At 40.4% G+C, this 144,179-nt stretch overlaps 2 protein-coding genes across 4 annotated transcripts; both read right to left on the bottom strand.

Annotated features, from left to right (window-relative positions):
- Nucleotides 1-95,511: 95,511 nt before the first annotated feature.
- LOC308061444 (DGAT1/2-independent enzyme synthesizing storage lipids-like) lies at nt 95,512-116,918 on the bottom strand. 2 transcript variants are annotated; one of them, XM_080381400.1, is made up of 7 exons: nt 116,535-116,918; nt 111,281-111,611; nt 108,735-108,899; nt 103,991-104,184; nt 101,758-101,818; nt 99,824-99,963; nt 95,512-97,806 (listed from the first exon to the last, which is right to left on the bottom strand). In XM_080381400.1, exons 2-7 carry the CDS (start codon nt 111,606-111,608, stop codon nt 97,702-97,704), a joined length of 993 nt encoding a protein of 330 aa, XP_080237526.1. In that variant the 5' UTR covers nt 111,609-111,611; nt 116,535-116,918; the 3' UTR covers nt 95,512-97,701. The 2 variants fall into 2 exon arrangements, with proteins under 2 accessions (XP_080237526.1, XP_080237525.1); XM_080381399.1 differs by lacking the exon at nt 116,535-116,918 and adding an exon at nt 112,688-113,524.
- Nucleotides 116,919-119,152: 2,234 nt separating this feature from the next.
- Nucleotides 119,153-139,470, bottom strand: LOC308061443 (DGAT1/2-independent enzyme synthesizing storage lipids-like). 2 transcript variants are annotated; one of them, XM_080381397.1, is made up of 7 exons: nt 138,825-139,470; nt 133,066-133,396; nt 131,349-131,513; nt 127,880-128,073; nt 122,939-122,999; nt 122,448-122,587; nt 119,153-120,609 (listed from the first exon to the last, which is right to left on the bottom strand). In XM_080381397.1, exons 1-7 carry the CDS (start codon nt 139,095-139,097, stop codon nt 120,505-120,507), a joined length of 1,269 nt encoding a protein of 422 aa, XP_080237523.1. In that variant the 5' UTR covers nt 139,098-139,470; the 3' UTR covers nt 119,153-120,504. The 2 variants fall into 2 exon arrangements, with proteins under 2 accessions (XP_080237523.1, XP_080237524.1); XM_080381398.1 differs by lacking the exon at nt 122,939-122,999.
- Between the last annotated feature and the right edge of the window lie 4,709 nt (nt 139,471-144,179).

The following is a 144,179-nucleotide window of genomic DNA, read 5'->3' as shown; positions in this document are numbered from 1 at the left end:
GATTTAATGCTAACTAGAGAGTTCTTTATGCAGCCTTAAAACAGAAGAGACAGATCACTGCATATACAGAAGTTAAAAGGAAAATTGAATGGTATTGTAGAAGATGGTTAGACAAATACCTTAATGTAAGTAATTTGTAGAACAAAGTCCTCAACTAAGAGAGAATTCCAGTTAGAAACTTTCACACATTTTTCTACATATGAGCCATACCTTCCATGAAATACAAAAGCCCTGCTGGCAAGACTATGGAAAGATGGTTCTCAGATACTGAATACCTGGTCCTAAGAACTATATAGAAAACTTTGCCAAATGTCTCCACTGCCAAGTCTGGAAGGAAAGAAGATAAAGATCTGAAATCTGAGGAAAGCTGGAATGTAAGAAGAGAACACCAGACTTTTAGATCAAGTCTTTTGGGATGCTGTGTTTGTTTCTTCCTGTAACACATCAATGACCTGTTACTTTGACAAATGCTTTAAAAATTGGATATCTAAAATTAGGAAAAGGGATCCATAGTTAAGCACATAAACAGGTAGTCTGCTTTTCAAATGGATAAGCATTTGTAACTTTTTTAAAAAAAGTTTACAATTATGTGTTTGTAAATATGTTATGGCTACAGAGGAATTGTCTAGATACCTGTTGACCAAATGACAGCTTGCCCCATTAAAAAACTGAAATCATATAACATTGAAAGCCATGAAAATATTTGTGAGTCTTCTTAGGATATCCTGTGAAATCATTAATATCTTGTAGTCTTGTGACCAATAATAATCCTGTCACTAGATATTTTGCAATTTATAATGCTTTCTTGACTCCATTAATAAGCACCTTAAAATCATTACTGGATTTTGAATACCGACATTTCTTTAAAATATGGGGTTGTCTGGAACACAATTATATTTTCTTTCATTTTTGCTCTTTTATTGAAGTATCTCATGCCCATCAGACTGTGGACTTGCATATAAGTGCATCTACATTTTTGCGGCCTGATAAGATGGCCAAGAGGAACAAAATCTTTCCTTAAGAAGATTATTCATCAACTAATATTTACTTTTTGATTGCTTCCCCCATATGGACACAAAAACATACATACAAATTCATTAGCACCTCAACAGTGAGTGCTAAAATGTTCATTAGTTTTTCACAGAGACTATTTGATGCTGGTTCCAGTTAAGCACTACTGCCCAAACATTCATTCTCTGGTTTATTAATCCACAGTGACAAATCCTACTTCCTCCTCCTTCTTGTCATCCCCTCCATTCCCCCTCACAATCACACTTTTCCCTCCCTGCCATTTGCAGAAGATGCTGGATTTAAGGACCATGTCATAAATTTTGAAGAAAAGGGAGGTGATGCTTTCAGCCAGCATTTCTGTTGTCAAAAACAGATGCTGTATCTGCTGAGTGTCTTTGTGTACAGTCATGAAAATGTGTTCAGCCCTCTAAAGACATTACACAGACTATAATGGTACAACTCACAGTGTGTTTTTATCACAGCCTCTCCCAGTAGTTAAAGAAATGTCAGGTGTCAGATGAAAAGGGTCACCAAACTGACTCTTATGCAATGAAATGCAAAGAAACTAATAAAACAATGCTAAGCTACAAAATGATAATCAACAAAAATCAGCAATGTGTTATCTAACTGTGTCCAAAGTGAAGCAAGAATAGGCAAACTGCCCAGAGTGGTTCATCTATTTATGTGTGGAGGGACTCACAACTGAGATTAGAAATTTCTAGGCGAATATGTGCTAAATTTGTGTTGTTCTCTAGCTGGGGCACAAGAAACATACCCATCTCTCCTCACTCAGGACTGAGAATTCCCCCTGTACATGGATGTCCTAAAAGCTATATAAGTTTGGCAGAAGTCTGCGTGACTGCTAACGTTTCCCTTAAACAATTGCAAGGAAAAAGAAATGAAAACAAAAAGCAGCAGTTAAGTGTTTGATCATAAATTGCTCTAGCCTGTGTGTTTGCATGTCCCAGTAAGCTTCAGGGTTTCACCAGGGAATGCAAATTAAAACTGACTGCAACAGTTAGCTCTAGATTTTGTTGTCAGGGAGCAGTATTCATTTTCTTCAGTGCCTGGTTTCTGTTGCCTTTCTGTTTAAGAGAAAAAGAACAAAAGGAAGTAAGGAGACAGATCAAGAGATCATGGCATGAAAACTAAAATATGCTAAAAATATACCTTCTTACTCCCATGAAGTGCTATAACCCAAGGATACTAAAAAGCTAGATCTAAAATAGCAGAAATATGCTGTTCTGAGAGGGGAAGAAAGAGGCAAACAGATAAAGGTACTGGCCAGCAGAGTGCAAGCGCGTAACTGATCCACCAAACTTTAATTTACATTTTCATTCTCATCCCTATGCAAGCTTCACTCAAAGCCACTGTGAGACATTGTGGGACTGATTCTTTCTGCAACATTATGCTGAAGAAAAGCACATGGCTCGTATTTTTCTTCCAGATAAAATAGCTTTCTAGAACAATTGTAACACGGGCACTGGGAGCAGTGCCCAACTCTCACAGCAGCCTACAGAAGCATAGCCTTCACCCCTGCTCAGCATTGCCCATGGAGGCCCCATCCACACAGGTCACCTCCAGCTGACACCCCCTCCACCCCCCCTCGTGTAAGTTTTGTTGCAAGACCTGCAGGTGTCATGGGCAGTCTCTCCTGCCATGTATGTCTGTGGCAATACCCCTGTGAGCCTCCATCGGCACACCACGTGGATCTGTGCCCTGCAGGACTGCCAGCCTCACATCGATTAGGAGCAGGCTGCTCCCCTGCTGTGCTGGGGCTGTTTGAGCAACCCCTGGCATAGGCATCAGGCACTGGGGAGGGCACAAGGGATTTTTACAAAGATTTTACACTAGCGGTTTGGGTTCTGCTTTGGTTCTTGATAAGCAGTGGTTTGCTCTGGTTTTGGCTCAGGTTTGGGTTCAGTTTGGCTCAGTGATTTCGAGTTATGCTTCTCAGACATCATGGACTGTCACAGGGTTTCAGTGGGCTTTTGATCCATACCTTCTTATAGATACTGCTCTGCATATCCAACTCTTCTTTTCATCGGTGCGAGTTTTATGCAAGAATGTATATAGTTAGGTCAACATGAGAGAAAAACTGCCTTAAACTAGATATTCCTCAGCCAGCTGTAGACGAAAAGTTTGCCTGAAATCAGCATTACACCAAACAGAGAGATGTCAACTGTCTGTGTATGCTCCCTAGATTCTCATGTGAAGAAATCATTGGAAGCTGCTCAAAAATCTGACAAGTTCTTTTATATTTTTTTTTAATTGGGAACATCAAGTGTCAACAATATCCTGCTTACACAATACTGATACAATTTATGGCCCAGTACTGTAATCTCCACCATCAACTGCCATGGGAGCTGCCTGAACAATGAGTCTCTATTATGTGTGGAGCATTTCATACCATCTGTGTCCCAGAACACTTAACAGAGTTAGATAAAACGGTCTCAGTAAATAACAGCAGAGGATAAATATATTAAAAGGTTTAGGCAAAGGAGAGCAGAACTAATTCAAACTCCTAGTCAGACATGCAGCACAAAGCATGACAGTAAATGATGCCATGTTTTCTTTTGAAAATAGCAAGAAGTTAGAACAGTTTTTTTTCCAGTTGCCCTCTGAAATACCGATGCTACTGCTCAAGAAAGCTAAAGAGAATTAGTACCATGAACAAGCAGCCTGGAGTCTGACAGAGGCAGCCACACAGAGTGTTAACTGTTCAGTTCAAGAAACCATAGAGCCCTGGTATAGCAAGATTTTTAAGCCACTTCATGTGATTAGAGTGATTCAGATGTGGAAAGCTGGGCACGTATTTAAATGCCTTGCTGAACTGTGAAGATGATACTAAGGAAACTGCATGTTAAGGGTGGAATTAATCTCACTGAACTGTCGTTCTGTTTAAAAGTTAGGTGTCCGGTTTAAGCTACTTTTATAGCCAATTAAGAGAGAGAGGCATCTGAAGGACATTCTTTCTTGAGGGACATCTAATATAGCTGAGATAACTTACCCTATAGATATGCTCACTTCTTTCCATGGACTAGAAATGGAGCCCAAGTAATTAATTTAGTTTCAATGTCTGACTTTAAGATGACTGAAATCAATGGAGATGAGCGTACATTCACTTTTTCTACATCTTTCACTGCAAATAGGTGTTTGAAAGATGTGCTGAGAGCTTTCTTGCACGTGGCTCCGTGCACATGCCAGGAATTTGCATTGCTTTAGAATCTGAGAAATTTTTCATTCCTCCACCAATAAAAGTTTTCCTGTGTTATCATCCAGAACTAACCTAAAGGTTAATTCTAGAGTGAAAATAGGATGCTGCACTTAAAGGACTCATGGTTGAACTCATGGCAGTAACGTGTCAAAACTGCAGCATTGAGAGGCACTGCAAATGTTTGTGACTTAATACTGCTACAGGTCATAGAGTGAGTTACAATATCTAGGCTGCCCTGAAAAATGACAGAGTGCTGCTCTCTGAGGAAGAAACAGCTTGTTCCACCTGCCACAAGATCAGCCTTGCAGCCTTGTACAGAAAATGCTCCAATATGATACCTTGGGAGTATCCTTGTACAACTGGTTTGTCTAATTCATACTGGCAGACACAATCTGAATTCAGTGAATCAGAAGATAAATGAGATTTCATCAGTGAGATTGTTTGTGTAGAACAATACAGGCACCACCAGCATCCGTCAGCTGCTTCAGGGAACTGTTGGGGCAAAGAAGATAAGTACAGAGGCCAGCTAAAGCTGCTTGATTGCAAGTGCCTGTATGGCAAGCACTTTATCGAAGGAGCATTGTCATGGTTTAACCGCAGCCAGCAGCTAAGCACTGAACAGCTGCTTGCTCACTTTCCTTTCAGCAGAATGAAGGAATGAGAAGAGAAAAAGTAAGAAAACTTGTGAGTCCAGATAAAGACAATTTAATGGTACAGAAAAGGAATAATCATAATCATAGAATTAGAATATACAAAACAAGTGATGCACAATGCAATTGCTCACCACCTGCTGACCAATGCCCAGTCATTTCCTGAGCAGCAGCCCCAGCCCACTTTCCCTCCAGTTTATATACACAGCATGACATCAGATGGTATGGAATACCCTTTTGGCTAGTTCAGGTCAGCTGTCCTGAATGTGTCCCCTCCCAGCTTCTCATGCCCCTTCAGCCTTCTTGCTGTCAGTGTATGAGAAGCTGAAAAGTCCTTGACTTAGTATAAACACTACTTAGCAGCAACTAAAAACAAGTGTGTTATCAACATTGTTCTCATATTAAATCCAGAACACACTATACCAGCTACTAAGAAGAAAATTAATGCTGTCCCAGCTGAAACCAGGACAGGCATGTATAAGGAAACTGGTTTGCTAGGGATGGAATATGAAATACCTAGCTCATTCATAAAGCCTGGTTTAACTGGTTCTCACAGGCAGACATAATGTGTGCTGATCTTGCACTACATTTTACAATGCTTGTTCTAGAAATTATGAATGCCTTCTGTATACAGAAAACATATCTTCACCGTCTCAACAATCTTAATAACAATTGAATAACAAAATGCAAACATTATACTTTGTCAGCATAAATAAAACAACAATTATATCAAAGGTCCTACAGACATTTGTACTAATAATTCCTGCTTTGCAATCAAGCTGTACAAGATGCCAAGTTAATTATTTTAAACACTTTTCACCACTTGGCACTTACTCTGGACTGCAAGTAGGGAAGTGAGGAGAGGAACAAAGATCAGGGAAATGGAAATTACTTCACTACCAAATAATTGAGGCATATAACAGAAGAGGATTTAGGAGGAAAAAGCCCTAAGGAGATTTTTGGAGGTTTCACTAGTTTGTTTAAAGGTGAACTCTCCAAAAATGAAATGCCTGAAAAGCTGGAGGCTGAACAGCATAAGATAGACTGTGCACACAGAAACATTGCATTGATAACTGTTGGAAGAAACATAAATTATGCATTTCTGATGTGTCTCTGTAGGCCGCATAACCTTTTTCGCCCCTTAGGGTGCTCGTTATCTGCAGGAGCAATTAACAGATTGTATCTAGCAGCTAGTATGATTTCTTACCTCTAGAGTGATTTCAAATCAAATAAAAAAGAAGCCAATAAAGCCAAGGAGGCCTGAGCTGTGAAGTTGTTTCTGAAGAATATTGGCTAGAAATAATCAACAAATTGAAGGTACGTGGTGCCAGGGATCCTGGATTATGTCTAGCTAGTTTTGCTTGCTGAATCTCTTATGTTTTAGATAGATATGGCTGTTATTGCGAGAGATTATGCAAGTGGCACACATAATGGAAAAACCCTTCATTAAGTAATTCTGAAAGGAGGCCTAACTTCCCTTACTTCAGCAGCTTCAAGCTGATTAATCAAAAGATCTGATTTTTCAACTCTCTGATTTTCCAAGTGTTTATTACTGCTATATTGCTTTAGCCTATCCAAGCTGCCAGTGTCTAATACCACCTTTTTATTGTTTCATCATGAGTGTATACCAAGTCTGGAAATGTGATTTCTGTAGAATCCTACACTACATACAGACCTGCTGATTTTATTGAGGATCCAGGGGGAGTCAGGGATCTGGCTCCTATTACAGATTCAAAGTCTTAAATCTCAGGTTCTGGGGGCTGAGGATATTTTTCTCCTGTGAACTACAGTCTTGAACATTTGAAAACAATATGCTTGCTGAAAACCTTGATTTTGTAATGGTTTCATGATGATTTGTTAACTACATGATTCAAAACTTTCCATTGTAGTCTGTTAAAAATAAAAAATAATTACTGTAACTGCTAGTATCAGGCTTTTAAAATAATCTAATTGCATCTGAGTACATTAGGAATAGTATTAAAAAAAATGCAGAGAAAAATCTTGGGACCATTCAGTTCACCTGAAGTTTATCATTGCTCACATTGTGGCCAGGATTTCACTCCCAAGAGAAGTGACCAGGTAAGAAGTGAGACTGGATGGGTAGCAACATGATTTTTCTCAAAGTTATAACAATAGTTATTGAACCTAAAAGGTATGTTCAAATTATGGTAAAAAAATGCAATTTCATGTTGCATGTGGAAACACCAGTAGATTTATTATTTTTAATGTGTAACATGATACCTAGATTCCAGAAGCAGAAAATTAAAGGATGCTATCGGGCTTGTAAGGAGGGAATGTATTTTGGCTGACACAGCAGAGGCAGACTGGTTAGCATTTAGGACAACAAAGCCAATCATCTGGCTCTGGGTGTTGCTGTCCTCCTCTACAGGAGTTAGAGAAAGCAGATCAGGAAAGAGGGCAGTCAGAAGGTCACAACTTTGATCTTGGAGGATTTCAATTACTCAGGTATTGATTAGGATGACAATTTCACAAAAGCTGTAGAGAGGAACACATTTGTAAAGGTTGCCCAGGACTGCTTTCTTTAGCCATTTGTTGAGATGACTACATAATAAGAGCTTATTTAAAAACTCATCTTAACAGTTGTGGGAGCTTGGATAAATAAGCAGAGTTCTGGAAACAGCGAGCCCTTCCTAGGACCTCCTAAAATCTGTCTTGTGGTGACGAAACGCAGCGCTGTTTCCCTATCACAAGTGCAACCAGAAACTTCCTGTGAACTCACTTGTGAGAAATTACCATATACCTTCCAAAGATCTTTTGTTCCTCCTAAGTTAGCTCAGAATATGTCTCTACCCTGACTAAACTCCTAAAAAAGTCAGATTTAAATCACAGATGTACTACCAACACAGCCTCACAGACACATGTATCTGCACATGTGTGTGTGTAAATACCAAGTCATCATCCTCATACTAGAAGTTTTCTTGGGAGCTACACTTTACATTCCTTCAAAATAAGACCCATAATTAGGTGGAACATCCTCAAAACTTACACAATGGCAATTAAATTTCCTGTGCAGTATCAACTTAAAAACATCTTTTCATAATCTTTTCCAAACAGGTCAATAGAAATGAAATCTTATTTGGTCATGGAATATGATCCATCTCTACTATTGAACGGTTTACTCATCCCATACAGAGAGTGCTTCTTAGTTACCACAACAAAGGCTTTTCCAGGAGCTTCATTAAGCTGAACACTGCTTCTAGGCCAAGGATCCCAGGTCACATTTGCAATTAATTCCAAGATTTTTCTAATGCTTGAACGTTGTACTAATTTATAATTCATCTGCTACCTTCAGATATCCAAGGCTCAACACCTCGCTAATACAGCATGTTTATTTCTTCACTTTCGAGAGGGTGAAAAGGCCGGTATTACCTCTAGCCCTGTTGTTCACATAGCATCCCGGTGCCCCACTTTAGCCTTGTGGTGGTTCCTCTGCAGTTAAAGTGGAATTCCATCTATTTCCAGCCTGACTTTCAAGCAGGTTCTCTGACATGGTCTGTAATGAGCAGGCTGTGTCCAGCTAGTTCAGCTGTGTGTGGAACCAAGAAGTTCCAGCCTCTCCCCATTACCTCAGGGCTGCTGCTGTTTGCCAGCCCCTGCAGATGCCTGTTGGCCTGGGAAGGAAGTTTCTCCAGAGGCCAGAACAAGGTGTCCCTCACAGGTCAGGTCTATTTTGAAGAACTGTGCAAAGTATTTGTGAGCACAAGGCTCCCCTAAAACACATCGGCATAGCTCTGCTGCGCAGTTCCAGGTTAAGGCGAGTGAGCGGTGCAGCACGGCTGCTACAGGCCGCAGGCTTCGCGTGAGGCACCACCGGTCAGCCTGCTGGCAGAAACAGCTCAGAAAAATCCTTCTCGCTGCTTTAGTCACTGGAGGGAGAGGCAACAGGACTATTTGGCGGGCAGACCCCGCTTTTCTTGCGCTGTCAAAACACACGGAAAATCCCTCCTGGCCTGCTGAGGCGCCGCCAGGCGAACCCGGGCAGAGCCGCCGCGGGCTGCGCGGCAGCGGCAGCGCAGCGCCACCTAGCGGGAGCAGTGCCGCGGCGGGGCGCCATGGGCCGCGGCTCGGGCCCCGGCTGCAGGCCGGGCGGTGCGAGCGGCCCGCAAAGGCGTTTTGCGGGAGCTGCCCTGAGAGAGGGGTCACCATCTCCTGCGGGATGGTGGCCCCCGCCCTCGCTGATGGCTGCCGTGCTGGGGGTTGTGCGCTGGAGTTACACGGCTGCCGAGTGCAGCTGTAGCTGTCCGCTCCGAAGAGCACGAAGGAGAGGAGAGAGGGTGACTCGAAGGAGAGAGGGGAGAGAATGACTCTCACGCAGCCTCTGGCGTTTTAAGCGCCTCCTTCAGAGGGGTGCTGGGGGCCGTTAGGCTTGTTCTTGCAGGAGAGACTTGGAAGCGCTCCGGCGGCTTTTGTCAGAATGGCCGAGGGTTGACTAGATGCCGCTGGGCATGTAATCTAGAGTTTATGAAGCTGAAACAAAGAAATGGGAATTCAGGACAAACTCTGTCCTTCACATCTGCGATGGTAAATATACTGCCAGAAACGCACAGTACCGATGGGCGAAGGGGAGACCGAAAGCAACGGGATACAGGGAAGCAGGAGCAGGAGGATCCAGCAGAGGCGCGGTCAGGTAGGCTTGCAGAGCTTGGGATGCTTTGCTCATCCTTGCTGGCTTCTTTAGCTGTCTCGCTGGGGCTGCTGATACACGGTGTGCATACAATCCAGTTCCAAACTGCTAAAAGAAAGCGTAGCAAGGCAGATTTGTTACATTGCTTGGAAAAAAGCAGCTCCACACATAATAAATAGTCAGTGCATCAAAATTCATACCAGTTTTTTTAGGAAAAGGTATGCACACGTTTATTACCGGTTTCAAATTCTTTATAATATCAAATGTAGCTACATGCAATCCCAGAGGGACTCCCCTGCAGAAAAAAGGAAATATATTGCATCAGTATTTCATTACACAGTCCACTGATCACAACACACATCCGCTCTAGGTTTACCCCAGAGTCCCTACCCAACACACTGCTCACTCGAAACAAAACCAAGCTCCAGAGTCTCAGAAAAGGGAATTTAAACTACAGTCTCTCATTGTAGCATCTTGTCCCCTGTAGATAATTAACACACTTCAGAAAGCTCTGATTAAAGTCATCTGTTTGTTGGGTTTGGTTTTTTCCTTCTAATCTTGCCCTGACATCAAATGGTCTGAATACTGCAAAAATGAGAGTGCATTCACTAAGTTAATGATTTTGTGGACTGAGATTCAGTATCTCCTGTATTTTCTGTCTTCCCTAATAACTACCTGGGGAACCAGCTGGTGTCTGCCATGTTTACATGTTTTGGACTATAGGAACATCCAGCTTCCATTTAACAAACTGAGAGTAAGTGGTCTAGGAGCATGATGGCAGGGTGTCCCTGCAGCCCCAGAGGCTATTTAACGTTTTTTGTATTCCCTTTATGATGTTAATATGGGGGAAAGGAGATGGGGGTGCAAGAGTCAAGCAAGTTAACTATTTTAAAAATGCCATTTAATATATCAAGGAACTGGTTTCTGAAATGGGTATGGGGGGAAAAGGGTTTACGCTTCCAAATATGGCAAATTTAGTTAGTTAAGAGATCATGATGTCTGCAGTAATGAACAGCTGGATTGAAATATAAAGTCTGTTCTCTGCATCCTGCACAAAGTAGGTATGAAATATGATTAAACCAAAATGGTATTTTTAAAATACCCACTTTACACGGCCATAAACGACTTCAAAAGGTGCAAAGCAATGAGAAATCAAGCTCCCAGTGATGAAGAGAAAAGTGGTATGCAGGAACACTACACTATTCAGCAACAAAGTGGTTACAGTACAATGCAAATTGTTCCCTTTAAAATTCAAGTTGCCTACTCTTGCTCCTCGTTGCATAACAAACTCAAACTTAAATACTGATTGCTTTTCTGACTCAAGCAGTGTTCAGCTAAAAGATCACTATTGTTCAGACTTTTCCAGGAAATTTGGAGTAGTTTGTACTGTTAAATCAAAATTCTAGTTTCCTGGTTTGATTCAAACTGTATGAATTCAGAATAGAACAGAGCATTTGTGTCAAATAAGTTAATACATGAAAGCATCCTGCTTTCTTCTCACAAATGGTCTACTACAGCTACAATTTCAACAGTATCTCTTTCGTGATATCTTGTCTTTTGAAGCTGAAATTCAAAGTGTGACTTTGAGAACATAAAGATCAGAAATTGAAATCAGAGGATGTACCATTACAGTCTTTATAGGAAAGTACCAGAAAGAGCATTTAAGCAAGCAGGGTTCTGTCAAGGTACATACAGGGGTATATAGAAATGATTATAAGAATTTCTTTACTTATCTTTAATTAGTAATTTGCATTGAGGTAATATTTACAAGTACTTGTCAAACTTGCCAAAATGCACTATGTGCCATCCCTACATATACTGAAGGCAATAACTCATAGTGAATTAAAACATATGGAGAACAAAGCAGAAATAAATAAAAACATTGAAAGGGCAGATAAACAGTCTGTTTGCTACCACAGAATATAATAAACAATTTCATAGGTTGTCAGCTGCCTTTACTTATCGCATGGAGATGAGTTTTGAGGAAGAATGAAAAAGAATATAGTTTTGTTCTGAATTCAGGTATTTTGCTGAAGTTCTTGCTGTGAGTGAAAGAGAAAAAGAGCACCAAGAAGATGTGGGCTGATGGACAGTGAGGAGCTCTATTTTGGGGAAAGCAGAGGCAGAAATGGAAGACAGTAGATGAGATAATCATGATGAGTTATGGTTCATAAGGTTTATGTATGTTCATATATGTTATATAGGTTCAACCAGGAGAAGTGTTGGGTCCTGCAGTCCTGCACTTGGGTCAGAACAGCCCCACACAGCACTACAGGCTGGGGGCAGTGTGGCTGGAAAGCTGCCTGGCAGGAAAGGACCTGGGGGTGTTGGTCGACAGCCAGGTAAACATGAGCCAGCAGTGTGCCCAGGTGGCCAAGAAAGCCAACAGCGTCCTGGCTTGTAACTGAAACCCTGTGGCCAGCAGGACCAGGGCAGTGACCGTCCCCCTGCACTGGGCACTGGTGAGGCCGCACCTCAAACACTGTGTTCAGTTTTGAGGCTCTCACTGCAAGAGGGCACTCTGTTCCCCCCACTTCAGAGACAGGCAGCGAAGCTGGTGAAGGGTCTGGAACACAAGTCTTACATGGAGCAGCTGAGGGAACTGGGGTTGTTTAGTTTGGAGAAGAGGAAACTCAGGGGGATCTTGTTGCTCTCTACAATTACCTGAAAGGAGGTTGTAGGCAGATGGGGGTAGGTATCTTCTAGATAACAAGCAACAGGACAAAAAATGGCCTTAAGTTACACCAGGGGAGGTTTACATTGGATGTTAGGAAAAAATTCTTCACTGAAAGGGTGGTCAAGCATTGTAACAGGCTGCCCAGGGAGGCGGTGGCATCATCACACCTGGAGTTGTTTAAAATACGCGTGGATGAGGTGCTTACTGACATAGTTTAGTGATGGACTTGGCAGTCCTGGATTAATGATTGGACTTGATGATCTTATAGGTCTTTTCCAACCTAAATGATTCTGTGATTCTATGAGGAATAATGTGACAGATCTTGTCCTCAACAAGATGGCAAGTTCACTGGGATAGGGAGTAGAGTATTTGGGGTTTGCAGTTAGTATAAGTAATAATTACATTGACTTGACTTTCCTCAAAAAGGCTCCAAACCTACTGTCTGCTCTCTTCTGGTGGCTAGAGCTGGCTAGCACTGCAGACCCCTTGACCACAGCTTAATAGACCTGGATAAAGGTATCTTCACAATAAAAGTGAAGAGCCACTTAGAGACTCAACACTGCAAGAGCTGAAGAGCTCAGTGCAGGATCAAGTGCCCTGGAGTACTCTCCCTGTGGCATGAGTTCTGCCACTAGGGCAACTGTCCCAGATTTACATTTATTTATTCAACCTCAACAGCCTTAGATTGCCTTCATCATACCTTGGTAATACACACACTTTTGCTTTTGTAAGCAAAGCTTAAGACATCATCCCCATCCAGACACCTGTGAACCAGGAGCTGTTTGTTGCTACATTACAGCTGGGTCACAAATGTGAAGCTAGCTCTGCAATATTCACCTAACAGGTAGCATGGCTTTGTAGCAAGCAGCCATCCTTCTCTTTGTGTTCTTCATTTTCCTTTTGTGCTACTTCTGTGGGTATCATGGTTTAAGACCGCTGTAAGCCTAACAGGAGTCATTTCTCTGCACGTCCCTTGTGTGAAGCCCTGCTGCCCTGCATACAGGAGGGCAGAAAAACCAGGAAAAGCCCCATGACATGTCATCTACCTAAAACAGTGGGTGGGGATGCACCACCCTGGTCACTTCACAACTGATATGCAGCTTGGTGCCCTTGTTCCCTTTCACTGGCCTGCCTATTAAAATTGTACAGGACGGTGCTGATGGTATCAAGAGGACAAGCTGGGAGCTATTTCTGTACACCAAACATGAGCAGAACAGGAGTGCATGACTGTTGGTGTGTGTGGTGAAATGCCAGATGACTGGGGCAAGCTTAGAAAAGACAAAAGCAATAGGGTGACCACATTTAATGTGATGTGCAAAGCATTGAGAAGCTGCAGGTCATGCTCAGGGATGAGAACAGAGTCTGAAACAGGAATATGTATGAACTGGAATCATCTGTGTCAGAAATTCATCCATGGGGAGAAAGTCAGAAAATGTGATTGCTAAATCAAGAAATGGCTAAAGCATCACCAAATTATTTGATTTTTGAGAGCCAGGATCTGGCAGGTATCTATCAACAGAAAGCAACAGCAAGACTTATTCATGGCTGGAAAGTAGAAGATGAATGGGAGAGAAACACTGAAGATTAGATTTAAGCTGTCATGATGACAGTAAAGCAAATGACAAAAGAGAATTTAGGAGGAAGAAACCCTAAGGAGGTTTTTGACAACTTTGCACAATATACATTGGTGAGCCTTCCAGACTGAAAGGTCTGGAAAGCTGGAGGCTGCTCAGAGGATCTGTGCACGGAGAAAGATCTGTTTAGTACAACACCAAGTGGTACAGCTGTTGAGCTGCAGCTGACCCAGCTCTGTTGGGACCAGACACCATCTTACAAACACAACAGAAAATACCTCTGGACACTGACAGGAGGCTGGAACACTGCTGGCCAAAGAGCTTCATTTCATCCCTTGTATCCAGGCGCAAGCCAGCTACACTGAACCACTGCATCTACCTTCTACAAGGTGGTAGATGCCTCCTGATACCAGTTGTGCAGAGATAAAACACCCACTGAGGAGTGAAAAGAAATGACTGAACATGTCAAGCCAATAGGGGGATTTTACCGTTTCTGGTAGTTGTTGCTATGATGTATTGAAATACTGTGTTACAATGTACCATCCAAGAGAGGAGAAAAGGGTCCAGAACTGAGCAGAGGAACATCAAATCCAGCTACACAGAAGCATCCACAAATCTCTTATGTTTTTTTTAATTCTATATTTGCAGGTTTGTGTGCCTTGCATAGCTGGCTACAAAACTAAATAAAAACGAAGGGTCCAAAATTCCTTCCCGAAATGGTTAGAAGAAACAAACATCAAATGACAAAATCAGAGACTAGATGAGGGTGGGAAAGACCTCCGGATCATCTAGTCAAATCCCCTTACTCAAAACAATGCCATCACCTAAAGCTTGTTTCCCTGGATCATGTCCAGACGGGTTTTGAGTATCTCCAAGTATGGAGACTCCACGGCTTCTCTAGGCAACCTGTTCCAATGTTCAATGGCCCTCACAGTAAAAAAAAAAAAAAAAAAACAAACAAAAAAACCTTGAGGTTAGTGTTCAGAGGGAACCTCCTATGCTTCAGTTTGTGCCCATTGAGTCTTGTCCTGTTGTTGGACATCACTGAGAAGAGACTGGCTCCATTTTCTTTACACTCCCTTCAGGTATTTATATACATTAATAAGATCCTCCTTGAGCCTTCTATTTATCAAAATCCTTTATGCAGAAAGGTTTTATGATGTATAAAATCTGTGAGGTTGCCCTAAGTCTGCATAAACTCTTCATGAAAAAGCAGAGAGTGGGGATACAGAAGTGTTGGGTTAGAAGAGGGGGGAAGAAGAAGAAATCTTTGCTACGACAGCCCTTGCTCCTGCACCTCTGAGCAGTAAATGGATAAAGCAGGATAGGAGGCAGGAATCTCCCTGCATAAGAAACTGCTTATTTCTCTGGCTGTGGGATCTGCCTTTGCAAACCATACCTCAGTAATATTTCCTGCTCTGTCCAACAACAGCATATTCGTGCTCCAGCCCAACAGCCCCTGAGAGATGGAGGCTGTGGGTAGAGAGCAGCAGGATTTTTGGACCAGTGCTGGATGAGCAGGTGCCCAGGCAGGTCACCTCCCCTGAGACTGCACCCAGTGCCACCACCAGGGCTTTGAACATCAGGGAAGGGAGTTTCTCCACGGAAAGGCACATGAAAAAGAAAGTGTTGCATTAAAAAAAAACTTGTCTGCAGGTGGCCATCATGAATTAATTTCATAATTAATTTTGGCATTAAAAAAGGAAGCTTCAGAACACTATTTACTGTTATAATGGATGTCATACAGTGTAGGGGAATCTGTGCAATGTGGCATTTCTTTACATTTTTTTCCATGCAGTTTTTCCTGGATTGAAAAATGGATGATGGATTCCTATGCTACTGCAGCTTGGTTTTTTTGTGGTTGTTTTTTTTTTTTTTTTTTAATAAATCATTGGTTATAACTATCTTACATTGCAATGATAGAGAAAATTAATTTCCTTTTCTAAAGGTCTTTTAGCTTTTCTAATCTGCTGTCTGGGACATGGTTTGCAGATGATGCCTATTTTTTCTGCCACATCATGGACATCCACAGCATCTTGGACTGGGGCAGAGCTCCAGTGCTCACTGCAGCAATCATTACCAGAACAGGCCTTTAGAAGCAGAAAATAATATTAATAGAATTGCCTTTTGTGCAAAAGTTATAGTATGTACAAACTTAATTCCACAAAGATTATTAAAAGATAAAGACTCTGTCTCCAGTCCAATAAACACCATCATTCTGAAAAGTTAAATTTTCAGATGAGGAAGGACATCCATTTTCTCTCTTTTATGCCTGAGTCTTTTTAGCAAGCAGCAATTGTGAAACAAGTGAAACAAGAAAAAAATAAGTGAAGATTTATCCCTGCCTTCTTTTAGATATCCAAGTTTTTTAATCTCTGTTAAAAAAAAATATTTCAGACAGGTCACTGAAAGATTTTTCCATGCAGTCATCAAAATAAGTTAGCTATGTTGATTATTATTACTATCATAAAGGTAGAAGGTTAGTTAGGAAATGTAGCTCTTCTGTGGTATATGCTTATTTTAAATTTTGGGATAAAATTGAAGACAACTTTGGTTAAAGATGTGTTAACAATATTAAAATTAGCAATCAAGCTAGCCATTAAATCATCTCTCTATTTATTTTTCCTTTCTATTAACAAAATAAAATTTTAAATAGTTATTGTATGTGTTTCTATGCATGACAGAAAAATATGCATAGTACTCCTTCCCTTCTGTTAAAAGTTTTACAAGGCTGGGATAAAATCCTAGTGTAGTGGTTTGACTCTGGCCAGCAGCCAAGCACCCACATAACCACTTACTCACTCCTCCTCCCTTCTCCAGGAGGACTGGGGAAAGAATAGGAAAAGTAAAAGCAAGAAAACTCCTGACAGTTGAGATAAAGATAGCTTAATAAGTGAAGGAAAGAGAAAAAAAATATATATATTATTGATGCAAAGGGAATCACTCACCAGCTTCCACAAGCAGATTGGTGCCCAGCCAGTCTCTGAGCAATGACCACCTTGGAAGCCAAAATCCCCAACTTCCTTCTTCCTCTATTGCAGTTTTTGTTGCTGAGCATCACACTATATTGTATGGACTATCCCTCTGGCCCAGTTCATGTCAGCTGTCCCAGCTGTGTCCCCTTCCAGCTCCTTGCTCACACCCAGCCTGCTGGCTGCAAGAGAGGAAATTGAAAAAAGAGACAGCCTTGGTGCTAAGCAGGCACTCCTCAGCAACAGCCAAAACATTGGTGTGCTATCATCACTGTTTTAGCCACAAATCCAAAGCAGAGCTCCATAAGGGCTGATATAAAGAAATTTAACTCCATCCCAGCCAGACCCAGACCATTTTACTGATCTGAGAATGGAAAAGATTGTTATTGCCTCTTCCACAGTCACCTGGAATTGACTCTGGACTTACAATCTAGGATAGAGAAGTTAGTTAGCCTTCACGTCTGATCTCGTCCATAACCTCAGTGAAAAGAGGGAGACCAGTACAGGTAGGCAGGAGCACAGACACATGCACACAAAGCACAAAGAAATTTTTCATGACTGTTAAATGATTTGTAGCATGCAAAGTCTGTTGTGGTGATCTGATAACTATGTCACTCACCTATGAATGATGGTTTTGGACCATGCCACAGTCACACACACTGCTCACCAACAGCAGCAGGCGACCGAGATGAGCAATTTGATCCTTCTTGTTGCTCTCACCAGTGCCAAAGTGAGGTGTTAAGGAAGAGTGTGTTACTTCCAAAAAAACATGAGTTTGGCTTACAAATCATGAGGTTTTTTTAATGAAATTGATTTTGTTTGACTTGTTATAATTTCACTTTTAGAGTGAAGCTGACAACTTCAAATTTGTCTATGGTCATCTCAGGTTCAAACTTCAACGATAAATCAACCATTATGCATGTAAGAGGCTTCCCTACCCATTGCTTTAAGGCTGCTTTGTTTTCCTCTGCTTAGGTGGGGATCTGCCTTGCTACCTTACTGCATCCCACAGCAATTAACCTGTACAGAAAGCTGTCCAAATAATGCTTTTTCCTGCTTCTCCACTGGTCCTGACTTCTGTGGTCCTCCACATCTGTTTGTAGCCTGTATTTCCCTCTTCTTTTGTCAGTTGCTACATTCTCCATACGTGTATCTATATCTATATGTACCCAAGTGCATGAAACAGGATGAGGATGTGATGGACTCTGGTACACAGTGCCTCTCCCAAGCCACCCATTGCCCCCCCCCTCTCCCGAGCAATAGCTAGGCTGCTTGTGGAATTAGCACAGACTCAGGGTCTGCTACCAGAGGGCAGTTTGGATGAGACTGCCCTGCTTGTCTGGGTCTGGGGTTTTAAGGAGACAGAGGTGGAGCAGAAAGATCAACTATAAGGATGCAAGTGAAGTTGCCCTCAGGGACAGACAATGGTTCCTGCCCCATTTTATTTTTATTCACCAGTCCAGACATTTTCCTGCACTGCGTTAAGGTTTTTTTCTTCTACTTCTTATTGCCTTATATCCACCACCATTCTATCTGTCCATTTTGTGGCTCCTTTACATCATCTAGTCCCATCTTCTCTACAGTTATTTGTGTAACCCCCAAATAAATCTTCTGTAAGGCCCTTCTGTCTCCCTGGAAACAGTGGGAACTGATGTTCACTTTACTAGGGCAGCAGCATGCGCAGTCAGCAGTGCCTGCATCTTTTCTGAACAGGGACTATTATGAAAATGGGAAATTTTGCAAGACTGAAATAGAAATATTGTTTGACACTAAGAGTGGGCAGATTAAAATGCATATAATGATAAAACCAGAGGAGCTGGCCACACTGCTAGTTGGGGGCATTTGCCAGCAAGTGCCTATAGGTAAGGTAGCAGCTCATCTCATTACCCTGATACACAGAAGAAGGAGGGAAGTCGAGGGTGTGACATCCCTTCAGATCCCCGTGCTGTGAACTGTCACCTTGCTCTGGTGACATCTGTGTTAGATAGCTGTGTACAAGAGGGAAAATATGGGAAAACAGCAACAGGCAGGTCCATATTGACACAAACAGGAGCTGTGATGGATACCTGGGAAGCTGACCCCCAAGATTCTGTGGGGAACAGTGACACTGAAGTCCTGTTTAATCCCTGGGACAGGATTAAATAGTGGAGGGGAACGAGGATACAGTGGTGCCAGAGGCCAGGAGAGGGAGTCTGAGCCCAGGAGAAGGAAGGGGAGCCGGGAAAAAGTCCTCATCTGCTTCCTTAGTGGTGGGATTGATGGGGCACATGGTGGGGGGACAGCAGTCATTCCCATGGGGAGAGAGCCTGCCTGTGTGTGACCTCGCACCCTTGCCTACCAGCCAGGCGAGCAGGCTTCTACCTCTCACCTAAAACCAGAAACATTTGATAAGAGGGTTTCCAATGGTATCATCAGCCAGGCAGCAGTAAAAGGTTTTACGCTTGGGCTACTAATTACTGTGACCATTTTGTTCTGTGAACATCAGGTATGTTGCGTTTGAGTGCATGCATGCAAAACTATGTGGATATACCTATTGAAAAATTTCAATCTATAAATAGTTTGTATGCTTACATAGGTATACACACGTGATTAATTGTACTAGTGACTAAATAAATCTACTTTAATCCAATCTTGTGATTCACCAGGTGTGCACTTTCAGTTTCCTGCTGACATACACAGCTGTAATCAAAATGCCATCCACTCTTATCCCACCTTTATAATGTAAAAATGGTGCAGGCTGTGGATGTATATAAATTTTAAACGGCATTTCTTTACTTCTGTATATCCTAGCTATGAAATAATGCTTAAATACTTCCCAAATTTAAAATAATACACATAGTGTGGTAACTTTTGAAAAATCAGATCAAGACTAACCAAATCAGGCCCAAGGAATGATGATTTGCTCATTTATTTTGTATTTGTCTTAAGCTGAACTGGTCTTGACGGTTATATTTTTGAGTGTTTGAAGCTGAGGGTAGATTATGCTTTTGAAAATTCTAATTTTGTTTTCAAAATAGGTAGCATACTTCTGTCAAATTTGTGTCAAACTTTGAAATGGTCATATGCACTGATCTCTGAAACTATTTTCTCTTTGCTTTTCCTACTATTTTCCTTGAACCCTCTGAGAACATGTCTAGGAAGTATCCCCCCTCTTTTTCCTGATAGCAACATGTGGTCCCTTTGAAACTAGGAGCAGATTAAAATATCGGGTTTACTGGTGCCTGGGTGAGGGTAAAAGAGGCTTAACCGAAGAGAAAACAGTCCTAGGACCAATCCGAGAAATAACTGCAACTGGTTTTTAACCATCTTTGTCTTGTCCTGCCACAGACACCGTGCAAGACAGCCATCACCTGAGAGCCACAAGCATTTCCTAACAACTGTTATAACAGTACCATCCCCAATAACAAGTCTGACCTTGCTTCAGTTGCCCTTGTGACAGTCCCATGGCTTTGTAGTCAGCAGCTCAGACCTGGCTGTGAACCGGTGCTGGGAGGGAGCTTGGTATGGGGTACCTGCCAGACTCCCTGTTGCCTCATGGGCAGGCCCCCACTGCTGAGCAGGCTGGAAGAAGCTGGTTGGTATGTTTTAGCAGCACAATTAAAACATAAAATAATTCTGCTTCATTTTGGTGGGCTAGGAATCATGATACTTGATACCACATTTGACAATTATTCTTACTGAATGGCCCCAACCAAAATCAGATCTATTCCCTGCAGACTGGGAAATCAGGCACCAAGATGTAGCGTAAAGGAATAACTCACCTTTCAGATGTGTCCACCCCTTCTAAACACAGAGAGTAGCTCTCAGTTGAAGGCTGGGTGCACAGAAGCAGTTTGGATTGCTCCTGGCCTTTGTAGTAACCAGGTGAGGTCAGTATGTGGCACAGAAGCATTTTGTGTCCGGTCACATAGGGTAGCTTCTTTCATTTTTCCTCTCTGTAACTTAAGCTGAGGAAGAATGTACTGCATCAAGCTGGATGTCAGCCTCTGAGTGATGCCTTGCTCCTGGATTTCCCAGGGTTTCTATGACTTTGGATATTGTTCTTTGCTCTCCAGGAATGACAAACTTTCATCGTCCCACACCTTCCCCTCACACAGCAGGCACAAGGATCAACTGGATGAAATTCTTGTCTTTTGGTAACATCTGACCCCCACTGCAGGCTTATGTTGGGTCACTTTTGAAAAGCAGTGACAGCAAAGTTTCTAGGAGACTGATGTACTTAGGATTTTTCCTTAACCCCCTTTTTTGTTTAATCTCTGTTTCCTTGTCTACTGTGTCCTATAGGGCAAACTTCAAAAACCCCCAAACTTGTCATTTGCACAGAAGGGGCATTCTCAGTTGAAAACACATATTAAATGTTCTCTGATTATGATGAATTGTGGAGCTGAGAGCAGACAAGTGTGCACATAATGTTTCCATTATATTGTCCTCTTTAAATTAAAGCTTGATGAGAATCAATGTCAGTGCCCTTGCCCTTGCAAGAAGAAAGGCAGTACTTCACGCAGAAGTATGAAAGTAGTCAATACTTCTAAATGGGAAAAGGTGGAGATGGAGTATGTATATAAGAAATACTGAACCTTAGGCAAAGGCACGTAGTGCCCACCCACTGTCTGAACATGGATAAAGACGTGCTTTTTCACCCCTGTTACTTTATTGAAAGGATGTAGATGTAAGAGACTTTCACGGGAAGGCAGGCTGAACTGGCTTTACTCTCCAAAAATGACAGAGAGAAAATGAGCAAAGAATATCTGCAGCAGAAATGAAAACCAAGGAAGAGATAATTACATGAAGTTATCTTTCTCCATTAAATTAAACTTTCACATTTTTTTCTTGATTGACTAATCTCTGCAATTTTCCAGAATTTGAGCTGGTATTTTTTAATACCACAATGTAATGGTATCTATTTCTCTCAATATGTCTACTTAAAATATTTCTGCTAAGTAGATTTGAATCTTCTTTTAATGCAAATACTTTACTTCCAGCTGGATACAGAAGTATCTATACATGATGTTATGTTTCACTTGTGAATACATTCTCTAAAATCATTTGCTTAGGCTTGGAGAGAATGTGGAAAAGTAAATCTCAGTTTTATTAGTGATCCAATTGCTCTGTTAAGTTGAAAAAAATCAAATTATAAATGTTTTAAACCCCCAGTGAGTTATAGCATCTTAAAAAGAAGTTATGACAGTTTAGGTAAATTAAATAAAACCAGCAATAGCTGTTCCTATGGCAGTGCACATGGTAAAAGTTGCTGTATGTGTTCTGGAAGGAAGTTCAAAGGCCTTCTGCAAGAGCCTAGCAAAAAAGTATCATGAAGCTGCTCCGTGATGCACTTTCTATCCTGTTATGCAATACAGTATTTTGAGTGCAGCTTTTTATGGATTTTCTTTAGGAGATGCAGTGAATCATGGGATAAACTTTCCACATTTTGTTATACCAAACACAAGTTTGTCTCCAGAATGTATACTATGCAGATCAGGCTGGACTTTCATAGGGCCTGGCATGATTGTTAATCTTTGTTTTTCATATTTTAATTTTTCTAATACAACTTGGAAATTATGGCCACAACTTTAAAGTCATTTTGCTTGTCTATTCCATGATAATCCATGGAATTAGACATTGAAACAAAGGCAGTTTAGTTAGTTCTGTTAAATTTGCTTAGTTAACGCACACAATCAGATATCAGGTTCTAGTACTTCTGTGTGATCTCTCCCTCTCCCCTCATCTCTCGTTATGTTTTCTTTCTTCTGTAATTTTCCTGCTTTCCTTCTTGTCTTCTTTCTTTGCCATGTTTTACTTATGCTTTATATGTCTCTCCTCTGCCTTCCTATACTCCTTCCTCTTTCCATCTTCATATTTTTTCTCTTTCCATTTCTTTCTTTCCATCTCCATTGCTCTTCATTGTCTTTCTACATTCTCTATGGTATTCCTTTTCTTTCCCTGCTTTCTTTCTTGCTCTCCCTTTCCCAAGTTCTCTTTTTCTTCTCATACAAGGCTAAATTACAAAAAGAGAGCAGAGTCGGGTGAGTATCAGCATCTTTCACAGGGCTTCATTCCAATGGAAAATACTGCCTATGAGAGTAAATGCTGGTACCCGCGTTTGTACACAGATAATGTGAAGGAATAACTCTGCTACTCAGGTAGATTGTAATGGGTGATTCACAGGCAGATAAAAAAAAAAAACAGCTTCTCTGACCTGGTAGCCTTCTAATTTATCAGTAAAAGATGATGAAAGATAAACTTGGAAAGGCAGAAGACATGCTGCCACTAATATGTGGGTTTTCTTTGTGATTCCATCACAGATTTAACATGTGATCCTGGGCAAGCCATTCAATCTCAGTGCATCTGTTTCTTCATCTGAAAAGGTGAAGATCATACATGCCTGCCTTACAAAATAATGTTAAAGGAACATCAATAATCCATTAGAATTGTGAAGTGTTGGTATTTCTTTTTCTTTTAAATCCAGCATTCTATCCATCCCTTGAAGTACAATGTATATAAGCACAACAGGCCAATTATTTCCTAATATATCCAAAATAGTCTTACGTATGTGTAGTACTGCAATCACTCAGCACCAGCATGTCTGTAGAGATCAGCTTCATTGACAGTCTGATTTCTGATAATTAGTGCTGCTTAATCTGAACCTCTCCACACCCTTATAACCAGTTCTGGCCCTCCGAAAACTTCTAAAGATTTAACTCTCTGCACTGTTGAGACAGGTAAGAAATGTATGCAATACAGTAACAAACACTCTGTGCAGAGTAATTTTTGCTTGGGGTAAACTGCTCTCAAGCAGTGGTAATTTTGTATACTCACAGACATGAATACACAAAAGCATAGACTACAGAGGGACAGAGGGATAAACAGCTCTGGTAGTGGAGTTCTTTGTACTGCTTATCCAGTAGTAGTTAATAGAATGTGATACCACGATATTCCTTTTTCATGTGTTTTATGGGCTGAAAGCATTGTGTTTCATTTGCTGACTAATATGTCCCAACTGCTTGATCCTGGGGTTAAACAGCACATTTTCATGTATGTTTGGTCCATAGCAGAGCCAGTTCAAGCACTCCCTGACTCTGGTGTGAATCACAGTCACTGGGGTTGGAAGGAACCTCTGCTTAAGGCAGGAACAGCAGTGTGGTCAACCAGTCTGCTCAGGGCTTTATCCAGCCAGGTCTTGAAAATTTCAGAAGATGGGGACTGTACAACAGCTCTGGGCAGCCTTGTGACACTGCCTCACTGTCCTCGTGGGGAAAAGTGTTTGTTGTTATGCTCAGTTTGAACCTCCCTTGTTTCAACTTTGAAAGTTGCCTTTATCCTCCCACCTTGCACCTCTGTGAAGAGCCTGGATCCATCTTATTGACGACCTCCTCATAGGTTCTCCAGGCTGAACAAACCCTGATCCTGCAGCAGCTCCTCACAGGGCAAGTGCTCCAAGCACTGACCATCTCAGTGACCTTCTGCTGAACTCATTTCAGTTGATTGATGCATTTCTTGTATTGGGGTCCCAATGTGATTCTGCTTAACAATAACCTGGACAGAAATAGTTTGAGTTGTGGCTGGATGGCAGCTATGATCCAGTTTGCTGCAGAGCCATGCTTTCACATATGCCATGACAACACTGGGGGAAGTGTGGAGGTGGGAACCAGTTCAGGGCAGGGAGGGTGGTGACTGCTGAAACCAGTTTAAGCACCACCACTTAACTGCTTACACTAGTGGCATACACTAAATGTTAAAATCCCTTAAACCACACACAAATGCACGTGAAGCTTGCTGTGACCTTGTAAAAGTTTTCTGCAGCTTCCTAGGCAAAATAGTTATGTATTCAGGGGCAACATGACATATTTGCAGCAAATAATTTGTCCTTTGGCTGTTTAGTGCATGCAGTTACAATAAACAGAGCTGGATTTGCATTTTCTTATTCTTGGTCCATGTCTTACTCTGCCTTCATTTGGTAGGTTATAGTCTCTTCTCAAGTGAAAATGGTATGTAAACAGACAAATTTTGGAGGAAGAGTATTAGGGCTTTTAAATATTTGTTCAGAGTAAAAAAAGAAAGCCCACAGGACAACTGTGAAATCTGTGCAAATTTCCCATATCCTAGTTGCAGTGCCTTAATGATTACTTTTTTTTTATAACTGTAAAAACATATGTTCTTCCATGCACTACTTCAGTAAAAGCCAAAACAAACAAAAACTTCACCACTATTTGTTTTATAAACCAAATGAAAAACTAAAAGTTAAGGAATTAAAAGAGATAAAAAAATCTGCTGTGCTTACTTCATGCTTCTAAAGTGTATTTACACTTAGGAGTGTATTTAGGTATTCTTTTAACTTGAGTAAATGTTCCAGCAACTTTTTTGGCATAACATTTACTTCAAATCTCTTCCTTTTGAAAGTGCCAAGTGAAGATTGCTAGTGTATCAGCTGACAGAGCTGATGAGGATCCCAGTTCCAAGACTGACATGCCAACTACTGTTTTCTAAGTAAATGGCAAATAATAATGTAACCATCATACCCTGAGGATATAAGTGAAGTTGTTACAATAAAGGGTATTGTTTCTTCCTACAAACTCATCCTTAAGTAAATTGTTTTCTTTAAAGAAATAGCAAGTTTTATGGCACAGGCTAAAAATGCTAAGTATAAAGGAGATGAAGGCTAGGTTACAAAAGAATAGCGGACAAAAGGCAGTGTAGCACTTTCTCTTTAACCCTTGGTAGAGAAATCCCAGTGCCCAATGTGCCTCTGTATGCAACATAACTCCAAAATGAATTTGGCAAATATAGATGGTACGTTTGAGTTCACTCTGCTAGTCTATGTGAACTCTGTGTGAAGAAATCAAGAGTGTGCTCAGATCATAAACTCAATACCAGTCCACTTTAATCCCTGATAACAGTTCTGTTTGAGTAAGTCCCATTGAACCAGTCTTCTTGTTATGTGATAGCGCTCTATTGCATTACCCAAACCCTTTATGTTACACATGCTTCCAGCTCATCTGTTAACAAACCAGTCAAGTCACTAGTTTCAACAGCTTTGACATCACCTCCAAGCTGCACTCCTACAGGTCTGAACCTGTTGTTTCTTTCAGCAATGCCTGGGTGCCTCCCAGAGTGGGGGTGGTTGCAATCATGCATCCCCACCTCCATTGTACCGCTTGTAGTTTCTTCTTCTCACACATTTATGTAAGATCAGAGGTGCAAAAGTCCTAGAGCAGTGGGAGACGATACTTTGCAGTTCGGAGTCATAGTGACAATTTTGCTAACAAATGCATGTTTGGCACCTGCACTTTTTCCATGCTCCTTCTCAATGCTCTTCTCCATTACGGATCCCTGCTCCATAACTCACCAGATTCTGTTGTTAAATGATGTTTCCCATGTGGTTTTTTATCAAGAAAAAAAATTATTCAGCTTCCTAAATTACAACATGTAGGGCATTTAAACAACTGTTGTAATCTCTCTGTAGATCAGACCCTTTTTTTGCTGCATGTTTCTATAATCAAGTCATTGGCTGAGCAGAAGTGTTAAAAGAAAAGAAACTGGTAATTACTATTTAGTAGTCTATATAGAGAAGTAGTGGAGATTCTGTCAGGAACATGAGGCACTGCACTTGATAAAACTAAAGGTTCTGCTAGACCAATACTTAATTTTTGACAGTGGCCAGTAGGAGAGATACTTAGGGAAAATGTGTAGGAAATATTGCTCCCTCCTCTTAGCAGGTTCTTCTCTGTGTTGCACAGCAGAAGTATAAGAACTAGTGATCGTAAATTGAAACAGGAAATGTTCTGACTGAATACAAGGAAGAAAATTTCAGCAAGAAGAGAATTAATCATGGAGCGGGTTGTCCAGAGAGGTTGCAAGCCCTCCCTCCTTGGAGATTTTCAAAAGCCCTGAACAGTCTGGCTTGTATTCAGTCTTGATCCTGCTTTGAGCAGGAATTTGACTAGGTGACCCAGGTCCCTCCAACCTCAGTGATTCATTGATTCTAGAAGCCCTATAGGAGTAATTGTCCCTTCTGCAATCAAAGAGCTATCACATCTCTGAGCAGTTCTCACTCTGATTGCATGTGTCTAAATCTGTTCTTCATTAAATGAACAGCTGCAGTTTTGTCTGTTCTAAAGGCAACAGTATTTAGATTACACTTTCATAGAATATTATTCTGCCTGAGGCCATGATTATTTTTATTCAAACATTGGCTCAAATGCCCCCCTTAGATGCGTGGAATGGCAGATGTAGCTGTCAAAAAGAAATCAGGGAGACTTGCAGTACACCTTCTTCTGTGGAAGTAAGTATTCTTGATAAAAGGTCTTAATTATGGCCTCATGGGGCAATTCTTTTGAGTATATCTGAGATGTGTTTTATGAGATGCATCTGCTATAAATATCTGCCCTGCTTCCTACAATAATAATGCAACAGATGATATGAACTTCCAGTAATTGCATCCTGTTTATCTCTTTATTCACATGGTCACGGACTTTAGTAACAATAAGAAGTACTTAAGTATTATTAAGTTCATTGCACATTCAAAATAATCTACACGCAGTTTGAGCTTGTTTTGTTGGTGTGATGCTTTGAATTTCTAGAGCAAACTAGAAATTAACCCTGCAGATTAGTGTCTTGGCAGTTACAGCTAGGACCGAAAGTCCTATTCAGTCTGAAAAAACATGTGTCCCATCCAGTAGTTCTGGCAAGGCTAAAGCAGAGCACAATTAATTAGCATGTAAGCATGGAATCCTGTGAATCTCCAGTGGAGAGACCACTTGAAAACCTTTTTGTATTGTGAAGGTACTAATTTAACAAAAGAATTGTTCTGTTAATATATTGATTTCAAACTCTGTGAGTGAAGATGTGCATTTTTGCCTATTGTTTCTGAAAGTAATCCAGGAAGCTAAGGGCATACTATGCCTGTCAGATCTCAAGGGGTACAAGCCCATTGCCAATCCAGGCATACATACAGTTTTTTGTAGAACTTGACTTGAGATAACTAAACTAAAAGATTTCCTGTCATGTTTGATGAACGGGATGCAAAAATCATTTGTCCTTTACTATGTCCTAGGAGGCAAAGAAGAAATTTCAAAGGCTGTCCAACATGGCTTTGATGAGAAAGTAATTAAAGTCACTGACTGAACTGTCCACATGTTTGAGTCAGATAACAATATAATTGACTGTAATGGTGCCTGTGCTGAAGGACAACAATCAGAAGATAGATGTGGCTGAAACCAAATTTGCTAAGGGAAATTTTATTGACATTTCTAGCCAGTAGTAATAAGTAAAAAAATTAATTTTACTCCATGTAAGAGTTAAGTAGGCTACGCTATGATATTTTAAGAGAAAAAGAGAACATAATTCAATGTCTACATGATTTTCTTTTTTTGGTGATAATAACCTGCTATTCATAGTTTACAGTTACTGTTATTGCCTCCTTTGTCTTGCATTGGTTATCCCATGTGCACCACATATGCACCTCAGCAGCTCTACCAACAGCAACTGACTTTGCAAGTACTGCTGATGGGCCCAGCCTACATCACAGCCACATCACAGCATACAGCAATTTTAGGAGCACATCTCCTCCCTCTCAAGATGGTTAGAAACTAATTTTAACTGCAGATAATTTTGTAATTTGCAGGCAAAGAAGTCAGTTTGACATACTCCTTTTAGCCTGATTGAATTAATTTTAAATGCTTTGGCAGCTTTTCTTCATGCTGCTGTTAAAAGAATTGTAGATAACGACACGACTCACAGCTGATCTCAACCCTTCCTCTAAAGGAAAAAAAAATAGCAACGCCTATAAAAACCGCAGCCAACCTAATACTTTTTGGTCATCATGTAGCTTGAATCACTTTCCTACCCCCATTTTTTTGTCAATTCCAGCTCACATAGCTATTTTGGAATGTAAGGTAACCAAGCACACATATTCTGATTTTTTAACTGTGTTAGGTTTTCTGGGTATGCTTAGGAACAACTAACATTTTCCACTTATGTCATTTTTTACAAGATTTGATGCTCTAAGTTACATTGTGAAGTTCCTGCACTGTACTCCATAAATAATCCATTTGCTTCTGAAAAAAAGTTCTTGAGAAGCCAGGGCAACACAGTCTGAGTCTGACTATGAACCATTAGTCTTGGTTTTCCTCTCGCAGTTTCGTGCAGCTGTCATTCATGACCAACTAGTTTAAGCTGTGCGAAGTTGAACAGAATAGCTAAGCATCATACCAGCCTTTACCCAAATGGTCCTTGAGCCTCTAACAGACCTGAAAAGGGTGTTGCTGTTTCAGCCTCATCTAAGGAACTGATGAATCTCTTCTCAGTCTTCAAGCACCTCTAAACAATGGCTAGTGCTGCTGAGGAAGGAAAGGTTACTTCTTCCTATACTTCTTTCATATCAGCTGGGAGAAACATCTAGTTTTGCCCCTGAAACTCAATGCATGTTGGAGTACAATGGTCACAGTTGCCTATCAGTCACCAATGTGTCAGTCCTAGGGAAGTCTTTGCTCCTTAGTCAAAAGAGCACCAAGAGACCTTTCCGTGAACCAGAATTTAGCCCCCTATTTTAAGTGCACGATTCTCATAGCTGCTGAAGTAAGACACTAGTGTCACTTTTCAGAATATTCTGAATTTACATTACTGGCAGCAAAAGCAGCACACCTTTAAGTTGTATATTAAGTAGATTGAATTTGAAAGAAGCAAGCCCTGCCCCATACTTTTCTTGCAATATTTTTCTTCCAGTAATGTTTCATCAAAGAACCATGTTTAAGGCATCATTTTTAAAGGAATCAACAGCCACCCCTTAATTTGCACATAGTTTAACCATTTGCACACCTAAACAGTAGAAAGGCACCCACAACTTTTTATGTCTATTAAATGATGCTGAAAATATCCGGGCTTATAAACTGATCATTCAAATTCAGCCTGTAACCACAAGATAAGTTTCAAAGCAACCTATTTGTTCCTGTCCCCTCCTGAAACTGATCACTCACACTTGTGCTGGTGCAGCTGCTTACGACGTTGCCTTCTAAACTGGGTAACTTCAGTTATCAAAGTTTTTAAACTCCTGTTTTTCTCGAAGGCTTCCTTAATAATATAGATGTTTCAGCAGATGAGGTGAAGTTTAAGGCATAGGGGTGAGAGGGAAGAGAAAGAAGATAAGAACTTTTTAAGCCAGTGCTGCTATTGAGGAAAAAGTATGTGGAACAAGGCCTTCAGCCATTAAAACACGGGTTTGGAAAATATAACCCAATTAAAGAAAAACCAAGAAATTCATCCCTGGTACTCCCTGTGTTATCAGTCAGTTCTTTGTAGATGACTGCATTGATCCTTCAAATCTGTATTTCTCCTTTAGACTCTGGTTCAGAAAAATCCTTAAACAGGTGCTTGGCTTTAAGCATTTGAGTGTTTTTATCAAAGTTCATTATAAACAAAATTCACCTCAACATCAAGTTCTTTCCTAAATTTGGGTGTATTTGATTGAAGTAAAGCATCCATCTAGACATTCAGCTGAATGTGGAGCCTCTTAATTGTTATAAAGTCCCTGATAAGGAATATATAGCTGATAAATGTGTTTAAACATGACTTATGGAAGGAAATTCTTACTTTGTTCTTGTATGAATGGCATTTTTCAAGATAGCGGTTTGGAAACTTTAGCCCTGCCAAAGCAGACTGTGTACGTCTCCGGAGAACGGTGGGCTCTGATCACTGAAATGAAATAGCTGAAACCCTGGAAGATGCTTCATGCTGCGAACCAGAGACAGCAACACATTAGTTATTTTCAAAGCCTTTTTCTACTTACTATTTGCTCAAAGTAGGAAAACGAAAGCGATTGTTACCTAAAATTCATTTTTAGGGCCTGCATCACAAGGCCAGTTTAAAGTCATATTACTGATGAAATGATCAGTCCTCCTGTCCCCTTCTTGGCAGACTTTTCCTACCTCTCTATTGTCTAGTGGTAGGGCTTTTGGGGCCACACAGATCCTGCTGAAATTAACCCTATGCACAAACAAAATGCATATGTTTTCAACCAGATCACCTTGCCAAACCACCAACTGCAAGGCTGTACAAGTGCTGCTGCTGGCACAAGGGATGTACGGGAGTGAACAGGATGGCGTAGGAGCCTGGGAGCCCTGTGGAGAAGAGGTGAAGTGGGCTGAAAGACCTCACCCCTGCCTTCCTGGAGGAGAAGCTCCCACTGTCCATCCAAAAAGCCCTGTTTGATTGGAAAGCTGTTAATTAAACTGGGTGTTCACTTAGACAAGGTAAAATGTAAAGGTACAGTGAGAATATCTGAATGTGCCTGAATCAATGAAATCAAATGCTTATGTCTTAGAAATGGTTTGGTCAATTTTAATGTTATTATGAAAAATAAAAACAAGGTATTCAATCTTCAGCAACAGTTCTTTACATGGTCAGGATGGGAACTTGTTTTATGCTTCTGATATCTAGAGGGGGTAGAGGAGATGCTGAGATAAAATCAAATCATTGCTTTTTATTGCATTTTTTCCTCTAGTCTTTTCACACAAGAGAAAATGGTTTTCAAGACAAAATTCAAATACATAATTTACCATGTGAGCTATTCACTAACAAAAAGCAAGCCTTTACTGGTAAAGCCAATCAGCAATTGAGCTAAAAGTGTATATATTTTTGTGCTGAAGTTGAAGACTAACCCTAGGTCTGGTCTGAGCAGGAGTCTGTCTTTATTTTAATCTTAATGCATAATTATTTAGTTTCACTGAGCTTAATGTGTAAAATCTAAATCCAAACATTTTACTGTGTTCCCTTTTTACTATATTCTCATTTTGAGTGACCTGAATCCGCTAGGGAATAGAATAATGCAGACAGTTAAGCATAATAGCTCCAAGATGTCTAATTTTCAGTGTAGCATCAGCCTCTGAGTCACTGCAAGGCCTTGTTCTCATTTCCTAACCTCCTCCCTACCTTGTTTGCATGTCAGATAAAATTAAGATAGTAAATTTGCTTACCAAAACCTGCACGGTGTACTCACCTCGGTAGTGGCTGAGCAGCTGAACATACTTCACAGAGGATCAGCAAGGATTACTTATTTTGTATAGCACTGAAGATTAAAATTATTTGTTAAGACGTAAGGCACAGTGTAGGCATCTCGCTCCAAATGGTCACTTCACCAAAACAAAAAGAAAAAGCCCCCAAACCAGCCACATTTCCCTCGGTGCTCTGCAGAGTCCTGGTACATGTGGTCCTGACTTCATGGATCCATCTCAGCCTCATCTGGTTGCAAATACCAGTTTCTTCAAAGTTCCTAAGCCCAAGACGTTTTGTGATTCAGCTCTTTCTTTAGCATTTCCAACTGGTTTAACCAGCATGCAGGTTGTTAGGGATCACTTTCCTTGAGCATCTATCTCACCTCATTCCGTACCTCACCTAAGCCAAGAGCAAGGCAGCCATCTCAGTGCTGGGGCTTGCGCTGCAACATGCAGCGTTGCAGGGGCCGAGTCTTTGGTGACTGTGGGTGAAGTTGTCAATATAGTATGAGCTATGTTTTCTAACCAGTTTTTAATAGACCTAATTTCCTTCTTTGAAAGGATGGTGCCTTCTCTGGCCTAACCACTTGCCATCTTAGATCTACATGGCAGCCCCCAATGTTTTAGGCAATAGCATGAGCTTTGCAGTCTTTTTTTGTCTGCCAGTTGAGGTAGTGCTAATTGAAATGATTGTCCGGCAGCTTCTTCAAACTGAAATATGATTCACTGGCTTGGGTACAAGGCAAACAGAGGGAGAACAGACCCTACTTAAATCATGGCCCTTATAAGCTTCCACATCCAGGAAGTCACCTGCTTCACTGTGCTTGGAGATGTTAATGCTGTCACATCCTGTCCCCCTCTCTCAGAGAAGACAATGTTGCTGCTGTTGCCCTCCCCTGGCTTTTTAGGAGTTTCTCTAACTATTTAAGACTTTAAAGCTCTGGCAGAAGTCGTGGGTCCCCCAGACATCTGTAGTCATAATCCATGACAGTATCTTCACCTGCTTCTTTTTAGGAATGAACACTTCTTATATTTGCTTTTCATTCACACTAACTATGCATAGCTACTTCTTATAACCTCCATTTTACATTCAGGAAAGGTGATTTCAGCTAAAGTAAATATCCTATTTTCATCCAGCACGAAGTCTAAACCCCAGGGGCCCTAATTCCTGGGTCAGTAATGTCTATGCACCTAGAATATCTCTAAGGTCTTAAATATTGTATTTTATTTCACTCCAAAACCATTAGCTGGAATCCTAGTGAAGTGCAAGAAAAATTAAAAGTGATCCAGAGCTGGAGTATTCTGTTACTTAAGTAGTCATGATACTAAAGAAAGGAGAGAGAAACCTTGGAAGAGATAAAAAAAATGTGTATTGAGAGATGCCTATGCACTTTGGGTCTTTTTGTCCAGTACAAAGCACCTTAGATCCAGATTTACTGGGTCACTGAAGCACGATTTTCTATAGCCATACCCAAATCCCTAGAGCTACAGATTTGCAGCTGCTTTGTTTAAAAGGTGTCTTTAGCCTGTAGTAATGATGCTAGTCTGTGTAACCAAATTTTAGTTAATAAAGCTAAAATGATTACCAGTCTTTGTTTCTTCATAGCTGCTTAAAGTATTTCTAAATCGGAAGAATAATAGAACTGATGGCTATATGGGCTATGCTGTGATTTTTTCCCCTAGATAGATCTCTCATTCTGCGTTAGTTTTACTGACAATCAAATTCCATGTTCACTGAGTTTAAAATTCAGATCTGAAGTGTCTCTTTCTGTCCACTCTCCTTTTTCATCCTATGTTAAATGTGGGCATGCTACTGTCTTTTGGACATTCTTATCTTTTCTTTGAAAGGCTTTTGTATCCTTGAATACTTGGGGGTATTAATAAGCTCCTTGTTCCTCCTTAAAGATGGCATTTTTAAGAGGAGTGCAAGACAGGAAAGGGAAGGCAAGGCAAGTCAAGGCAAGGCAAGGAAAAGAAAGACAAGACTTTTTGACATCAGGAGGCCAACAGTAACTTCTCTAATGCTGTAGCCTGATAAAGGTAATCACAAAATAAGACTTTCTCAGGCTGAGTATCAAGAAATCAACATTTGAAGTGTGTTTAGGTGTGCAAATCACTGTTACCTTAAACCAAATATAAATGGCATAGCCTTAGGTGAGTAACTTGTCTGCATAAAGGAATTCCTCAAGCTTTTATCAGAAATTCTTAATACCTGTGGTGACCCTTATGTGACTGCAAACTGTTGAGTCTGTCTGTGAAGAGCCTGGTTAATCATGTATTATCAGCACTATCAAAGAAGCTCTTAGAAATGAGCCTGACATTCCATTTAAAAATGCACTGGAGAGATTGAACACTACATTTGAATGACGTAACTTTTGTTTAGCAATTCCAAGCATTCCACCCGGTTGTATAAGTCCTTTTAACAGCTACAATGGGCAATGAATCAATTCATTACATGCTTATCTGATCCACTCTCAACAGATGCATTTGAACTATTTCATATCCGTACAGCACATGGGTAGTGTGCTAACTGTGTTTACATCACCAGGGTCTGAGAAAATGAAGGCAGCTTTTCTTGTTACCTTTCCAGAGCCAGGAAAGCTTTCCTGTGCAATGGCATCAGTAACCCACATCGGGCAAAGCACAGAGGAATGGGAGGAGGGAGAATGAATGAGTTAGTATACATACATAAACTGACCCTTATGGCCTTATTGACTGACCTCAAGTGCAATACTCATTTGTACCAATTTAATACTTGACAAGACCTTAATATAAAGCCTTGCTATTAAAGGGGCTTTCCAGTTCTGGATGAACGCCCAAAAGCTTACGCCAGCCCCTCAGCATGTTGCCTCAGTATCTCAGTGACCTGCAGAAAACTGGACAAAGGTGTGAGTAAGACAAGAGAAGATAATGTTGTGCTGTCTTCTGCTTCTGGCAAGCATAAAATGGTTAATTGCCACAGTTGCTAATCAAGTATTCATCAAGTTTATGAGCCAAAAACATGCTGTATGTCCACTGTTTCCCTAACTACTTCCATAAATCAATTGTAGTTGTAGCTGGGCTTTCTAGAGGAGCCTGAAGTAATTTGTTTGAAGTTACACTGAATAATATTATAACCGCATAATGTTGGCAGAACCTTTTAATATATATGGAGAAATATCACACTTACATTTCAAGTATTTTTTCTACTAAACTTTGTAAGTTAGAAAAAAACCTTTTGAAGTCTCTTTATAGATTTATGTTTCAGTTTAATTGAAATACCTGGATGAAAGTGAGACCAAAACTTTAGCATTAAGACTTTCAAGTAGAATATCTTACTTTTCATAGCACCTTTAAAGTGCTTCTAGATCTGACCTAGCTTTGCCCTCCATAGCTTATAAAGTCCCAAGAGGCAAGTAAGAGAAAGATCTTGTCACCAAATAGGCTGTGAATTAATATTTTCCAATAAAATTTCTTTATAATAATGATGTCAAGCTTACACTGGCCAACATAAGTAATATTATTAGTATTTGTATTTCTTATTTAGTTGGAAAATGTAGGTATTCTTACAAAAGGACCAAAGGTCTTAAAAGCCTTTGCGATAGAAATATTTCAGTCTAAGGTATTAGCTGGTTTTGGTTAAGACTGGGATCAGTAATAAGTTGTGCAACCCATTAGGGAGTATGTAGTAGGTCTTCTTGCGCCTGTGCCTAGTAAGAGTGCAACCTAGCAAATCTGCATTTTTTTAGCTCAGGCTGTAGTATGTTAATTCTTTTTAGCTATAGAACTCCCCAGCTTAATCTTTCAAGTTTTGGCCAGCATGGATATCCTTATGGCGATATCAAAAGACTTCAGCTACATAGCACTTCAGTGCTAGGTATTACATAAAACTTTACCATTATAAAATGCACAGCTTACACTTACTTCGGAAACTATGCCCAACATAAAAATGTAAACAGAACCCATGCAGAAATCCAGCAGAAAACCCTTAGGTGAAATCTTTCTAATTCTGCTCACTAAAAAGTGAAAATGAGTTTTCAGACTCTAGGGTCTCTCACTGAATATACCTTACCACAGATATGCCTGTCAACTAATAAAATGGAGCTGTTTGTTTAAGCATACTTTTCCCAGACCCTGATGGCTATCTGATAGCCAGGATCTAAATCAAACAGACCTTTGTTGGGCTGTGCCTGTGTAAACCTTACTGTTTAATTAAGCAACTGTACTGGAGATCATCAACATTGTGTAAACACTGTATTACTTCTTTTAAATGCCTACCTGGTAGCCAAGGAACACTTGGGGGTTTATGAACAAAAGAAACATTGAAACTAGAAATTCAACAGCCGTTCATGAGGAATCTTAAAGTTATTGCATTCTTAATTACTTTTTGCATTTAACTTTTCTTATCTAAGGAGCGATTTGGCTGTTAAAATTTGGCAGGGCTACAAGACTATATTAATCCAGAACAGAGAACAAGCTGCCACTATAGCCTTTAGTTGGTTTGGGTTTTTTTTCCACTAATATACCTTGGACACTTTTAGATGGGACAGCCCTGGGATGAACATCCCAGCACTGATTTCCATTCAGTATTCTCAATAAATAATGTTTACAATCAAGATACACTATAATGCTTATGATACCAAGCCTTAGGCTGTATTTTGGACAACCAGAGGCAGACTTTTCTCTGAGATTATGCTTTTTCCCTGTAACCTAGTTAATTCAGAAAATCCCAAATTCAGTGGCCATAAAGCAACACTACAAGGTTTATCTGTTTATCAAAGTCATATTCTTGGAGAAGGGGGACGGTTGTTCTATTGCTGTTGCTTCAGCAGTAGCCAGTATGATGTTATCTTGAACATTTCTAAACTCCTTGCTGTCTTTTATTCTTCCTCATGGACACGCAGATGAATAGTCAGAGGAAGTATCATGTGCATTGGCAGTTCACAGCATCAAGAATGGTTTCTTTTGCTGCTCACAGACAAACTGACTTAGAAGACTGCTCTGAGTGGTCATTTTCTGGGTTTTCCTCATTTAGTTATTTTGTGGATTGGATATCTCAGATCTATACTGTCCTATAAACAGCACTGGGAAGACACCAGTCACTGAGCTAACATTTTCTAGAATGTGTTTCATCTACCAGACTGTGAAGGCCATGTACCCATGGTTGTTGGAGGGTGTTGGTGCTTCTCCTGAAAGGAAACGGATTAAGCTGTTCAGCTTTGCACAAAAACTCTTAGCACTTCATGATGAAAGTCTTGACCATTCTCTGAATTGCTCTTCCTCCACTTTTTTATGGAGTTTTTTTGAGAAGAGTTGCTAGGGCAATTTTGGCTTTTGGTTTCCATCACCTTCTTTGATTGGAATCTGAATGCGGAAAAGAAGTTGCGTGACCTGTTCACCTGTTTCTGGCAGCAGAAGGAACAGGTTACAAACTGTGGTTCTTCTAGATATGTGAGAAGCTGTGAATTATTATTATTATGAAGGAGACGTTGCAGGTCCTAATAGGGCAGGTGCTATGGTCCTTACATTGTTCTGGTTTTGTTCTCTGGCAGGACCTAATGAGCAGCTGTGGGTAATTGCTCTCTAGTCATGAGGTCTGTTTAATATGGATTATGAGTAGATGTGATGTACTCCCAGCTGTGTGGTGTTCTGTAGGAGGGATGTATGAATCAATCCAGACTGAAAGGTGATAAATGGAGAAAAGGTGGCAGAGACAGCAAGGGATCATACTGATACTAGCAAAGGATGACATAATTTGTATCACAGGTGTATATTCTGGCCTCTTTCTGCTCTGGCTACAAATAACCAAATGCAATTTCTTTTGCTTTTAGGTGGCCAGTTAAGTGCAACCTCTTGCTGTCATTGCAGAGTTCAGTCTCTCACCTTCTTGCAGACCACACAGCAGGCACAGATACCAAAATTATTCGGGAAACAAGATTTTTCCATGTTCTCTCTTTCAAGTAACATGCGAGAACAACAGCTATTATCACTTCTGATTATTTGGTGCAACCCATTTCTTAGAGTTGCTGCTGGTATTGCTGAAGCACTGCAACTCATTTGACATGAGTAAGTGCATTCAGACAAATACTCTTCATGATGAACTTCTGAGCTGAAACTGTGTCTCCTGCATGATCCATTAAGGCCTGTATTAGTTATCTTACAAACGCTCTGGAAGGGTCATCTTTAGCACAAGGTATTTATAGAGGGAGCTAGGTGTACTGCTTAGGATTTTATTTAATTTCTTATTTGTCACAGCATTTATCATTAGGGAGGGACTAGGTTGATTATGAAAAATTAAATGAGATGAAAATACCCAGGTCTTAGAGCAGAAACTGGTTCATGCTGTGAATCTAAATAATGCACTAATTAATAGTTCTTCATAATAAAGCAATGAATTCTACATATGTTTTTCATATAATATTGTCCTGGCAGCTGACTGAAAGTTACATTTATGACCCATGAATAAGAGTTAGCTTGGCCATCTACTACTAGTAAACACAGAAACAGAACAATACTAACCTTTCCGCAAGTTTCCTTCAGTAAATTATATTGAAATGTGTCAGGACTTGTCTGATAAAGAATCTAAACCTGCTTTAGTACAAAGGCCTCGGCTGAAGAATTGTATTTCTTTATAAGAAATATTGTTGAAATAGTGTTGAGCAAGTGGCTGACATAACTAAGGTGAGCATTGTATTCTATTCAAATAGCAAACCATTCAGACTCCTTACAATGGAAATTAATAACATAGATTCTTACAGGTTGATGGGTTGTTTTTTTCCCCAGGTTACAGACAAGGCTTACTGAGATAAAATTCTTTTAGTGCTCATTACTGTGCGCTGTAACAGTATAACATACTGAATATATATATTCTCTGTACATATTTTCAGCTGGTAGTGTGTACTATGGTGTACATGGCTTTTGTTGCAGAATGTCACTTGCAATGAAGTTCTGCGAGACAGTGCAAGAAAGGCACAAGCTGGCAATCATTGCCAAGAAAACAGTGACAGTTTCGGTCCCTAAAACATGTACACACATAGCTCCTCTGCAAACCGGTGGGGAAATTTCCAAATCAACCTATAGAAATATACGCATGGAACTAGTACAGGAAAATAAAAATTGGTTGCATGGGCCCTAATTCTAAAGAACATGTCACCGATACTTTCCAAAACCAATTGGAACTGCTGGTTCAGAATACAATATTGTAAGAGCTCTAGGGCCAACACCTTTTAAAAACTGCCTAATTCCAAACTTGATTCTAGGACAATTGTCCAAGCAAGCAACATTTAGAGGCTTTGAGGGCAGCAGGTCCCATACACATTCTGTTGCTTCATTGTGTTCTACGGCCAATTCAGCATAATCACTCCTCTTCCAAGCAGACTTCTCCTTTCTTATTTTCTGGAAGGAGCAGGAAAAGATAATCTACTAATAAAAGAAGTTCGGGTAAGCAGACTTAATAGCTTTTTTTTGCCTTCCATGCAAGGCTGTTGCAAAGGTACATGTTCAAAGTATGTGGGTTTTTAAAACTGTTTTCTTAACTTTTTTGATTCCTCCTATAAATTACATCAGCAGGCCTGATGCCTCAAACTTCATTGACTCATCAGCAGCGATACTGAACAACACTGAGGGACTGGTATGTTGCAGGCTTCCATTTTCTTGTTTTATTTCTTCTGTCTATAAGAAATACGTGAGGGTCTACTGACTTAAATAGACCTGATTCTCTTCCAGTATCTTCCCTCATCAGCAGGACGTATTAGTGTATGCTATGAGAAATGTACAGACCCAGAAACAGAGACTAAAGTAAGAAAGATCTCACATCAAAGCTTCTGCTGCTCCTGCCATCTCAGTTCAGATGAGCTGGAAGGTAACTTGCTTGTTTGAGGCTGACATTTTGTTCTCCAGAATCTCAGTTTAATTATTTCCAAAGTTCCTAATAGTTATGAAGTAAATTAAAGTAACTCCAGATGAAGAAAGTGATGTGGGCCTGTGTTTGCAGAAAGTCTGAATAGATAATACTGAGGACTGTGAAATACCTCCTTCGTGTCAATGTGTTGTCAAGTGTTTAGTGGCAGTTGCTGAACTGAGACCACTCTGTTAACTATTTCACTGATGATTACAGTTTATAAAAATGAAGGTTAGTAAATACATAAAAAAAAACCTATTATACATGCAGACATTTTGTTTTGGTCTCATCCTTAGGGAGTTTACTGGAACAGCCCACTATGCAGCAGGAAAATCCTAGCATTGGCTTTTGTTCACCCTCCACCAGGGATGAGTCAATCCTATGGTGCCTGATTCAGCTTTGCAGTCTCTTCATTGTTGTAGTGGCAGCTCCTTTTCTCTTCTCTTGAGGACAAAAGTAGATGTATTATTACATTGAAGAAATTGAACACAAGGGCCATGTTTTCATCCTTTTCTGAAAACTGAAGGCTAAAATTATCTTTATCAGATAAGAAGTTGTGAGTGCAATGAGGAGTAAGCAGTGGTTTGCAGTTTCTTTCGGTACAAGGTCTGATGACAAAGATGGGAAGTTAGCAGATGGTAGGTTGAGAATGAATAAACAGATGTGGCTTTTGATAGAGGTTATATTTAAAGTGTGGAACTCCTTGCTAGAGGATATTCTGGGTGATAAATTTTACACAAGTCCAAAGAGAAGATATGAGCGGTCATGGAAGAGAATGAGAATTGAAGGTAGCTAAAACATAAATCCACATTTGGGGAAAGAGGAGGGTATGGCTGTCCTGTTTGTGCACTTTTCCCTAGTGACTGACTGATATGTGCCATTGACAGAGATATGAGACTCTATGCAACTTTGCCTGAGCCAGTGTGGCAACTCCTGTCTTCTTAATCTTTCTTCATTGGTATTTATGTATTAGGTTTTTCTTTTGCTTTGCTGTTAATAAAAAATAATGAGTCATCACCACTGTTCTTTGCAGATAATCAGACACTTTTAAAAGACTCTAACAAGGTGGGAAATTATCACAAGATGGTGTCTGTTGAATCAGCCACCTAAATCTTACACAGTTTATAATGTTTCTATCAACTAAATAAGCAGGCATCCACTCCCACAGGACTCATCAATGCTTAATTGCCTCTCAATAGCAAGGATTGGTTTCCATCGCCCTAATTACCCTGCCTAAAGGATGGTATGGACTCCTGCAGAAATTACATCAGCCATTTGAAACTTATCCTGACCTTAACAGTGGTCCTGTCAGGACCATTATCTTTGAGGATGCTCCCACAACACCATCATGGAGTCAGTCATACTCATGTAAATCTGTGTGAGCCAGCGTAGCCTGCCAGAAGGATTAAGTGGAGTGTGGGGGGACATGGATACACATGGAAATGGTGCTGCAGAGCTGCACAGCCTCAGTTATATCCTGCAACATAAGATCACACACCATACTGGCTGGTCTGAAAAGACACTCAAGATGACATAGTTTCACTGGTAAGACTGCATCTGCTTGTATGCAATTAGCTGATTTTTCTGTTTTGGCCTGCACAAGGCAGAACATCTTCCTTTTGAATTTACCTTCTCTTTTAGTAACCCTTAAGGACAACATTTTATTTCAAGGCTTCTTTTTGACAAGACTTTTTTTTATTTTTAAAATGTTTACAAACACACCCTACAAGGGGAAAAAGTATGCAGATTTGAACTGGAGTGAATAGCTTTTCCTTAGGTTTTATTTTTTATCGATACCTTTAAAGATCAGATACTACTGCTATTACATTTCTATATAACAAAGAAGCTAAGCAATCTGGTTCTGCAGAGAGTTAACCTGCCATGGATAGGTTGCTTGTCTCTCTGAATTGTACTTTTGTGATGCTCACAACACATTTCTGTGAAAAAGAATATTGCGTATTCTCAAGCACGTTAAGTGTCACTAAGGACAGCTTCTGGTATCCTTGCGATGATCCTAAATAGTGCTGCTACTGTGGGAACAGGGCAATACTATCTAGCATGAATAAGGATATATAAACACTACCACACAGCTTTTTCTCTTTAATTCACTGGAGATTAACAAAGCCATATACTTTTACCTTGGACTACATGTGACTGATACTATAAGTTATACCTTATCTGCTGGGGGGTGGTGGGGTGGTGGTTCTTTTCATTCTTATGTCTTTGTCTCCATGGTATACACTTTCTGAAACACTAGGGCACTGCATGCATTTGAAGATTTATTGGTGGGCTTAAGGGAAAAAGTATGATGCTTTCTGCAAAATATTCTTGATGCTGGAATGATCTGTTCTTAGCAAGAGAAAATAGAGCCTTGTGGGAAAGGAAGGACCTGAGACATGGGAAAATGGATTCATCTTGCAACTTTTCCCAGAGGACATCCTGCTGGTTTCAACAGTTGCTGTTTCATAGAAATTAAGGTCCAACTGTCTGTATATACCTGTCCATTAAGTTTTACCTAAGTATGTCATACTAAGCACAAAGATTTGTGTCAGATTGCATTTCATTTCTAAAAATGCCTAACCTGGCTACATGGAGAGAATGAGATTAATTGATGGTTCATTAATGCCCAAAGCATAAAGAAACTGATTAAATAAGCTACATTTCCTAAAGGAGTCTATCTATGTCTCAGCTTTTAATATATAACATGAGAATAGAGACATAACACTACTTTACAAGGGTGTCTGAGGCTCAACCATGAATTTTGAGGAGACTTTAATTGAGAGGGTTGTTTGATAGCGTAGGCTTTATTAGCTGGAAGAGGAGTGCATCACAAACTGGATTTACTGACACGCAGCTCATATTTGTTTGGGAGATTGTCTCAGGACAGATGAGTGTGAGACATGTTTATTTTAAGTCTGTATTAACTTAGACCTTGAAAATCTTTTGGAGAATGTTTGCATGCTTGTCTAGGGTGACTGTGCTAGATGACTTGTATTTTTTAACTAAAGATCTATATTTATTAAATTTATAATAAATATAAGCTATCTAACATAAATAATTGATTACTTAGAATAAATATTCATGATCTCAGGCATAAGACTTACTCAGGATTATGTCAGTTGTAAACCTATTCCCAGTCTTAACATCCATATCATTGACCTTCCTACAATACCCTGCAGATTTTCCATCCTAGCATTTTAAGCTGTAAATTTTTGTCCAAATAAGCAGCTGTCTCCTTTCCTGACATACCACAGCTATTCCTTTCTGGTGTTGTCTGCAGCCAGTTGGCATCCACAGGATGTCAGAGCACATCACAGCTGAGGGGAGTTAATCTTTCTAAACTGTTTACCTCCATATGTGACCAGTTTTTGCAGCACTGCAGTACTGTGGCACAACCTCTAAGTACAGCCTTTAGATGTGTTTCTAGGAACACTGGCTTATAAATAAATACAGTCAACAGTCAGCTGATCAAAAGCCTATATTTACCACAGAGAGGCTGACGTGGTGTCTTGTAGGATTTGACAATTAATCTTGAAAATTTCTGTTGACATCTTTTGAAATTTTTCTGAGGAAAACCAGAATTTTTTTAAAAAGAAACTTACAGCACAGTGTTCCTTTGGATTGCAAAAGATAACTACAAACAGTAAGAGGGCAATAATGATTTCATCCCTGTCAGAATTGTGGGTAGGATTTTCAAATGTTTTCTGGGTTTGCTATTTGATGTTTCTGCTGGTTGTATATTAGTGAAGCAGTTTGCTGTATTGCTGCTTCTTTGGTTCCTCTGTATGCAGTTAATTCAGAAGAAAAGTTGGCCATGCCTACTTGTTTTTTTTCTATACCCTGTGTCTTTGCCAGTAATGTATCTGGTCAGATGGGGGATTGTGCTGCCAAAGTGTACAGCAAAATGAGCCTGGGAGGATATACCAGAACAATACTTACGTTGTACTTTGAATTCATGGTGAATGAGTTCCTCTTTGCATTGGCCTGGATTTCATGGTAGGTAGTTATTCCTTCTATCCATTCCCACTCGCTTTTGCAGGATTTAGTGAAAACCATGGACTACTGCAAGGAATTAGCAATCTGTCAAAGAATTTTTGCTCTAGACATTAATATATTGCCCCTCTGAATGTTGACATGTTTTCCCTCCTGGAAGCTTGTTCTAATGGTGTTTTTATCTTATCTTGGATTTTTTGTAGATTTCTATTGTTGCTTCAGCACAGAGAAAGCAGATGTTCGTGGGTGCATGGCTGACCAAAGGCAGAAAAGGATACACAGGTATCTTAGCTAGACAGAGCGTCTTTGTCTGCCCCTAGAAACAGCAGAGCAAGGCTGAACATTTAAAAGTTACCAGAAGAAAACTGCCATTGAAAGCTTAGTTCAGGTCTTGGGGAAAGTGTAATTTTCCCAGACAGGCAGTGAATATGTCCTCAGCAAGGGACCAGATCAATGTGTGCTCAGTTTACATTTCCAAAACTGTGACTGAATTGGAACTGGCACTGAGGGTTCAGTGTAAGGGTTTATTTTGAGCTGTGGTAGGGGTCTTACAGAAAACGATGTCAATCTTGTTTTTAAATGTGGAGATTTTGGCCCATAGAATTTCATCTGAAGTGCTTTAATGTCTGGCTTCCACTGATATTCAGGGGGTTAAGTACCTAAGTACTGCCAAAGATCCAAGTTTAAGTTACTTTTGAAACTGGAATCAGGACTTCACAAATTTAAATGAAGATCTTTCTTATGATGGATTTAACATGGCTCAGGTCCTACTGTGTTATGTGTTGCCTTTGCACCTTGTTGTACCATGGGTCACCATTCATTAAACAAAAGTAAAAAGGTTTACCCCTAAGGTGAAATGTTGGCAAGTACAGTCAGCACAAGAAAGAGAACTGTATTAAGAAACAGCTTTTTATGTTCCTTTGCAGTACCCTTTTCCTCCCATGTGACTATGTGACTGTACTGAAAGCAGTTCTGGAGACCTTTATTTTTCCACATAGAAACAATCACAGGTGTTTTCTAGTTGCTTACAATGCATTAAGCCTTTGCTCTACTTTCTTTCCTCCCTCCCTCACTTTCTTCTCTATCAAACATTTAGCTTAGGTGGTTTTCTGGGGCTTTGATGCTTTGTAACTGAGGGAGAAGCCTTGCATTGCTTGGCAGGCTGACCTATTTCACAAATGCAGGCAATTACTCCCACCACACAGCAGCCCTTAATTCGCAGCCAGAGACTGCAGGAGAGCTTTCCAGTGTGCAACGGTCCCCTGATGCTCTGGAAGGTGAGTAACTGTTCCCTACCATGCAAAGAGCATGGCCCTGGGAAAGGCAACGTGGCTAAACTCCTCCAAAGCTCATCAGTTGAATCAATAGTATTTTAAAACTGTCAGCAGCAAAGGCAAATGACAGCCACCTTCAAGCTGCTTTAATTTATACAGGCTAACATATTGGTAAACTCCCTCATTCCACCCTCCAGCTGCTCCGAGGGCCAAGGATTTACATTTCCTATAACAAATATATGTGATTATTTAAGCATTTGTCTTCAAAGGTGCAAAAGGTGCTCTGATTAATTTCATCCCAGGAAATCAAAACTGGCCAAACTAATTGTATTAACAATTTATTTAATTATTTGGCATTTTAGCCAAGGTATGTGGTGTTTGCCTTTCATGATGTGAAGACATCCTGTGCTGTGCTGTGGATGCCTGCTGCATGCGGCTCACCAGGGCTGTCATCCCATTTTTACTCAGTTCTGTTATCATGCATGCCTTATAAAGTCATTTATTATACAAATTGGCTAGTGCAATTCCTTTTTCTGGATGGTGCTTGCATTTTTAAAATGCAGTGTGGGATGTTTGCTTATTAGTCGGTTTCCTTTAGCTGTCACTCAAAGTGACGGCATGATTCGATTCCCTGCTGGTTAAAAAAAAAATTAAAGAGAAGCTGCCAGTCAAGTTTATCAAACAGTCCAACAACAGTAAAAGTGCAAGCCCAGAATATTCTCCAGTTTCTCTAATTATACACTGTGCAGAGTAATAACTGTATGATAGCCTGGCATTCATTATGTGAGCTTAAGCACTCACATTATGGACTTCTATTTTGAGGACATTATTATGATGCAGTAATAGTTCTTTTCAGGTTGGCAATACCTAGTATGCATTAGCTTTCACAGAGTTAGGGAAATTTGTTAATATCCTACTTACAAATATGCCAACAAAATTGCTGCTTGATTTCTATTCTAAAAATGCAACAGAATTTTTTAAAGACAAGTAGAAAATTTTTGCTTCCATTAATCTTGAATATTTCATAAAATATGGATTTAAGCCAATATCCCTATTTAGCCAGTACAGCTATTTAATTGCTATTTAAACAGCAGAGTATACACCATATGGCAACAAGTACAGAAGTACCAGATGTGACTGTGCTGGAATGTGCCATTGTCCAGAAATAATAAATTCAAGTCACAGTGTTTGACTGAATAGTTGTACCAAGTATATCAGAGAAGACGTTCTGAAAAGGCCCGTAAGGATTTAGTAAGCCAAATTCTGCTAATGATCCATAGAATTTATGCTCATCAATACCCGGTCCTCGAGTTTCTTTCAGATGAGGGAAACTATTGAAATTTTACACTTCTGTAAAACTAATTTAAGAATTAGTTCATCTAACAGTTCTTACCAGTGAATTAGCGTGAAATCCATTAGACCAGGGGTCCTCAAACTTTTTAACCAGGGGGCCGGCGTGCGGATGAAGTGGCAGGCAGTCATCTGCGGCTGCTTGGTTTCCCCCCCAACCCCCGGCGGGGGGTTCTGTAAATACCGGGGGCCGGATTGAGGACCCTGGGGGGCCGTATCTGGCCAGCGGGCCATAGTTTGAGGACCCCTGTATTAGAATTTTGTTTGCACAAATGTGAAGTCTTTAACCAATCTGTCACTGCTGTGATAATCTTGTGAAGGGCACCTAAGGTTTGAAAAGCTCCAAGAAAACTTATTTCATACTCACCCAAAGGCGTGACACTGTTTGTGGCAGGCATTCTCAGGATGCTCAAAATATGGTTAAACACTGTCTTGGGTGAGCACAGGCACAAAACTTCACCTGCAGCTGTAAGAAGATAAACTAAGCACTTGATCTAGGATGTAGAAAGTTGATAAGTCGTTGAGAAAGTTTGATTTATATAGCTCTTGAGAAAAGTTAATTGTGATCATTCTGAATTGTGGTTGTTTTAGCCATGTGCTTGTAAGAGTGAAATCCCTGTCACTGCCCAGTACTGCTGAAGGCTAATTTGAAAACATTTTCTCCTTGTTGCTGTGACCTATTTTCAAAGCCTAGTTGCTTTTGGTAGATTGAGTGGTACTCAGTTGGCTTCCAAAGTATATGAGTTGTTTATCTTTTTGGTAACCTGATCACTCTGGAAACAAGTTTCCAAAGATTCAAGTCTATGCTGATAAACTAGCTTTGGCAGTGCGGGCAGAGATGGTAATGCTGGTTCATGGACAATGGTGCTGGAGTCCACTGGTAAGCACAGTACCAATGCAGACAGCTAATTTGTTGTTCAAAAGTTTGGCCAAGGGGTCTGCTGCAAAATGGCACTGAGGTGCCACTGAAGGTGTGTTATTTGTGGCTAGGGTAATAGAGTCTGCTTTAAAACTCTTGGGTTTTTCCTCTTGAAAAAGCTTTGTGCGCTAATATTTCAGGCAAACCATTTTGTTCCTTTTGCCCTGGTTCATCCATCAGGAAAATGGATGTCAAACTGACATTCTTCAGAAGCTATTTTAAGAATAATGTAATGACTATAGAGAATACTAAAATATTTTGAGAAAAGGTGTTAGATCTGCAAAGCATTGTTAAAATGTCCCATTCACAGGAATATACACATGCTGGGAGCTAATATGTTGCTCAGCTTGAAGAGCTTAGAGGAATACAATGGAGCTATAAGGGGAAATTTTGTCACCTTTTCAGCATGGATAAAGGAGATGGAATCTTATACTAGGGACAGAAATAATGTGTTTTACTAATGGAATACTGGCAGACAACATCTTTTGCAGGAACATCACTCGTGTTTTCTATTAACCTCTGAGATATGCAGTTTATGAACTCTTTCAATTGCACTGAGAATAGGGTATATTGAGATCATGCTTATAACTTTATCTATTTTATATGTTAAATTATGAATTTATGGATCCAGATACTCTGTGAATAGCATAAATCATTTTAATGCAGACAGAAATACAATGTGAGAGCAAATAATTACAAATATATTCCTGCATTCTGTGGAGCTTTACCTTGATTACTTGACTATTGTATTCAGGGTTTTTTCACCTCATTATGAGAAAGAGAGGTAATAAAAATTAATAGGTGCACAGGGCAGAGGTTATTCTGATGACATAATTCAGCAGGTAGGAGCACTAGTCAGAACAGAAGAAAGTGAATTGAAATCCACTAGATAATGAGGGCTGCTTTGAAAAAAGTAAGAAACAGTGAATACCCTTGCTCACTTGATAGTTACTCACACAAGCAGACCTTTGTCCTCAGTATGACATCTCATATTAAAATATGAGAAGTAGTTAATAAAACTGACACTTTCTTTAAAATTAACAAGAATATTCCTTTCCTATGGAATTCATTGCTATAGGAGGTTCTTTTTTTATAAAAACCAAAACGTCACTGCTCTTTAGCAGGGTTTTGAAAGAACTGACTGTTTAAGGAGAGCAGAATAGCTGGCTTGTGGGAAAGGCTTGAAGAACAACGAATAGGCACAGCCTGTCTGTGACTACCTACAGGCTGGAAACCAGAGCAGTGAGTTTCTGGGACATCCTGCTGCTGAGAGAAGTGAGCACAAAATGGTAGCTGTCTAGGTTTTATGGTGGGCCACAACACATTCCTGAACCAGGCAGCTATGGTCTCCATGCCCTAATCATTAAGGGGTTGTATCTAAATACAAAGGCATGGACATCTTGTGCCAGTGCTGGGACAGCCGTGGGGATTGTGGAAACATCAGGTGAGATGGGCGTGGGAAGAGAGGAGGCAGGGCTGGGGGTTCAGAGCACCTCTACAGAAAACAATTATGGGAGCCGGGAAACCTGTGGAAAAGCAAGAAAAATGAGGACCATTGAGAGAAGAGGGGTTTGAAAACCCTGCAGATGAGGTGACAAAGAGGAAAGGGAGGTATCTCAAAGAACATTTGGGAGGCAGATGATGTTCTAAGGGCAGAAACACTGGAAGGGAAAGATGCAGAACCAAAATGGAGGAGATGTTTAAGCCATCACTTATGGTAGTTAATTTCCCAGAGGAGAAGGAAGCATTGAGAATCTCAGAAAGCATGAATTGGCTCACACTCTTGCACCTTGATAGACCTTACTTTTCAAAAACAGAATAAGGAAAATTTCTAAATAAGTTTGTACTTGCATACTGTTCTAATCCTAAACAAAACAAAGTGTCTCTGTCTCCTGCCTCCCAAATCAGGTTAGGACTGAAAGAAAATGATAATATAAATAATGTAAGCATATAAGTTATTGCGAAAGTGTTGCATTTTTTTCCTAAACTAACATCAATATCCATAATATGTCGTTCCAAAACAGTCAGCGATAGTAACAGAAAAATGCTAAATTCATTAGTGTATAACCAGGCTATAAAGTGCTTAGACTTCAAATTAAATACTAATATCTTAAAATATAGCTTATTTTGGTATCCTGACTTTAAAACTTGTAGAGGCAATATACATGCTTACTGAATGGATTTCTGATTAATGTGAAATATTTTTTCCCACCAGCACCTAAGTGTTTGGAGAAAGTTATTTTGCATTTGCTCTAATAAGAACTGCAATTGTAAAAAAACTTTTGCCTATTTACTTGATCTCTCTATGAAGATCGTTTACTCAAATAGATGATGGCACTTCTTTTTGCTGTAACTGGGAATGTGAACTCTTTGAAGCGTATTTCCATATTACCTTTCAAATCTTGAAATGCGATGTTTGTCAGGGTACTGGTTTTGATTCTTTTTTGGTAGTGTGTTTGTAGCTTGGCTCAGAGGGCTTTCTATAAACCCTGTTTTCTAAGGAATAGCAATGTTTTTAATTGACTGAGGGGAACAAGTTATCTAAATGTAGTAGTAGCAGAGATAAGCTTTCTCTCTGCAGGCTGAACAAAGAGTCATTCAGTGTTGCACATCCAAACAACTACTAAAGTTGAAAGGAAATAGCATATCCATATCTGCCCCCCTCCCCATCCCCACTGCCAAATGGTGGGCATGTGCTCTGTCCTTTTTCCTCTCCAAGTCATGATGATTAAGGTGGGCCAGACTGGAGGCATTTTGTTAGTCTAGTGTATTCACCAATAGGTTTAGAGCTACTGCTTCTGGACTTTTATCAGTTATTGCTACTGCTGGTGTTATTGAAAAAAGACTGGATTTTGGTATCAGATTCTTTAGTTAGGTTACTAGTGTAGATTGAATGCTTTATTGTTGTTATTCTGTTTGTAAAAATGTGCCAATGATGGGAATTGATAACTTCTTGATCATCTTCAGTGTCAGAAAAAAATGCCTTGCTAATCTGCTATCACACTGTATCAACAAACCAATAAATCAAATACATATTAGGTATGCAGCGGACTGTCACTTCCCCCTTTGTGTCTGCAGAGAACCAGGAAGTCACACAGGTGTAACACTAATACCTATTTATTTGCTTTTTGAGGCAGGTGCTCAGTAATGGCTAAAACATAACTGGAGTCTTTGAGTTCCAGTTAAAGCGCCCTCTTTGTGTTCTATTTCCAGCGTGAACTATACTGTCTCCAGCTTGGAGGACCCTACTGCAGGTGTCTATAGACACAGAAACATTCATTTTTGACAAAACATTGGAGAAGCAGGTGAATTCCAGAAAAACAGGGTGCCTATTAATATAATTTCATAGGTTCTTCAAGCAGCAAAAATAATGAAGCCTCATTTCCTACTGGCTTCTTCCTATCCCTGCTGCAGGTATAAACACATAATGTCTTCATAGCCTCCTCATGCAGTGTCTCCTACTCATACCCTGCCCTCAACCACTGCATTCGAAATATCAAGCGTTTTCCTCAGATTCCCTGGGTTACCACACTGACCTGTTTGTTCCCTGCCTTGTTCCCAGTTCTCTCTCATGACTTTGGGTTTGGATGGGTGAGAGGCAGTATCTGCTGGGGTTAGCTCAGCATTATACCTATATGGATTTGCCAGCTGCCAGGAACATATTTATTCACTTACTAGTTGGTGCCTGGCTTTTGGAATAAAAATGCCTAAAATTCAGGCATTAAAATGCCTGAAGTCTGCTTTCCTTTCAGTGGGCGCACTTCTATGGGCCATTCTCTAGTTGCCATTTTCCCTGAACTTTACAGAATTTAGTATCTTTGAGACATCTATTTCTGTGTCAAATTCTGTTGAAATCAGTTGGTAGTTCCTAAAAAATGCCATGGAGCAGACTGATGTGCAGATGCATAAAGAAACAAATCTAAAAATTATAAAAGAAAAGGTGCACAGAGCTAAAAGTAAGTATAGATTAGCCTGACATTAATTCAGTATACAATAATAAAAAGGTCAACTCTGTACTCAGGTAACAAAGAACTAGAAGCTAGATAGCAGAATTCTTCAAACCTTTTTTTACTGAACATCGAGTCTTGTTACCCAGACCTGTTATGTTACATTGACAAGCTTACAAGTTAGAATGATGACAGCAGCTCTAATGAATAATGTATTGCTCTTTTTTAAAAAAGTTAATGGGACTTAAAGTCATATGAGATCTTGAAGCAGGAGCGAGTAAATCTTACATTAAGTGAACTAAAATCTGTCTTCTAGAGGGATATGAAAATTAGGAAAGAGTGAGTGAAGAAATGCTTAGCAGCACTTACAAAATACTTGTCCTTGCTCTCATCTTATTTGATAGCCTTATGAATGATGATGCATAATATTTGCTGGCTGGGTTTCCAGTGACTGGTAAAGTTTTTCTAGGCTTTGCATGGAGATGTGAGGGTAGTTAATAGTGCATAGGACAGCTACCGTCACAGGCTGATCTGAATAATTTGGTCAGAATTATCACATCCAACTAATTATATTTTAAAACAGAAAAGTGTATTTAACAATCAGAAACACAGACTGTACCTATAGGGTGGGAAAATCTCTGTCTTAAAAAAAACAGTAATTCAGAAGATGGCATAGCAGTCAGCAGACGTTTTTTATGTGAGATCTCAGTATCAAGTTGTGGCTTTGAGCCTTATTTTGATCCATGGATGTAGAAGAAGGAAGATACGCAGTAGACACATTGAAGTGATCATTACATTGTGACCACAGATAAGACCACTGTTAAAAGCCTGTGCCCTGTTCTGTGACCCACAGCTCCTGGAGGATGGAGCTACTAATGGCAACTCAAAGGAGAGGAACAAAATGGTCCCAGAGGCCATTGATCAACCATTGGGGTATGTCTTTAAGGAACTGATCAACCCAGAATATTGGGAAAAGACTGAAGAAGTAATTTGATCACTATCTCTGGGTACTTTTACATGAAAAAAAAAATGTTTAATAGCAGGAGCCAGGGAAGCTTTTCCAATCTTCTAGACAAGCACCAGAAATTGAAATTAGGTTAATTTAATCTTGCAACAAGATGCAAATTTTGGCACAAACCACAGATAAATATTGAGAAAGCTTTTCAGAGGAAATGTTGAGTCATTATTTTGCTTAGAGTACTCGAGTTGTGCCAGTTTATCTGTCTGTATGTAGTATATAAATCTAAATATGTACACAGATATACATCATATCATAGAATTGTTTGGGTTGGAAGGGACCTTAAAGATCACCCAGTTCCAACCCCGCTGCCATGGGCAGGGACACCTCCCACTAGACCAGGTTGCTCCAAGCCCCATCCAGCCTGGCCTTGAACACTCCCAGGGATGGGGCATCCACAGCTTCTCTGGGAAACCTGGCCCAGTGCCTCACCACCCTCACAGTAAAGAATTTCTTCCTCATATCTAATCTAAGTCTACCCTCTCTCAGTTTAAAACCATTCCTCCTTGTCCTATCACTACATGCCCTACTAAAAAGTCTGTCCCCATCTTTCTTGTAGGACCCCTTTAAGGATTGAAAGGACAAGGTGTTCCCAGAGCCTTCTCTTCTCCAGGCTGAACAACCCCAACTCTCTCAGCCTGTCTTCATAGGAGAGATGCCCCAGCCCTCTGATCGTCTTCCTGGCCCTCCTCTGGGCTTGTTCCAACAGCTCCATGTCCTTCTTATGTTGGGGGCCCCAGCGCTGAATGCCGTCCATAATATTTGCCTATATAGTATTATCATGTGGACGTATTCTAGCTATATCAGAGATAGGTAGAGATATAGCTGTAGATCTTCCTTACTGATAACTAATATTGAAGACAAAGATATAAATATGAGATCTAAAATAATCCAAACCTGGGCATCAGCTAGAACCAGAATTAATCTCCAGACTCCCCTGAATATGCTGAATATTCTTCAAATCAGTTCCTTAGATTTTGTTTCAATTTACATTATCTGCACAGTAGGTCAAAATATGGATTTTCTTTTGGGAAGGAGAAGAGGTTAGTGATTGCTTTTCCACTAACAGAAAAATAAGTCTGTTTAATGAGTTATTGCAAAAATGTATTTGAAGTTTTTAAAAGTGAAAGAAGCATAACAAAGAGTGAGAACTGTAATATTTCAGCTTGAGCCAAAAGGAAACTTAAAAAGGATCATGTACCAAACAAACCTAACATCTCCAGTTTTCCCTCTGCTGAGAGGGATTGCACAAATGCTAAATCGATTTCCTTTTCAGAGTGATGCTAATTGCCTTTTGTCCCAAAGCACCATATCAGGCATTATCCTCAGCATCTTTTCAGAGCTAAAAAGCTTAGAGAAGCTTAAAAGGCAAACAGGAAAATGTTATATATGAAATATTTCTTAGACAAATTGTGTCAAATAAGGTACTAACTTCAGGCTGACTTTAATGTGCAGGTGGGAGAAATATCAGTTGCTTAATGAGGCTGAAATTTATCCCCTTTCAGAAAGCCAATATGAGCCTATGAACCACTGAAAGTCAATCCTAAACTTATGGCTTAAGGAGGTTTAAGGGGAGTAGTGGCCCCATGCTATCTTTCTGCATGTAGTCGGTATTTTGTTGCCAGTGACCTGGTCCCATCCTATTGATTTGTAATAAGACGTAGTATAAGGTATTTGGGATATTTTTCATGCCAAAACATGTCTTGGCTTTTAGTGTTCCCTCTGTGCTGGATGCTGGCCACTGCTAGTGTAATATCTAAACAAGAATAAATCTCTGGTGTATTAGAAACATTGATTTAGCCCTTCCTCTTCTAAATCTTCAACAGACATCTGTAAAGCTAGTATGACAGAGCTATGTGTATTTTATGATTTCAGTATCCCTTGAAAAAATAGAAGAGAGTTGAATAGTTGGTTTGAATCCACCAGATACTATTTCTGATATGTTCCACCATATCGCAGCCAGTATGGTCATTTCAAGCTGTTTTGCTTGTGGGATGCTGGTGGAAAACACATCAGAAAGCTTGGTTAATAGTAAGAACATACATCTTTCACCAGTTCACTTCAGGCTTAGGAAAACTGTCTTCAGATATTAAAAAATTGTTTTAAAGTTGCTTTGTCCATGCTGTTGACATTTCTATGGGTATTCTTTTAGCCACACAGATGATGAAGAACCGTAGAGCTATCAGTAATAATGCTTTAAGCCCTCATTCTGAGGGCTATATGTGATGGGATTGTCAAAGTTCATGTCTCCTTCTCTTCCAGCATTTAGTCTTTGCATAACAGGACACACAAATGTTCTACTAATTTAAAAACAACTACTTGGAAATACTACTAACCATCAAGTCATCTTTGTCAATTATACCCTGATCTCTACAGTCCCATTGCATATTGAGAAGGGAAGGAGATATCCTTCCCGACAAAAAAAAAAAAAAAAAAAAAAAAAAAAGAAGGAAAGACAGGAAAGACAGACATATCTCCAAGGATATCCTAACATTATGCTATTTCAAAGGTACTGAGGGCTTCTGAGTGAAAAACTAATGTCCTGGAAACCATTGCTTTTAAAATTCTGAAGGTCTGTGAAATGTTATGCTGAAGTTGTTTGAATATCATTCAAATCAGTGGCTGAAAATCAAAAGTGGATAAAGTCAGACTGGAAAAAAATGTGCATTTTTAAAGTTAAGGTAAATAATCCCTGGATATTTTCTCCCTTGTTTGAAACTTTGGAATTCTTATGTGCCTGTTTTAACACAATTATGGTATTCAGTCAGTGTTCATGAGGTAAAGCTCTGTGCCTTGTGTTGTACATTGACTGACTGTTACTGTGCTATCTCACTTTGAATATATACCTGTATCTATGAAACACACTACTGAAGTATCAAATTTTGTGCATGTTTCACTATAGAAGAAGATAGTAAATTGGTTGTGACTATGTTAAACTAAACCAGACAATGTTAAGAAGTACGTCCTTTTTCCAGAATTTATACTTCTCTTCAAGTATAGAAAAAGTGTTATTGCAGTAACTTTCCAAACCTCCTGGGTATTAGGTGCATTCTGCTCCCATACCCTCTAAATCTTAGGAAATTATGTGGCAGTTTTGATATTCTCAGACACCCATTCTTTGAGGTGGCCAGTGCCTTACAGGGCGTTGGCAGGTGGCAGGACACCCTTTGGAGCAAGGAGGGTTTACAGAAGTTTGAAGTATGTTTCTATGCATCCCTGTGCAAGGAAAAAGACTTTTTCTTGAGTAGTCCTGGAAGGAAGAGGTACAGCCTGGCCCCTGAAGACTGAATGTCACTTTTTAATGACCATATGTATGGTTTGTGTATGGAAAAATATGTTGCCGTGAGATGATTAGATGTGGTGGGCTTACCTTGGACTGCAGTCAGACGCCCACACAGCTGCTCACTTACTCCCCTTCCTCAATAGGGCAGGGGGAGAAAAGAGGACGAAAAATCTTGTGGATTGGGGTAAAGGCAGGGAGGTAACTTACCAGTTGCCATCACAGGCAAAACAGACTTGACTTGTGGAAAATTAATTTATTGATGGTTAAAATAAATGTGGATGGTGAGAAAAAGAGACAAATTAAAACAACACTTTCCCTTGGCATTCTCTTTTCACCAGCCTCAACTTCACTCCTCCATTTGTGACCCTTCCACCTCCTCCTGGCACGCGGTGCGTGCAGGGTGAAAGGGAATGGCAGCTGCAGTCAGCCCCAAACAGTCTGTCTCTCCTGCTCCTTCCTCCTCCCACTTTTCTTCTGCTTCAGCGAGTGGTCCCTCCTACGGGATACAGTTCCTTCAAGATAAACCTGCTCCAGTGTGGTCTGCAGTTTCCTTCAGGAAACATACACGGGCTGCAGGATGTCTGCTCTGCCCTGGTCCTTCACAGGCTGCGGGGAAACACCTGCTCCACTGTGGTCCTCTCCCAGGGGTGCCTGGAGTGCCTCCTGCCCCTCCTCCTTCCCTCACCCTGGTGATGACACTGCTGCTCTCCATTCCTTCTTTTTCCCCCTGCTCTGCCTATCGGGTGGTTTTGCCCTTTCTTAATTATGTTTTCCCAGAGCCACCACCATCCTGGCTGACAGGCTCAGCTGTGTTTCAGTTTGGAGCTGGCTGGGACCAGCTGTGTCTGGCACAGGGCAGCTCCTGGCCACCCCTCACAGGGCCACCCCCCGTCCCCCCGCCCGCTGCCAGCACCTGCGCATTGGCACCCAGTACATCACAAAACTGTGTTACAGAGAACTGATCAGGAAACCGATACTGTTTCTAGTGCCAGCATGTTTTCACTTCAACAGATTTATTTCCAAAATCATGTAGTGGTTTAGTTCTGGCTTTTGCAGTGTTGCTGTGAGAGTTGTTACTCTGAAGTTTTATTTTCTTGCCGTCTTTCGCTGTATGGGTTCAGTCTAACCTGCAGAGGCCCCAAGCCAGCCGCTGGGGGCTGGCAGGCCACTGCCCTGCAAGCTGGGAAGGACAGCATACAGACCTCGGGCTGGTGACTGTAGTGACTTTGCAAAAGAAACAAACTCTAATATTAATTTTCCCCTTATTCATGCTTGTACACTGTTGTAGAGTAAGTACAATGTCTTTTATAAAAAAATATTTGCATATTCCTAAAGAAAAAATATATTTTGTTTTCATAAAAGACTGAAATCAACTAAGTGGCATATACTGTGTACATCTTTTGGGTGTTGGTTGGTTGTTTTTTTCCACTCGATGAATATTTTTCCAAAGTGCTTCCAATAAAAGAATTCCACTTGATCTTGTTAGCAGCCATGGAATGAAAATCTGTGGGGCTGGGTCCTCCAAATCAGTAGAATATACCGAGAGGAACTTTGTCCAGAAGTTGCATAAGCAAAATTATATAAAAGCTCAACTGAAAAATAAAGGTGAAATCTCAGAAATGTGGATCAACAGAAAGGCATTTCCTCAAAACTTATGTTTTGCCAGGATTTTTTATGTGTCTAGTAGAATATATCTTTTCCTCTTTCTCCTGTTGGGTAGCAGGAAGAAATGCTACTGCTTCTGCCTTTGACTTTATGGAAGGTGCCCACATGTGCAGTGCGCTGGACCAAGCAGTGCAGGTGGAGCCTTGTCCCATAGATGGTGCCCTATCTTTAACTTAGCATTATGTGATCATGATGTTGTTTCTCCTCAAGAGCTAATGGCAGGGATTTTGTTCTGCTTGGGGTTGCTGCAGTCTCCAGATAATCCCTTGATTTCCATAAGCTGCTTCTAGCAACCTCAAGACATCAAATGCACATTTGCCTAAGAAGAAATGTACAAATCATGGAAATGAGCCTGGAGTCAGTGGGTATGTTTATGCTGCACATACTTCATTGGAATATAAAGATACCAAATTACCTAACAGACAAGGAGTCTAGCTATGAAAGTACAGAAGTGTAGGTTTAGCTTCCTAACAGGCGAAATGATCTCATGCTGCCTTGCCAAACCTGGCAGAACACAGACTGCATGGTATACATGAGTACCTGGTGGTTGTCACTGCCTGTGAAGGACTGGTGGCTAACAAGGACTCCTGAATTGTAAGTTATAAATGTAACACATGTTTAGTTGACCAAGAAACTAACAAATATTAGGAAAATGTACTTGTAAAGGAGGTCACTCAGGATGCTCAGTCATCTAGTAACTGGCCTTAGCTAGCATATTCTGGCAGTGTGACTTCAGTTCAAGGATCTTAGAGTCAGTTACTTCTACAGATTGATGAGAAGGTAGCAGAGCTTTTGGTCATTGTGCCCCAAAACCCTTTAATCATTAGTGGTCTGTGAAGAAAGAGAGGTCTGAATTACTGACTGTGGTCTCTTGAAAGACAGGAGAGGTCCAACTTTCATGCATCTTATGGTCCCTGAGTGCTAAGTCAACCTAGATATTAACAACAAAATTTGGATAAAAGACTTAGTTTGGATTTAGGGGAGAGACAAAGATAAACTGTTCTTGATGTTAGCTTGAAATAAAATTATGACCATCATTCAACTGCAGATCTGTTTAAAGCTGTGACCAGGATTGCTGCTTAGCAGAAGCATCTCAACAGTATGTCAACAGTTAGATTTGCTAAGGTGGATATGAACTTGAGTGCAGCAAGAGGTAAATCATTATCAGGTATCTGGTACAGACCTGAAGAATCTGCTAGAGATAGGTACAACAAGCCAGCCTTTTTGTCAGTTGAGTTTGGTCCTCCACACAGAGTCCAAACCACCACTGGAAAAAATTTAGGAGTAGGTGAAATAAGCAACATTGAAAATAACATTTTATACATATATATGATGCTTCCAGACTTCCAGGGCAAAGGTAAATTGTTCTGGAGTGCCAAATCACATGAAAGTTGTCTCACCAGAAGTGTCTATAGAAAGCAGCTGAAAGGAATCATGGGAGAAATTATTCCTATACGTGCTGGCATAGGAGAAGTAATAACACATAGGAGAAGTAATAACAGGCATTAATCTGACTTAGATTTCAACAAGGAAGTGTTCCTGTCATCCCTTATGCTGTTTTACCCCACCCCAGTATGCTGTGGGAGAAAGCTAAGCCGCATGTTGGCAGATGAGCTGATGAAAACATCTCTATTGCCTTGAACATCCCCAGCTGTGAATGCAGCCTTGTGGCAAACAGTGGACATATGAACTCCTAGAGGCTCATCCTCAGACACTGTCACTCCCATGTTCATGATAGCAAATAGTCTAAACATAAAACAGTCTAAGTCTAAAAATACAGATGTGGAATATTTCAGTAAGATGCCATTTCTATCTGGGCGCCGTCAGACCTATTGGCACCTAAGAAAGAAGAAAAAAAGTGCCTTTCTGACCTCAGACAGCTTGTTTTAATTGCACAGAACGTCTTTGACTATGATTTAGGACAGCTAATTGATGATGTGGGAAAGTAATAAGATTATCTTGGCAACATGCTGATGGAGAAATAACCCAGGTGAGGGCAAAAGTTTATGTTGTTATCCCTTTAAATAATATGAACGCATAAAAGAGTAAGTCTCATCTTTAGGTTTCATCTCACAGTGTTGGTCAGGTAATGAGACCCATGAGCATGAAATATTCTGAGAACCTGGACACGTGATCCCTGATATGATCTAAATCTGCCCCTGAAGCATGCAAAGTGTCCTGTGCACTAAACCACATGCAGAAGCACAGTATGTATGCCATGTCATTCATTGCCATACCAGTGTATTAGGAACAAAAGAATTAGTGCAAAAACCCATTGATTACTGTCAAGCTGCCCGCAAGGCCTCCACATGAATGTCAAGCTTGTGGCCATACTTGCAGAACAGTACAGCAAAAGCTGTGTAAATCTAGCAAGCCATTTTCTGAAGCTGGAGGGATGCAGTCATGATATGCATGATTCCTATAGGATCAAGGCTTTGGTTCAGAGAAGCACCTGGAAGCTTGGATGAGTATAATATCACTCCTCCAGCTGGGTAGGAAACTCATAAAAATAGGCTTCCTTAAAAAATGTTTCATAGTCCCAGATCCCAGGCAATATTGTCATGCTCAGATGTCCTGCTGCATTTGGTATCTCTGCTTATACACGAATTTACTCCTGGAAATGGTGATATGAGTACACGTTTAAAAAGGGGGATGAAGCAGAGACAGAAACCTTGGCAGGAGTTTGATTCCCAAAATCAGACTGAATGTTAAGCACTTTCTCTGATCACTTCGTTCATTTGCAGGGTTTTCAGCTGACCTAAGATGTTCTGTACTTATTCTATATAGGATTTATGGACTTAGGGTAATTAGAAAAAAAGTAGTTTATGGACCTGAATATGCCTTTACTCTCTCAAGTACAAATCAGGAGTAAAATGATTAGTTTGAGAATGAGATGCATATTTTTTTCAGTTACATCCCAGTGTAAAGATTATATTGTGGGAGTGGGAAAAAAATACAAACTAGTAAATCATACATGCTGCTTAGACATTGAATTGCTTTCCTCAAAGTATAATAAATTGGGAGACCCATAATGCAAAGGCAGAGGTGTCAGCAGGATACAATTAAGCTGTGAATTGCCAAGCAGAGATATAAAATGGAAAACCCCTATCTGTTGTGAGCAATTATATTTGGATTACTCATAAACAAAACATTTCAGTCAGATTTCTCACAAATACCATTGAGGAGAACTTCATGGGCTCTCTTGTAGCTATATGAGCTTGCTTCCTTGAAATAATATTACATTTGTGAATGTAGCTGTCTCTGTATGCATTGATTTTTCCCCCATATATGTTTGCTTTCACTTGTGAAAGTCATGTCCATTTCTTTTTATGTTGTCTTTGATGAGCTGTATCTTGTTGCAGTGTATGATGTATTTATAGTTGAAGTACCAGTACAGATATGAAACACTCTATAAAATGCAAGAACAGCTCTTATATATGGAGAAATTAATAATTTCCAGGGAAAGAAGTTATAATTATAATTCAATCAAGGCAATTCTGTTTTTTCGTTTTCAGACAGGAAGTGCTCTGTCTTAAGGACATCTGAAATTCATCTGTAATTACAAAGTTGTCATTTGTACAAATAATATGATTAAATAATGCTAACCTCTGACAAAATAAAAGAGGCTAAATTGTCTTTTTCACTCAAAACAGATACTAATTAGTTCCAGACAGAAAGTTGTCCTGATACAATGCATTACTGGCTAGTCTCACTATTGAGACTATTGTCGATGGGCTGAGCTGCAAAGGCTGGAAGTGAGTAGGTACACTCCCCACTAATTGTTACTCAGTTTTTCAGATCACCAGTTTAGAAACAAACAAAAGCGTCAGTTGCCTAATGCAATATGTGAAAAGGCCTTTTTTCTGTGTGAAGCCTGTATTTCTTTCCTCTTCAGCACAGAACTTTAGAGACCAAATCATATACTGCAGAAAAAAATTGAAGTAAAGGATTTTAGTAAAGGAAGAAACAGGAACATGCTTTCATGTTTCTCACAGCCATTTTACAGAATTCCTGTTTTCCCAGACTTTTAACAGTCTATAACAGATGAACATATAGTTTCTTGAGTACATTCGCTGAGAATGGCTAGTTAATCTTCACTTCCCAGATCAAGACCATCAACACAAGGCTGTCAAATACACCAGAAAGCTGCTGCGATGCCCCAGGGGAGTGCGGAGGCTGAAGCTGAGCAAGCAGGAGAGCTGGTGCTCGGTCTTCATCAATGGTGGCTCCACAGATCACAGTTCATTTCTGAATGGCAAATAAGCCTTCCCGACCGCAGAAGTTAAACCACCTGCATTGTTACAATTTTTTTGTTTTTCTTTAGGTCTATAGGATGTCCTTTTTTCCTGGTGCCATGTTGGTGCCTTTAAAGTTTTGTTTTTAATAGTAATAGAAATGTATTGTAGTTCTTCTTTTAAAATAGGGATAAAGAGGTTTATATGAACACACACGCAGCAAATGCATCAATATGTTCTAAGTAATGTATTACCCATTCTGTGCTACAATAATTCACTTTATCTCTCACCACTCCCAGTGAATTATTTTTATATAGTGATATTTATTAGCAAACTGCCATTTGCATCTCTTGTACATTATTGTACTCAGTATTAACTATACTTCTAATAATTCTTTAGTGCTTGGTCTCATCAATAAAGAAAAATGGATGGTGCCCGTGAAGCATTTAGCCTTATCTTAGTTCTATATCCCTAACACCATTGCCAATAGCACAAGAGTAGATACATAATAATTTAACTGGCAGTTCTTGTCCTTTGTACATTTCTTCATCTGCTTTTCTCTCCTGTATGCCAGTATCACTGAGTTTGTTCTGTAAGAGCAAAGGATGTTTCCCTACTAATGACTATTTAAATAACAGAATTACATCGCTGTTGTACTTGCTTCTTTCTGTCCCAGAAAATGACTAGGAATTAATTAACATTAGAACACTGGAAAATCCTATGAATTTTAACATTATATTCTGTGTGCTTCATTGAATGATTGTACACCTCCTAATGCAGAACTGATGATATCTTTACAAACCTCTGGGGGAGTGTGCAAGGTCATTAAAGTTAGATTTGCAAAGAAAATATATGGATTTCTCTCACACATTATTCTTTCCTGTGCTGATAATACTACTTTTGAGCTCTTGTTCAGAGTAGCTTATTTGTACTGAAAGATTCTTTTATCCTTTATCCTATTCATCTACCTTTCCAAATTTTTCATTTCATAAGGAAAATGAACTGTGGGTTTTTTCAATACTTAAAACAGTCCTACAGGAAAAAGAGAACTTAAGTTTTCAGCTGTTAGTGTTGTCTCCAGAGAGAATGGTTACTGAAAGGCAGCCCAGCGTGAAAAGCAAATATACATGTCGGAAAGGAAAATAACGATTTATACTATGTCTCCTTCCTGTCTTCATCGCTGATAGTTTATTCTGTGAAGGAAGATTCCAGAAGTAATGCTGGTGTTTTGGCATCCAGGCATCTGCATGGGAAGAAAAATGATGTTTTATTAAAAATTCTCCTTGGAATCATAAGTTTATTCTATATTTCTGCTGATTGTTAATTTTTATTTTTATTTTTAAAACAAAGGGGGTTTAGATTTAGGGGAGCTCACAACATCATTAGCACCCTGCCAGTGACTGAGGGAGAAATACTGGCAAACACAATCCCTCCTGAAAGCAATGAATCCCTCTGTACTACTTACTGAGCAGAATCTTGGCATGTTAAGCCAGATGGATTGCTTAATATTTCTTTTTTCCTTTACAATCAGGTATTATTTCCATAACCAACATTTTTCTGTTTTAAAATGAACTTTTTTCCAAAAGTGAATAGCAACATGTATTTAGCAACATGTATTGTTGCTAAATGTATTAAGCAAGAACTTAAATGTACCACCCTGTATTAACAAAACTTGCATAAAATTTAAAATATTTAAATAATATATTCTTGCTGGTTACATTTTAAAGGAAGCTATTGAACAGGGAAGAAAAGTACTGTCTATGCATCCAGAACCAAAGGTTGTTGAAATTATTAAACAGCTTTTAACAGCAGTCAAAAGAAATGTTGTCTTCATTTCAGTTTAATTTACTTCAATATCTAATTCCAAGTTAAGGAACTGCTTAGAAATAGGGTGGGCTGAAGCGTCATTATCTTTAAATCGTCTATGAATAAATTCTTAGTGTGGGATGCTAAGACTTATGAATTCATTCATTAACTGTATATAAAATTTGCTTTGGTAATAAACCAGTTTTAAGTATAAAATGTTTGATTCATTTTTCCTCTGTATACTACATATTTATTGCAATTTTATTTAAATAATAAATACAACAGAAAGGCTGGGGTTTTGCATTTCAGTTGAATTCCTATTTCCTTCCAAAGCAGCTTGATATAAGTGGTAAGTAAATAAAAATGAATCTTCTAGTAAAGAAGAATTATCATTCCTTTGTAACAGAATACTACATAAGTGTTAAGCATTTGAATAATTATGCTGAACTATATCACTTCTTAAATAGGAATGTAAGGTGTTTTTCTGATAGCGTATGGAAGTATCAGGTTCGTTTACAAATTAGACTCAGTGGCAAAGCAAATATTTTTTTTTATTTTATCTACTGACAACAATCACGCTCACTTGAGAAAAAAGAATAATACACATTCAAAATAAACATAGAAAGTTGGGGTTTTTTTAAATGTTTTACGGGTTTTATATTTTCAAGTGAATAGGAATTATTTACACAAAAATAATGTTGAAAATCTCATGAGAAATAATTTTATATTGCAGTATTTTTGTGAAAAATATTTGACAGGTTTTCCAGAAATATTATAGTCAGGGCCTTATAAATAGACCAGTTCTGTGATATATGGGAGATAGAACGGCTATATGAACATTAAGTCATAACCCGCTAATGCAGGAGCATCTGTACTCAGAATTTTAATTCAGTAGAGGAATCCAACATTTCTAAAATTATTTTAATTTCCCAATGGAAGAAAATAAAGTTTTTACATTTTCTACTTATTAAAATTCTGCTTAAAAGTGGTGGAAATATCAAAATGGGACGCATTTTTTCCCCTCAGCAAAAGTAAGGCATTTAATTTAAATTTTGATGGAACATTACATCAGTTTATTTTAAAAATGTAGATTTATGCTCACATTGTTATTGATGTAGATTATATGTATATGAAGCTGGCATTTTAATTACAGACACTTGGTTGCTTTGTATTAGGCTGCTTTAATGACTTATTAGAATTAGAAAATTCTTATTCTTTCTTTAAAGCATTAATCACAGGAGATCCTCTTAAATCACACAGCTGACAGACACCTATTCCCAACTTGCTTAAAGTTATGAATGCATTAATTTGTTTCAAACATAAAATTGCTAGAGAGGCATTTCAGAGTGTAGTTTTCTGGCCACTCTTGTTTGTGTGTATCCAACATGGTAGAGGCAAGAAAATCCTAGCAGTAGAGGTCCATTTCTCAATGCCGGCTGAGCTAAAGGAGAAGGAAGAGATTTTAGTATGTCAGTGGTGGGGAGCACATTTAAAGCAGCAAGAATCACACCGGTTTCAACCAAGTGGTGATACACTAATGATGCCTTAACTGTGTCTCCTGTTTCCTCCTAGGTCTTACGGCTGCGGCATCTCTGGTATCCCTGGCTTGGGCTCTGGCTTCCTACCAAAAGGCCCTCCGTGACTCCCGTGATGACAAGAAACCCATCAGTTATATGGCTGTTATCATCCAATTTTGCTGGCATTTCTTCACGATTGCAGCGAGGGTCATTACTTTTGCTCTGTTTGCCTCGGTTTTTCAGCTGTACTTTGGGATCTTTATCGTGCTGCACTGGTGCATTATGACCTTCTGGATCGTCCACTGCGAGACAGAGTTCTGCATCACTAAATGGGAGGAGATAGTTTTCGACATGGTTGTTGGGATAATCTATATCTTCAGCTGGTTCAATGTCAAGGAAGGAAGGACACGCTGCAGGCTTTTCATTTACTATTTTGTGATCCTTTTAGAAAACACCGCCTTGAGTGCTCTCTGGTATCTGTACAAGGCCCCACCAATCTCTGATGCATTTGCCATACCAGCACTGTGTGTAGTGTTCAGCAGCTTTTTAACAGGCATTGTTTTTATGCTCATGTACTATGCCTTCTTTCACCCCAATGGACCAAGGTTTGGGCAGTCACCAAGCTGCGCTTGTGAGGACCCCGCTGCTGCCTTCACCCTACCCCCAGAAGTGGCCACAAACACTCTGCGGTCCATCTCCAACAACCGGAGTGTCACAAGCGAGCGGGATCAAAAATTTGCAGAGAGGGATGGGTGTGTGCCTGTGTTTCAGGTGAGACCTACCGCACCATCCACACCTTCATCCCGGCCACCAAGGATTGAGGAGTCTGTCATTAAAATCGATCTGTTCAGGAACAGGTACCCAGCGTGGGAGAGACACGTGTTGGACAGGAGCCTGAGGAAGGCGATCTTAGCGTTTGAATGTTCCCCTGCTCCTCCACGGCTACAATATAAAGATGATGCCCTCATCCAGGAGCGCTTGGAATATGAAACTACATTGTAAACAAAGCAAAAAAGCTTGAAGAAGCTCCGACATTAACAGTCCAAATTAAAGGTTGACAGTAGGGCTGTAGGAATTACTGAACTGCGTACTACAAGTAGAGCAGCAAGCTGTAGTGTTCTTAGTCTGGCTATCATCATGATTATCATTTGATCCACTGTGTGCAGTCTGCCTGACGGACACTGATACAGCAGCATCACCTGAAAGCCTCAAAAAAACCCCAAACCCTGACCCACACATACAGATCAGTTACTTCAGCTGGGGAAACTCACCCATGACTCCTTGCTGCTATGAAACTCTGACTGCACGATATTTAAAATCAAACCAACAGGAAGGCTCTGCCCAGAGCTTTCAACTCTAGCCAGTAGTGCATTTTATTTTAGAAATGAATGATTAATATTTGCATAATCAATGGCAAAAGCAAACAAAAAATACCTGTTGAAAAATAACAAAACTAGAGCACACAGTGTTGCTGTTACAAAAACTTTTCTGGGGAAAAAATAGGAGCTTAGTAGTCTTCAACACTCCCATCAATCAACCATTCGGGTTAGAATAGATTTACAAAATAGTTCTTAATTAAAAAGATACATCATCATGTTTGTAAGGCTGTCAATGGAAAATAAGCTAAATTCTGATTAATTAGGTTATAAACATTAATACAACCAGAACTGTTTGTTTTTTGTGGAATTTCAAAGTCTTTTGAAATGCAGTTTAAGTTCTTTACATTACTTTCAACAGAAATCCTATGCAGCTCGCTTCTGGTTTTCAGGAGAAATAAGGAGCTCTAGCACGTAGTGATGTAAATTAAATGATAATCATGATTCAGTGTTCAATTTGCAAAAAATATATAGACATATGTAAAAGAACAGGGAAGTATAGTTTTCATATTCTAAACTTTTTGGAGGACCCCATTCAGATATTTCAGAAGAAACTATGAGGAGATGAATACACTGAAATTTCTCTGTTTCAGGACTGAGAATGCATGATTCAGTGTGTGAATGTATGCAGGGGTGACAAGAGACTGACATGCCATACCCTTCTAGTGCCAAACATTGTATAACTGCAAGGTTGATATTGTCCGAGGGACAAATAACGAGTGGCACAAGCCCTGCCAGAACAAGAAGCAGGAAAGACCAATCGAGTTCTCAACGTGTAGAGACAGCTCTGATTTTTCCCACCCAAGGTGAAAGTGATGTCTTTTAAAGGCTTTCAGCCACCTCTTAGTAAGTATATTCACCGAAGTATAACATAAGCAAGTTAATGTGGAAGACCCTCTTCTGCCTGTTCGAGACTTGTGTCCAGATACGTCTAAAAATTATGTTGAATCTCTTGTAATAGAGTGCTTTTGCTGCAAGCTTTTGGGTTTTAAATACCTCCCTAAATCTAGTCAGTGATGTCCTCCTTTATGTTAAAAGTATCCCCTGATGGTGCTTTCAGATGCATTAAAGGTGCAAGTCAAAATTTGATAGTATTTTTTTTAAAGCTGGTGCAGAGTGAAAAACTCATGAATTATTTCAATATTTTTGTAAAGTAAAAATATGGTATGAAAAGGTTACTTTTTATAAACCTCAAATCTTTTAATACATTTCATTCTCTTTATAGCTTAGATTTTAAGAATTGGTCCATGAATTTTATCAACTGGCTTCTGCAGGTTGATACAAACCTGGTTTTCACACATTATGGATTTGTTTTGCAGTGTAATGCCATATGAAAGCCTACATGGGTACTTTTAGAATACTCTATAAACCGTGGATCCTACTTCAAATGTAAGTGGCTTGTAACGACACCAAGCGGTTCCATAAGAAACAATTTGCTATAACTATTTCCATCCGTTTTAGGAGAGCGAAGCAGAACTGAAGAATTACTGTTGTAAATGGCATTGTCAGAATGGAGAAGACCAGATGATTGGTATTGTAATCTTCATTGTCAGATGTATCCAGTGTAGTCACTGCTGTATATGCTGCTGGGTAAATTTCAGTCTTTCCTATTATTAGTATTTGTGTTATGGAATGGCCAAGGTTACACAGCCTATGTTTATTTGTATGCATTCAATTAGCCATTTTTAATGTTGACTTTTTTTATTAGTGAAATGTTCAATACCTGTTATTCTTTGCTGGGGTGAGTTCCTCGAAACAAAATATCTGTGAAAGTCCAGGAATCTGCAAGGCAGAGGGAACTTTCCACAGATCAAAACCCACCTATGCTTCAAGGTTTTCTTAGCTATTTTCAAATAAGCAGTGGCCAGCTGCCTCTATAGTAATTTTTTTTAAATAAAATAATTCTTTCATAGTTCAAACCTGCAGCTTTGTATAAAGTGATTGTCCTTCCCTCCATGGAGATGTAGCTGATTATTCAGAGAAAAGCACTGATATTTTGTCAGAAAATATATCACTGCAAAAACTGCTAAAAAAAGATTTTGGGAGCAAGTCCTTTGTCCCGTCAAATTCAGTAGCCTTCACTCCAGAATCAAACTAGCTCGCACAAGGAAATTGCTGGGGTTTCTTTGCAAACAAGGCAAATGGCAAGCTTTGTAATCCAAGATGTGAGGTCTCTTTTGGAAACAGTTCAGTGTGTTTGCTGCTGCTTTTACAACTCAGAAATTTTAGCATGGGTGAGGTACAGCAGGCAGCAGCGCTCTTGAGCTCTCAGCTCCCTCCAGCACCTCCCAGGGAGAGGGACAGCATTGCAGCTATCAGTGAGGCTGGTCCTCTTCTGATGTCCCTCTCGTCCTGTCTTGCTCTTCCTTAGAGCTGTGACCCCTTTGGTCAGGGCTTACAGAACTGCAGAAACGTTTCATACAGAATTTAAAGGGTTACAGTCTGGACCAATGCTTGCATTGCAAGGTTTCTGAAGAAGGCTTGGGGTGAATTTGTTTGATTTGCTCTTGTTTGGTTTTGGAAGGAAGGACACAGAGGTGTTACTTATCCATGTGTCTTTTAATATTTAGCATTTACTTTCCTTACTCTCCCAGCATTTTTAATTTTTTTTCAATACTGTTTGTAAAAATGTTTATCTTAAGCAAACTACTGCGTGGTCTGAGTGCACAGCACCATACATGGCAGTACGTACACATACCTTCTTTCAGAATTCAACCCAGCTGTTTGAGGAAGGGGAAGTCCTTTTACACTAAGTCAAAATTTGCTCTCCAAAATCTTGCTCTGTTATGTTCGTAACATCAGTGATGCCTGCACTGAGAACAGGCTGGCCATTGAAATCTTAACGCTCAGATGACTACATGGACAATTTCTTAATTTGTATTGCTGTGAATAATCACATTAAAAGCTGTAATAATTTTTTATAGAAATTGTCAAGATTAAACATAGTCCACGTTGAAATTCCATGATGGCCTTATGGACAGTTGATAATCAATATGCACTATTCTTTTTACCACAGACAGTTTTAAAATCAATAAAGTTCAATTAAGACAGCAATAGGAAAAAAAAATAAGGGTTGTAAAAAGTATTAACTTCTACTTTTGAACTAATGAAAAAATCAGGTCTTTTAAATTTCATTCCAGAATACAGGAAAACAAAAAAGTTTGTAATCGTATTCTGGTAAAGAAAAGCAATCACATCTCTTTGTTAGAAGTTAGACTTACAAAAGCATTGTTCTAATGAACCAAACAGGTTTGCCAAGCGGATTTAATGGTAACTTATCTGGTTAAAGACTTGGTCCTAAAATTTTGAGAGCTGTGGATTTGTATGTTACAGAAAAGTCAATTTAATTAGTATTCACTACTCTAATTGGATAAAGGAGAGGTAATGCATACCCACGTTCATTCACAAAACATATAAGAAAATGTAAGATAAACCTTTTGTCTTATTTTAAAAGGAAAGTTATTTGTTCTATAATAGGATATTTTTTTTTTTAAATTAATTGTTTGAAAATATGTGCAATACTTTTTTCCTGCAGATTTAGTAATGAAAAAACTCATTTTTACTTTTGTTTATGTCAACTTAAATATGCTTCTTGTGCTAGAACAATGTTTCTGTGCTTGGTTTATATGGGCTTGACGGCATATAAATAACATTTGCATTGGTAAATCAGGAAATTTTCTATTAATTGATTTCTATAACATCAGAGAAAACTTTCCTTTCAAAATTAAATGCTAGGCCTCAGCTGCCTGATTTTGTAAACTTTTAAGCAGAGGAGGTAAATTAAAATTTTATTTGAGCTGCAATTTTTAATATGCGATAAATATCTATTAAACCCAAATTCCTTTAAAGCATGTGATAGTCCCCGGAAGAGCAATTCATGAGTGGTACTAAAAGTACAAGTGCTGCTTTATTTGGAAAGGGACTCCCAATCACACAATATATGCATTTACTTTTTATTGGCCAGCAAATATTCACAACTAGCCTGTTAGTTTTTTAATATCCCAAATTAAACAATTTTGAAGTGTTTGTGACTTGATCTGATCATACAACTCCTTAAGAGCCTTAAAAGTGGCACTGTACTGAGTTTTAGTTGGCTCTGCCTGTGATTCAGCTCCCAAAGCCACTGCCCTTTCTCCGTTCCATCCCCAAAGTCGTGCAATCCGGAGTGACTGAGGTTCTGTGATTTACTCTGCACCCCCTGCACTGCCTGCACAATGCCAAGGAAAAGACTTCAGCAGATTGCTGGGGTCCTACTGCTGCCTCTCTTGCTCCTGTGCATGGTGGGAAGCAGAGTACATTGCATTTGTGCATCCATCTAAACAAGCTTATTTAGCCTGAATTCCTACAAGAAGCGTGTGATGAAAATAATCACAACACGTGTCCATGAATTTAAAAGCTCAACACTGTAATTACTAATTCTATAGTACAACAATGCAGAGTGTGGGACCAATTGTCTAAATACACAAGCCATTTAATTTTGCTAATTGTAGCAATTAGACTAGCTCACATGAAGCCCATGCTCTCAGCAGAAAGCCAAATGGAGTAAGTGGCAAACTGCCATTTATATACCAGAGACACTATGTTATGAAATCCTCCCTTGACTGTAGAACTATGTCTTTTCATTATGGCATTGAATCCATTCCTCTTTGTTCTCATAAAACAGATGAAATGCAAAATGAAAACAGATCCTTTTAAAGATGAGATTTAAAAAAAAAAAAAAAAAAAGAAAAAAAACCCCAACAGATTACTGCAGTTCACATATAGTGGTTTTTTGAAACAAATTCTGTCATCATTTTCACTTGGCTGCAAATTGCTGAGTGGTTGGCTTCTGAGATGATTTCTCAAGTCTGGTATGAGCAGATTTCATTATAGGAGAGATGGAGATGACCTTGTAAAGCCTTGCTTATGCAAAGTTAGGAACATGGAGTCACTGATCTACAGATCATTTACAAAGCTTTTTTAACACAAGACAGGTCCCCTGGGACCATTTGTTTTGCTGTAGTGACAGCACTGCAGGTGTTTGGTGGGATTTCTTCACAGTTACACCAGTATGAACATGAGAAAACAAAGCCTCTGGCCTTGGGTGATGAATTCAGACCATGGTAGTGGAAGCCTTCACCTCCCAGCTGCTAACTGAAGTCAGCCAGAGACCTGCTTCATACCTAAAAGCCAGAATATCCCTTGGCTCAACCAGAAATACATACTCTAAACTTAGTGCTAAGTCAGCATGAATTGAAAGATTTCTTCTTCTTTCCTTTTTAGTTCAAACATTTAGGAATATATCCATTTTGACCAAGTTACCATTATGTGATTCTTTTAAGGAGACTTTGAAAAATGTCTCTGAAACCAGTCGTTTCCAGTAATCCTTACAAAAGCCAATTGCTGACCACACATTCATTAAAAGGAACTTTTTCTAAACATGTAAGCTTGGCTCCTGTCCTTATATTTTGTTCTCAATGCTTAGCATTTAGTTCTTATGCAGAGGATCTTATATACCTATTAGTAAGCCATCTGCCTACCCTGAATCCTGGAGCAAAGAGGACAGATATGCAAGATGCAGGGGCAAAAGTCTTCTTCAGCACATTTACAGGGTGATTTACATGAGCTAGAAAGGTAAGAGAGAAGCTTGTGTGTAATTACAACAGAGTTACAGACACCATACTCATTGGTAGAGATCTACAAGAAATTGTGAGATAGGTAGCAGCTAATAGGAAGATCAAATCTAAACTTCTACATGCAAGGCACCGTAAAATAAAAACAGCCAAGAAACTTTAAAGTGTAACCAAACATCTCGTTTCCAGGAATAGTTGGGATAAAACTTTAAAATGTCGCAGATTTGTCAATGTAACTAGATGCTACACTCATAGAAAGACATGATTGCTATGGATACAAACATTTTCTCTATCTGTAGATTTCAGTCTCTTATTTCAGATATCCTTGGAAGCAATCACTTCTGGATCTTGCTTCTGGGCATGCTGTAGCCTTAAGCATGGTAGCAGCTTTTCTGCACAAGATCTGTGCTGCTGTAGGAAAGTCCACATCCTTTCAAAGAAGCTTTGTGTTCGGGTTTTTTGCACTGAAATAAACCTCACAAAAGCATTTCTAGTGTGAAACAGGTGTGTCCACTCAGCCACCTAGTGTGTAAAACGTGCCACAAAACAGAACTTCACTGATAAGTGATTTCCTCAAGGTAAAAAAGATGCCAGCTGAATGTCTAGAAGAGCCTTCACAGACATAACAGGGCTATAGCAAGATGTAGGCTGTTTGGGTGCTACGAGTCCTCTCAGGGCAAGGCCTGGCCATAGTCTAGCACTCTCTCCCCCACCTCATGCACCAAAGAGCTCACAAAGAGGACAACCACATGCGTGGGCTGGGTGAAAGCCACAACACACTGGGACCAGACACCTGGCATGCTGTGGCACACGCACAGAGGTCGGCACAGGCACATCAGGGGCCTCAGGCTAATACTGTGATCCTCCAAACTGCACTAACCAGGAGCTCCCAAACTTTTTATGCTAGACGTTGAAGTACCTAAAGTTTGGCTTCTGAACTTGGTCAGAAACACCTTGATCTTCACAGTACAGAATAGCTCAGCTCCTATCTCCCACCGAAGCCTGCCAGGATCCCCTGAGCAGGTATTCTGCCCATCTTACCTGAAGGACTCGGGTCCTCTGGGGTGCTATCAGACAAAGCTTTGCAGAGAAATACTCATGACTGCTTTTCCAGCAGTAGATTTGTGGCAAGCAGAGACCAAGAGGAGAGCCAGGCTCAGTTATCTCTTCAACTAGCAATGATTCATATCTCCAGCTACTATCTCTCAGGGGAAGGCTATAAGGCTGCATGCTATTGAGGAGAAGGGCATGCTCCCTCCCTCTAATTTTGAGGCCGTTCTTCCTCTTCATGGAAAACGTAAAGGTTATCCTGTGCAATGTAGGCATACTTCTAGTATTTTGATGTATTAGGTCCCCTTTATGTTGAGAACGCTGAAGTTGTTGCACACATCCAGTGCCATTGCCTGCATCCAGCCAGAGTAATGTCTACAGTAAAAATTTGGAACAGATGCAAAATTACTCTGCTCACTTTCCAGCGTGACCAAAAGCTGTATGGACATGGTTAGCACTGTGACAAACCCTGAATCTCTACACACTGCCTTGAACCAGGTCTATTAGTGCACTGTGTGCTACTCTGGCCACATTCATCTGGTTTCTCATTAGAGCTCAGGCAGACTTTGTGTGTGCACCAGAGTTACACCATGTAGCTTATCCATAGTTCCCTGAGCCTGTGGTGCACTCCCAGTTCTTTTGACAAACAAAGATCAGTTTGGGCTTAGCAAAGGGCAAACGGGCTCTGTGCTGTTTAGTGAAGCATGTGGAGCAGACATGGTTTCTCTGGACAGTACGTTTGAATGGCAGTTGTGTGCAAATTGTCCAGCTTATGGTGAATGTAAATATGTTCAGTGCCCACAGTTTGGAGCATGCTATAAAGAGTATTATTTGTGAAAATATTTGTTTTTCTCATAAGAAAAATACTAGGATCACGTCTTGTCCTTGGGACAAAATTTACAGTATCAAATGCATTTTTATATATATATATATATATATACACACACACGTATATATAGTGTGTGTGTATGTATACACATGACAATGAGTCCCGAGATTCTATTAGGATTCAATCTTATAGTTTATTTAAATTCTAAGCCTAAAAAAAAAAATATCAGGAGCATTGTCATCAAGGGTAATCAATTGATAACTGCAAAAGGAAAAGAACATTATTGGAAAACACGTCTCAGTCATTATTGGAGACAGCTTTGCAAAGTATAATGCCAGTACATCAATGAAAAGTTGTGGAGGAAATAAGTCTAATGCTATATTTCATCATCTTAAATATTTTTGTAAAAGAACAGGGGGGTGGGGCGGGGGGAAGATTTGTACAAAATAAATAAGCATCTACCACATTTAGTTAATCAAGGAAACAAATAAGCAAATGGAAAAGGGATCAATTGAACCTTTGTTTCATTTAACATTTTGTTGTATTTGTTTCACTACCAGTTATCAATGTCAGTAGGTTCTGAAGGAAATAACCTTCATTAATTAGAACAGTTTACTTGAATTTGGACTGAAGAACACTAAAGAGTGTTTGTATCCAACACAAATGCGGTTGCCTGATACATGCTGTCAGAAGAGAGATTTTCTTGTTCATGGATTAAGTACTGAAGATAAATTTCAAATGCATGTATTTGAAAACAATACCTCTGTCAATTTAAATGTACCATGCATATACAGTAGCTATTTCTGGAATTTTAATTAGTGATGCTTTTTTAAGTATGTGTTCTACATTACTATCTGTGTATCCCAGACTGTTTCTTAGATAACAATAAGAATTAATTTTAAATTTTATGAAGCTGAGGAAAAGATTACTAGCTAGTGAAGGCCCTTGTTCCATTGACATTCAAGTGTATGTCTCAAGTTCCTGATCTGAGTCACCATTCAGCATTAAGGATAGAGTCTGGAAAACATAGTAACTTTCCAACAGGATCTGATTTATGCACAGAAAGTTCTGAAATTGTAACAGCGACCTGGTCAGACAATATCAGCAGCTACAGAGAGAAAATCCAAAGGTAGTCACTAATGACTCCCAGTGCCATCCCCTGTATTTCCATTCTGGACACACCCAGCCTTCCTGCTGGCCAGCATCCACCCATGCTGTGGTCGGTCCTGGTGCCAGCACCACGGGAGTTGGCTCTCGCTGAAAGGGAAGAAGACAAAGTAGGCAGCTCGTTTCCAGCTCCAGTTCCCCCTGGCTTTGGGCTGGCCCACAGGACATATTTCACTGAGAACACCGAGACTGCCACACCGATCTGAGCAGGATTTAGCCTTTAGACAGCACTGTACGGACAATGAAAAATCTCCCTCTGTCAGCGGAGAGGGCAGCTGCCACTATTTATAGTTGCAAAGTGCTGGCGTATTGTCATGTATTCATGGCTGCTATTGATTCCTCCTTTTTTATTTTATTGGAACAGCTTGGAACTTGTCAAGCTTTGCTTAGGTTGATTTGCTGCTAATTAATTCAACAGACATTTTTAATCTTGCAAATTTGTGACTTGTAATACAGTAATCAAGCTCCCGTGAGCAAACATTAATCAGTTGGGGAAGAAAAAAAAAGAAAGCAAGCCATTGTTAACTGTGTTCAGCATGGTGCCCACACTGGAAAGAGAGATCTAGAAGAAATGCAACATTAGGAAATTCTTCCTAGCTAAGCTTTCATCATCCATTTTATGAATCATTCATCCATTTGATATGTTTTTTACATACAACGAGTTGTATTTAAAAGAAGATTGCTGGGATTAAGACAGTTACCGTCAATGGGGAAATGGCCAGATTTCTTTCTGGCCATCTATGTTCTTATCAACCAAAAAGTCATTCTACCCAGCTGCAGCACAATTTAATTTCTGAGGTGACTGTACTGGTTGTGGAACGATGTATCCTAGAGAAATGACTGTAACAAAACAAATACCGCATTTAGCACCAGCACTAAGAACTGGGTGAACAAGTGGAGAAAATATTTTATTCGTAGTTTTTAACACACAGGTGGATTTTAACTCCTTTGACATGAAGCAGAAGGGAAAAAGATATAATGTTGCCTATATTGAATCTGATCTCTTGAATAAATAAATGCTTGTGGTCAACAAAGCATTTAAGTCCTTTCATAAGCAGGAAGGATGTAGGTTAGTACACTTGCAGTTTATAAAAATCAGTAAGAACAAGTGGGTGGTTTAATATTTAACCTAACATTGGTACTTGGAGGAACACGGTTACAGCCACACAGGGCTCAGCAAGGGCTCGTGGCTTGGCTTTACCCCCTCCTGGTACAGAGTTTTCAAGCAGGGTGCTGTCACGGCCCCCTCCGGTCCATCTACACAGGGTCCATGTGTATGTACGTCAATGAGTAATCTGTACATACGTTTTGTCGTGGAAGGATCATCTCTGGTAACCTTAGCAGGGAGGCCAGAGATCAGAAAGACACGAAAGCAATTAAATGATTCCTCCAGTCAGGATTAGGAGATGGTTTGTGAAACACTGTGAAAAAGCTGCCCCTGCTGTTTCAGTGGATAAAGGGAGGAGCAGTCTTTTAACAGCAAAAAGAACCAACAAACCTTAGTGCCAAAATACTATTTATGGTGCAGTTACTCCCTCCTCTAGAAGACACTGACTGAAAAAATTCCAGGTATGTTACAAACTACCTGAAACACAAAGGGAGAAAGTGAAAGATACTTCTTAGATATAACTTCATTGCTGCTGACAGGAGTTGTTTATTAGCAATAAGATACAAGGGTGTCTCAAACTAAGGCCTGAGAGACAAGGGTTTTGTATGGCTGTTACGCCAGTGGTTGTTAAAATTCGAGATCATAGTTCTTTATTATAGTTTATAGGTCAAATTTATTTTATTTTACAGAGGATAAATCTCAGAGAGCTTCCACAAAAAAAAAAACCCATAAGGTTTAAAATAGGCTCAGAAGATGGACTTTTCTGTATGTGGAATATTACAAGGCTTGGTGTTGTTCAAGTGCTTGTGCATTTTCTCGTGCTCTCAGTTTCTCATGCAGTACGTCTCAAGCAAATAGTGGGTTTGCAGGTGCATGTTCCTTTATCACTAATACTTCTTGCACCAACTTGTTCATGCATAGCTGAGGAGCACATACTTAAGGAGATGTGTGCCTGTAAAGATGCAGAGCAGGAAAAAATAAAGAAGGTGGAGATCAGTAGATGATGTGGTAGAAGCCTTATTATACTTACGGAACAGCTGTGAATCTTTAGAGTAGGTGAGCTCTCAGAGTGTTTGTTCATGCTCAGGTATTCTGTCACTCAGCCCATCATGGAAATTACTGCTGAAGGACTTTCAACTATATTACAAGTTATCATCAGTCCTTTCTGGTTCAGAAGCAGGAATAGTATCATCCTGATTTCAGCAGAAATTATTATGGAGGCATCCATAGCCTCATGCATGATCTGTAAATGTTGCATGCCACACTTCAAAGATTTGTTCAAATAAGTTTGCAAAATTTACTAGATGCTGTTCTGATCTTTTTACTTGCTTCCATTTTCCTCCTGTGCTTACAAGTTTCATATGCAAACCCCACCAACGAGATAAGACAATGCTTAGGTTATCTCAGACTTTCTTTTCTCATGTCATAGTACAAAAATTCATGTACATAACACCTGGCTACTGAGATAACCTCTGTAGTTAGAGAAAAGCAAGTTAAAGGTGCAAATACTGAAGTACTTTTATCAAGTGCAAAGCAGGAGCAATTTTAAAGATAGCTGTCATATCTTACTGCTCAACTGATCTTACTTCATCATTCCAAAGCCTTGGTATATGCACATAGTAACCTAGAAGTAAATGTCTTGTGTTCCTGAGATCATATCTGACTCACAGAACAGTCACTAACTGGGGATCATGCTGGATTAGCAAGCAGAGATCTGCCATCCCAGTGCAGTTCTTCTTTAACAGGACTGCAGTCCTTTAAATCAATTTCCATTGATTCTCAAGGGCAGAAACTATCCTCTGCATAATTTGATCTGCTTGAGGGGACAGATATTTTGCTGTCTGTTCTTTGAGTTGTGTATTATTAACAAGCTAATGTTTATTCTAATAAATGAGCATCATTGTATTTTCCTGCAGGTGCCATTCCATGTATAAGGCTGTCTCAACAGTGGAAGCTGACTCTCTTCTTCCCATGCTTGCTTACCTGCCTCTTTAATCAGTTGTTATTTCTCATGCTGCAGAGCCATGCAAAACGCAGCCTGACTTCTGGATTTGACCTGTGGCATTAGCAAATGGGAGAGTCATCTTCTCACTGTAAGCCAAGTGTATTGGAAATGGTACCCACTGGAATGCAATAAATATGGTTCCTTAACATGCTGATTTTAATTTTCTGGTAATTTTTTAATTCCTGTAGTTTCCAGTTTCCAGAGTAGAGCTGTGCTTTAAACCTTTGTGCAGCTCTCTGTATTCTTCTTGTATTAAAAAAAACCAAACCAAAATCAAAACATAGAAAAGTAAAAAAAGAAAGTAAACCCAAATTTAATTGTTCTTCCTCAGTGTACATTGTTCTCTTGAAATTTGTGAAGTGCAAAGAGCATGTCAGTTAAATCACATTGGACATTCCAAATGGATTCCTACAAAAATTACTAATAAGCCCAGTAGTAATTAAAAAGAGCATATTCTCGACATTAGAGCAGAATGTATGCTCAAATAAAGCTAACTAATTCACATGTGCTTCTACCCTTCATCTCTTAAGATACAGAACATAAATTTTGTTTTCAGATTGACTGGTGAATTTGATTTGTTTTGGGGAAATGTGTGCAAAAGTGTTTCTAGGCTAAAACAGGGGAGCCTTCCAAAGCAATTTCACATGAGGCAAGGAATCCTAAAAGACAGACTTGTTAACAGCGGTGCTTACAAAACCTTCTTGAATGATCTACAGTTAAGCAAAAAATTCAAACCAAAAGACATTCTTAAAGGACTAATAGAGAAAATCTGCCTGGTGAACACATCAATACGTCATACTTACACCAGCAGTCTAAACAGGAGCATTTATTATACTGGGATTTGCTTTGATTACAGGCAGTTTATAACCATCAAGGGCTTCCCTGAAGGTCCACTGTAGCAAATGAATTACTTTCTTTTGACTTTAATGGAGTCCAGTAAGCCCCGGGAGTAAGCATGTGGGCATTTTGCTTTTAAATTTCACAGTGCCTCTCTAAGTGAAATTTATTTTTAAGGAATCTCTTTAACAAGTATTTTACAGCTCACTTGAACTTTACTATCAAGTGGAACTGTCAGCCATTGTGTACCCAATACTGATTAGGCTGAGTCAATGAAAATGTCTGAGGAATGAGTGTCAGGCTTTGTACTAAAGAACAGTCCACGGGAAATAATACTAAAGCATTTCTAGGTCTTCCAGCTCTGTTAGTCACTGGATGAGGCCAAGATACCTGGCTGGATTCCAGGAGAAATTAAAATAGCCATTTAAATTTTCAGATGGCTTATTAATATTTTAATTATATTTAAATATTTTCTATGAAATAAGTATCCTTTAAGCTATACTTTTCAATTTCAAGAAAAATCCACATCTCTCTATAAAGCCTAAGTCACTAGGTTTCAGGGCAGCAGGAGAAAAACTGGACAAGTTGGGGAGGTGAAATTTTATCCTAAGCTCAGGCAAGAGTCCTCCTGCTTTCCCTGCCAGCCTGCCACCTCAGCCCTCCACGACACTTGCCTGTCACACTTCACCACGAAACCCCTGAAAATCTATCTAGGATTTGGATCCTGTCAAATCTTATTTCAGTCTTCGATGCTGGGGCACACGGGAAGGGGATGGAGACACTTCAACGGCACAAGGGTAGGATCAGGCACACGCAAGTAGATCCTCTTTTCTTTGGGTTTCTCCAGTGGCTACCACTGACACAGCTGAACTAGTGATGAGAGAGGGGTGGCTTCTTCTTGGGACAGAAGTTGTCTGTGAGTACTGGGACTTGGGAATATTATCTGTGGCATGATTCTGTGAAAATGAAAGGAGGCGAATAAAAGTTATGATGCAGTGAAGAGGATGCCTGTGTGTTCCAAATACCCACAATGTCAAAATGCTGAGACATCAAGCTGGGTGCCTAGACTGTAGAGGTTAGTGCTAAAACCACAAACAAGTTTATTAGCTGGTGCAATGCAGTCCTTAAAGATGCAGTTTGTAGTTTTCTGTCGTTTGCAAACTGACATGCATAGAGAAAAACAAAGGATTGCCTTTACTGTTGTTCCACATGAAGAAAAAGATTTTTACATCTGTTTCAAAAGTGTGCCTTTAATCATCTTTGTCTTTTATGAAATAAGGCCTGAAAAATAGTTCTGTCCCCTTCAAAATCAGAATATCTTTTTCTGCTTAGGTGTACATAAAACTATAAAGCCTTGACTTCTCTGAGAAACTGAGATTCTCGCAGCCCCATTCCCGCTCTGACTCAAAAAATCTGAGCACCTGAGCAGGAACTCCTAAGAAATATTTTGGGGAAAGCTGCCATACTGCACCATGCTAAGAAATCTCACACTCCAGTATTCAAGTTTTCCACTTAGTTCTGTGGCAAGAACAGGACAAATTAAAAGCCACCATGTGCAGGATGTGCAAGTGTGATTGGCAATTGCCAGCGGTTCTGCCACCATAGTACATAGGTTCAGCACACTGTGAACATCAGTGACTCCACATTTTGGGCTGCCAGAGTTTAAAATAGTCAAAACCACTCATCACTTTTGAAAATCAGAATCAAAATACAGGGAGCTTAAAAAGGTAAAGTTAAAAAGGAAAAAAAAAAAAAAGAAAGAAAAAAGAAAAGGCGAGGCAGGGAGGAGTTTCAGGATTCCCTTGTTTAATAGAAAAAAAAAAAAAAAGAAGGCACAAATACATTTTTCTCTTTCATATGTTATATGTAGACCATACGTACACATTTCAGAAGTACAAACCCTATGTTTTCACAGGCCAATTAAAAAAAACCCACAAAACCAAACCACCAAAACTATTCCAGTTTGTGATGCTTCCTGCTGTGCTTTCTTCAAGCCAGGTGCCTAGTGCAGAATTCATGACACCAAATTGCACGTACCCATGTTGTGAGCATCAGCAGGGAGGTCTAACAGTAGGACTCAGAAGAGCCAGCACATTGCATGTTCAGTAATGGGGTGCTAGGTTGCTGCTGCTGAAGACAGGAACACGTCTCTAAGTTCATCTGCCTCCTAGAAATAGGCTTTGTTTGTGAAATTCATTCCCAGAGCCTGAAGTTGTTTCTCGCACCTGCACACAGAAGTTGTGCATTTTGGTAGAGAAAACTGCTTGTTCCTCTTCCTTGGCAGGATGGGAAGGGAAAGCTGAGTCTGCCTCTCCACCGGGAGCTGTTAGCTGGAGCTCTGGGACCATGATGTGAGCTCAAATCCCTGCTTAGGCTGAGTGGACTCAAGCCAACACTTCCTTGGTGACTGTCCTGTCTGCAGGAGGGGGAACACAGTCCCTGTCTCCAGATGAGAAAAGGTCACCGTGAGGGCTGAAATGCAATTGTTCTGGGCTGTGACTCTGTGGTCCAAGGTGGAGGCTGATCCTCTCTTTGGGGACTGCTCGGTGCGCGGGGTCTATGCCTGGGCTGGGTGCGGACACACAGGCTCTGCAGGAACATCATGTGGGGGATCCCCACTACATGGGCACATTCCGCATAGGTCCAGACGTATGGATACATCCAAGACAGCCTCCCAGGACATCTATCTAAACAGTCCCCAGGAGATGTAGGCACAAGATCCCCGACCCTGTGACTCTCAGGTGGCCTCGGTGGAGGATGGGTGTGTAGAAGTTCACCCAAGCTGAGATGGTGCTGCCTCTGGGCACACAAGGCGGCACATCTTCAGGCATTCACAGTGTATTTCTGCCTTCCAGGAGCTGCAGTCCCAGAGCTCGGCCAGATCCCATGTGATGCCTGATAAAAAGTAAATTACTTCCTAACAGTATAAAAGGCCTGTAAAAAAATGCACATGCAAATAGACTCAAATACTTGAAATTCAAATTCCAATAGTATATTCTGTGTTCATTCCTATGTATTAATACTAATTATTTTTTTTCAGAAATCATAGTTTCCTGCTTTAAGTTGTTGCATCATACAAAACTAGTATCTATCCAAATGAATGGATTTTTACTGTATATGTCCTGGGTTTAGTTTTTCAGTTATTTTTCATAAATACATTCTACATCTAACTACCTCAGCTGCCTTTTGTTTTGCTTTGGCGCATATGAAGTCATGCACTTTCTATATTTGGGGATTTGGGGGGAGGTTTTCTTTCCATTTTGAATAACCAGGTTCAAAGCCATGTTGATCAATTTATAGAGGAGATCAATCTAAGAAGACATAGTTATTGACAGTTGCAGAACATTTTTAGGTTATGTTGGGGTATAGTTTAACAAAAAACACCATAAGCTGCTTATTAATTTGCCTTAAAAAATGTGTGCTCTTTCCTATTCAAGTCATGTTATTTAACTCTTCTCTTGTACACAATTTATGTGACAAAGACTAACATCATGGCAGATAAACAGCAAATTGAACAGAATGGACCAATAGTTTCTCAGTTCTCTGTTGTAAACTGTTGCATTATACACTGATTGTGCTAAAATAATTGTTACTGTGCTTATACTCCTTAGTCACCGTTGCGGAAATAAAGTGATGGAAGATCACATATGTGTTTATGGATCAGTGTAGATATCCCTCCAGTACAAGCACAGTGACTTGAGGTGAATGATAATCATTGCAGAACTTGTGCTTTGACTTGTAAACATTGTAAAAATGTATTTGGTATTTTATTTGAAATGAAGAATCGAAATAGTTATTAAAAAAAAAAAAGAAATCTTCCTGTAAATATATATATTCTGAATCCATGTATACAAACATTCCTTTAGAGTTCAGATTGTGAAGTGTGTCTTTATTGGCTAGAGACCGCTGCCTCCCGCGACAGGGGTTACATGTGCTATAGTAAAGAACACAGTGTGTGAAGTATTTGATGTACTGCAGTACCATAGTTCTTTTGGTCTGTTAAGTAAGTTGCAATTTGTGATGAAACGAAGTTGAAAGTAGTGCTTCATACTAACAAATTTCCTTGGTTACAACTTGATTTTTCTTGTAAACCTTAAAAGGAAAACTTGAAATTTTATATATTTGGATTTTGTAGATTTTTTTTATTTTATTGCAACACAAGGTACCAAAATCATTAAATAAAGTACACTGTGGTCATTTTACCATGACTCTGGAGTCCTTTATTCTGGTAGATGGGCAAAAAGATGCTAACTTTTCAGCTTCTGAAATTATTACCAAGCAAGATAAAAGTTGGCTCAGCCTGGACAATTCTTTGGGACAGATGGCTTCCAGAGATCCTTTCCACCATTACTTGTTCCGTGATTCTGGGCAGTACTATCACAGGAGCTCCCATACCTGAGCACAGGAGGGATGCAAGTGGCTCCCAGGCTACCTCTGGGATTGGGAGAAGACTTGACCTGGGACTTGCACAACCTTATGCGGGGCCACCTTCCCCAGCCAGTCCATGGCACCAAGGAGGGGAGAAGCAACTGGAGCCTGACTTCACCGCCACAAAAGGGAATTTATGGGCTCTGCTCTCAGGGTTGTTGGGGGAGTGCAGAAACCTAGGACTCCTCCTACATCTGAGAAGGGCCCTGCTCACAGGGGACAGAAGAAGGTGCTTCATTGCTTTATTCTCCCTTCAGACTACAGAAAGCATGGCTGTTCCATGATCCCCGTTGAGCAGTGGAGGAGAGAGATCTGAGACTCACCCAAGCCTTGTCCTGAGCCCAATAACTAGGAAAAACTCAAGGGAAGATGCAGCTGCTTTCTTGATCTTACTGTGTTCAACCCTGCTTGAGTTGAGGAGGGTTTAGTTTCTTCCACTTCTGCCTCCTGGGCAAGTGCTTTATCATTAGATTGTTACACAAGTCATTTCTGTCTTTGGCAGCATCTCCAGCGTCCTTAATAGCCCTCTTGGACTCCATTGACACATTTGTGTGTGCAATGTCACCCCAAGCAGCACGCAAAGTTTGTGCAGTGAAGCCCAGTGCCCAGATCTCCCAGGCTTTCTGTCTTGTAGCCATGCTCCCACTCCTTCTTAAATGCTGCTTCTTGGGCTCCCTCAGGTGACTGAGAAAGGGAGGCAAGGCGAAAAGACCCCACCAAACAACTAAATAATTGGTGTGGGTTCGAAGAGAGGAAAGAATATATATGTGTAGATTTTGGGTAAGTGAATTTGACTGCAAGTAGGGACGATATGCGACTGATAGATTCTTCAAGGTTTTGTTTTTCATGTGTATCTTGTTCGGCTGAGGGTATGAAGGCAGCAGTTTGTTATTGTAGCTTGGCAAAGCTTAATGGAGAGAACAGCAGCCCAGCAGCGCGGCTGGTACCTGTCTTATTTCAAATGAGTCCTAAATCCTCAGTTCCTTTTACCCCTGTGACTCCCCACCATGGCTTGGAAACCAAAAGGCAAGTAATAGAAACACACACTTAAAGAATTTTCTCACCTGATCATGTGAACCAGGGGGCAAAGACATCAAAGCCGCAATCTTGAATGCTGGAAAATCATTTGATGAGACCTCATAAGTAGATAAGCGGTGAGATGAAAGAGCTTTCGCCAGAAAAGCAGCACAAGGAGCATTTTAGATCTTCTCTGCTAAGCTGGACTGTACCACACCTCCAAAGAGACACTTATCTTGGGCAAGGTGGGTGGCTAGGCCGACCACTTGGGCAGCCTTTCTGAAGCCAGGACTCCCCACCTAAGGATCTTCTCCTTGCATTCAGGTGTCTCTCAAAGGAGCTGGAGACCTCTAACATAGCTTGCTACTCCTTTACCCGAATGTGGGGTTGCATGGGACACATTAACTGGGGGGTGGGGGGGTGGGGAGCAGCTGCAACAGCGTGGGACTAGTTAGCTTGGGCTAGAAGGGATTTATGTTGCATGTTTTTAGGCAAATTATTAACCTCTGAGGCAAAAGCTTTCTTCAGGAGGCTTGTAATGAAAACCTTCTGCATGAAAGAAGCAAAGCAGTTTCTTTTTAGACTGAAGGCCAGTTTAATTAGATTCTTAACAACAGATTGAGAGAAAATGTTTGCAAGTGGCTTGCAAAGTGCTTATTCAGAATACTTCTTGTCTATCCTGCCTTAAAAGAAGACAGAAATATCTACAGTTCCAATGAAAAAAAAACATGCTGGTTCCATATAGTTCCAATGAAAAAAACCTAAGTACAGGGACGTGGTAGTAAAAGCCCCAAGTGTCTTGGCAAAATCATTCAAGCAGGGTTTTCCTCCTACTTTACTTAGCTTGGGAGCTAGCACGAGGCTTTAATGCACTTTGAGAGCTGTGTGCATGGGAAGGAGCCCTGTCTTCCTACAACAGTGATGGGAAACTTGGAAAGGGAGATTAGAGAACAGAAGTTACTCTTTTTCTCCTGAATGTTGTGCAGGTATAAAATGCTTTTTTTCAGTGACTTCAAAAACGAAGCTGGAAAGTAGGCAAGTAAGCACTGGTATTGTATAGTATTTTTGCTGTGGGAGCATTTCAGACCCATGGTCAAGCATAGAACCACGGGTGAATTTGATGTGAGGAGGGGCTGGAAACCTACTCTCTGGCATGGGTTTGGGCTGAGTGAAGTCTAAAGTACAGTACGCTGGAAAGTGTGTTGTCCACACAATAATGCATATTTTAACTACATTAATGTTACTCTTACGTGCCCATCTGCGCCTCTTTTCACTGGGCAAGGGGAGGACAGCTCAATCAAGCATAGCTCCAGAGGATGTAGAGCCAGAATGACTGGAGGGGTGGCTTTAGATGTGTTTGCTGCCACTTAGCACACCAGGCCATGCTTCTCTAGGAGGCCACATAGACTTCACATCTGTTCTTAAGCAGCAGGGTTTTGCAAGATGGAAAGATTTCTCATTCACAGGAGGCTAGACAAAAAAAACAGAGGACAAAGGGATGCTCATGCTTACTGTGTCTTCAAGTAACCAAGTAATTTATTTTTAAATGGGCTCTTGGTTAACTATCGTGAGCATAAACTACACTGCCATGACCACACCCAAATAATACATGGTGTTTCCTGCTGCTGTGTGACAGCTACGTGTGGTCATAGGACTTAAATTATTAACCAAGTAGACCGGTTTATGGAAGGCAAGATCACTGATAGCGTCTCAAAACACAGAAGGATAAGGTTAAGTATATTACCATTATAAATATTGGTATTGAGCTAATGGATTAATACTGGTGTTGTTGACTGCTGCAATCAATCTCCAAACCATCTCATAGTATTAAGCAAGTTAATCTTATATCAGTTCTAAATTTCCTGTGTTGGTAAAGACTCTAGCAGTCCAAATTTGGATTTTGATCAATTCATTAAACTCCAAAGGACATTTAGATACTGACCTAACTTCATTTTTAACGTCTGTGACTAGTGGGGCTCTGACAGTAGTCACTGTTAGTAGTTCCTCTATATACCCACTAGCAGTGGCCCTACTTTATTCCATCTGTTAGCTTCATGCACTCCTTCTGCCATGCCAGTGGATCCACCATTATAGCGCAATGAATGTAGTTTCTCTTCCCCAGGCCAGTGTGATACAAGAGGCACCATGACCAGGCTCAGTTTAGCCACCCTCTGCAAACCAGCTATTTCACAACCTGTAGTTACAAAAGAGTACGAGGGAACACCTGGAGGCTCCTTCAGACTGAGCAAGCAGCATTATGAAACTCAGCCCTTCCTCATTGCATGTTTGTCCCTACTGATCTTTTTTTCACGTCTGATGATTTTGTAACTCTTCCAAGATTCTCCCTTTAAGGCATTTTCTTTTTGTGTGTGTTTGCTCATTTATTTTAAATGCCCATTTGTCTCTGATATTTGGTTTTGTGTTTTCCTTTGGGTATTTGTTTTTGCTTTGGGCTGTGCTTGCCATCTGTTATGTTTGAGTTTCCATTTCAAACGCGGTCACCTTTTCCTGTTGATTTTGACTTCAGCCGACTGTGTTGGTGCAGCAGTGGGAGAGGAGCTGTGTGGTTATGTTACCGTTGTGTGGCGTTTCATCAGGGGTCTAATGGCCTGAGGAATGTCCTAACAAAATCCTGATAGAAGCCTGAAAATTAACCCACCTCTCAACTCCTCTGACTGCTCAGTGTTTTCTTGGGTACCCTGTGCCATCTTCTGCCTACAGGTTCACCCCAGGATCTGTTGTGCTGACTTGGAATTTGACTTTTGTGCATGACTCCACCTAGCCCATATTTTAAAATAATAATTTTAAAAAAACACCAACAACTCAAAATAAGAAGACTCTGCCTTAGCTGGGCCATAATATCCTAGAGCATTCACCGTTTCTGAGGAATGCAAATAACTGCCATGTGCTTAAACTCTGCTATCGTATAAAGCATATAGCATGCCTTAATGAGCATCTCCAAATATCATACCCATGTGAGCAACATACACAGTGCAGTCTGTGTTTGTAAAGGAAAAATAAGGTTGAAGCTTACGTTTCATGTTATGGTATGAAGGCAGAAATGGGCTGGTTTGCCTCCTGTGAGAAGCACCTGTGCTCACACAGAGGTTACAGCTCTCTGCCCCAATGGTTAGCAGGCAGAACATTATTGGCAATTAAGGGTAAACATGCCTCATGCTTACACCTTTCTTTAAAGTGACATGAACTCCTATGTGTGACTTGTAACTAATAATGAATCAAGTTTAACCTTTAGATGGGCTTCTGCTTCTCTGATTCATCTGATCTCTAAAGTTATAATTATCCAACTGTATTTTATTTATGTAGCTAGCAGTATTTTACATTTGCGCGCATCGTCTTGTCCCAAACTGTTCAGGTAAGACATGAGATTGCATTGATAACAACTTCTTCCACACCCTAATGGGACAGGATTTCAATGCAATGGTGTATTATCTAGCATATACAATTAATTTACCTTGCCTGTAGAGCACCTCTGTGAAGCTTTGTTGCAGAAACAATTAGAGTGAAACTTCTGTCTTTGATTTCCATGCATGGATTGCTAGAATCAGACGTCTTCAGAAAATATGCAATTAAATCAGAAATGTTCTTGGAAATTTGGGGATCCAAGGAGTGTGGTCCTCAGAATTCATTCTCAGAGCTCAGTTGGACCTCTGACACACCTTTTGCTTTTCCTCACTGCAGTGAGACTTTAAACTGCAGGCTGGGGAGCGGGGAACCAAAAGGACCGTTTCTGCTCCTGCCTGATCCGTTACCCAGCCACCTACATGATGTCATCTGTGGCTTCTGCTCATTTAAAAGTTTCTTGTGCCTCACGCTCAGCACAGGGAAATTGCCGCTTGGTCTGGATTCGTCTCACCCACCATGCAGCCCAATAGAATTGCACAAGGATAAGCTGTCTGGCAGGAATTTGCAGCTCTCACCAGTGCATGCCTTGATTTAGATGGCGATATGGGTTAACGATCTGATCCAGTATGGCACATCTCCTCCCTGAGTGGTGGCTGAAAAGGCACCGCACTGTATTTCCAATCAGGTATGCCATTCCCCTGATGGCATGTGCAAGTAGGACATGAGAAACATCAATTTTAAATTCAACTTCTTTTAATATTGTTTTGAGTACAGATCTCATAAAACCTTTGCTTTAATTAACTTTTCTTGCTCAGAGAATTCATTTTCACTCACTGCCTATGCCACAGGATGCTCCTGACTGTGCATAGAGATGGCATATTCTCTTTCTGTTTCTGCCTGAAGGACAATTAGAATAAGAAGGGAAAGTATTTGGTTGCACTTTTATCCTTTGGAGTACTTTTTCTTGTGTGCACACGTACAGCATCTTTTGAGATCATAGCTCTCATATTTCCTAAAGGAAGAGGAAGAAAAAACAGGGCAGCCTTAGAGAAAAACAAAAAATCTTGGAAGAACATAAAAGTCTTGTATTCATTACAGTTTGCCTTGAAGAGTTTATCTGACATTTCTCTGAAACCTGAGTTATCAGAAACAGTAATTTGCTCTGCATTATCTACTACCTCGATTCAAAAGAAGTACTAAAGAGGTGTCATTCGAATTCAGACAGGAAGCCAGATCTCAAGGGAGATGCTCTGCCTCTTATGAAGGCAGCTGGTGTATGGGGAAGAAAGTGGAGAAGCTTCTGGGCTCAGGATCTTTCTGTTATTTATCTTGCAACTGCCCAGTACAAATATACAAAGGCTCTGGTGCCTAGGTGTCAGGGTGTAAGTGTACAGATCAGATTGTGTAGCAGGAGCAGGCAGAGCCAGCAGGGAGATACAGCCAGTCAGACAGGGTAGGGAGAGCGTGTAATGGAGTCGGGGACCATCACCTGCTGCCTTGCCAGAGCTCAGCTTTTATCTATCACAGGGCAGTGCCCCATGTCCTGGCACTTTCCAGGTCCCATACATCTGAATTTAAGCAGAGGCTGCAAAGAGGACCGTTTCATACTGGCTTTTTCAGACCAACATCAGGTTACATGAATAACTTGCTCCCTACGTGCCACCTTGCATTGCTGCTGTCTTAGACGGTACACGGCACTGAGCTGAGCTCTTCCTGCGAGCTGTTAGGGTGTGGATGCAGTATTTGGTGTGGATGCTCAGAGAGGCTCAGCTGAAGTGTTCAAAGGAATAACCTCTGCTTCGGCAATGTGGCTTTCCCCTTGTGTCAGGGCAGCAACACTTTTGAATTCTCCATGCCCTTACTGTTTCTGACATTGGAAACACTGGCTGCAAACTTCCAACCAACATGCCTGGGGAAAAAAAATCAAAGAATGCAGGCCAGAATGTTAGCAAACCATCTCTTTTCATGCCATAAACTTCCCTGTGTAAGGATCCTTCCTTCACTTGCCCTCAGATGCCAGCAGAGGTGATGCAATGTCTGGGTTTTTCCATGCGATGTATTGTGGCATCTGTAAGTGTGAAATGAGCAGACCTAACTCCTAAAGGCAGGCAGGCATGGCTTGCTTCCAGGCTGGCCAGGGCAAGTGTCTTTTTGGGATCAGGCATCTAAAAAAAGGTTTCCTTCCATCTTAAAAAAGGCAGTAACTGCACTATCTGAGCCACACTGAGCCATCTGGCATTTTGACAGTTTTTCTAACTTAAGACAACATGCCTTGCTAGATATTAACCCATCTCTGTGCTGACAGCAGCTAAAATCGGTGAATTTTTATTAGGATGGTTGTAATGGGGCAGCACTGCTCACTAAACAATGGAGCATTACGTATGTAATGAAGGGGTGGGGGGGTGTGGGGGGGTGGAGGGTGGCAAGGCAACAGCCCAGCACACTGTGCAGGATCAAACATTTCCATTCCAGATAGGCTGTTGTAAAACAAGCAGGAGAAATACACCTTCAGCTTTTCTGCTGAAATATAAAGTAAACCCAGAACACACACAGAGCAATATGGGGTGCCAGGAAGGGAAACTTGGGTCATGGACACAGGAATTACCTAGAGCCAGTCATGTTTTTTTCAATTGATTTATTCATTTATTTCATGCAGCTGCCAACACTTGCTGCACCTCTTAAAATTGACTTTGCCCCACCCCAACCATGGCACATTCATATTGGGGTGAATCACCACCACCTTCTCCCTATGCAGCCTACCTGTGCTCAGCCAAACCTCATCTCCTCTCCTCAGTTGCAAAACTGTAGCTGTTCCCAGCAGCTGGGTATTAAATCTGATTAAATTTGATTGGAAGCAGGTCTTCATTCTGTCCCAAAAGAGCCAATACTACAGGCTCATGTGTTTTCCTTTGACTACCTGTCTCCACTGCTGTCTCTTGCCTGGAGTGCTGCCTGGAAGGGTGGAGGGACTGTTGAAAAAGGCCAGCTTGCCAAAGAAATAAAGCTTCTGAAGGACAGCCCCAGTGTCAGTCTTTCTCAGGAGTTTCCTCCTCTACAGGTGAAATTGCACCTTTATATTTGAGCGTATCTGTTTCCCTCGTTGTCAGACCTGCTATCCTCTGTGTTTCACTCTAGAGCTCGGGAATATTGGTGTTGCAAGTATTTGCTGAGGTGACAGCACTATTCTGGAACCTGAGTGCTTCTGGCTTTATTTGACCCTATGTGAGCATACTGCTAACACGGATGCTGTCTCCTATTTTACACATTGGAAATGGGGCTCAAATCCTCAGAGACGGGCCAATTCCTCATTGATTAAAATATTCCTATAGATTCAGTTCCTACACTTACTGAAATCTGCATTAAAATTAGGCGCTTGGTCTCCAGAAATCATTATTTGCTTGCTATCCGTGTTTGGCTGCACAGTTTGAAGAGGCGATCTGTTAGAAATCAGCACATCTACAGAAACTACTTGGTTCACTAGCTAATAAAAAATGATTAAGCATGATGACAAAGCCAGCACGAACGATATCATCTTGACATTTGCAAAGCTCAGGTGGATTGAATAATAAGGTCTGCTATTTGCCTTGCAACAGCAGCTAAAGTAGGTTCCATGCTCCTGTTTATACTGAAGAAACAGGGCATCATGCATGCACATGCATACACGTACCTATGCTGCTGTGTAAATAATAAAGTCAGACAGTATCTGGTCCCACAGCCGTTAATGGTCAGAAGATGTTAAGAGTTAAGAAACTAAAGTAAGACAGATTAATGCATTCCAACAGCTGAGATCTTCTGGCTGCCTTTTTAGGTCATCTCTCTACTCCCTTTGCTCCCTGAAGTGTGTTTTTGGGCAGTCGCAGGTGCTTAGCTGCCCACGTGCCAGGCTCTCCTGGCTCACCCTGCTGCAGAAGCAACAAAAGCCATGCTCCGATTGTAACTGCTTGTCAACCACTGGCTTATGAAGAGAGCTTTGCAAATGAGGCACTGGGCATGGAGTAACCAAAGCAACTTGAAAGTGTTGTTTTCAGCACAACTTCAGATCTACGTATGACCTGGTTGCTGCACCAGAAGGGTAGAATAAATTGCATAGCGTAAGAGTGTCTGTTGCTTCATTTATTATAGCTGCTATGCAGAAAGTTTATTGCCTCCCAGAAATGGTATTTGTGGATACTGTACATATGGCAGAAAAATACCACAGGCTCTTTATATAAACCTTTCTCACCTGTTAGAACAGCAGTCTTCCCTTACAAGGTGTCATCTCTGTGGGGATCTTAAAGGTGGTGGTGGTGGGATGCGCATGAAGACCAGAACTTAACCACATTAACTCCTCAGCTGTAACTTCTTGTGACTGTCTCAACACACCTGAGCCAGCCTTGGGCTGATCAAGGTATTTCAGGGCACTTGAGGCACTACAGATGGGGTGGCTGTGTGAGCCTGGCTGCTGCCCCTTCCCCTGCCTGCTCTGCCGTGCCACGCGTGCCTGCCGCAGGGCGAACCTCAGCGCTGCGTCTGCCGGGGGCTCAGGCTCGCTTCGCCCCCTGCAAAGGCAAAGCTTCACTGTGATTCAATGAATTCAACTTGCCTGAATGACCCCGGGTATCAACGTGGGGAGTCTTCGGGAAACAATACAGATCAATGCAGTGATGGAGAGAGGAAACGGATAGCAAGCATGGCTGCTAGCTTACTTTTGAGGGGAAATCACAACCCTTGACGTGCTGCTGCCTGACAAGCAAGCCCAATGCAGCATTGACTACTAGATATCTTCCACTACAGTCTACTGGCTTATGGGTTGCTCCAGGCAGGCTGCAAGAGCTGCTGAGATCTTCTCCTGAGGCTGCTCCTCCCAAACAAGCACCCCTGCTGTGGCTCAGCTGGTAACTTTGGTCCTGGAAATGCCATCATTACTGCTATGCTCCTGTGCTGGTGCCAGGTTTTGCAAGGAGAAAAAGGAGTCAGGAAGTTTTGTTTCTATAAATGTGACCCGATTGCCCAGAATAAGGATTCCAAAACTAGTCTGGGGTTTGAGTGTGCTTGTTTCAGCTGCAGGGCTTGGTTTATATTTTCATTAATGCATTCACAAACTAAGCCAAGTTGCAGTCAGACCTTTTCCTTCAACCTTGTTGTCACAAAGCAGGATCAAGATGCCAAAAATTCTGTCTGGAACGTAAAAATCTACGGTAATAAACATTAACCAAGCAAGCCTGCAACTGCTGTGCCTGCTAGTTAAGAAAATTAATCCATTTCTGAATAGACAGGACACTTCAAACTTTTTGGTGTATCTCAGGAGAGTGGTTTTTACATGGTAAGGAGAAATCTCAAGTAAAGTAAAATTAAGGAGTAAAGAAGTGATTGGAGAGCTGGCAGCTCCATCACAGCAGTTGAAATAGGGGCCCAGAAATGTTTCTAGGTACCTTTGGTAGACTTCAAATAAACCAAAAAGAGAACTAACAAATGTACATTGGGGTCTCCATTTCTGTTCCCACTTAATAAATAACTGAAGGAAAGACTGGAGCTGCTCTGAGCAGAGCATACATCTGACCATAAGAAACACTTCTGGAAGAAAAGCAAACCCAAGTCTGGAATATATGAATATCAGTCACAACTGTAATAGGACTCATCCCAAATGATATGCCACAAATTCCCTGTAAAGACGACCCAAAATTGTGTATTCCTATCTTCCTTGATGTTTGGCACGTTCTGTTTCGCATTAAAAGGAATTAGGTAAAAATGGTTCCGTTTCTTGCCTTTTTTTTTTTTTTTTACTTTTATGATCTTCTCTAAATAATACAATACACCCCCACCCCCTGTCTCTTTCTAGAACTTTGGCATCTCATGTTTCCAGATCATGCAGCGGTTTTAGCTAGAAAACAGGAGCCAAAGGTGATCTGAAGAATCATGCTGCACTCTCTCATTACAGTAACTAGTATGGACAGCAGGGAGTGGTGGGCTTTTTCTCATGTGATGGCTGCAACACAAGGCCTGGTGGAATACGATCTGCTCTACAACAGCCAACTCAGCTCCGTGGTGGGGAAAAAATATTGGGTCTGCCTTATATATGCAGCCTGATGTTAATTCCAAATGGCATCTTACATTTTTGTAATGTTTCAGACACACACGCAAAAGCAAGAAGTGCGAGCAAATGCTTTTGTTTTTTAAAAAATTCTCCCTACAGTTCAACAGTTTATTACACTTTTGTGACCAATTTTCTAACATGAAGAGATCGTTATAACAATTTTTAAATGTTTCAGGAAGCAACATATGGTATGCACTCAGTATATGCTGTGACAAAATTCGAGGCAGTAAGTGGTAAATTTGCAACCATCTGTGCAAAACAAAATTACTCAAACAAAAAAACCAGACAAGCAAATACTGCAAATAACCCATGCTGAGAAGTGTCATAGAATCATTTGGGTTGGAAGGGACCTTGAAGATCACCCAGTTCCAATCCCCTGCCATAGGCAGACACGCCTCCCACTAGACCAGGTTGCTCCAAGCCCCATCCAGCCTGGCCTTGAACACTTCCAGGGATGGGGCATCCACAGCTGCTCTGGGAAACCTGGCCCAGTGCCTCACCACCCTCACAGTAAAGGATTTCTTCCTAATATCTAATATAAATCTATCATCTTTCAGCTTAAAGCCATCCCCCCTTGTCCTATCACTACATGCCATTGTAAAAAGTCCCTCTCCAGCTTTCTTGTAGAACCCTTTTTAGGTGCTGGAAGGCTGCTATAACATGTCCCTGGAGACTTCTCTTCTCCTGGCTGAACCCCAAGTTTCTCAGCCTGTCCCCACAGGGCAGCTGCTTCAGCCCTCTGACCATCTTTGTGATTTGTGTTGAGACTACCATTCATTTTGGCTAGTTCTGAATCCAAAAAAAAAAAAAATATATATATATATATATATATATACACAAAAATGCATTAGCATCACTGACCCGTTTTGTAGAAACACAGTATCTTTGTCACTGGCAAGGACCTTCACAGACATGAAGTGAACAGAACTAAGAAAGTGACATCATATTGCCTTGTGAAGTTTCAGCAGACATGTTTTGGAGGATTATCTTGCTTAACATATATTTTCTGTGCTACTACACTCAAGTAGCAATTCCAGGCACTTCCATGTTTACTTTTGGTACCGTAATTTTTTTGGTGCAAATATAACACAAAAAAAGCAGTCTAGCCTCTATGACAGGCTTAATAAGGATTAAGCACTGTAGAGCTAGCACATTGTCACCATAGCTCTATCTTTCTTTACGGAGTAATAGGATGGAGCAAGTTACTGGTATACTTTTACAGCAAACCCAAGACCAGATGAATCACACAATTGTGTTGACAATGCTGATTAACTGCTCTACCTTGTATTTGCAGTGATTAACCTCACACGGAAGTATCCTAATAATAGATGTTCAGACTGAGCTCTGCTATTACACAAGAGGACAGTAAATTGGCCAGTAGGAGTTTTGGGTCTTGCCGAGAGATAATGACAAATACCTGTTAGTACAGCAGTCAGTCTGTTTCTACCTCCAAACAACCTAAAAATGCGTATCCTGGTTATGCTGTTTGTATAGAGAAAACTGGAGCATCTTCAGCATATCCAAAGGCCAACCAGGCAATCAGCGGTCTAGTCTGCTGTTGCTAAACTCTCCTTTAAATACTTCTGCCTGACCCACAGCAAACCAAAGCAGATGAAAGGAAAAAGCCTGGTCTATAACCTTACTTGCGAGAGTCTGCAGGTCTGCTCCCTTTTTCAACAAAATGAAGTAGGTAACTCACACCCCAAATATTTACAAATAAACCTTACTAGTCAGTATTTATGACATATTGTGGAATCTTATTGCAGTGCCTGCGAAGGCCTCCTGCAGCACTGATTACAACTATTAAAACTCACTTGATTATGTGACTTTTATCTTTTACTCCACTGTTGTCTAAATTATTTTTCCTTTAAATCATTCCTTTGGGGGCTTTGATCCTTCCACCCCTATTCAGACACTCAGCAATAAGAGCTTCTCTAGGGTACTACGTGCTGTTCAAAACCACTGAAGGTTCAGCAGGGCAGGCCATGTATAATTTCATTTAGTTCACACACAATGCAAAACTTCAGAAGCCTATTCCAGTTGTCAATTTTATTCAAATTCATTTTATCAAAAAAGAAAAGTCTTCTATACATTTTTTATATATAGTAATAAATATGAAAGGCCTATACAAATATGAACACTTAAAGAGTACCAATACTGCCCTTCATTTTTTATACTCATCTTTCAATACTTACAGGGACAAAACTGCATCAAACAGCCAACATTATTAAAATAAATTTTACAAAATCTCAGATCGCACATGTCTGTTGTTGTCTAACAGAACCTTTTAGACTGAGTTTTCTTTTACATATATGCAACCTCAACACAAAATATGTTCAGCTGCCTTTGAGAATTTCATTATATAGAGTAATACACATTTTCCTCAAGATGGCCAGTAAAAACGAAGTCATACTTAAGTTATACTCTGATGCTGGAATTTGGCATTATCACTTTTAATGACATACTGTGTTAACACAATATTTTTAAAAACATTCTGATAAATTAAAAGAACAAAATTGTGCCTTCAAATAAAACCCAAGTCATTTAAAGAACTTCAGAATGGTCATTTGCTTTTACATAACATAATTCTTCCTCAAGCTTTAAAAAATTTAATTCAACATCACATAAAGTCCTTTTGATATAAAGTAACATCATGAAGTAAGTAAGCTTTTTGCAAACCATAATTTATAGACTCCTTCCCATAAAGTGGTATTTTTCTAACACAGGGCATCATCCACATGCACTTATATAGTTTCACTAGTATAAAGCAAAGCATGTGCTTAAATAGTGGGAGGAATGGATACTAAACTGAATACAAGTGAACTTTCAAAAGTTGGCAGGGGGGCTGTTGTTTTTGTTTTTTCTTTTAAGGAAAGGTCAAACCCCAACAATATTGAAAGGAGACAATGTAATATGGCAAAAAACTCTTTTGTCTTAAGGAATTTGTCCTCATCCCAAAACTGAAGAGTACCCAGATGTTAACTTAAGAACTGGAGATTAAACTTGCTGGTAATCAGACAGAATATTTCAAATATTTCCTGTTTGGACAATAAAAGCATAGGCTTTAGTTCAGAAAAAGTATAATTTACTGTAAGTGCACAAAAGCTCAAGCCTGCAATTCTTTCCTGTTCATTCAATTGTTTTCACTTAAGAAAAATATATAGGATTTGCCTCTCAACCCTGATTTAATAACTTATGCAAATAACTGTGTTTAAAGAATATGCATGTTTAACAGTTTATATATGTAACAGTTTGCATATACTAGACTCAAAGGGTATTTGGGAACGTATGTCCTGTTTTTCAAAAGAACTACTACTCTTAAAAGGAATTTTGTGCTAATTCTTTCTTTCCTTCAAAAGAAAGCTTTATAAGCTCATGTTACTAAACAGTAGTCTCATTTCCATTTCTTAAAGTTTAAACGCTTGGCTCATACTTCCAAAGGAGAATTTGCAGATTCACTGAGAAGTATACAGGACAGCTCTCTACCCAAGGGCCGATATCCAATGTGGCTCGGCTTGGAACAGCACCTGTGCTGTGGGGTTCTCGTTCACTGCATCGGAGTGGTTTCCAGTAACAAATTTATTTGGTTCACTGCAGTTCTCTAATCCACTCTCACCCCTCCAAACTCTTTCTGAGCTCACCCAGTAAAACTAAACACTTTCCACCATAGGTTTTGTGGTTCTACAGACCATAGAAAGTTGACTGTTTTCCAACAGCACTAGAGTGACAACCTGAAGAAAGATTTTATAAATGCTGTATGGCATTAATCTGGCCTGCGAAACCTAGTTACAGTGATTATGATCAAGACAGTAAGACTCTAGCTCTTCAGCAGGTCTAACATTCAGGTTAAAGAGCAACCTGGAGGGAGGGAGTAGGGGAATGACACCAAAAAAAAAAAAAAAAAAAAAAAAAAGACAAGCGACCACATACATAAAGACTTGCAGAGCTGCCATTTAAAAAAACCACACACACACAACCACCAACCACTTTCAAGGTAGGAATGCATTTATCACAAACTAAACTTTGCTCCATTATAAATGATTTGAAGTTTGGGTTCCTGAGCTTGATACTGGGTAGGAGGAAGGGGAAGGGAGTGTCTTGTATCTTCAATTATACAGCAGTATCATTAGGGCAGAATTTAAAACCTATTATTAGAAGAATGAATAAGTTACAAATATAACTAAGAATATTATACCTAAATAGTATTTATTCAGAAGACCTTAATCTTCTTTCTTTTGTGTTTGAAATCGTTCCATTAAAGCCCTAAATATATTTCCTGGTATTTTCTGATGTTTTTCTATTAGAGCTTGGAGTGCTGCTTTTGTCTGTAAGGAAAGAGAAAAGTTTTCTGTCAGATTAAGTCATCTTTATATTGTTCATACATTAACACAATTACTAAGCTCTTTTTTTCATCCTGTCAAATGTCACAAACTACTGCAAGTTCCAAACACTATTTTTCCATATTTAAGCCCACAAGATGTGTTTGCAGAATCACTGCCAAGAAACAGACCAACAAACTATCTTTTATCTCTGGTAGCTGTGCTTACAAGCTCTATTAGTGATACGCAATAGTAAAATGACAATGGAGTAAATTAATGAAGAGACCTAGATCTATAAAACATGTCAGCACCTGTGTGCTGTACTACAACTCAGGCACTTCTGCCTATGCCCAGGTTTGCATCTGTAACACTTCCAGTATGCAAGAACATTGCTTCTACACCTGCTTATTAGCAGCACAGGAAACACAATTTGTGTCTCAGCACATTTGGCTTCTACGAAGTAGCTATCCCTGCACCCAAGTCCTCTGAAGGAACTGGTCCTGTAAAGCATATGCTTAAACCACACCTACAATAACTGCATGTGACAGCAGCATTTACTTTCAGTCCAAAACATAGCAGGCCAAGAAGGTAATAGCAGCTATTCTAATTAGATAAAAGCTCTACGGGGAACATTCAAAACCAGGGCAACATGCAAAAGCTATGGTGAGTACACGCTGTAACCTTCCTAATCTGCCTAGAGAAGCACAGACTACTGAATTCTTAAGGCTAGAGACAGAACAGAGAACTATTTGTCTTTGTAAACCAGTGGTCAGCAAGGAGAAAACTGATTCTTGGTACAAGCTCCCACTGTTTTTATGAAGTATATGATCAATTGTTAAGTCCTAGGCAAAGGTTCCTGCCCACATCTCTTTATAGATCAGGTCCTAAGTGTCTCTACAGATCTAAAATTTCCATTAGGTCAAAAATTGGTGCTTAATTTTCTTCGACACATAATGGGGAAAATGCATACTGTGCCATAGCCTGAAACATGAGATACAACTTCAAAATCACTAACCAGAAGCCTAAGGGATTCACAATCTAGGTGCCTTATCTAGTAGAATTTGCACTTAAGTCAGAAACAAGCGAGGGTTGGCATAAAGGTAAGATGCCAAATCATGTTTTAAAGTCGTTTAAACATACATTCTCTCCTGAAAGCAAACAGTTCTGAAGTCCTGTCATACTGAACTCCCAGAAGAAACAATCAGTTTTCCATAACCAGGGCATAAAATAATGGAGATAAACATTTTAAGATGTCATTTTGCAGAGATCTAATCACAGAGTAATCAGATGAGGTGAGACATCTGCATGGTCAAGAAGAAAAATCTCTTTCTCTCAAAGTTTTCTGAATGCTAAGAGTTACCATCTGTGGACCTTTAAAAAATGGCCATTTCAGCCCCCTCCGTCTGACTGCTCCATCACTCAACTGTTTTAAGTCTGTGCACTGTGAAATCTGTTAATAAACTGAATGAACATGAGAACCTGACAATCTTTTCTATAAGCCACCTAAATCTGAACTAGGGGAATGTTCAAAAGTTAATTTTGTTGGGTGAGAAGTTGGAGGAAATAGAAATGGAAACACACTATACAGCGAAATGGTTTACCTTAATTTTTTTATTGTATTGAATTTCAACAGTTTATGAACACAGGTTTGCTCTATTTGACAGGCTTCAGCAGTATGTTTCTGAAAAGGCCAAGAATCAGAACATTTTCTCTGGGTGAAGTACTTAAGTCTTTATCAACTCAGAGCAGTCTTATCTGACTGAACTTCTCCAGTCCCTAAAGTTGTTTCTTGAAGCAAATATAGGGTGCAGTATTGACTTTAAAAGGCCTAGAACATCTGCAAGGCGTGGTAAGAAAGATAGCATTTAAGAAGGGCGTTCAGAGTTAGGCTAGTCCAAAGCTTACCACGATTCCACCAACTTCTGTAACTAGCTCCAAGGCAGAAATTACTTGACAAGAATATTCCAGTGTTTTCTGTCACAACAGTCAATATTTTAAATATGTATATGCATATCTATCTTACCTTTGCAGTGAGTTCTTCAGCAGTTATATTTGGTTCATACGGAATGGGCTCTCCAATAAATGTACGAAGCTTGACTGGAAATCCACCGTACAGAGGAACTATTGGCAATCTAATACGTTCATATAGTGACCTAAGTATTTCTAATGTGAAAAGATTTAGGGGAAAGGAGGAAAGCAGGAGAAGGAAAAGGAAGGGTGAGGAGGAGGGGGGGGGGGGGGGGGGGGGGAAGAGGAGAGACACTGATTATTCTGTAAAGTTTTTTTCCCCAGTATATCTTAAAACTGAAACTGGCTTGTCAAGTAATCCAGCCCCTGACCCAGATTCTCAAAGAGTGTGTCATCTCAAGTGCTGGTCTACCCTTGACTTTCATTTCCTAAAAGCTGTGTTAATGCTAACATCAGACTTGTTTCCACCCTAACTTGGTGTGAAATCTCTCCTCCAAAGACTAGCTGCAAAGAGAAGGAAGAAGAGGAAAAAATCCAGGAGCTACCTCTTTGGAGAAGGGAATGCTACACAATACAGGTTACAGTCCAGCTAATTTTACAGGTTAGCATAAAAACAACAGTATTGGAAGACTGTTCTGTTCAGTCCCACTGAGGTCTACAGGATCTAAAACAGTCTTATCTGCCTAGCCTAAAGGCCGGTCATGCTAAAACATTGGATTGCTCTTTCAGATCACAGACCGGTTGCAGTGAAACAACATGAAAAGACAGAAAAAACAGGTATTTTGATCAGCTGTAAGAGGACACATTATCTTCCCCACATGCCACCTTCTAAGAATCTAGCCCAAATACACTCAGAACAGATTCCTTGCAGAATGGGTACTAATATTTTCTGTCTCAATTTTAGACAAGGAATTCCATTAACTGAAATGTTGGCATAAGAAAATCCTTACTGTCCAAGATGTGGAATTTTCTATACATGACCTATAAGAATAAAGAATATTCCAAACCCACTGAAACTAGAGTAACACCTCCAGTGATCAACAGAACTACATTCCTGTAGCGCCTCTGCTAGAATACAAGTAGCATGAATGATATGGGCTTCAATTTCTGCTTGGTTGAGAAGATCCTCCTGAACACAGTGACAATTAATTGCTGTATATTTTTGTATAACTTGACAAATTTGTGAATTATTCTGCACGTCTACATCTGATGCCTTGGCTTTTAATTAGAGGAGGACAGAAGCGCTTTGCCCTGCAGTCCTCTGATGCAGATGATGCCATACTTGAGGCAGAACATGTGGTGGGGAGGAGACTGTTCAGGCCCTTTCTGCTAGATGGAAAATATAAAAAAACCAGGGGGGTAACACTAGCAGATCAGCAGAGATGGGGGCATCTAAACATCCCACAAGTGGACCCTTCAGATATATACCCATCTATTTGTGTGCTAGCTAGAAGACCCATAGACATGAGAAAAGAGAGCAGGCAAATGCTGGGGTTTATAAGGACCTGTGGTTTAGTGCTAAATACTAAACCAACTACAGATAAAATATATTTCAAACCATCTGAAGTTTAAGTACAGGTAGAGGTGTAAGCACAGAGCTTTAGGAGGACATTTAAAGAAATTACGTGTCAGTCGCAAAACCCTATTTGCTTTGCTTCTTAACAGACAGCAGAAAACCTGGAGTTGACCGAGTAGATATAAGCAGAGGAAAAAAGTGCTGTAAATCTATTTGCCTTTTTCTGGCTTTTTTTTTTTCCTCTCTTCTACTGCTTCTGTGAAAGGCACACTTATGTGGAGAGTAACTTAGATAAGCCAATACCACATCTAATGCTGACATAAAACCTTAATAACATCTCTGAACTCTACGGGACAGCAAACCTCCAGAAACAAGGCTGTGTCAAATCTCAGATTTATATGGGGATTATTTCTACAGAGATAGGCTAAACATATATGGAAAAATAAACTACAAAAAAATAGAAAATATCTTACTTATTCCTCCTAATGTCCTAACGCCTTCTCGAACATTTTGTGTAAACATAGGAATGATGGGCTAGGAGGGAAAAAACATAATTAAGAATTTAACGAAGATACCACTATCTAAAAATTTCTACCTCAAACCCAACAAGCAAATCAATTTCAGAAGTGCTTCTCAGACAAGAGCATACACAGAGCAAAACAAGTATTCTTTAGTTCTTCCGCAATCTTCTGCCGTGAGGTTTCAAGCTCGAGAATACCATGGGATTTCAGTGAGTTACTATTTCAGCAAGTCCATTTTCTCAAAGCAGTCCAAGATTTCAGAACCTGTGGAGCATTTAGGCCTCCCCTTGTCTAGCAGTGTTTGCACAGTTGTGACTTAAGTGGTTAAAACTCTTACCTAATTTTTAGCTATGCTCACAGGGAAGAATTCACAGGATTGGGATTCTAAACTTGTCTGATTCATCTCTGCTATGTTAATTGTATTGCTTCACACATCATGTGTCATATTCCATACATGTCCATGGTTTATTTCTGCTGATGAATATTTGGAATGGTTGCATATTTCAAGTTTTTATTGCTGTTTTTGAACTTGCAATTTAAGATTTACAAGATTTACAAGAACCGGGAGGGGGCTGACTACTACATGAAATTTTTTTATCATCTTGTAATATGCACTCACTGTGTATAGCATCATCAGAAATACAGAACTGTTTATGGGATTTTCAAACATTCAAATTCTTTCAAACTTTTTTTAAAAAAAGCATGGAGATGAGCTAGTAAGTGAAACTTTTAAAACAGGTTGGGTTGTTTGGTTTTGGGGTTGTTTGTTGGGTTTTTGTTGGGTTTTTTTGGTTTGTTTTTTTTTTTTTTTTGGGGGGGCAGGGTGGTCTCTAAATAAACCAATGCAACTGTAGAGAATAGAAAGAAGTGCAGTTACCTAAACCGAATGGTAACAAACTTCTTTATGCTAGAACCATCTTATTTGGAACATCCTACTTTTGACATAGAGGTAGAGATTTTTGTATGTACCAAGTTGGTTTATATGACAAAAATTTTGGCAAACATCACTGAAAAGAGACAACTCCAAGCTGAAGGTCCCAGTTTTAAGACACATTTTTCTGATGTTTTAATTTCCATGAGGAGTTATGATCATGATTAAAGGTGAATTAAAGTTCATCTTCAATCTAAATATTTTCCCCACTTTCAGCCTGCCTCCAACACTATTCCTATTCTACTGCAACTCTCAGGTGTTTTTTAGGGGGAGATAAAGCTGCAAGACCTTTGCGAGTGCATAAAGGGAACTGGACACACATTCAGTAAAATAACTAGTACAACCATAGTTGAATCCCAAGGATGGTCTTTCGTGTGGTATTATAATACATTAGTAAAATGTAAATCTGTTGAAAATAGCCTGTTTAAACAATGTTATTTTTCTCCTGAGAAAAGTGACACACACTTAAAATTGGGTCTTAAAAGTATTCTATTTCTGTATAAAATCCAGAGATTTTATCTTTGACAGTACCTAATTATAAAACCCTTGGTGTGAGACTTACTTTCAGATTAGATATATGCAGACCTACAGACATATGCACACATCTTTCAAGTACCAATATAGAATGAGAAGGACTCTGAAATGCTTATTAAAACAGGTATAATTCAACTATTCATACACTTATGTGCCTTTCACAACTGGTCCCATATGAATAAGTATCTGCCTGCTGATCAAGTGCAATGCTATATATTAGAACTGAAGAGACAGCTCACACTAGCGAACAGCATCTGCTACCTCTGCTGCATGCCCTAGACATCCCTTACTACCATAAAATGCCACTACAGGATGTAGCGCCAGTGAATCCATACTGTGCTGGGTCACGGTATACTTCAGTGACAGGGGAAACAAATGTTCATGTTGCTTTCCAACCATTCTGGTCAGGGGTTACACCATCACAATCCTGACCAGGTACATGTAAAAGAGCACAGGCTTGTCATGTAGAAACCGTCCTGGACTTCACCTCTCATTCCTTTAAACTCTGGATTTCCTGGCGACACTATTCTTAGCTGACTCCAAAGCCACCTTATCAAAAGCGACAAGAGACTTGAAATGTAGTTATGAGAGCAAACAGACCATACTCACGATACTCAGCAATGTCACACCAAATATATGATAATCCAAACAGCTTTCCCTAGAAGAAAGTACTAGTAAGTCAGCATTCCTTGCTTCTCTTCTGTGATCTGTCATACTTACCACTTTTGCATCAATGGCCACTTGAGCAAAGCCCTTCCGATTACCCCAGATTATAGTATACATTTCATCACTAAAGAGTGCTTCCCGAACTCCACCTGGGGCAATAGCTATCAGGTAGCCCTTCTTCAGAGCACTGACACATTCTTCTTTTGGTCCATGCATAACTCCATGTACATCAAGTAATATTTTAAAACCTGTAGGGTAAGAAAGTATTAATTCAGAAAATGTTAATTCATACTACCATTGAGTACAGATTTCCAATACAGAACACAACAGCTAAAATTTATTTTATATAATAACCTGTAACCCAAAATCAAAGATGATTGTAGAGGGACTGAAGCATTAACTCCTACGTATAAATTTTGGTCTAAAAAGTTGAAGATTTAGGGGTTTCGGTGGCTTTTTATCACAGTAAAGTCAGGTGCTATCTCACAATCAGAACGAAATTGGAAAAAGCTGGCAAGCACTATGCCATCTTTCACATGCCCCTTCAAAGGAGTTGTTAAGTTGGCTGCAGGGCTCTGGCTCCTTGCCCAAGCTCTACTTTTCAAATGTAGCACAGTCCTAATAAAATGCAACAAGAGAAAATACCAGTAAATTGTTGTGGGTTTTTGTTTTGTTAACTTCGGCAAACAAAAAGTAGTCTGTGCACAAGGAGAATGACAAAGAAAAATGCAGCATTCTGTGTTACACATCACTGCAGGAACTGACTCCCTGGTTCAGTCTGTAAGTACCCTGATGGCCTTTCACACACAAAGGTATCTGGCAAGCCTGGATTGGGTATATTCATCTTAGGTTAAGATTTTTCATTTACTGAAGCTTTTAACTGTAAAGTTATATAAACTCCTTATATCATCTTAAATTTGAAATGTCATACTGACACTGCTCTTCAAGAAACAGCAGAACATCAAAAGTTTGCTTACAAGCATCAAATGGGTGCATACCTAATCAATTTAGACAACTAGTGTAATGTGAAAGAACACAACTAGCATAAACCTCTGTTTGCAGGAAATCAATCATGTCTGCTTGGTTCAATAAATTTTAAATACAGTATTTATGAGTACTGCATACCAAAAAGGGGAACTTGAAATGACTAAACAGTATGGGAAAGATACTTCTCTTTCTTGAAGTTTCCCAACAACCTTATCAGCCACAGACAAGGACACAGAACAGATCTAGTTGAGTTTGCCCCTCAGTAACAGATTTTCATTTCTTAACCTCAGGTTAACAAATTAATAGCTGTTACTACGATCACATATTTGTTACATACACACACACAGACAGAAGTCCAATACAGTTAAGACAGAGATCTGTCTTCTCTTACAGCCTGCATAAAGTAAGGGCTTGGGAAGGAGACCATGGGGCAGCATAGCATTAGTTTATACTTAACTAAACTCTGATCTCTAACCAGTCTTTGTAGTTTGTGTGAATATAATTACTCCTGATTTATACCTATACACAACTGGGATCTGTCTGAAAGCATAACAACCAAACACAAGCTGTATTACACCTGTCTCATATTCTGCTGTGCCTGCCTCGCAGACTGCTGATGACACTAGCAGTCTTCATCTACTAGCATTTGCAAAGAAATAGTGTTTTCCTAAAGTAATTTAATTTCTCTCAGATGCTTTGTATGTGGGATCTTCAATAGCTGGTTTTTACATTTTACATTCCCAAACTAATTAAAGTTCTCTGGAATGTACGCAGTAGGAAGCTGCCTGTCTCCAAGTCCCCTTCTGTCAGTAAGTTCAGGAAAGAGACAAAACAGTCCTAAGAAGGGTTGACCCAAGCAGGAAAAGAGACTCCAATAAAGCAGAAGCTGTGAAGATGGTTTTCCTTTCTGCATTGGACACACTGGGAACAGGGGGAGGCTGATAGAGCAACACCATGAGTCCATCCACTGCGTAGGTCGGGAAAAAAAAGAACAGAATATAGACAGAATACAGGCAAAAAATTGTAATACAAAATAGTGGTGTGGGGGGTTTTCAAGTCTTCACAAAATTTCTCAGGTTTATTTCCCCCTTGGCTTTTAGCATAAGCCTTATATTCTTAGCTGTACCTTATAGCCTAGCCAGCAGATCATATGTTACTAGCAATATCTCTGCTCCAGTAGCAAAGAGGAAAAATGTGGCTCCATTAGAGCAGCAGAGTGGAGTGGCCCTGAAGGGACAGAGAGGGTATTCTGAACCCAAGGCAAAGGTCATTGAGGAGTCAGAAGAAACACTGGGGTCATACCTGGCTGTTGCATGAAAGTGACCAAGAATTTATTTTTCCACTTTAAACAACAAAACAACTCTCAAAGTTATCTAAATACAGTTTTTCAGCCTTCCAGAGCATGAAGGGATGCCAATCTCTCCAAATACCAAGAAGTCTAAAATTAATTTTATTCCACAGTTCAACCTGGACTTGCCCCAGCATACTCTGCTCCTATTGTCTACAACATTGTGTCCACACCAATGTTTGAAAACCCTTTGGAGAGTGCCCAGTAATGCATTTAACACTTATCTCAAAGTGCACTATACACACTTCTCTAGCTTAGCCCCAGCGACTGTAACAACATAGGTGCTGTCAGCTACCTGGTAGCAAGATGGTAAGGATGTCACCATTTTTCTATGGCTGATCCTAACGACTACAGAGAGAGAAGAATCATTTTGATCGTTGAATCCAACCTTCCACAACTGTAGGTAACCATGCATGTATATCTGCAGAACATCTACTCCACAAGACACTTTGCAACACCTTGTATATTTAACAGGCAAGAAGCCACAGCTCCTTTGCTCTGGGACTTTATAGGAGAGGGATTGTCTTAGATCCCTAAAACAGCAGGCAGCCTTTTGAAGAGGGATGACTCTAGGAGGCAAACATGGCCTATGCTATAGGAAATGGTGATGGAGAAGAACACAAGCAAAAGCACAGTCCTCACTGCACTCTTTAGGAAACTGTTTTCTCTTAACCGTTGAGAAATCGAAGTATTCCTGAGCATTACACAGCTAAGGATCTAGAAGAACCAGAAACAATTGAATTTTTTTTTTCCTATCATTAACCTCCAGTTTCTAAAAGAAAAAGGGGAAAAAAGAAGCCACAGGACCATATTTCATATCCTTCTGCTCCAAAATGCAAGCAACAGAAGCATACATAGTATTGATATAGTACAAACGGAGACAATGAAATAATTTCCTTTTGCATCGACATGAAAGAAAGATGCATTAGGCTACGTTCAATAGCAATCTTCAGATATCTGTATGTCTCTTGTTAGGTTAGATTCCCTTCCTTAAGTTATCAAGCTGTATCTTTCAACACTAAGCAGTAAGGAGAGGCACGTTTGACTCCTTGAGGCTCACACATCTCTTAAGAGGCACAGCAACATTTTACAAGCACACACCAGTTAAATGCAGTTAATTCAGGACAGCAGTGCCCCGTGCAGAGGATGCAATCAGATGATGTACTGGCAATTGCATACTGGCATGGACCTGAGATTCAGATTCATAGGTCAAGCCATTCCTCACAGCTATTCACAGTAGATTCAATAATCATAAAAAACAGAAGGATCATTAAATCTTTTAATCCAAGTGTGTCTAACAGCCTACAGACTCCCGAAGCCCACCCCTCCACACCCACCATTTCTCCTCCATTGAGCAAAATAACTTTTGGTTAACTAAAACATCTCCTGAAAAGGCATCCAATTTAAGCTGAAGATCTAATCAAGATCAGGCAGTCTTAGTACTAGGATGAAATTTTGGCAGTCTTCCTGGTTTGATTCACAAGAGAAGCAGCATCTGTTTGGGTTGCCCATCACTGGTTATTGTGCAGATTTCAAAACACAACCCAGAACATTATCCGGGCTCTTTGAGCTCATCTTCCCCGAATACCCTTAATTCATTCACAGAACCAGAGATTTATATGGTTGGAAGGGACCTCTGAAGGTAATGTAGTCCAACCTCCCACTGAAAGCAGGTCTAAATAGATCAGGCTGTTCAGGGCCTCACCCACTGGAGTTTTGAAAGTCTCCAGGGATGGAGATTCCCCAACTTGTCTAAGCAATGTGTTCAAGTGTCTGATCACCCTCGTGGTAAAATACTTTTCCACACATCTAATCAAGATTTCCTGTGTTGCAACTTGTCTCTGTCACTTCTCATTCTACTGCTGTGCACCTGTGAGAAGTCTGACTCCCTCTTCTCTGCACCCTCCCATTAGGTTGCTGAAGACAGCAGTAATATCTTCCCCCACCCCTACCTGGTACAGGCCAAACAAATCCAGTTCTCTCAGCCACTCCTCATACATGGCATGCTCCAGCTCCCCATCATCCACTGAACACTCTAATGTGTCAATGTCTGTCTTGTACTGTAGAGTCCCAAACCAGACACCATATTGCAAGATGTGCTTGCACAGGTGCCAAGCCGTGGGGAAAAAAATAAAAATCTCTTCACTCAACCTGCTGTCTACACTCATGCTAAAAAAAACTCAGCATGCAGTTCATCATCTTTGCTGCAAGGGCACGATGCTGACTCACGCTCAACTTGTTGCCCATTAGAACGCCAAAGTCCTTTCCTGCAAAGCCACCTTCTACCCAGGGTACTGTCGTATGGGATTGCTCCATCCCAGATGCACAACTTCACATTTGCTTTTGCTGAACTTCATGGTGTTCTGACAGCTGTGTTCCTATGGCAAAATTTTTATTAATTACACCATTTCAAAAAAATAATTAAGAGTTCTCAAATTGATTGTTTATAATGAAGTATGTTACCTGGTAATCTAAAGACGAAGTGATCCGCTACTACATGGCAGTATCTCTTCCTTTCTATAAGAAGTCTAGCCGTGAAATAGACATAGTCAGCAGGAGTAGCTCCATGATAAAACACAATAAGCCCTGGTCCTTCAGGAATATTTTCAGCACCATGAAGCTCATAACCTGTTAGGAGTTAAAGGCATAACAGATGTCAAAGTTTAATACAATTGTATCCCAAAGAAACTAACTCACAGCAAATTGGTGAAAAAACTGATAGCTATTGAGAAGTGGTAAGAGCAAAGTGACAGCTAAAAAGTCAAGAGGTGACTTGCAGCGTTTACTAAGTGGCTTTCACAGGGCAGGTTTCATTTAAAGCAGAAGAGCCACATTTAAAGAAAAAACAACAAAAAACCCTGAAAACAAAGCACCCAGTCTGACTGTCTTGAACTATATACTTCTTCCCCATTTTTTCAGTTCACTCTCTTCAAGGCTGTAGAGTCCTCTGAATCAATCTTTCAAGAGAAATCACAATTAAGAATTGGATAGGAGTCATGAAAAAAATCTATCTCGAGCTATTATTTACCTTTCAAAGTTCATTGCCACCAGTAACTTTTAGATTTGACGTGACAGCATCCATTTACAGACCTCCTTTTACTTCAGGGTATGAAGCTTATTTTTGTTATTTCTCTGAGTTATACTTGCTATATTTTTTCCATCACTAATTACTAAAAGTATTTGGGGCTTTGTAAGCTTAATTGAAAGATACATAGACACACACAAGTTTCTTACTGAACTTATATTTCTAATTAAGTTAACAGTGCAGAATATATTCAGTTAAAAAATATCAAAATGTGTCAGTATAGAACATATTCAGTTAATATTGAGCAGTATTGTTACAGTATCTTGTTTATGTTGTTTGGGTTTTTTTAAATAAACAAAAAACCTCAAACCCTTTCACTTCTTCCAAAGTTAATCAGGTCTGCAATTCCCATTCCATTAATTTTTAATTCTGAAGGTACTCTTGGTTCTTCTCACTCTATTTTATTACCCATACCTGTAGAGTCACAACATATTGCAAGCCTATCATCTGTATGATACCAACTGACTACTGTGCTCCACACCAGCCAGTCATAACCGGAATGATGCCTACATCTAACATTTGCATAATACATGTAAAGTTACAGGCATCGCACACCAGTTTGGGGTTTTGGTTTAGGGGATTTCTGTTGTGGCATTGATTTGGGGGTTTGTGGGTTTTTTTCCAATGCTGTGATTTCAAGATGAAGATTTCTTCCTATGACATATTGATAATCAAATGGGGAAAAAATAATTGCAAAACATTTCATTCTTTACCAAGAGAAGTTTATAGAGAAGATGAGAGCAGCTGGCAGGGCAGAAAAGTCACAACTGTCAACAAGGGGCAGGATAAGAATCTTTTCTGCACAAATAAAAAGTTAGATCTTACAAAAAGAAAAAGTTACTACGGATGAAAAGAGCCAAGATCTTAAAAAAATCATTTTCTTATGAAAAAAAAGTAAATAGCTTTTTATTGTGAAGTGAGCATTTTAAGCTCTTTGATGTAGCTGTTGATTTTGATCTAGTATACTTTCCTAGATTTGAAAGTTACATCTTAGTCTTACAAAGCCTATCTGATACAGTCGCTGCACCATCTGGTTATCAATGCCTTGAAAACTCGCTTCCCTTTCACTAGAGAACAAATAGAGATGATTTTCAAGAAGGATTTATTCTTTATGTAAATTGCTCTTAAACATCTCTTTTTCCTTTAAATGCATCTAGACTGAATGGTTCTGAAAGAGGCTTAGGATTTCCTTAGAAAGAAAAGCCAAATCATTTATTAAGTCTGTCTTTATAAAAGAAATAATAGTAGAAGGACAAGGAACAGAGCCCTTCGTTTTGACATTCTAGCAGAGAAAGTAGTTTTCAAAAACACATAGAAAGAAAATAAAGTATGGTTCTGTAACAGCTTTAGGCTCTAAAGTCAATTTGAAGTAGACAACTAGTGAGTGAACTGACACCAAGTGCTCCTTTAAGGCATCATTTGGCATTATACGTAAAAGACTGGTTAAGTGAAATTAAATTATGCTAACGTTCTGACATACTAGCTCTCAGGGAGCTGGCATTTGACTTCCAATGTTTATGTATTGACTCTGAAATAATACAGTTAATTGATCTAATTTTTAACATAGCAAACATTTCGGGTCCTCCTGGCATGACGAAATCCAGGAGTAGTTATAAAAAGTAAAATAGAAAAAAAAGTAAACAATTTTTTAAAATTGCATATATATTCAACTGGATGAAAGATCTCATTTTGTAGCAGCAAAGGAATAATGTGTAAGACAAAATATCTGACAACCAAAGAAGTCTGAATGGCTTTTTTTTCTCCCAAGCATCACTGGCAGTCATTGATAAAAACAGAAAAAAATGGCCTGAATTTTAGATTTCATGCAACAGCAACAACAATAATATATATATTGATAATCCTGAAAGGTAAACTAGGAGTAAGAGCTTCAACAGTTTTTAACAAAAAATCAGATCTCACTTACCATGCCATATTCTTCCATGTCCATCCCATAGGGTAGCTAACATTTGTCTTGCACCATCCCAAAAATCATTGGAATAAGCTTCCTTTAGTTCATTCTTTCTTTTATAAATATGAAGAAGGAGAATGGAAGCATAGAAGAGGATGACAAGAACTCCTGGAAGCAGAAAAACTACTGCGAGTGGAAAAAGCACCCATAAAAGGTAGACTGCATAACTCAGATAATCTTCAATATGCTCCACACCGGTCCATTCTCTCAGAATGTGAGTCAGGCAGGTTAAGTAGGACACAGGTATAGGTCCTGCAGTACAGGATTCATTTCCACCTATCATCTCCTGTTTAATTAAAAAAAAAAAAAGTATGAATAAATCCTCAAAAAAGATAGACCTGTCTATCCTGTTTAATCATGCAACCTCTCCCATGCATTTTATTCATACACCATTTACCCCATATCCAAGCAGCACCTATTGGACATGTAATGGCTCATGCAGCAAAACTTTCACTTGGATTTTTCCAGTCCTTTTCTTTTGTGTAGTGGAAATGCTGACAATTTTGATTGAGAAAGATAGTGCAACTGCTTAATCTCAGGCTAAGATTTTTCTCTCACATAAAACTGTTCAGCTTAAGCATATCTAGAACATTTATACTGTTACCAATACCAATTTATACTGCATTTTCAATTTTCAGAAAGCTGTAGTGATTAGTCTTATTTACTGTTCTACACAGTAAGTAGTACACTCAGAACCTTCTCCCAAGCACTTCTACAACAGGGAACAGCACGATCTCAGATCCAGTGTTATAAAAAACCTGCTGAACACTTCCACTAACCACAAGCATACAATGACTCTAGAAGATGACGCCAAATAAGCAAGTCTCACTCCTGCAGAGACCTTTAACTGTACCTGGAAATTTTACAGACAGTGAAGCACCAAGTCCCAGAGCACAACACAGAGGCAGCAGGAAGGACAAGGGAAAAAGATCACAGAAGTCCTCTAAAATATTTAACTGCTCTGGCTGTAGTGTGCCTATGTATAAGAATCTCTCTTCTCCAACACCAGCTCCTAAGAAGTTTCAGGGCTAGACCTCTCTGGGATGATATTCCAGGCTTTCTATAATTCTGGAGCAACATTTGTTTATTAGCTTTATATGATTTAAGGGCATCATGGTTTCACTTGGGATAGAGTTAATTTTCTTCTTAGTAGCTGGTGCAATGCTGTGTTTTGGATTTGGTGTGAGAAGAGTCTTGACAACACACTGATGTTTCTAAGTGTAAACATTACCCAGCAACAACAAGTCAAGGACTTTTCAGTTTCTCAGGCCCTGCCGGCCAGAGGGCTGGAAGGGCACAAGAAATTGGGAGGGGACACAGCCGGGACAGCTGACCCCAACTGGCCAAAGGGATATTCCATACCATATAACGTCATGCTGAGTGTATATAAGCTGGGAGATGAAGAAGGAAGCAGGGTGATGTTCAGCATTAATGGCGTTTGTTTTCCCAAGGAAGAGTTATGCATGCTGGAGGCCCGCTTTCCAGGAGATCCTGAACACCTGCCTGCCGATGGGAAGCAGCAAATGAATTCCTTGTTTTGCTTTGCTTGCATGCATGGCTTTTGCTTTACCTGTTAAACTGTCCTTATCTCAATGCACAAGCCTTCTCACTTTCACCCTTCCGATCCTCTCCCCAGCCCACTGTGGGGGGAGAGAGTGAGCAGCTGTGTGGCGCTTAGTCGCCAGCTGGGGTTAAATCGCCACAAGGGGAAAACTTGCTATTCACTTTATCTTATAACCATGGGACAACCTGGATGCTTGGCTATCTTCTACAGTTCTAGAACAACATTAATAATGCCTTAAGGCAAAAATGTTACCCAGTCTATAATAAAGTTTTGGTCAAGACTTCAGGTAACTGATGTCAAGACCAAGAAGAAAAACATGTTGCAACTATAATGTAGGCTTGTTACAGAGAAATGGATTAAGAACAACAATTTCTGAAAAAATATAAGCTTGGTGTTATGTTTTGGCTTTTTTAATAAAATGTGACTTTCAGCATGTATGACTGCAGAGTTTCTATGCCTAGATGGACATGTGTCTATCAGTCCTTTACTGTTAAAAGTGACTGAAATTCAGGAGATAATTAATACTGTCAGAACCACAGTGATAAAAACTATGAAAATCAGTCTTACTCCACATTCGCTATGATATGTTAAAACATGTACTAGAGCAGAACTCATCTCACATTTTCTGGTCTCAATTTTGTCTCCCATTCTGATAGAGCAAACGGATGTTCCTTTTCCTTCTGTTTTGAAATCTGCCTCTACCCACATTGCTCAATGTGACATCTCTTAACAAGAAGAAAGCTGATCTGGTGACAAGGACTTTGCTCCCACGATCCATGCCTGTTCCACTAGCTCAGGTTTACAACATTTTGCTCCCCAGCATGTTCCTGAAGACAATGTGACAAGCAGCTCGTTTACCTTCAGTGATATATAAGCACTTAGTGACATGCACTTCACTGATTTCATGCACACGTGTTTTGCGGTGTGAATTAGGGGGAAAGGACAGGAGAGAGTGCATGTGTGGGAGAGCAAGAGAAAGCTCCTTTTCATTCCAGTTGCCAGAGCCAAACTCCAGAACCCGTCAGGCAGCAAACACCCACAGCGATTACAAGAAACACAACTTGTAAGCCCAAGCAGGATTCAGGAGTAGCATCCAACACTACAACATTTATCAGACGGCTATGCCTGGGCTTCTCCAGTGGTTCCACCACTAGTTCCACTAGGTTCCACTTTAGCTAGTAAGCTAAAGAACAACATGGAGTATGGGTTATGGCACAGAAACATTTTTCAAAACTGAAGAAGTGATTATACAGCTTTAAAGATTACTTAGAAGTTATAGTCTCCCACCTATTATATTTTTAATTGTTTATGGCTTTCTCCAAACACAAAATCCTCCTCAAGTACATTTAAATCCTGTCCACACACGTTCAGCCTTGCAAAACATTACTTGTCCTTTTGCCTGTAGTGCTAAATGCAATACCTCAAACGCAATTGTGACAGTTTTATAAGTTCACTTGCAGATCTATGCACCAACCTGTAACAGAAATTACAATCTGACAACTTCTTTGCTGTCAAGCACGCACGAGACATCTAAGCACTGCCTTGTCTTAGGGACAGTCAACTCTACTCTGAATGACATTGTTTCCTCACCTTGAAGAGAATTATAGGATTATTTATATCGGAAAGACTCGTTGTACAGCACTTGTCCAACCTCTTGCTAACTAAGGAGTTAGCTCAGGTTGCTCAGGGCCATGTCCAGTCCAGTTTGTAACATCTCCGTCGATGGAGATCCCACTGCTTCTCTGGGCCCCTAATCCAGTGCTTGACCACCCTCATGGTGAAAATGTTTCTCCGTTACTCTAGGTAGTATTCCCCTTACAGCAATTTGTGCCTGTTGCCTTCTGTGCCTTTGCTGAGAAGAATCTAAGCCCCCCCTCTCTATAACCACTCATTAAAAGCAGTGGTAAGATCACCTTTTAAGCCCTCTCTGGGTTAAACATGCAGAGCTCCCTCAGCCTCTCCACAGACACCATGTGCTCCAGCCACCTAACAATGCTGGTGGGCCTTCTCTGCACCCCTTCCAGTTTGTCAGCATCTTTCTTGTACTGTACGGCTCTAAACTGGACTTGTCTCAAAAGTGCTGAAAAGCAGGTAATAAATATTTCCTCTATCTAATGGCTTTGGCCTTGCTAACATAGCCCAAAATGTAGCCAGTCATTCTCACTCATACTAGACTTACCGTCCACCAGATAAAGGCCTTCTCCAGGCCTTTACCTCCTGTAACTTTGCTCTCTGTGTAACAAGTCCAGCATTTCTTCTGATCACCCATGGTACATCCACAAAAATACTCTGTATACAAGCCCAAGTGTGATTTATGTTACTGTCACACCGAACACCCTACCAAAGGCAATGAGGAAGGGAAGACAGATTCTGTCTCCATGGTCAAAAAAAAAAAAAGCACAGGATGCTCCACAGTGAATAAAGGTCCAACATAGCTCATATATGCTACCAACAGATAACGTCATTTTGGTCTGTTCCGACTTTACAGCTGTCTACTCAACTGCTCAGAGCTGTTACAATCACAAGATAAAGCACACTGTCATCTAGAAACACCAACAATGTGACTCTGATTAGGACCTCACCCAAGCAAAGAGAGACTGTCCTGCCCTCCTTGTCAGAGGTCTTCCAACATCTATCACCATGCAAATCTAAAAACCACAATGGGGTGCAGTACTGCTAAGTCTCACCCTTAAACAATTTACAGGCCGAATCCCTCTATAACATGAGCATTACCCTTAAAGAGCTTCTTATTTTAACCAACATCACTAACACATTTCCTGTTGTGACCAAACTAGGCATTTTTAATTTAAGTTCTAACTTCCTAATAGAGCAGCTTACATACATTTTCACCAGATGAAAAAGGTGCAATTTCTCATTAGACTTACGCTTAAGCTTAAGGTTTTATGCTGGTGGTGAAGTGGAAACAAGGCTAACATACAACTCCTTTCACTGACTTCTAGTGCGTGACCCAGAAAAGCCGTTAACTAGACCACAACAGTGGTCTTCAGCTGTACTTAGCAGGCACTGGACTAACCGAGGACCTACTGTCATGCTAGAAGCAGCAATTATGGAAAGAGACACAAATATGGAAAGTATGATTTCAGCACGTATATGAAAGGTGTAAGTGGAACCTCTGGAGAACATTCCAGTGGCTCCAAATGAGGAAGATACTGGAAAGCAAGAGTTATGACATGCCCTCGCCAACAGAAATATGCTGCTTTCCATCACGTCGGTCGTATTAGCAAGGCCACCACAAACACAAAAATCTTGAGGACTCCGATAACCCTGCTAATCCCTGGAAGTCAGAGGGTGGTTTGCCCTTGCTTGGAAGCCAGGCCCAGCTCAGCTCCGTGCTGCTACACCCGCAGGACAGCAGCTCCTTCCGTAGCAGCCGGGGGCGGCGGGCGAGTTCGGCCGAGGAGGGCACAGGCCCGGGCCCGGCCCGGCCGCTCAGCTGAGCTGCACCGCGCTGCGGCCGCAGCCCCCGCCCGACAGCGGTTAGAGCCAGGCCCCAGGCCGCTGCCGAGCCCGGCCGCTGCCGATCCAGGCAAGCCGCCTCCCGCCCGCGGCCTGCGGGGTGGCAGCGGGGGCCGGGGCCGGGCCAGCGCGGGGACCCCCCCAGCCCACCCGGCAGCGCCCGCTCACCTTCCTCTGGCGGCGGCGGCTCCGGCTCCAGCCCCGCACCCGTGCCGGGGCCTGCTTTTACTTCTGCGCCCGCCGCCCCCGCGGAGGCCGGGTGCCCGCGGGGCGGCCAGGCTAGGGCGGCTCCCCACGGCGGGGCGGAGGCGGGAGGGCACCGTGCCGCCGGCGGGCGGGAGCGGAGAAGGCGGCGGGGGGGGGGGGGGGGGCCGGGACGTGCGCGGAGGGAACGAGGACAGCGGCGGAGGGGAGGGGGGAACTCCGCGCCGCCTGGGGCGCGGGAGCCGCCCGGACCGCGTCTGGCACGCACCGCCCGACGCTTCCGGCGGGAGAGGAACGGACGACGCCAGGGGGCGCGCGTTGCCCGCGAGTGAGAGGGGCGGGGCGGGCGGGGCCTGGCGCGGCGGCAGGCGCAGGGCGGAGCCTCACTGGGGCGGCTCGCCGCACCTAGTGCCCGCCCGCCGCGGTCCGGCCGGCCCAAACCCGCCGCCGCTGCAGCGCCTTCCGCGGCCGCTGGCCCGCCGGGCAGCCCTTCAGCCCGGGGGCGAAGACGGGCTCCTCACAGCCACCCCGCTGCGTGCCCCCGGGCCACCCCCCGCGGCGCTGCAGCCTGGCGGCTGTGCCCCTTGTGCAGCCCCCGGGTGCCTGTCAGCGCAGCGGCCGCGCTGCTCTGGCCCTGGCCCCGCTGCCTGCCTGCGGGCTCGCTCGCTGCGCCGCCGCCACGGCCGGCTGCCGCTGGCGTTTGCACCCACCCGTTCGACTTCGGGGGCTGTGCAGCCGCGCTTTCCACGACTGCATTTGCACAGCCGCTGCCCGAGTAATTTACTTTCCCAGCGTTACCGGTAGCATATTTTTCCCCAATGCAAAATCTGGTCATTTGAGCTGGGTAACTTCACATACGGAAAGTTAAGAAACAGGATTTCCTTGCATTGCTCATTGGGCAAACTATACCCAAAAAGACTCATAAATGCAGCTTACGTTTTAAGGCAGGTACAAGTCATTTGCATTTGCAGTTTTTCCTTTGTTGTTGTATAACAGAGGCTAGAAAATATGTGTAGCAGAGGAGCGATCTGATCCAAAATTGAAAGAAATACTTGTTATAATACCAGTTTCTACTTCTGGCATTCCTCCAATACTGCTCTGAACAGAACATAAATTTAGGGGGGGGGCTTCTAAAACAGTATTATAATAACTGCTCTTCATTAGAGCAGTTACCATAATGTTTTGGAAAAAATGTTTACTTTTTTATTAGAAAAATCACTGTCATACATATCTCAAAGCTACTCACATCACTAAATAATAGTTTTGTCTATTCCCTTGAAACCCCAGAACTGTGACAGAAGACAAAAGCAGACGGAAGTAGTAGAAATTTTTACTCCAGCTCACTTCAGCTAAGCTGCAAGTAATACAGGGATGCTGCTGTAAGACAAAATAGCCCAGGAAAAAGTTGAACTTTCTTATCAAACTGTTAACAGGCATCTGAGACATGCAAGACCTAGGCTGAAATCCCTGCTCTGAAAGATAATCAATGCTCTGATTACATATCCACTGTTCAAGACCAAGGCTCTGTTCTGAGTTGCAGCATGGCACCTAGCACCAAGTCTATGGAGACTTGCTGTGCAAATTCAGATGACTATGGTGGTTTAATTCATCTAAGAATCATTTAGGTTGGAAAAGACCTTTAAGATCATTGAGTTCAACTACTAACCTAGTACTCCCAAGTCCACCACTAAACCACAGCCCGAAGTGCCACATCTACACACCCTTCGAACACCTCCAGGGATGGTGACTCAACTCCTTCCCTGGGCAGCCTGTCCCAATGCTTGACAACCCTTTTGGTGAAGAAATTTTTCCTAATGTCCAATCTAAACCCCCCGGTGCAACTTGAGGCAGTTTCCTCTTGACCTACATCACTTGTCACTGGGGAGAAGAGACTGACAGCCCCCTTGCTCCAGCCTCCTTTCAGATAGTTGTAGAGAGCAGTAAGTTCTCGCCTGAGCCTCCCTTTCTCCAGGCTAAACATCCCCAGTTCACTCAGCTGCTCCTCACAAGACTTGTGCTCTAGACCCTTCACCAGCTTCGCTGCTCTTTGGACACGCTCCATGATGATGCTAATGTGCTTGAAAAATAGGATAGTCAGAGAATGATGCTGTCGAGTCCTGCATCGTTTCTGCAATACAAGGAATGGTTTCAGATTCTGGCTGCTCTTAATTCCTCTTGATTCTTCATTTGTGTCCATTTTTGTATTTGATAGCTGTTTCTTTTAGTTCCTTTTCTCATCCGACTTAAGCTCAGGCTCTGAATTTCAGCTTATATTGTTGGAGTGCACTGTGTAAGACTGCATGGTTTGAATGGCTGTTCACATCCAGGCCTATCAGTCAGCACCTTGATTTGCTTTCATTTATCATCTCCTACGCATGCAGAGTCTCTGCTGGGAGAAAAATCTGCCTGCCTGCATATAGCAATTATAGTTAAGGTGTTCAAGTAAACATTCCTATGTTTTAGAACAGAATTGAGATTTTTCAGGACAGGATTCTTGTCTTTTTCCTCTAGGGAAATAACTCACCTGTCTATCCAGCTCCCTTCTCCAGATGTGCAAGAAATACTTGTTGAGAAGCAGCATGGAAAGAGGAAGAATTAATTTTAATCCAAAGAGTAGATTTAGCTTTCTAGTGAAAATGGGCAAACACTGTATCTATTTCCTTAGATGCTACATAAAGTTTTAGGATGTTGAGGGAAAAGATTATACAGGTATTAGAAGTACAAGAAGGAAAAACAAGACACAAAAAATACCTGTCTTGGTGTTTGAACTTAACAGGCTTTGTTGCATTTAGTGGCACATTGGATAGATTGCACAAAGTTCTCCCACCCCCACCAGTAAAATATCCCACAGCTTGTAAAAATACATTCTGCTTTGTAGCGAGTTTTGGTATTCTGCAAGTTGCATTGGGAAGACAATGCTGCCTATGTCCACCTTTCCAAACAGGCCTTTAGGTTCAATCCATATGAGGACGACAGTGTTGTAGTACCGCATTTTCAGGCAAACCACCAGTGATGATGAGTATTGGGGTTGCATTACCTAAGTAGGCTCCCCCCAGCCCGCTCCCTGGGAGATCTGGGTGAGTACAGCACATCTGTACTGCAAACACACTACGATGCAAGAACTCTCAGGCTGGGGGCAGCTACAGCTACTAAATCAGTATTGTATGGTGCAATAGTGCATGAATGTACCAGCTCAGGCTTGAAACTACTGTCTACATGTATTTGCATAGTGCTACACTTAACTAAGGTTGGGGTTTTGGTTTTTTGTTGTTTTTTTTTTTTTCTCTGAGAGACTCTTCTTTTTTCTGTTGGAGCAAAGTCTTGGATGTAGCATTCCTATTTTCCAGGGTACCAAACCACTAAGCTGATGTCCTTGTAGGAATCTAGTAGCTATCTGGTTTAATGGGATTACTTCTCTTTGTATAACCTCTCTAGACAAATGGCCTAAGCAGCAGATCCTTAGCTAAAGTGAGCCAGTTTCTCTTCTGACACTGTCTTACATGAGGTCCAACAGGGAAGGTGCACACCAAGGGGTGGACTTGTGGGACCTCCAAGTTGCACTCTGAGCTTGTACTCCGAGACTGGACCATGAACTGCTCAAAACATAAAACCACAATCTAGATAAAACTTCTGAGGCTCTCAGATGTATATACATACATACTTGTTTTAAGAACCAGGCAAATCCTGGCTACATCGTTTCCTTTTGGGGAATTCAGCTGTTGCATTGCTATTATACATATTTTCTTCTTCAGTCTTTCTAACTTCAGAATATCCTCAAAGGCACAGGGGAACCTTCAAGAGGTTAATTGTTTTCTTCTGTCAGATCTGTAGAAACTTGTAAATTAAACTGGTTCAACACCAATTATTAGTCATCAGTACCGCAGGACATTGTTTTTTACTGCATGCTGTAAAAACAATGAAATAAACAAGCATTCTAATCACGTTTACGATGTTTATCAAATCGCTCCAATAAAGCCTTCCATATACTGCCTGGGATTGTTTGGTGCTTGCTTATGAGAGCCTGGACAGCAGTCTTTGTCTGAAAAGAGAAGAGAAAGTTGCCTTTACTGACCTGCTTATGCAAGGAAGAGCAGTGTAATCACTGACTTCTCAGATGTTAAGAGACATTGGGAAATTCACACGAGACTTTAAGAAAAAAGTTGTCTTTTATACCAGCTAGTTATCCTAACAACACTTCCCTTGGAAGGGAGAGGAATAAAAACATTGATTGCAGTTTGAATAGGCTCAAATTCTTGAGATTTACTGAACTTGGGCATTACCAAATCAAAGCAGCCTTTAACACATGCAAACATTTAAGTTTGTGCAATCTCCATCCCTGAAGGTTTTAATCAAAAGCACTGGATAAAACCTGACTAACTTCATCTCATCTCATAGCTGACCTTGCTGGGACCAGGAATTTGGAGTAGGAGCCTCCATCTTTCCTTCCCAAATAAATTCTTCTGTAATTGTACCACATACAAATACTCTTATTATGTGCATGCTGTATCTAAAGTCTGTTCATTTTCACTCTACATGAGATTTAAATGCAAGTTTGAAAGAGAATGCATAAAATACTCCGAGTTTCTACCAGGGATAAGAAATAACCTCCCTTAGTTTTTCCTCATACATTTAAACTTGAAATAAGCGTAGCTATATATTCTGGTGATCTACCCCAGGGTGATGGCAGAGTATCACTAGGAACATATGAAAAGAGTAGCCAAACCTTTCCTGACAGATTCATGTCCTGACGCCTTTCCAAGGCAGGATCAGATAGAAATCAGCCAAGCCACTGCCCATCTCAAACTACATTGGTGGGTTTTTTTTAATGAAGATGAGTGACAGAAGACCTATCCATACTCCCACTGAAGGAAGTAGTCAAAGGCTTCTCTTAGTAAAGCAAATAAACATCATGGGAGATGTCAATTTCAGTTTTGCAGATATACAAAAAACTGTTCCCTGAAAATACAAAAATATGGATAACTATAAGGGCAGTCTTAGCACTAATATTGCTTCCAGCCTCCTAAACCTGTTGAAATCAAACTCCACAGCTTGCCTGGGCAAGTTCCCTTGTAACAGACCAAACCTTTCTGGTTTCACTGCTGTGAAGCCCAGAACACTCTGCAGTGGATCCTTAAAAAAAAAAAAAAGGCACTAGTCTTCCTGCATTTTGGGGGGGGCAGCAAGGTGTTTTTTACATCAGTTATTCCTTACAAGTGTTTTGTTCTGTGTATTCCTAGACATAGCAAATTTTTTTCTTGCCATAAAGCCCTTCTTTCATCTTATATGAAAAAATTTTAAAAGTGCGTTTTCTGTATAGATTAGCATTTTGAGAAATGCCTAAACCCTGGATCTATAAATGTTTTTATGCTCCTGGACTCCACTGATTTCACCAAACTGTAGGTACTCAAAATACTTTTATATAAGGGATGCAATTTGTTATTTTTTTTTACATTTTCCTTTTGACAGTGAGACTGAAGCTCTTGTGGAACTTTGTTTCTAAAGCCCTGCATTATTTAGAGAAGATTCACAAAGGTACTGGTTATATATTAAATTCATTTTCCTAATTACTGAAAACTGAACTTAAAACATAATTCACATAATTTGAGTTATCAAAAGCCATGGGAAAAACAAAGTTAACATCCCAGGAAGACAGCTCACACTCTGAAAGGATGAGGGCATCCCAATCAACTATTGTTATGTCAATAGTTACTTGTAGTTAACAATATATTAAACAATCCTGGAGCTCAACGGCCCATTGCATTAGCAAGCTAGTAAAAGTGTATTTGTCTTTATTCAAGCATGCAAAAACCTAGTTTCAAGTGCATAATAATTAATGACAAAGTATATAGTTTGGTATTGCAAGAAAGGCTAACTTACCTTTTCAACTAATTCCTCTGTAGTTATATCTGGATCGTAAGGGATTGGCTCCCCAATGTACGTGCGAAATTTAACCGGAAGTCCTCCGTACGGAGGAGTAAATGGCAATCGAGTACTTTCATACAACTGTCTAAAAAATCCTGGAATAATTTAAGGGAGGAAAAAGTTAGATTACAATCACAGAAAATACAATCCAAATTTGAAATCTAGTATGGAAGACTTCTTAAGAATGCATGCTTTATCTGACAGTCAAGAAGAAATTACAGGATTTAGGTAACCGTCCACCAAAACAAATCTGTATCACTGAACTAAGACTGCATTAAAGAACCAAATCACACCAGTTATACACAAGCTACCTCCACATTTGAGATACCTCTGACCACAGCAAGTGTGTTAATCCAAAGTAAGCAGAAGTCTGAAAAGCAAAATATAAGAGAAATCTGAGAGAAAAGTGGAGGAAACATTCCAAAATTTAAAATATAAGTTCTTACTTCTTTCTTTAAACATCCTATATCCTTCCCGGACATTTTGTGTATACATTGGAATGATGGGCTAAGGAATCACACACAAAAAAAAAGGTGGAAATGTTATACCAGGTTTGAATTTATGTGTTTGTGCCTGTTAATGCAGCTAAGAAAATCACTTGAATCCAGAGGATAATTATCAGTCACTTAAGTAGCAAATAAGGAATGTTGCATATAAAAAAATAAACTCCAGAATAGAAATAAAATTCTATTTCTCAGCTCCCACAGACATCACTGTTTTCAAAGTCACCATCTGTAAAGAAAATGTCTGACATTTATTAAAGGTTTATACAACTTGTATGCTACATATTTATTGCCATATCACTGACTGAAACATAAAATGAAGTTCTGCAGTTTCTCTGTCTAAAGCTTACATCATGTGTGGTGAATAGGAAAGCATTCAGTTTATGAAATCTCGCAGAAAGCAAGCAGGCATTCACATTTGGCTCATCTCATCTGCTTCTCAAAGTAAGGTCTCATTGAAGCAGGAATGTTTGGATACTACCCTATTGGAAAACTTCGCAAATTCCTTGGACAAATAAGGCAATCGTATGCCCTCACTGACCTGGACTACAATGCCTTCTGGAGGGCAGATCCTTAGGCAGTTACAGAACAAGTTCACTTCATTATTGTGACTAAAAAGAAAGATTCTTGCGATACCTGAACTTGAAACAGTCATGTCTTACAGCCTCAGGTAAGATTTCATAGTTTGTAGACAAAGTAACAGTGACTCTATCCATACACACAATGATTTCCACCCCACCCCACCCCCCGCATTGGCCCTTTTCATTTTTTTTTGAAACCGTATTTTGAGCATGTTGTTGGAATTGCTTGTCCAGAAGGTAATGAAGGGATACCTTTGTGCTTTTAAGAATCCCTGCCACAGAACAGAAACCACAGGATGAGAGAAAAAAAAAAAAAAACACAAGCAAGAGAAAGACCTAACTAGAGCCTAACAAAGAACTCGAAGTGATGGAAATTGTTTAAAGTAAAAAAACCCTGACAGGTAACAAAAATATCAAACATACATAAAGTTGTAATAGTAAACCCTTCAGAATTAGAAGATACAGGAAATTAGAAATAAACCCTCAAAAACAATCAGTAACATCTGTTCATAGCATGTAACTACTGGACATTAAAAATACCACACAGCTTCATTTATTAACTGAATACTTTATGTCTAACATTTTAAATGTTTGAAACCTACTTCAAATTTTAGTAATAGTGCAAGCTAAATATATCTTAGGCTACAAAGTAATGTAGCAACTACAAGTTACATGCATACAATGATAAGCCAATGAAGTACGGAGTGTGGTTAGCAGCATTAATTCCCTAAGCTAATAAAAACAGGTATACACATAAAAGCTTGCCTCTGTAAAGCAGCACAATCAGATCTGCAATAACCCACAGATTTAGATCTGCTGTGCTGGAACTGAGCTGCACCACACCCAGCCAGCTTGAAAAAGACAGAATCACAGGATAGCTGAGGTTGAACCTGCAGAGATCACCTAGTCCAGCCTCTTGCACATACATAAGAATTTTGTGAACCATAGTCCTGTTTTACCTTTTACCTAACTAGACCTGAACCAATTTTTTGGCACAGATGAAATGCAGGGATCTTCAGAAATTATGAATCCTTCCCATTAGCCTGCCAAATTCCAGGCTCCTGGCATAGATAAATTCAACCGAGACAAATATATGCCCCAGAAGTTCATTGAGTCATAACATGAAAAAGCAATATTCTCCTTCTCTGACCCCAGGTAAGCAGAGTAGTTATACAAGACAAAGTGGAAAATGAATGTGGAAACCCTTAGGCAAGGACTGAGGCTGAAACTATGTTCCTTGGTGCTTTTTTTCAACTTTTTAAGTGGAAGAACTGTTGAACTTCTGTAACATAAGAAGAACGGGAATGTCTATTTGCCTTGAAATCCCCATTCAAGTCATCTGTGGCAGGCTATGAACCACTGTAGTCATTTTCAACACTGTAAAGTGTGCATGGTTCTCTGAGTTGACAGCTACACTGTATGCACAATAAATGCAAAAAAGGCACTTAAGAGTCCTATCTTGCTTTCATCCAGGATCTAAGTAAGTATTAGCAAAACATATATGAATTGCTAGATCAAGTTCTGAAAGTTTAGATAAGTATGTCCCCAGTCTTCAGCCAAGAAGTCTTGTCTACAAGACTGGTTTGGCTAGTATTGAAAAGGATGCAAGAACAAACAGAAACAATCAAACTCCAAATTTGCCAAAAGATGGAATCCATGGGCTTAACTTTGTGTAAGAAAAGTATGTAAGGTTAATATTGCCCCCTCTACTGTTAAATGTATAGCACTTTTTTTTAAGTGTTTAGCTATATAAGGTGTGTCTTATCACAGATTTCCAGAGAAATATCAAGGATGCCCAAAATTCGGTGGAGCCCGCTAGCTAATTACAGTGATGCCCACCACACTGGGATCTAGTCAGACTTTCTGATCATAAAAAAAAATAATCCCAAAACTGAATGAGTGCAATAATAAGTGAAACAATTGCCAGCAGCACTATAAAGGTGAGCTCAGGCTAGTAGGTGTCAAAGGAGAAAATTCTCTGCTCTAAAGGTAACATAATCCTGCGTAATGTCTCTTTTATCAAACATGATATACAAATGACCACAAGAACCTTTCATACTGAAGAACCTTATCCTCAATTAACACCTAATTCATTACATTAAAAACAAACAAACAAAACACACAAACCCTGTTCAATAGAAGGTGTTGGCAATTTTAGGTACTACTATTCAGCTACTTCCATGTGCTTCTAAATTATGGAAGACTGGAAGGATTAAGAGGATTGCTAGCAAGGATTTTTGTGATGTGTTTTGATCAGGGTGGCCCTTTATATTAAGGGCACTTTAGATTTTTTTAATTTGTTAATTCAATTTTTCTTTTAAAAACAACTTATTACATTGTAGAATTACAACACAAGGTTCCAAGTGAAGTGAAAACATCTGGCAAAACACCGTTCCAATTGTTTGAAGTAGCTGGAAAGACACATGTGAAAGCAAAATTATTAGAAATCACTGAAGTTGTTAGTGACACCTCTTTCTGACTGTTTGAGTATATTATTAAATTAATACATAAGAGGAAGGACTATAAGGGAATTCAGAATGCCCACATGAATTTGACTGGGTTTATCCTATTCATATTCTGATATTTTCCTAGTGGTAGTGTACAGGTGCACACAATATATGAAGTATTGTGACTAACATTTATGAGCACACACTTGTGAAAAAAAGGACAGGAGAGTGAACAGAAGCACATAAAACATGACTTTTAAAAGGCCACATAAGACAAAGAGGTAGAAACAGGACTCCCAGTCTAAAACTACATTACCACTGGATAAATGCCCCTAAATTTTTTCCAGTGTTTAGAAAAAATCTCCCCACAACATTTCAGAGATACATGAAGTTATGAAGAAATATTAACCCAAAGCATGCATTCTGAAACAGTAGGTACTTTGTAAAAGGAGCTATAGCAAAAGAGACCAAAGCAAAGTTTGAGAAGCAACAAAATGGAATGGGGAGAGAAAGAAAGAAAGAAAGATAACTGCACAAGAGAACTGAAAGGTGTGGTAAGAAATTCAAGTTTTCATGGGAAGGACTCTATTCCCTGTACAGATTCTCCTATATAGACAGAAAAGGATTATGTTTATGTGGAAGGCCAAAGAAGAGCACTGCAATTGTTAGATATCCATAAGAATGTAAAGAAAAATGATGGTTGTGCAGTTCAGGAGAAAGCAGCAGAAAGCTCATGGCAGAACAGATGAAGCCTGGATGTGTACCAGTATTGTCAGTCACAAAGAGCGCTAGCTGTGCTTTCCAAATTAACACAGAAAACTTGTCACTAGTAGTGATGATGAGAAGTGGCAGTTGGGAAAAAGACAGGGTTACTGCTCTTTCAGATCTGTGCCATTCCAAACAAAATTGTTTCTCTGATATAGTCTCTGGGAAATAGTCTCACACGTGGAATTAGCTGGAAAAAGTCAGAGCCAGTGGCAGAAGTGTGTATTTGTGTATCACAGAAAATGTAACTGAAGCTGTGGTCATGTGTACATTAGCAGAGCGCAAACCAATACAAACACCTCTCTAGAGGACACCGAGGATCCGATATCAACACTGAACACGTTTCAGGGCTCTGTTTTTATGTAGAACTAATTCTTGTCTCATACCATTGACTGAATGCCCATTTGCAACTGAACAGTATTAGGTCCCACTTCTGGTTTAGTTTCTGCCAACAGGAACGCAGCTCAGGTATTCTAACACACTCCATGATGTGAATGAAAGCATGGTATGTGAGAGAGATGGAAAAAACCGCTTAAGTGCACACATGAATCAAACCAAGACACTGATGCAGACACACCTTGGGTTAGCTGAAGCAGTCTTTCAGTAACATGAAAAGAAGTAAGGGTAAGAACAAAATCCTGGACCCTTCCAGAATAAGTGAAAAGAAAGATAAAGATAATCCATAAAGAGCAATAAGAAAATGGCTAGGTATGTAGAAGCAAGACAAAAATACGTCTAGTAGGATGAGAAAAACAAATGAAACCTCACAGCAATACGAAGGACAGCCACAGCAAAGATTCCTGAAATACAGTCAAGACAAGAAATCACATGCCTGCGTGATGGAACTGTAGACACGGAACTGCAGAGATGGATGCCTTGCAACAGTCAAGAAAAAGCTATACAGTTCCATAAACCCCTTGCTCCCTACTGATTAATGTGCTTGAGGAACATGGTAGGGAAAGGAAAAGAAATGGTTTACCCCCAAACCTTTTCTTCTGTTTGAAAGATTTTCCAACACTCCTAAGCTGCATTTTGTAATGAAGCATGTGTGCAGTAAGCATAAACCAGGATTGGTAAAATATAATACTCACCACTTTTGCATCCAAAGCAACCTGGGCAAATCCTTTTCGATTGCCCCACATGAGTTGATAACTCTCATCACTGAATAGTGCTTCTCTAACTCCACCTGGTGAGATGGACACCAGGTGTCCATTCTTCAGTGCAATCAGACACTCCTCCCTTGTACCTGGCATAACACCTGTCACTTCCAATAATAATTTAAGTCCTGCAATAAAGAAGTAGAAAATACGTATTATTGTAACAATATATCACAAATACTGTTTGCATGTAGGAACAAGATTACAGTTAAATGAAAATCTAATAGCTATATATATTTAAACTAAGGCAAATTTGTACAAAGGCAGTAAAACACCTGCAGAGTAAATATTGGCAAAATGACAAATATGTGACTGTGGTTTTGCCCAAATGTTATGAAGATGAACCAGCTTATCAGTAGCATCTCAATAAGCTAATGCCTCCACATGCTGTTTACCATAACTATCAAAACACCAGCCACGGAATCAAAATTTGTGCATTGCAGCTAGAAATCTGAGAATAAACACCTATTCCTCCCCATTTCTTTTTAAATATCTTAATGCAGAAGAAGAAAAAATGAGTACAATAAAGACAATTATAAAAATAAATAACTGACAAGCAATTCTTTCTGTTCTTTTAAAATGGGATGTTTAACATTTTAAACATTGAGGTTCTGAGTTATTAAATTGAGTATTTTGTGGTTAAATTGCAAACTATGTGGATCAAATTGAACTGGTGTACAAGTCTTAAGATGCATGAATGGCAGAAGTTGGTAGGGCAGTTTCAGCACTGCATGGAGTTTGGTGAATCTCCTTCCTCTGTTTCCGTAACTGGGATTTCTCCAAAAGACAGAATGTAAACCACAGAAGCACTCTATGCTTTCTTACATTATCTTCACATTCTAAACCTATCAGTTTGGAATTCCCATAGAAAGCTTCAGCAAACAAGAGTTTCCCTATCTTCAAACTCACTGTTCCAACAGCATGGTTTGAAAAGAAATTGTTTACATTTTGTAAACAAAGCTATGGACTGCCAGAACTGGTGTCTAGCACTGCAACTCTGACAAAGGTCTGCAACACCAACTTTGGAAGACAGTGGGAAACACAGTGCCACATCTTGCAATTGAATTGTATTTAGTCTTATTCGAGGCACTGCCTTTGATAGATCTTTCTGTCAAAGACAGATGTTGACTTTGTTTAATCCCTTTGTGAACTCAGATGTGTTCCTGTTCTATCCTGCAGCCAGGAATGCCATATCCTTATTAAGTTAATAGTTACTTCTGTTACTTGCCTTTAAAACTTTTGCCTATTAAGAATTATGATGTATCACATGAACATATTGCCACTTCTTACTCCCCTTTTCCAGGTCACACAGAATTTTATACTCCTTCGTCATGCAAGACTTCTGTGCCATGTACTAGCTCTCCAAAGGAAGTCATGCGAGGCCTCTGATCATTCTTGTCCTTTTTTGTATCTTTATTACTTCACAGCTTTCCTGAGATGTGGAGACCAGAATTCTATGCAGTACTCAAGATTTGGGCACTATATGCATTTTAAGTACATAATGGTATTTTCTGTATCTCCTTTTTCATAAGCCTAAAATTTGTTTGCCTTTCGGCAACTCATGAGATTTAAGGTGACATATCCCTAAAGTCATCTAGAAAATTTAAAGCTTAATTACATGTTTATGTGTTTAGACTCTGTTTTCTTTCCTTCTGCACTGTGTTGTAACTAATACTGACTTCCATCCACCATTTAATCAGCCAGTGATTCAGTATTGATAGATAACTGTATTCTCTGTATAGGCTTTTACTGCCTTGAAAAAAAAAATAAAAAGGCCAGTATAAAGATTTGTCACCACACTACTGATCCAGATGATGATTATTTTGACCAATATAGGTGCCAGCACTGATCTTCATCCATATACCTGGTGATTTCTGCTTCTTTGTGAAAATAAGGTATTCACTTCTACCCTTTATTTCCTACCTTTTAACCAGTTATTCATTCACAAGAAGACTTCTCCCATAACTGTAATTAATACAACAGTCTGAGGTTCAGCATATGCTCATGAGCATTCTTTAAATAATCTGTGAAGTGCAAAGTTTCTCTACAAAAAGCAGGTTAAGTGTGGTAGAGCAACAGGTTAGGGAGAAGTTTCACTCAGTCTATTACTTTCAGCTGCATATTCTACTAACGCAGCAAATGGGGAAGGCTAATCTCCAGTATTTGTGGTCTTTTTTACCAGATGCCTTTTTGGTAACCGTTTTATAGGTTGACACTGTATTTGCCACCTCCTGTTCCTCTAGCATGAACATAATTCAAGCAATATTTTACATACACATCAGCAGTCTGGAAATTGCAAAGCTGAGAGTGTTGTTTGGTCCTTACACTAGTTTACAATGCATTTGTAATAAATATCTGTGCTATGAACACCTCAACTTGAAACAGTACGCTCTCGTTTATCGCTTAAAAAAAGAAGTCTCCTTTGCAACATTCTGCTAAACTTTATCTTCCTTTAATGGTCTTAAAAGCCAATCATTTATTGATGACTTCATGCTTCTGCTGTGTTCAGCACTACACAGTATTTACCAAGTATGCCTGTAGCAAATTCTTCCTCATCATCTTTCCAGGGGTGTCTTAATATGTTCTTGCATCAAACTTGCTCGAGTTGATGTTCCTTGTTTTCAGTGTTTGAACACAACTTCCTTTTCTGAAGAATGTCCTTCTACTTTTAAATAGCTTCCTTTACTCCTTAGTGTTATAATAAATTTAAATGTAAGGGATATAAAGGTGCCTTTAAATACTCTCCCTGCTATTCCTTCTGGATGCTCCTTCTTTATTCCTTGATTTTCTAAAATTCTAAATGAATGAGGTTTGCTTTTCTTGTGAATTCTCCTTTTCACAGCGGAATTACTTCTTTCTCAGCCTACAACGTGCTGAATGTATTGTGGTGGTCAGTATTACAGAGCTCTCTTCAAACTGTAAAATCTTCAAAGAAGTTTTGTGCCCTACTCCAGGCTCTGATCAAAAGAGAGATTTGATGTCATACCCCATAGCTGTGGCTACCCAGTGTAGAGGTAGGTTATTGATATCCTACCATTTAATGAGCTCTTCTGCACTCATAGCCTGTTGCTGACCAGCCAGCACTATGTCAGTAATACAGTCCTATCCTACACTATCTACTAAGGCATGACATTTAAACCCAAAGGGATTATATAAAGTCTATTTGTTGGCTTTGGGGCGGAGGGGGTGTGTGTCTACCAGTGTTTTTATGACCTTTCACTTAAAAGACAGGATATTCTACCCTGTTTGCCCTTCTGCATCTACCAGCTTTTAGATTAAGAGTCTAAAAGCAGGTTTTTAGTTTAAAAGTTCTCTTGAATATGTAATAAATCTAAATTTCATCTAAACCAGCAAAAAGTTGAGTGAATCAAGGGTGCTTAAATACAAGAGAATATGTTCTTACCTGGTAAACGAAAGACAAAATGATCAGCTACTGACAGACAAAGTCTTTTCTTCCAAAGAAATAGCCTAGACAAAAAGTAAAGGTAGTCTATAGGAATAGCTCCATGGTAATACACAAGAATGCCTGGTCCTTCTGGTAGGTTTTCCACACCATGAAGCTCATAACCTGTTTGGGATGGAAAGCAATATACCAACAATGATAGCTGTGAATCATCTGGCAATTTAAAGAAAACTGTTTACTCTCCATTGTTAAAGAAAGCCTCTGCAGTAGCTTTTAGAAGTATTGTTCTGTATGGAACTTTTGGTCAGTATCAAAGAGAAAGCCCCTCAAACACCACAGGTGTATCAGTGAATTGATTTGTTGGTCAGTTTCATCACTAGATCAGACCTGAATCTGACATCTTCCCCAGTAAGGGGACTAAATTAATTATTTCCCATTAGAAACTTTTCCCAGGCCAAAGTACAACAATTTAAAAATAATAATAATTTACTATACTGGTGTGAAACTGCTTCATCAGCAGAACGAGAGGCAAACGAGTGGTCAGTATGCTTTCCTGAAATACAAAAGTACAAATCTCCATTCTGTGTCGGGCAGAATGAAAACTTTGGGATTTTACACAATAAAAAGTTTCTCTCATTGAGATGTTTAAGTCCAAACCAGAATCTGCAAGAATCCCAAAGAGAGGTTCTTTCCACAAGAGTTAAATGTGTTCACAGTGGAAGGGAATTTCCTCACAGACAACAGACTTCTACAAATCCCCCTCCTGACTCTTCCTACATTTGATTTAGGTTTTAGCCTACTAGTCTGGCTTCACCTAATGTATACTAAGGATTGGGAAAGCCACAGCTTCTGCCAGCTAAGAGCTCTGCCTTCATCTCCATCCCTGCTACAGTTCCTACCATAAGCTGTTTGGGGAGAAGGATGGGGATGGAGCAGGCAGAGTCCTAGGAAGAGGTGGAGAAAATTTTATACTGCAGGATGTTCAAAGATTAAAAGGAAAAATCTGTGAGGAAAGATAGCAATGTAGACAACAACCTGTTACTCTTCATCCTTAGGGCAGTAAAGTTAAGTCTTGCTGATATCCCTAAATGACATCTCTGGGAAGAACAAGAGCCTAGATGTAGCTAAGGATTTTCCTAGGGAGCAGGGTGTGTTGAAAGTATCTGAAAGTTGAGTGTAATGAAACTGAAAATTCAGGTTACTTTTAAATTCTGCCATAGTATAAACTTAAATGTGGTATCTAATTATTTCATTGTCCATATGGCTCTTAAAATTATTTTCAGTTATCATAACACAAAGTAGTTTTTGCCAACTAAAAATACACTAATTACATTTCCAGCTAGTTTTTGTGTTTTGATCATTTAAGTGCATTTTAAGCAGCTGCTAAGGTAAAAATTAAACAACCCAGTTCTCCTACAGTTAGGTTACTTGAACTAGCATTAACGCTATGCTTCACTCTAATACCATATACAAAGAAGTGCACCTGCCTATCCACTTAAGAGAAATTTACCCTATATAAACTAATTTCTCCCTTTCGTTCTGCTTGTTCTATATTGCAATCAGTCTTAGAGGCAGAAACTTCTAGGTTAGATGACATACAAAGTATAATAAATGTCATTTCTTTGCATCCATTTGGAAGAAATAAAAAAAAGTGAAACTCAAGTGTATTTACTATTTATTGTAATGCGAAGCTTTAGACAAGTCATGTCATACTTACCATGCCATATTCTTGCATATATATCCCAAAAGCTTGCTATAGTTTTCCTTGCACCATCCCAAACATCACTCAAGGGATCTGCTTTTACTTCACCATTCTTCCGATATATTAGAAGCAATATATTAGTAAGGTAAATGAAAAAGAGGATCGTTAAAGGAACTATAAAAAAAACTAATATTGCACTTATTGTCAGTGAGACTATGACCACATGAAAAAAGTATTTCTTCAGGTACTCCACAACCATCCATTCTTCCAGTGCATAGGCAAGGCAGTTTAGGTCGGTCATCAGCATCTGTCCTGAAGTGCAGGATTCTTTTCTACCTATCATGTCCTAGATAGAAGAGAAAAAAAGCCACAGCTCAAATTTCACTAACCATAGAAGTTTCTCAATTTAGGAAAAAAGTTTTCTGTAAATACACCTGATGCCTATTTTGTTATAGCACAGAGTCAAACATTTTGTTTCTCTGTCACGTTAAGACAGCTGCTGGCAATTGCCATTCACTACTGCCAGTGAGATTATCCTATATATTTAAGGATTCTTTTTTGTACAGCCAGTTAATAGGGGCTGAAAGGGCAAGGGATGTAGTCCATGGAAGCCTCAGGATCCACGCAACATGGCTGATCAGATGATTTCTCTGTATAAGTATGGCTTACTTTCTAGAAGCTCAGAAGAGGGTAACTGATTGGCAGCGTTAGTCAAGATGACTGCTACCAGAGGTCTGGGCTCTCCTGATCCTCTGCAGAGAGTCCAGCCTGGGCTTCTGGTCCCTCTCAGTTTGGCAGCAGCTGGCAGCGAGGGGAACAAACAGCAAAATGAGCAGCTGAAGAGCCAGCAAGCAAAACCCGGGCAGCCGTGGCTCCCTCCCAAGGCCTAGAGGTGCCTGGGACAGCATTTGATACTGCTGGTAGCACTGGGGAAAACAGCTCTTTGCCCCTCATCCACAAAACCGTTATCAACACACCCTTCTTTCAGATTTTCCAGCCCTGGCAAAGACCAAGTGCGCTCCGTGGTCCTAGTGATGTTTGCCACATGGAGCTCCCTAGTTAGTCTGTTCCTACAGCTGACCCTACCTGCCTGACAGCAGGTAGTGGTTTCTCTGGAAGGCAAGAGCACTCCAGCATTGCTGCCCGATTTTAAGATTTCTGAGCATTAGCAGAGATTTAAACATTGCAATCAGATTCAGCAATCCATAACTGAATACAGCTTTTATTTGCCTCAATCAGGTTACTACTTGTTTAACGAGTACATTTTTCCACTCCAACACCAGGACAAGTACCTACAAGAAACAAATCATTATTTCCACAGTCAGTGCCAAGATCATGAAGTACAGCGAGTCCAGACTCTTCTGACTTTACATCTTCAGCTGCGTACTTATATGAGCAAACCTGTTACACACTAACCACTCAACTTCTGTTTTTCTTCTTTGTAGCCCTGGGTAGAATATAGGGGTGGTAAGGCAAGCAAGCACCATGGCAAGCCCTGCAGATGAGTAGCTGTAAAAGCTATGAATTTGGTCTTGCACACTCCAATCAAATCTGTCCTTATCTCAGACCCTTCAAACTCCACACTGGGCACCAAAAAGGACCATTGTGGTTTAAACCCAGCAGGTCACTAAGCGCCACACAGCCACTCACTCACCCTCCCCTGCAGTGGGATGGGGGAAGAGAATCCGAAAGGTAGAAGTGCAAAAACTCATGAAACTGTCTTTGTCTCAACCCATAAGTAGAGCGCAAGCTGGAAGGACAGTAAACTAGGAGCTCAAAGGAAACAAGCACAGCACAAACAAAAAAAACCCCAATGTGACAAAGACGGTCACGAGAATTAATACAGAATTGTTTAATCCTGATGACTGGTGCCTGAATAAGATATATGAAGATCTGTTCAAATATCTTTGATCACTGAAATTGTCAGTGACAAAGAAATTGTCACTGGAAAGACTTTATCGATAACATGAGAGAAATAAAAGAAGTAGTCTGCATTCAGATATTAAAATCTCTACTTAGAAGGTGTTTAAGAAGGATAAAGCTGACTGTGTGGTGTCACTCTATAGTAAAGAAGTTATTCATTGTTTAAAGTTGCTGATAAGAGCAAGGACTACAAATTCACAATGCCTGTGAAGCACGAGACACTGACAGAGGCCAGGAGAAGGCTACGTTAAGGGCTTGCCTCAGGCTACTGAATCAGAAATACTGAGCAGTATTTGGAATAACTCGTTCAGCCTGCAGCATAGGGTGAAGGAAGCAAGTGCATTTTGTATTGTTATGGGGGCTTCAGACTGGGAACACAGACTACTACTGCCAGTAGCAAAACTGACCTAAAATTGCCGATAAAAGTGTCCATACCCACAGTAAATGGACCAATAAAAACCTTGTATGATATGGGGATTAATCTGGATATACAGATCACTGACAGGAACCTGGTGATTAAGACATCATATAATCTAACAATGTTTTAAGATTAACAAGTCCTAGTATCTATCCAGGTTGTGCCTAACCTTTTATAAACTACCTGAAATTCCCTCTGGCCTCCTGATACTCATTTTCAGTAACTCTTGAAAGACTAGGGAAAATCCAGAGGACTGGAAGAGATTTAACATTACTCCAAAGTCCCCAGACACAAGTAACTGCAGACTCAGCAGATAAAACGCTGGCAAGATTACTGAAAAGCTGGTATGCGATAAAGGTAACTGATGCCACTCATTGTAATTTTGTGGGAAACCAACCTTGCAAACAATGCGCCTCCGTTCTCTGAGGAAATTAGAGGTGCAACAGCTTGCGCAGGTGTCATGCGCATACAGTTTTACTAGGGGCTTTCAAAGAGTCCCTTTAAGCCACACATGAGCTGCCACCTAGAACTCGTCCTGCCACCAGCCCCTCACCATATGTTCTCAACACCAGCCTGGTCTCCAACAGGATCAGCTGGTTCCCTGCTAACTGGATGACTGTGAAAATGTTGGCACAAGCAAAACCACTCTTGGGAACAGCCCAAATTTAAATTGGCCTACGGGGATTATGAAAGTATATTACCAATGCCACCTGACATTTTGATTGAAAAATAAAGCTTTTTAAAATGGAGCACACATGAAATGAATGATGTCATCAACTAACACAACAAAAAAGTATCCATCAGTGGTGGAAGCCCCATCAAATGAGAACTGAGTCTAAGTCCTACATTAATCAGCATTTTCAGAATTTTGTCCTAATATTAGTAGGATGTTTACATTGATCAGTGTAAACAATGTAACATCCCACTGATTCCTCTTCCTCCATCCCAATTTTTATGTAACAGAAAATTATTTGCTGTCTGGAAGACCATTACATTTAACATTGTTTACTCACAGACTGCAGTATAAATGAACATAGTAACACATTCATTTCTGATTTTAAGTTCAACAGACACTAAAAAAAAAGCTTTAGAAAAAAATTAAAATGCTTAGATGTGCAAAAATATTTTTTTTAACCTACAAAGCAGGTATTAACAGCACAGATTTGACTTGGGACATATGAAAGTAGTTGGGTACCCATGGAGCGAGTTCACATCATGATAGCTAGCTGGGTGGGTGGGAGACAAGGTAATTCAACGCCATTCCAGTTGAATCTAAACCAGTGCGGAGAAAGAATAAAAGATTGACCAATTGAGTAAAAGCTAGATGCAGCACGGCTTTTTCTGGAAGTTGGGTGCTCCACCAAGCTTCAGTTCCTGCTCCCACAGTTCAATTGTACTCCAACATTTCATAAGGAAAGAATGAACTCTGATCACTGAACCCTGACCCTGGGTTTTGGGTAATATGATACGAGTCCAACATGGTGAATGCATCTCTCTGTACTGCCAATACAACATCAAAGAACTACAGCAGGTCAGAACTTCTATTTTTGCCATGTTCTACTAAGCTATCACTCACCCAGCACCCTTGCTGAGACCACAAACACAATTTTGAAGCATTCTTTCTATTGAACACCATATAGAAAATTACATAACTGAGTGCCTATTTTTCTAGGCACTATTAATTGCAAGGCTGTTATTAAAGACCTGCTTGATGATGCTCTGGAAGAAAATGCAAGAGTGTTAACTGCAATATGTTTACTCCTGAATGCTCTGGTTTGCCCCAAGTCTCAAAATTTGAGAGAAATTTCTGTTCTGCTTCTATCAAATCTGAGCCAAAAGCAGCTCCCATGCTCTTAAAAACTTAATACCCCATAAAAGGTTAACAAGTGGGTATCGTGTTTTGTGAACAAACATTTTTTAAATTGTCTGTATTTTTCTCATCTCACCTAGTGATGGATTTGAAGAGCTACTGAGTGACTTCATTACTCTTCTAGATAACAACACCTGTGCTGACATGTGAGATGTTTATTTGGGCTCCACCTTTAAAGCATATCAAATTCCAGATTAATAGCTGTATCTACAATGTAAAATTACAGGTGATGTCGGAGGCAGACAGAATTTATACAGGAGCTCTCCTTCCATCAAAAGCCTCATGTACTACAAGTCATTCAGATCCCAAGCTCTTGCTGAAGATAAGGATAATCTTATCAACTCTGTAATCCCAGGGAACAAGTAAAACAATAAAGCTGTCACAAGAGACCTATGGCATCAAAATTAAATCCCTGCAGCCGGCTTTCAACTATGACTAAAGAGTGGGTAATCTTGGTCTTGGTGCTCACTGGTTTGCTCTTGGCAGTAGATTTGGCAGAGCAGAGTGGAAAGATGAGTGTAAAGTAGCTGGAAATTCTTCTAGAGAACTTTTTGACACCTGCTTTCTCGTGGCAGGCTACTGCTTTCTCTTCTGTCAGACTCAACTGCTCTGTTTCACAAGGGGAATCATCTAACAGTTACAACTCTGCATCTTGTCTTTCAATGTACATGAAATGCCAGTTTTACCTTTCCCAGATTCTTTGTGGCAGTTCCATGGAAAATAACTCTCCTGCTGGTCTCACACTGTCACCACCCACTTTATTTGATCCCATTAACCCACTCATCCTGTGCAGCGCTATGTTTCTACAGCCTTCCCTACCTTCATGGATTATCACTGAATTGTATAGAATCACTTAGGTTGGAAAACAGCTTTAAAATATAAGTCAAACAATTAACCCAGGACTACCAAGCCCATGACTAGAGCATGCCTCTAAGCACCACGACTACGTTTTTATCAGCACATCCACCCCAAAACTGAAGGGTCTATCCCCCCCAAATCAAAACCTTTAATAGCTACGGTGCCCGGTTGCCCCAGCTTTCCATGGCTGTTCCCCCTTCCACACACACACCGCGGTTACCTAACCCGGCCTGCTGTTTCCCATTTATTTATTCTCTCACAGCCTCAGGAAATCCGACTAACAATTCCCACCCGGGTTTGTCTCCCGCCAGGGAGAGGTGAAGAACTGCCCCCGGCCGGGCACTCCCCGCCCTGCCCCGACGGGCAGGCAGCCGGCGGGCGCTGGAAGGGCGCAGGGCCTGCCCTCGGCGCTGGGACCTCCTCGCCGGGCATAAGGGACACACAGCAGGTGCCCAGCACCGACGGCTATCCCTCCTCTTCACCTGGAAACGCCATTAACGCTTCCAAACGTCATTACTGCGAAAAGTCGGGGTTTCGCCTCAATTTCTGGTGCTAAGGGGCCCCGAGAAGGGATCGCCGCTCCGGCGAGCGCACGGGTACCGCAACGCCGCCGGCCCCGCGGGCAAACGGCCGCCGCCGCCTCCCGCGCCGCCACCCCGCGCCCGCCGGGGGCTGCCGGCGCCCCGCGGCCCCGGCCCCGCTCACCTGCCCGCGGCGCCGCCGGCCGTCACAAGGACCCCGCCGATGGGGCCCCGTCCCGGGATAAGCGCGCTGCCGCCCCCGCGCCCAGGCCCGGGGAGGCGGGGCTGGGCCTGGCAGCCCCAGTGGGTTCCGCGCCCAGGTCACCATTTTTAATTCTTCAACGATAAAAATCCCGGGACGGGCAGCGGCGGTCCCGCCCGGGCGCCGCTGGATGGGGGCGCCGCTTCCCACCGCGAGGGGACGGGGCGAGGGGACGCGCGGACCCTCCGGCGGCATCGCGCCCCCCGGCTCCCCTCAGCCCCGCCGCGGTGCGGGTGAGCGGCCGCTCCGCCCCCCTGCCCCGGGTGTCCAGGTGCGCGGCGGGGCCGGGACGCCCCTTCCCAGTCTCCCGCGGGTGCCGGGGCAGCGCGGGCACCGGCCGGGCCTGTGAGGGGGCGCAGGGGGCGTACAGGCGCGCGGCCCGCTTCAGCTGCGGCTACAGGTGGGCGTGAAAGGCCGGCTTCGCCTGAGGCCGTGGAGCTGTGCTGCCTATCCGGCTGCTTCGAAACTCCAGGCAGTTCAGTCAATATATCCTATAGGTAGACGGGATGTAAACCAGCTGCGTGCCGTGGGTTTGGGTGTTTGCACGGCTTCCGACACGTCAGGCCGGAGCACCTGCCCGGGCCAGGCCTCCCGCCAGTTCATGCACACGCTGGTTGAGGAAACTGTCAGACAGACACGTTGGCTACTGAGCTGAGGTCGTGCAGTGGTTTTGCAAAGGAAGGAATCTCTCTGAAAAGCTTGGGAGAGCTGGGTGTCACACAGACGTGGGGTGTAATTAAACAGATGGCAGCTAGACCATGCTGTTCTGGCTAGATTAAGCAGATCCAAACTGAAACTGAATACCCATATGTTGTGCTGTTGTTCACCCTACGGGTAATATGACAGAGGTCCTATTGCGACTGGTAAGACCAATAGGTACCAATTTTTAAGTTCAGAAAAGGAATAGGTGATAGAATTTCTTTGATTTGGTGACAGGACACCTGGTTAACAATCACCTCATTAAGACAGGTGATGGAATTTCAGTGATTTGGTTTGATACAGAACAAGGAATTGAGGAATACCAGTGATCTGCAAATGCAGAGGAGGGGAACCTAGAAGCTAGTTTGCCAGGGGAACACCAGACAAAACATAGGTATGATTAGAGTCAACTTCTTAAGAATGAAAAGGCTTCTGAGAGAGAACTTGGAGTTTGTCTCTTCCAGGATATTGATTCAGGACTGGAGCAGGTCCAGAAGGAAGGCAGAATTGTCTGCCAAGTGATGTTTACAGTGTGATGCTGCTTAAAAAGATTCACACAAATTTGAAAATGCTCAGAGGGCTAAGTGAGCAAATTCTGTAACACTGTAAATGGGACTTGCAATGATTGTCCAGCAGGATTTACTCCCAAAGAGGATTCTTTAACATCTAGATTCCCTCCAAACTTTTTGGAGTCTTGATTCAGCTGGCACAAGCAGATTGGCTTGCCACCTGCTTCTCAAAAGTTGCAGAGGACAGAAAACAGTGCCTCGGTGTGAGCATCTCTTCCTGTATCCACATTCATGCCAGTTGCAGCCCTTGCATGGCTCCCATGACATAAAATGCATGGCTGCAGTACATTTCTTCCCACATGTATCCTGTAGCTGTGGTTCACTGGAACTAGTCACAAACCTGCAAAAAAGCATCCACCAGTGATGCTCTTCTGCTGGCTTTTGGCTTTTATGGCTCATGGCAGACTTGTTGAGTAATAGCTTCCATCATGTGGGAAGATATTTAGGAAAAACTTGATATTTATTGCCTAGCATGAAGCAGCAAAATCATTGGAAAAGTGTTCTTGCTAGTAGAGGGGTCAATAGAATGCAGATATAGCATCTTTAAGTGGCAAAAGTACATTTAGATGATCAGTGCAAGTAAAAAAAGCATTACTGGCCAACACCAAATGTAGCTGAAATAAAGTATTTTGTTTTGTTTGCATGTTTTTTTTTCCTTGTAGATGCATGATGGTGTACTATTGTGCAAAGAATCTGCATAGAAATGAAAGAACTAAAACTGCCACTGAAGAACAGAACTATAATGAAATAACAGTCATGATAACATAGATATTGAAAAATGTATTGGAATAGGGTATTGAATAGCATTTTATGATAATACTATCTCTGCTTTTCCTTTTTTTTTTTTTTTTCTTTAGAGTCATCTTGAAGAAGAGTGGTATGAGGCTTTTTCAGAGTATTTTTAGAAATTTGGTATGGGCCTCCAGCAGCAGATTTGGATATGAAGGGAGATACCTAATGATGAGGAATTCATGTCATTATGTGAAATTAGAATTTAAGCATTTGAATCTCAGGGAGTGGGAGAAATATTAGAAAGATGCAAAATTTCAACAGTCTGGAATTTTTAGATGAAATAATGAGCACAAATTTTAGAAAGAAGGTTCCAAAATAACTCTACAAATACCTAGCATACAACGTGTATTACCATGATTATAAGGATTCTGTGAGAAATGGAGCAAAAGGAACTGATTGGTATAATAAACTGCATCTTGTGAATCTGGTGCGTATGTTAAACAAGGGGGGGGGGGAAATAACAGCCAAGATTTTCTACCTTCAGATAAAAACAAAAGTAGCAACCAATGAAGGTGATATAGAAATAAAAAAATAATACGTCTGAAAAAGTACTTTGCTCTAATTTTGAATATAAACAATGAGACAGAGCATTGGCAGATTGATAATAAAGATGAAGGAGCAGAAATTACAAAGTTGGAATGAAAAATCAAGGTTAAGAAATTATAAGGACAGAACCAGTTTTCTCAATCTATACAAGAACATGCCTAGCAGATGTAATTGCAGGACCAATAGTAAGGATTTTTAGTAGCTTCATGAAGCTACTAAGAATGCCAGACAACTGAAGAATAGCAAATATAGCACCTATATTTGAGAAAGTAAGAACAATTGGGGGTCTCTTGTATTCTGCACTGTACAGCGTGTTCTAGACCAATATGTGTTAAGAAATTAGTAGTTCATGATGTGAGGAAATGGTAAACTCATATTTCAATTTCTACTTGTAAATACTGCCAGGCCATCATGCCTATGGGATGAAGCTATGGAAGGGGTAAGTATAACCTCAGGGTTTTATCTGCCAAGAATGCCTGGTAGAATTAGTGACGTATTACAGCACTAGAATGCATTAATGAGATCTTTGAAATATTGTATTTAATTCTATTTCCTTCTTGTCTATACAGATTAATTCAGATTAAAACAAGAACAGAAAAGAGTCCAAAGGAATACATAGATGCAGAAGCTTGTTTTAGAAGAATAAGACAAAAGTGTGTGGCTTTTTTTAACCTAGCAAAATGAAATTTCAAATGGGATATAACTATTGCTGTTAAATAGTTTTTGGGGTAAGAAGGGAGAAAAGTAACTCAGTTAAAAGTCAGTCAAAGCACAAAATAAATGTGTTAATGGACAGTCTATAGCTTTAGCATGTTTTTTATTCAGATAAGATTTCTAGCAAGAAAAAAGTGGTTCTGAATCTGTTTACAAGAGAAGTAGTAGAGTTTCTACTGCTATTTGAAAGTTGAAATAAATTGGTTACAGAAAGTTGGTGGTCCCAGTCTGATGTTGCTTGCATGACACTGTAGGTGAGTTGTGCTCAGAGCTGGCTCCTTTTCACCAAGGACAGTTCCAGCAGAACATGGAAAGATTGATCCCATTGGTGGTCAGTCACAAGTGGTGTTCCCCAGGGCTCAGTACTGGGGCCAGTTCTGTTTAATATCTTTATCAACAATCTGAACAAGGAGAACAAATGCACCCTCAGTAAGTTTGCAGATGACACAAGGCTGGGGGGGAGTGTTGATCTGCTGGAGAGTAGGAAGGCTCTGCAGAGGGATCTGGACAGGCTGGACTGATGGGCCGAGGCCGAGTGTGTGAGGTTCAACAAGGCTCAGTGCCGGGTCCTGCACTTGGATCACAGCAGCCCCACGCAGCGCTGCAGGCTGGGGCAGAGCGGCTGGAAAGCTGCCTGCAGGAAAGTGTGTGTGCTGCTTTTGGCTGGTTTGGTCAACAGCCAGCTGAACATGAGCCAGCAGTGTGCCCAGGTTACCAAGAAGGCCAACAGCATCCTGGCTTGTGTGGCCAGCAGAACAAGGGAGGTGATCATCCTGCTGTACTTAGCACTGGTGAGGCCGCATCTCAAATACTGTGTTCAGTTTGGGGCCCCTCACTACAAGACACACATTGAGGTGCTGGAGCGGGTCCAACAAGGTTGGTGAAGGGTCTGGAGCACAAGTCTTGTGAGATGCATCTGAGGGGATTGGGGTTTAGCCTGGAGAAAAGGAGGCTCAGGGTCGATCTTACCACTCTTCTACAACTACCTGAAAGGAGGTTGGAGCGAGGGGACTGTCAGTCTCTTCTCCCCAGTGACAAGTGATGTTGGTCAAGAGGAAATGTCCTCAAGTTGCACCAGGGGAGATTTAAATTGGATATTAGGAACAAATTCTTCACTGAAAGGGTTGTCAAACATTGGAACAAGTCGCCCAGGGAAGTGGTCAGGTATTTAAAAGATGTGTAGATGCAGCACTTAGGGCTGTGGTTTAGTGGTGGACTTGGCAGCACTAGGTTAACAGTTGGACTCAATGATCTTAAAGGTCTTTTCCAGCCTAAATGATTCTATGCTTAACATAAATGACCATTTGAGTTTGGAGGCTGGAGTTTCTTCTTTAATATAAACTGATTACTTGGTACTGCTTCAAAAAATTGCCTGTCTTGTCTCCTGTCTCTTAATACTTGCTTGTGCATGAATACCAGGACCTGGGCAGGATTATCAATTGCTACTGACCCCATTCTGGAGCAAGTGGTGGCCTTCGTGGGTCCTTAGGACTGGATTTTATTTCAGCCAGTAATATTGCAGAGTGATGACAAGAGGTGGCTGGTTGTCTTGGAGGTCTCATGTCTCAACAAGCTGAACTTGAACCCTTTTTTTTTTCCTTCAGAGTTGATATTCTTGAGATATCAATCATGAATGCTAAAATGTGGCAATCAGAGTAGTACCACTGTGGGATTGTTTGCAGGCAAGCTTGGAAGCAGTAGAGGTGTGGCTGAGAGAAAGAATGATTAATTGTTTTTTGTTTTCTAGGAGAGATGCTTCATTGATGAAGATGAAGGAGCAGATAAAGGAAAGGATACTGCTTTTTCCTTAGATCCTGAGGGAAACATCCCCCAACAACATTATTGGAAAGCTGTTAGATGGATTGAATTTGCTGGCTGTAGATGGTGTGAGGAGCTATATTGCCTGGGCAGGGGAATACAGACATTGCTTGTGAAAGCTTATTCTTTTTGTCTATGC

This window comes from Falco punctatus (assembly GCF_963210335.1).
Source record: "Falco punctatus genome assembly, chromosome: 3".
Lineage (NCBI taxonomy): Eukaryota > Metazoa > Chordata > Aves > Falconiformes > Falconidae > Falco > Falco punctatus.
Note: the sequence above shows the minus strand (reverse complement) of the source record. Positions and strands in the feature narration are given on the sequence as shown.

What these genes read in the sequence shown, in the direction of transcription:
- LOC308061444 (XM_080381399.1), bottom strand. An exon ending in ACATGGAAGAATATGGCATG is followed by an intron (nt 108,900 to 111,280) that starts GTAAGTGAGATC and finishes AACTCCTAACAG; the next exon opens with GTTATGAGCTTCATGGTGCT. An exon ending in TAGGACATTAGGAGGAATAA is followed by an intron (nt 99,964 to 101,757) that starts GTAAGATATTTT and finishes TTTTCACATTAG; the next exon opens with AAATACTTAGGTCACTATAT.
- LOC308061443 (XM_080381397.1), bottom strand. Translation starts at nt 139,097, where the DNA reads ATGCCGCCGGAGGGTCCGCGCGTCCCCTCGCCCCGTCCCCTCGCGGTG. An exon ending in TTTTGTCTTTCGTTTACCAG is followed by an intron (nt 128,074 to 131,348) that starts GTAAGAACATAT and finishes TCTTTATTGCAG; the next exon opens with GACTTAAATTATTATTGGAA. An exon ending in TAGGATGTTTAAAGAAAGAA is followed by an intron (nt 122,588 to 122,938) that starts GTAAGAACTTAT and finishes AAATTATTCCAG; the next exon opens with GATTTTTTAGACAGTTGTAT.